This window comes from Zootoca vivipara, chromosome 5 (genome assembly GCF_965207765.1).
Source record: "Zootoca vivipara chromosome 5, rZooViv2.hap1.1, whole genome shotgun sequence".
Classification (NCBI taxonomy): domain Eukaryota; kingdom Metazoa; phylum Chordata; class Lepidosauria; order Squamata; family Lacertidae; genus Zootoca; species Zootoca vivipara.
The window spans coordinates 28,818,807-28,962,985 of NC_142588.1; the positions used below are offsets into that span (position 1 = coordinate 28,818,807).

At 43.4% G+C, this 144,179-nt stretch overlaps 3 protein-coding genes across 4 annotated transcripts; 2 read left to right on the plus strand and 1 right to left on the minus strand.

Annotated features, from left to right (window-relative positions):
* Positions 1-270: 270 nt before the first annotated feature.
* ASCC1 (activating signal cointegrator 1 complex subunit 1) lies at positions 271-47,495 on the minus strand. The gene is made up of 10 exons (XM_035137633.3): positions 47,382-47,495; positions 44,674-44,805; positions 41,537-41,636; positions 41,096-41,193; positions 39,774-39,952; positions 28,631-28,767; positions 26,511-26,630; positions 22,927-23,051; positions 21,206-21,282; positions 271-693 (listed from the first exon to the last, which is right to left on the minus strand). Exons 2-10 carry the CDS (start codon positions 44,780-44,782, stop codon positions 577-579), a joined length of 1,062 nt encoding a protein of 353 aa, XP_034993524.1. The 5' UTR covers positions 44,783-44,805; positions 47,382-47,495; the 3' UTR covers positions 271-576.
* ANAPC16 (anaphase promoting complex subunit 16) lies at positions 47,252-70,379 on the plus strand. Of its 2 annotated transcripts, XM_035137638.3 has the most exons (5): positions 47,252-47,333; positions 51,134-51,206; positions 56,391-56,548; positions 68,107-68,181; positions 69,568-70,379. In XM_035137638.3, the coding sequence occupies exons 3-5, from the start codon at positions 56,407-56,409 to the stop codon at positions 69,681-69,683; spliced, it is 333 nt and encodes a 110-aa protein (XP_034993529.1). In that variant the 5' UTR covers positions 47,252-47,333; positions 51,134-51,206; positions 56,391-56,406; the 3' UTR covers positions 69,684-70,379. The 2 variants fall into 2 exon arrangements, with proteins under 2 accessions (XP_034993529.1, XP_034993527.1); XM_035137636.3 differs by lacking the exon at positions 51,134-51,206.
* Positions 70,380-101,316: 30,937 nt separating this feature from the next.
* Positions 101,317-104,027, plus strand: DDIT4 (DNA damage inducible transcript 4). The gene is made up of 3 exons (XM_035138481.3): positions 101,317-101,459; positions 101,623-101,876; positions 102,567-104,027. Exons 2-3 carry the CDS (start codon positions 101,699-101,701, stop codon positions 103,058-103,060), a joined length of 672 nt encoding a protein of 223 aa, XP_034994372.1. The 5' UTR covers positions 101,317-101,459; positions 101,623-101,698; the 3' UTR covers positions 103,061-104,027.
* Positions 104,028-144,179: the final 40,152 nt, after the last annotated feature.

Sequence of the window (144,179 nt, forward strand, 5' to 3'; positions counted from 1 at the left end):
TCATCCAGGGTGTTGTCCACGTGGTAAAAGCTGGCCCCTCGTACGGAAAAAATGTCGCTTTGCATCGATTGTGCTCTCTGAATTACAGTGACCATTTCAGAGATGAAAAGAGTTACTTGCAGCCCACCCGGACATGCAGTAAGAACCCCTTCTAGGCAACTGAAGATGGGAGCTTTTGTAAACTGAAACCATCGATTCTTAGGGCAATCCATGAGTAATAACTACCATTAGCTATGTGTTCAAAGGTAAGCTAGTAAAAAAAAGGATTGGTAACCTTGATTAATTTATTTACAACTAACTGAAAGCCTGTTACACGCAGAAGGTATTATTTCATCTGTAACCAGCACCTATTCTTCAATAAAAGAACCAACCAACCAAAATATCTTATTTGAACAAGTAATTGTTTTCACTGAAAATTTAGGAGGACAGAATGATCCTGGCCCATCAACAGGATCCATTTAATTCTTCTTCTTCTTCTTCTTCTTCTTCTTCTTCTTCTTCTTCTTCTTCTTCTTCTTCTTCTTCTTCTTCTTCGTGCAGTTCTGATGTGATTCTGTTGGGGCATTGGTCTCTACTTCAGGAGAAATTTAACTGCCCAGATGTTGCATAGTAACCAGAGCTATCTGTGGAGAATCTCTGAGAGAGGTAAACTGAATTCAGCTGCACTTCTCCGAAGCAGAAGTTCTCAAAGAGCTGAAAGAAACGAGATGGAAACCATGAAAGATCCCTAGAAGCGAGTGGTCATATTTCTTATGAGTGAAACTACAAACAATATTTTTGAAAAACTTTGATTTTTTTGTAGGACAGTAAGAAGCCAGATATAATAGCATCACAGATTGTATCTGGCCTCTGGCCCAACAGTTGGCCATCTCTGTTCCTGACATTTCACAATCCTTGTTTACACTTGCCTCAGTAAAACACAAAGGGAAACATCAAAGTGGAATCAGCCCTTCAGACAAACTTTTGCTTGCTTCCCTGGGCTCCCCACAGATTGGAATGTGAGCGCTGCTCCTTCATCACCCAATATGAGCTCAATGACCAAGTTCCCAGTAAATTTCATAAAAGATGTTACTGCCTCTCTTTGTTGGTATATAGTGGTATCACAGAAGATATGGAAGGAAGAGGTGTAATTATAGTTTAACCCTTAGTCTTCATTCTTCAGTTAGGCCTGGATATAATACAGGCGGTGACCATTTTAGGTGCATCTAATTGACATGTGATTGCCGATGTGCAGGTCCTTTTGGAACTGGAAGAAGGCAGAACAGGGGTGGGCTGGGGCGTAATAGAGCGTGGAATGTGGGGTGGAGAAACAACAGCCCCACGCAAAATGGTCATTGCCAGTAGTTCATGAACTAGGTTAAACGAGGCTTTCTTTGGTGAGAGCTACTTTGTAACGTCCATAATAAATAAACTGAGTTCATTTAATTAATGCAGGTTATCAAACTGCATTCTGAAAGGAGACACCCTCGGTGCTTTTGTTCCAAGATAAGAAGAGTGAACCGGAACAAAAGGCTCTTTGACCCAATTCCTTCAATGAAGTCTTTCAAGGGCACTTAAAACACACACACACACACACACCACTCCTGCAACCTAGTTCAGGAGAAAGCTGCTCCCGTGATTAACACTATACAGGAGACAGATGAAATTACATCAGAATATATTACAAAGGGAAGCCAGTAATATTGCTTTGAAGAAACATCACATTCAAGTGCTTTTCTCCATTCCATTAAGAAGCAGGAAATTGCTCTGCCTTAAAATGCCTATGGAAAACCTTTTCAACATATACACTAATTTCAAATTCGGTTTAATGCTGCTGTGCCAAGGGTCAACAAGGGCTGAGTAGCTTAGCTCCCCCATCATGGAGGCCTTAAAAACCCACACTCTATCTGACTTCTTCTGCATTTTATATCTGTCCCTACAGACCTCAGCTCAACATGGGCACATACAACTCTTCTGGCCATTAAAGACTCCCAAGGGCTTTGAAAAAATCTACAGCTTCATTAAGCCCTGCTCACCCCGAGCTGACAATGCATTGATTCTTCTGTGTGAAAGCACTGAAATTCAAAAATTTACTTGGCAGGCATAATGTAATATATTTCACTTCTTTCCAGAAATGTACTGAACTCTCCCTGGTACGGTTTATCTTAAACCACTTCTTCACTGATGTTGGCCATTTATTTTATGTTCCATGACCCTCTTATGTAAATCAGGATTTGCTCAAGTGGGTGGGGCATCTGACACCATAAGACTTTGCTAGGGGAGCTTGAGGGAGAGACATATACAGTACAGTACTGTACTGCTCAAAGATGAAGACACTTCAAGGCAAGCTGCAACTGACTGGCCCCCCTGCTGTACTGTCAGTCTCGCTGCAAATATATGGATGGGGATGGGCAGAAGCAAAGACAGGGACTTAAATTGATCTGGTTGGATGGGCAGAATACATTACGTGATCTAATAGGGTGGTAGGCAGAAGGAATTTCAAAATCTTGAGTCTCTAAGTATGGAGTCTTGGAAACAAACCAAAGGTTCTTAAACTATAAATCTAGCTTTTATTTTCAGATACTTCTTCCACCCAAGAACTTTAGAGAACAAAGTAGCAAATAAGAATTGCAATAAACCCCACTGTCCCTACTTTGGCCCCTCCTTGACTCTTTTTCTGGTTGCCTGGATGGAGGACAGAGTTGAGTGTCAGTGTAGAAAGTCACCTAGTGCGTAAAGAGTAGAATTTAGATTTGTTGCTACACACTATTTTGGTTCTGGCCCCGCCCAACATTGGCATGTGGCCCCTTGAAGCATGCCAAGAAGGGATTGTGGTCCTCAGTGTCCTCCGCCTTTGCTCTGGGAGCTGGTCCTGAAAACCTGAATTGCTATAAGATTGCCACAACAACTGCTGGAAGTGGAGTTACGTTTTAAAAAGGACATGCAACCAACTACACAGGAGGAGGCCAAAAATTACTTTGAAATAATCAAGATTCTAGGAAAATCAATATTTGGATAATGAGACTTATCCTTTTATCACTTCTTGTTAAGCCTAGCAAGAATACGTTTTATCGAAAACTTTAAAAAATAAGTTTTGATTTCATGTTTAAAGCACAGGGTAAAAAAGGAGAATTGAAAAGCCCTATGCAATTATAAACATGAATCTATAATGAGGCTCCAAAATCTTATGTTTCTGCAATCAAGATATACATTTCTCATATATAAGAACTAATAATGGTGTGTGTTGGGGGTTTGTTTTTAAATTAAAATCCAGTTTGACAGAGCACAATATTAAGAGAATATTTTTTGAAGACTACAGCAATTTTGACAGGGCATAGGCTTTGAGTTCAGTGGCCAGAAGTGGGATTTTAAGACTACACCTGTTTTTTATTTTCCATATATTTTCAATAAGTAGCTCCCACATGTCCTCATAATCCTACCTTTTTGCTTACTCAGCAAACAGGATGCTCCCTGCACTGCCTACACAACAGGAAATTGTTACTGTCAGATTGTTTGTGAGCCTGAAGATGTTTTGAAAGTGAGGAATATTGAAGTATTTATTTGCAGTGGCAGGGGCGGAATGTTGAAGCTTTAACTTCTAAGGGGATTATGTGCCTCAAGACAAGCTAGCACAGGAAGCAAAATGCATATACAGGATATTGCAAGTATCTATTTGAGATAACAAAAGCAAGCTCTCTCTTACCATATAGGCAGTTTTTATTTGAAAATAAGCTCATGCACACACACTCTTTTCAAGGGGTACTCAAGAATACGCAGTACCGGCACCTCTTTTTGTTGTTAAAAAGTGTAGCACTTACTGTAACAACTTCATGTTGAGTACCAGCACCTATTTTTCTAGAAAAAAGCACTGTATATATGTATACACACATACACACACAAACAAACACACTTTGTGCACACACACACACACACACAGAGAGAGAGAGAGAGAGAGAAACTAAGTGCAAGAGCATCCCCCCCCTCGTGGTTTCCAGCAACTGGTATTCAGAAGCATATTGCCTTTGACAATGGAGACAGGAAATAGCCATTGTGGCTACCGTAGTAACTACTGAAAGTCCTATCGTCCATGAATCTGTCAAACCCTCTTTCAAAGCCATCCAAGTTGGTAGCCATCACTGCCTCATGTGGAACTGAATTCCCTAGTTTCACTAAGCTTCACTGGTGCCTGCAATTTCTAATATTATGATCCACTTCCTCCATGCCATGCTATGATTTTATAAACTTCTATCATGTCACCTTTTGTCTAAACTAAAAAGCCCCACAGCAGCCCTATCGCTCAAGAAAGGGTAAGGGGAAACATGTGGCTTGCGGCAATAATGCACCGGTAAGACAACAACAACAAAAAGGATACACTTATTTAAAATAGCCACCTGTTCCCAAAGTGGGGTGCTACTTCAACATGTTTTTTAAAAAAGGGACAGAAAATAGCACTTTCCCACAGTGAACTTTACTAGAACAATTGATTTTTCTGGAAAGGTACTAGCTGTACATTAATCATGAGCATAGTGCAATATTTAAGGAACAGTCATAGCCTTTTCTCTTCCCGCTTTCACATCAAGCCTCCTACTTTTATTACCTCACTTTATTCCCTCAGGCCTCAAGTGACTGCAGCCGCTGGAGACCAAGAGTAGGCAGATGAGGGCAATAGCGTAGTCCAAAGGGCATAAGGTCCCTCTCAAAGCACAGCTAGGAAAGAGGCTCTTGAGAGCACAGATGGTAGCAAAAGGTCTCTGATATTGCAATGTTAATTTCTTGCTTTGAAAAAGGGGTCCCGTCACCCTGCCCCCTGAGCTTAGGTTTAATAGAGCCGCCTTCTACTTCACATCCGATGAAGTTGACTCTGGGCCATGGAAACCTATGACATAATCAATTAGTTTTCGAAAGGTGCCACACCTGTCCTGGTTTTGCTTACATTATTTCAGATTAAGGGGAGTTAGTAAAGGTAAAGGGACCCAGCAAGTAAAAACGTTAGCAAACTGGATGATCTTTCGTTTGCCCTCCTTTGTATTCTCAAGCCACCCAAACTTTACTTATGATTGTAGGCCTTTTGAAGACAGAGATGAAACTGCTGTAGGCCACCCTGAACCCATGGTCTTGTGTGGGTTATAAACAGGATTAATAAAATTAAAATTTTCAAATATATTTTAACTATAGTTTTAAGAATACTTTAAAGTGAGGCTTCCATAAACGTGCTCGGTATATTTTGCTTTGGGCAGAATGAGTGAAACACCCCCTTTTTCGTCTGCTCGGTTCCTGCAGTTTCCTTTCGGCTACTTTCCCCCAAAATGCGATGCACCACTTCTGTTTCCAAACCTGGGAATAGCTACAATCAATCACAGGGCTAATATACACCAGGCTACCAGCAGAGCAGCACTGCAGCTCCATTTATGAAAACCTGGACATGCCAGCACAAACTACTGCTTTTAAATCACCTGTCATGAACACAGCAAGCATGAGAAACATTAATAGATTTGGCTGAAAAGGTGCTGGGCAGCAGGATGACAAATACAGCCAGAAGAGAGGAAGGGGAAGCAGAGGGACTGTATTTAAAACCTCCTTCACGTAATCTCTCTGCTCTGCGCTTTGGGCAGCCTGGCCTGGATTTCACTGTTACTGTCACAGGTATTGATCAGTTCCAAAAGCTTTGCTCTTGCCTCAAGTGGCAAGGCCAAAAGGACCATTTGGAATTAATTAAAAAAGGAAAGGAAAGGAAAACCTAGCAGTTCTGCAGAGAATTTCAATACTTCAATACCATGGGAACAACTCACTGCAATGCTCTGCCGTTAAAAATCTACCAACAAAGAGAAGCAGTATCAGAGGATGAGACGCACACATTCACCCGGAAATGAATACACACGTGCAGTCAGTCTGTAGGGAATCCATTCACTGAAAAATATCAACCATATAAAGCAGGCATGTCCAACAGGTAGATCGTGATCTACCGGTAGATCACTGGACGTCTGTGGTAGATTACCGGTAGATCAGTGGCTCCCCCCAAAGAAGCTAGAAAACTTTGGCTGCCCTAAAAAAAGCTCAACATCTTTGCCCTGCACCCCTAAAATGACCTGAACCACAAAAAACAGGGCTTTCCTTCCAAATAAAAAAGCTCACAATCGCTTTCTTCCCTACAGAAGCTCAACAACAAAACAGGGCTTTCCTTCTTAAAAAAAAAAGCTCAACAACTTTGACCTGAACCCCAAAAAGGAGGGTAGATCACTTCCAGTTTTTAACTCTGTGAGTAGATCGCTGTCTCTTGGAAGTTGGCCACCCCTGATATAACGCACCGCCTAAGGATAAGGAGATTAATGGTACAAAACTGTCCTTTGTGAATCCGCACAAGTAGGCTGGCAAGAGAAATAACAGGTCCTTAGCCGCCCGTACAGTTTATTGACATAACCAGATACTCCCAGCCACCTTGTGGGAGGCTAAGGACTCAGCCTGAAGGGAAGAATGTTTTAAGCATCAGAAGATGGGGGGGGGAAAGAGCTGTTAAAGGAATCAGATGCCTTGTAGGTCAGGGGTTCCCAAACTAAGGCCCGGGGGCCGGATGCGGCCCAATTGCCTTCTAAATCTGGCCCACGGACTGTCCGGGAATCAACATGTTTTTACATGAGTAGAATGTGTCCTTTTATTTAAAATGCATCTCTGGGTTATTTGTAGGGTATAGGAATTCATTCATATATTTTTTTCAAAATATAGTCCAGCCCCCCACAAGGTCTGAGCGACAGTGGACCGGCCCGCTGCTGAAAAAGTTTGCTGACTCCTGTTGCAGGTGATACAAAGCAGCTACGTTGTGTGGTATCAGCCCCAAATCTAAATATACCCCTGAGGTTGATAGTTCTTAGCCTTGGATACAAGGTCAGATAGGATATACAGTAAGAGCAACCAGGGACATAGTCAGACTTCTGGTGCTGGTGGAGCAGAGACGACACACCCATACCCACCCCCTCAGTTTCCTTCTCAGGCAAGCCAAGCTGCCTAAACTGGTCCCATCCTGACCCGCCCACAGAAAAGGACCTAAACATATGATTATCTCAGCTTAACTCCAAGGATGGAGTTCTAAGGGCACTCCAAGGATGGAGTTCTAAGGGCACTCCATCAACAGGAAATGTTTGTGGTGACTGCCTTTTCCTTTATCACATCTGCAGCACCCAGTTTTCCCCAGAGGAGATAAAAAATCCCTACCAAAGGATTCCATTGGGATTGTTTCCACGTCCACTCCTCTCTGAAGACAAAATTCACACTTATTTCGGAGCAGCGAAGTTCACGACTCCATTTTTAGCAGGGAAAGAGGTCGCCTACCATCTCTCTCCCCCACAAATGTGTCCAGAGGAGAGCAACCAAATTGGTCAAAGCCAGGCCTGGAAACGATGCCTTATGAGGAACGGCTTAGGAAGCTGGGTATGTTTAGCCTGGAGAAGAGAAGGTTAAGGGGTGATATGATAGCCATGTTCAAATATATAAAAGGATGTCATATAGAGGAGGGAGAAAGGTTGTTTTCTGCTGCTCCAGAGAAGTGGACTCGGAGCAATGGATTCAAACTACAAGAAAGAAGATTCCACCTAAACATTAGGAAGAACTTCCTGACAGTAAGAGCTGTTCGGCAGTGGAATTTGCTGCCAAGGAGTGTGGTGGAGTCTCCTTCTTTGAGGTCTTTAAGCAGAGGCTTGACAGCCATATGTCAAGAATGCTTTGATGGTGTTTCCTGCTTGGCAGGGGGTTGGACTGGATGGCCCTTGTGGTCTCTTCCAACTCTATGATTCCAAGTGTATGCTTAAAATGGGGCAAATTCACCATACTGTACACATATTAATTCGCTCTCAGCTGCAATGATGAAGAAGTGGGAAGGCTTGACTTCAGCTACATTCAAACAGGTACAGACTGGTAGAGAGTTTGGGATTACACTCAGGATTACATTATTTGACTACAGTCTTAAAGAGCAATACATGCTCTGCATCTATCATGCAGATAATATTAGAAAGTAACTTTGCTCAGTTCTTGTCTGACGTATCATAACTCTCCCTAGTTTTCTACCTGGAGACTTTGAAATTTTCAGTGACAACCACTAAATACAGTATACACTTTATAACAGGCATTCTGGAGCCCTTGGCTTCACAAACTTTTATCTACTCAAGTGCCTAGCCTGAATCACAAAATACAGGAGAGTACCAAGCCCTCAGACAGCTTCTCTTGAAATTATCCACAAAAAAATTAATAATCCTACCCTAAACAAGTATAAAATGACCTAAATTGGAAATAAATTGGTCCCATGGCTTAGAAGAACTATCTAGTTAAACCCATGCTCTTTATAGCCTGTCTTTGTGGAAAATATTACTTAAAGTGCAAATTATTATAATCTTTCAGACTTTGACTAAATCAGAACCTTAATACCAGCACAAGCTAGAGGGAAATAAGCTGTAAGTAGCTCACCCATCAAGCATACGATAATTTATCAAAGAAGACAATGTTTGTTGTATTGGCCTGCAGCTCTTGTTCAGTCTTTTTTTGGCAGAAATGAGTATCTACTACAAGGTCTCTGACAAGGAGAAGATTGGTTTAAAACCAAAGAGGAGACTGCAAGTATAAATAAAGAACCTCTACTGCAGTCCTCTGGGAACCACATGGATTTAGAAACACATGCTATCCTGAGATGGCAGGTATTGATACTGTGGGAGAAAGAAAGGGGGGGGGGAATGCTTGTAGAGGTAGGAAATAAATCAAAGTGATTGATAGAACAAAGGAGACTGATTGATATAAATGGAGTGAATTTCACAGTTCATGAATATGTGGAATGGATCTCAGTTGGCTAGCACGCAGATGGGAACTATGGACGCAGTATGCTTTGGCCATCTGTCCCACACAACTCTTGTTAATGAACCTCCGTTGCGACATGGAATGAATCTGATATTTTAGTTCCTAGAAGGCATGAAGGTGGAAGGAATCTAAAAATCACCTAAATCCAGCCTTAAGGTAAGATCCTCTACACATCATCATGCTTGCTTTCTCTCTCGCGCACACACTGATTTGCACAGGTGATCCAGATTGCAATGCTTCACCAAACAGGAAACAGGAAGGAATAAGACATCCACATACAGTCAATGAACATTTAGTAAAACAATGAGTTAATGAACCTGTTGCCACCTCCCCCCCCAACAGCACATTAGTACTGTATTATAAAAATACTAATGATAAAAAAGGGTTAAAAATGGCCAGAAAATGTCTAAAAGTGCATGTTGTTATAGTTTTGAAATGATCAGATATGAATCTAATCAATAGCATTCCAAACACACTTCAGAAAAGAGCCTGACCATTCCCACATTACACAGATGAAAAATAATATGAAAAATGTATTTCCGTCTCTATAAGGTAACAAGAACCACAAACTTGCAGCACTTCAGTGATTTATGTTCCAAGATCATTCAACTATTTCTAACAAAAGGGCCTCTTTGCTATATTTCCAAAGCAAAGCCTGCTTCAGGTCATGGGCGTCAATAAAAATCAATAAAAATACTTAACTAATTGAGGTTCTGCCCCCCCCCAACATAAAGCCTGACCCCACCTAACATGAATCCTGGCTACGCCCATGCTTCAGGCGGCAAGTTGTGGCGACTACCCAACTAAGATAAAAGACAACCATATTAACTGGGATGCAAACATTCAGTGGAATTCTTAAGATACGCTTCTTGAGTCAGATCTTTTACTGGCTCAGGAGACAGAAGTTTGCATACAGTACAACTAACCATCACGACGAAGGAACAAATATAGAGGGTTAATTAGTTGATTCAGATTTTTTCATTCCACATTTGAAATATGTTTTCAATAACACTTAGGTATTGCACAAAAAGCATGTATCCGACTGTGTGCGGCTCCAGACTTTGCAACCCTAGTAATTACCTTACACCATTTAATGGCACCTAGAAGCTTTCCAGCACTACAACCATTGAAAGAGCAGGTAGGCTGGTGCTTCTCCAGAGCAAAAGACCCTACCTTCTGCTCCAGAGCGAAATGAACGCTACCTTCTGTCAAAATGAGCCTGCTGCTCCTTTCTAATGGCTTTTTAAAGGCATGCTAGCCAGATGAAGAACACAAACTTCTGCTATGGCACAGGTGCTTTGTGATTAGGATGTGCTGCAGAGTTTCACAAAAAGCATTGGGGGGGGGGGGCAAAATGAAAAGAAGAAAATGAAGGCCTGGCATTCTTTCCTTACTTCCCATAGCAGGGCTTCCAAAACAACCTACCGGTTTATCAAGGCCTTCCACCTTGAAAATACAGCTTGACAGATTTCAGGAATAGTCTCCCTAGAATAGCAAAGGGAGCCAATAATGTCATCATCCCAAAGGAATAATTTGTAAGAGTATTTTATTCTTTTTCTTTAAAATCTGGTGTACTACTAAGAATCTGTTGCATTCAGCTTTTCTCTCCCCCCCCCCACCCTCAATCTTGTATGTTTTTTCTGGGTCCAATTGCATCTCCAGTCACTACAAAACTTGCCGAAATTCTCCCTTATATGAAACAAAAGGTACAGAAGCCTTCCCAGGGCCAGGCTGGGAAATCCTAGCTTTCTCCTGCACTTCTGGAGCAAGACAGGTTGTCACATTGAGAATGCTGACTGGGATGATGCTGTGATAAGAATGCCTTTTATTTGAATAGGTTGTGCTTCATCCTCAAGAGGCTACCAGTTTTTTTTTTCTCCTGATCCAACAGGCTAGCTATCCAGCGACATTTTTTCCTCCTACTGCAGCATTTGGCTTGGCTCAAACAGATTGTTCCACTAAATAACAAGACAGTGGTTCTTCCATATGCGAGCATGCATGAAAAGTCTTCCATGAACATTGGAGGAGACTATTGATCTGGATAAGGTCTTATGAAGGACTCTGCCTTCAAGAATGAAGTGGTCTATCCAGTCAACTTCTCTTCCCATTCTTTTCTTAAAAATGTCTTCTGTATTGAATTAATCTTTTAAAGAGCTATGATCTGGAGATGTAGGATTATAAAGCATTAATGGGGTCTCCTTAGGATTCCATAAAAACACCTTTAAAGCTCCCCAAACATTGTGGCTTATTCTGCAAAACTAACATGTCAAGCAATTTATAGAAGCCTGTTTTATCAGCAAGCTCAATATTCTTTTTGTTCAGTTCTCATTTTGATTAACTGTTCCCACAAGAACTTTAATATAATGAAGCTTATTAAAAAGTCTCATGCTAGGGTTAAAAAAAACAACACAAGATTTGAGAACAAAATTAGATAGCGTTTGAATTATGAAGGCAATTCATAGAATCATAGAATTGTAGAGTTGGAAGGGACCCCACAGTTCATCTAGTCCAACCTCTGCAATGCCGGAATTTCAACTAAAGCTTCCATGACAGATGGCCATCGAACCTCTGCTTGAAAATCTCCAAGGAAGGAGAGTCCATCACCTCCCGAGGGAGACTGCTGTACTGTTCTTCCCTTCATCCGAGCATCACAGAGTGGTTTACAATATAAAAATACAAAAATACATACCACAGTAACAAACAAAAACAATACCTCCCTAAAACAGTTTAAAAGGCCATAGATTGTTTAATTAGCCAAAGGCCTGTTATACTTAAATGATCATGCAATAGAGTCACTCTTGGTACAAGACCTAATTACAATACCTGGAAATATCCACATTTGCTGCATTTTATGCTCCATTATTTTCAATACCCACTGCTAACAAACTACTCGCCCACCCGCAGAACCGCACTCAAATTAGTAACAGATCATACTCTTGGGTAACTAGCTGCACAGAGAGACAAGCACATACAGAGTTCCCTCTCCTTTAATCAGTGTTACAAGAGAGTTAAGCAAGCAGTAATGGCACCTGCTGAAAAATAATGAATTAAAGATACATCTGCACAGAGCTCTCCGGCACATTTTAGTGATGCCCCATTAACTTTAATGCACTTTGAATGAAGCCATGTAGGCCTCTGAGAGTCTAATGTGTTAATGAGGTATTGATGGCTTTAGAAGTAGTTAGGCTGCAAAATGGGCCTTACTGGTTGCTTCCCAAGTAGCCTTGCAGCTAAAGAAAGACTACTCAAAACAGAAGCAAGCATTCCGCTATGTCTCTCCATATTGCAAAACTTGGGCATGTCACAATATTCCATTCACACCTTCAGCAGACCCTGTTGTCTTGGTAGCAGTGCTACTTCCTGTGAAGCAGTATCTTACTGTTATATGACCCCTTTCTACTACCTTAAGCAGAACTATCACATTCTTTGGCAACCAATTTGTGTGTCCCATCCCTCCGTTTGTGTTTTGCTGAGGGAAGGATTGAACACTGAGATGTTCACACTGAGTGTAAGGAATCTAGACATTCGTCTCTAGATCAAGATCTATTTCCTCCTTAGGGCTATACCAAAGATTCATACATACTAATATGCCACAAGTAGGTCCCCCAAAAGTCTGTTCTCAGGCAAAAACATCTGAATTACTCTTAAAATAAACCTAGAGGTTGAGACTGGAACATCTCTTTCTATACATATGCTTGCCTCTTGGCATCTTTCCCATGCTTTTTGGAAAGGTTACTCAAGGTCAGTAGCAGAGAATAATCAAGTAAGTTAGTACTTACAGATGACAACAATACCCAACTCCCAGTATATTGTGGAATGCAAACTGGAGTGCTTTGTTTTAAGGGAGAGCATAGAGTTAGCGGGCAGTCATGGGATAAGACAGGCATAGGCAATCTTGGCTTTCCAGATGTTTTGGAACTACAACTCCCATGATCCCTGACCACTGGCCCTGTTAGCTAGGATCATGGGAGTTGTAGTTCCAAAACATCTGGAGAGCCAAGGTTGCCTATGCCTGGGATAAGAGGACAGGTCCTCTTATGGATCAGGCACTGGTTAAAGAACAGGAAGCAGGAGCTGTAATAAATGGATAGCTCTCCCAATAGAGAAATTTGATTGTATAGGTGTGAGACTGTGCTCAATGATACTTATCGCCTTGTAACTGTGTTTGGAATTGCACACATACTCTGGAAAGTCTAACATAAAGTGGATAAAGAATGTCCAAGATCAATCACATACTTTCTCCCATAAAGCTTCTGTCTTGTAAGATACATTGATGCATTGATCTACTGGCCACTGTAAATCAATCAACTCACCTACTAGAAAAGAGGCAGAGCTAATTGCTGCTATGCTGATTGAAGAGAACCTAAGATTGAAAGGAATGCCCATGGAAAGGAGTATGAGGGAAAGGGAAAGATACAAAAATATCACACATTCCCTATATTACATTTCCACTGAGTGTCTTAATCACTTCTTCCTAGAATTTTTCCTCCAGTGGGCTGCCTTTTCTTTTCTTTTCTTTTCTGTATTTGAGTTACTCCAACAAAATAAATTTTCTTCCCAGTCACTCTTCTGATTGTTCTCATATTCTCTCTTAGATCACTAGCTTAAGGATTGCCCATATTCAGAGGATGTAAAAAAGCCTTTCTCCCTCAAATATTAGATTTCTATTAATGTATTTATACAGTCATCCAGCCCCTTTAATCTTCCTTTCTCCAGACAATGCAAAAGTTGATTTTGAATCTCTCTTTAGCCCTGCGGTCTCCTACCACAGCATCATTCTAATTGTGTGTTCTTGAATTTTCTCTAGTATATCAGAATCCTTTAATAATGCAGGGATCAGAAATAGATGCAATGTTCTGCAATGTGCAAAGTGGCATTATGTGTTTCCAGTTCTCCTTTCAATTTTTCTACCTAGCCACTGCAATATTAAAAAACCACTCTTAACCGAATATTCTATCCAAAAATAGAATATTTGTTTTCTGTCATCAGCTTCTTAGTTTTATCTTCTGGTGTTTACGAAGCATGCCAGTGGTGTGTTCTAGTCATCTTGCTTTTATTAATTTACTTGTGAAATGCCTGTCATTATGAAGGGTAGAAGGAGAGCATATATATTACGGGGACTCACAGGTGTGAGTATAATATTATTTATTTAGAAACTTTATAAACAGCTTGACTAAAAAAGTCTCTCCAACTGGTGTACATTTAGCATGCAACGTTGTCAGTTGAGACTGGATCTCCTAATTTCGGAAGAAAGAAGCAGGCTTTGTTCCTACCAGAACAGTGTACCCAAGTACAGTACTTTTACCTATAAGACCAGACAGCAGCTACTCATTTTAAAATAAAAAGATGCAAGTGGAGACACTGCTGGGATGAGAGCTGAACCCACTCCTGCACCAAGTGACCCAAGTAGCTGAAATACCAAGACATGTTCCACTCCCATCCCTACTGACACACCATCTTTCAATTCATTTCTTTGTCACGGGAAGCTACTGACTCATAGCCAATGAGCTGCACCAGGATACACTCATGAGCCCAGGTAGATTTTCCTAGTCCCCTGCAATCCAGCCCCAGTTTGCATCTTAGCTTACTTTACCCAATAAGACTCTATGGAAGCCTTTAAGAACTAAGTCCATTCCCCACCCTTGGCTTTACAGACTAGTCCAGGGGTTAGCAAACTTTTTCAGCAAGGGGCCGGTCCACTGTCCCTTAGACCTTGTGGGGGGCCGGACTATATTTTGAAAAAAATATGAACGAATTCCTATGCCCCACAAATAACCCAGAGATGCATTTTAAATAAAAGGACACATTCTACTCATGTAAAAACATGCTGATTCCAAGACTGTCCGCGGGATTTAGAAAGCAATTGGGCTGCATCCGGCCCCCGGGCCTTAGTTTGGGAACTCCTGGACTAGTCTCTCATTTTGTGTGGCAAAACAAGAGAATCCAGGAGCTAGCTTTTATAAGAATATGATTGTGGGTTTATCCAAGTCACACAGCGTGCAACCAGAGCCCCCTCAATATGGCCTGTACAAACTCAACAATGCCTTCGCACTTCTTTCTCATATTGTAATTAAAGAAAATAACCAAACTGATTTTCAGTGTTCAGCACTAGTGGAGATGGGGCTGTAGCCTGGGAGGGTCATTATTAAGAAAGTTAAGCTCTGTCAGTTTCTCAATAATGGCTGTTGTGGAATGCCATAAAACCCTTCTCTGTCAGGATGTAATTAACTCTGCTCAGCATCATGTAGGCAGCTGTTACTCTAGGCTATTTTTTTTAAAAAAAAAATCCGGGCAGTTTCCCCTCTATTTCACTTTAAATATATGACATTACAAAGATAAGTGTCATACTAAAAATCTGTGTCCTGCAACTAGGTTATATCCATTTACTGACATGAGGATTACAAACCATAGACAAGTACTCACAGATCACACCCCATTATCACTTTATTATCTTTTGCTAAATCTCCCTTACTTTTCCCAAACACACAGAGATGCAAAGACACCAAATGATTTTTGTTTCATTACAGGAGCAGAGTACCTCAAGGCCTGAACATTCTAGTGGATTGGAAGTGAAGTAAGTGTGAGGTTTAGGCCATAGGATGAAAGGGAAACCTGAGTGGGCCAGTGCAGTGCAAAGAATTGTTAAGGAAATGCATGATGAGGCCTTGCTCGCTGTTTCATGCATTCAACTGGCAACAGAGCCTTCAGCATGATTGTACCAGTTTTCTGTCTCCTTGATGATTGGACAAGCCTACTACTCTGTCCTTTTTACTCAGGCCTTCTCCGGCATTGCTTTTCAGGTGATATGATCTATGATGAAGGCTTTTTTTTATTATGGAAAAGGGGCTTACAGCTCAGTGGGAGAGCATCTGCTTTGCATGCAGAAGGTCCCACCTCATTCTCTGGCAGGTAGGGCTGGGAATGTCTGAAACCCTGTCAGTATAGACAATACAGTGGTACTTCGTTTTTCAAACGTCTCGGAAGTCGAATGTTTTTGTTTTCGAATGACAAAAAACCCAAGTAACTGCTTCGGTTTTCAAACGCTTTTCGGAAGTCAAACATGCCACATGGCTTCCGTATTGAGTTTTCCGTATGTAAATGCTTCTGGAAGTAAATGCTTCAGTTTTCGAACGTTTTTAAACGTTCCCAAGATTGAGAAACCCTGCCCTACCTAGTACATTAACAAGAGCAAAATGACTGATCAAAGTGTGGCAGTAATCCTAAACATACTTGGCACAGCACACTTAAAGCTGCAATCCAACTCCCCAATCTGTTACAGCCTCTCCTCAGAGCTCTGCGAGCCTCATTCCTGTAGCATAGAGCTCCTTGTTCTGCCCACTGAAAGTGTAGGTTGGGGTGGAATAATAATAATAATAATAATAATAATAATAATAATAATAATAATAATTTATTATTTATACCCCGCCCATCTGGCCGGGTTCCCCCAGCCACTCTGGGCGGCTTCCAAAAAAACAGAAATTCTAAAATACAGAAATCCATCAAACATTAAAAGCTTCCCTAAACAGGGCTGCCTTGAGATGCCTTCTAAAGGTCTGGTAATTGTTCTCTTTGACCTCTAGTGGGAGGGCATTCCACAGGGTGGGTGCCACTACCGAGAAGGCCCTCTGCCTGGTTCCCTGTAACTTGGCTTCTCGTAATGAGGGAACCGCCAGAAGGCCCTCGGAGCTGGACCTCAGTGTCCGGGCAGAACGATGGGGGTGGAGACGCTCCTTCAGGTATACCAGACCGAGGCCGTTTAGGGCTTTAAAGGTCAACACCAACACTTTGAATTGTGCTCGGAAACGTACTGGGAGCCAATGTAGGTCTTTTAGGACCGGTGTTATGTGATCTCGGCGGCCGCTCCCAGTCACCAGTCTAGCTGCCGCATTCTGGATTAGTTGTAGTTTCCGGGTCACCTTCAAAGGTAGCCCCACGTAGAGCGCATTGCAGTAGTCCAAGCGAGAGATAACTAGAGCATGCACCACTCTGGAGAGACAGTCAGTGGGCAGGTAGGGACTCAGCCTGCGTACCAGATGGAGCTGATAAACAGCTGCCCTGGACACGGAGTTGACCTGTGCCTCCATGGACACTAGCAGGAAGTATCACTAGCAGGAACTCACAGAAAGCCCCCAAATGGGGCATGCTGGGGGAGGTTGCATTGGATTAACTGAATCCCAAACTAACCCCACTGCAGTCACTTGATGGTATCAGGCCTGATCCAGGCTGGAATAGGGCAGGCACGTCCAACTCCCAAGTGACTGCAATCTACTCCCAGTATAAAAAAAACTGGCAGTGATCTACCCATTGTCATTGCCAAGAGTTGTCGAGCTTTTTTTTAGGGGGGAGTGACCTTTAGTCCCGCAATCGACCAGCGGCACCCCCGTGAAAGACCAGTACTGTAGATCATACGATCGACCTGTTGGACATGCCTAGAATAGGGTTTTATCTGCCCCCGGCAATGTTAAGTAGCAAGACTGTGGATGCAGCGGTGGCCACCCCATTCATTCATGCCCCTCGGCTGTCCAGTCATTGTCAAGATTTCTCTGTGATTCACGTGGATTAATTTTGAGTAAATATGCATAGGATTGCGCAGTAATGGATCTTCTGTCTGTCCAACAGGGTTGTTGCTGGAAAACGTCTGGATGCACAGAAGCCTAAGGTTTGTTTTTAATGTGCATATTGCTTATTATGAAGCATTAAATAATTGTTGGAAGACACTGGCAGATGTGCTGATGTGGATGAAATTAATTCAAGGTGAGTTAATAGTTCTCAAATATCTACACTGGTATGTAATGACTACAAAATAAAAAAAATCTACATTTATAACAGAAAAGGTTATTGGAAAGGCTATCTGCAGTGGCATATTTTGGGAGAAAATGCCACTGGAGGTGCACTGATTCTCCATATTATCATTGGTGGTTGATACGTTGCCCGTCCAGTATCACAGCAGAACAAAAACAAAAAAGAGTTTTAAAATAGGCCTGTGTCTAACTTTCTGCAGAAAGTTCATCAGCTTGTGCCTGAGGTGTGCACTTTCTTTTTTTTTTAAAGTAAATTTTATTGGTTTTTCATAATATAAAGAACATACACATAGAGAACATAATTTCCACCCTCTCCCACCCCCCTCCAGGGGCCCCCTCCTCCCACAAGAGGATCCCATGAAGAGTGGGCAATCGAGGGTGGCCCATTTTATAGTTGGGTTTCCCTTCCCCCTCCTTCCCTCCCCCAGAGCCTCCCCCTGCCACCAAGAAGCTCCAGGATGACAAGGAGAGAGGCAGGCGGGTATCCCCCCCTATCTGTCTAAGCTTACATATCAAAAGAAAAAAAGAAAAAAAGGACAATAAAAATAAAAACAAAACACACCACATCAAAAAACAACAACATTTTTAACCTTATCTTTTTTTCTGAACATTATCCCTTGGGCTTCCCCAGACCCCCCCCCCTTTATTGATTTTCATTTGCCAAATCAACTTTTACAGTTCTCATTTTTGCAAACCATATAATCTCATTTTAAACTTATTCTATTTAGCTATTTACTTAAATCATCTATTACTTTTTATAGTTACATATCTCCTTCCATTCCCTCCTTACCCCCGCACCCCAGAACTCTCCCTGCCACTGAGAGCCTCCAGGATGCAAAAGACAAGCAGGGGACGGTCCTTTTCCAGCTGAGTCCCCCCCTCCCCCCGTTCCCTCCACTCCAGCAGCCCCCCCCCTGCCACCAAGGAGCCCCAGAACGAAGATGACCCGCAGGGGAGGGTACAGCACCCAGCTATCCCTTCCAGATCACTCTTTTAGTTATACGAATAATCTCAGTTCTAATCTAAAAAAGGGAAAAAATGCTAATCTACTTTTCTCCCCTTGCCTAAATTTTCTGCAAGAACTTTCATAATTTTATGAATTCTATATCTTATCTTCTCATTCCATATTATATCTTTTCTTTCTAACTTGAGCTCTCCCCCCCTGTTCCCAGCACATCCCTTCCAGCAAAATCCAAAATCCATGCACCAGTTTCAACACCATTTTAGACAGCCTTTAAACATACAGTGGTACCTCTACTTACAAATAACTCTACTTACAAATTTTTCTACTTACAAATGGAGCTCCGTCCGCCATCTTGGATGTGGTTTAGATAGGATTTTTTCTACTTACGAATTTTTAGATAGGGTTGCTTCGACTTACAAATTTTTCTCCCAATGCATTCCTATGGGATTCGACTTACAATTTTTTTCTACTTACAAATGTGTGTTCGGAACACATTAAATTCGTAATTAGAGGTACCACTGTAGATCCCTTTTCCATTCACCCCACTCCCTTAGGTGTGCACTTTCTTTTGGCTGTTCCCACTTGATACTTTAATTACTAATTCCAAATGAAATTTCTTTATACTACTGCTCGACCTCTTTTGGTTATGCTCTATAAAAAGGGGCTTGCTCTTACTTGGCATGCTCTCATTTTTGGTTATCAAACTGATCTGAAAGTTACCCGACTGGGAGAATTAACCCCAATCACTGAGCTGGTTGCATAAGCATCCACAAAGCTAAGAACGAGTCAACAAGACATGATCTGGACTGGAAGTAAAAAAACAACGAAAGACTACAATTTAAGGAGTAAGGGAGAATGGGTGAGTTCGTAAAACACATTACATTTGGATGGCAGGATGCAGCTGGTATGCTGCGACAGTCGCTGCAGCTGCATTCGTAACCAACCTGACATTTGGGCTTCTGTCTCTAAACCTAAGGAAAGAACTTTGCAAGGAGGATTAGCAGAAGAATGTAACTAATATAAAATGGCAGGGGCAAGCGTGCCTATCAGAGCAAAATTCAAAAGAATGCATCACTGATCAATGGTCAGGCTGTCAGGGCTCTACTGCCAGTTATGAGTCATACTTAATTAGTGCCAGTGGGTGTTCCTCTGGGCAGTTGGCAACGAGGAGGGAAATGCCAAATGAGTGGCGAAAGAATGCGGGGGTGCTGGAGAAAGATGGTGTTTCTTAAAAGAAGGCGTGCTTGGGGGAAATTAGCAGCATTCTTTCATGCATCAAACAGCCAATGGTTCTATTGGCTGGAACAGTAAAAATGTATATATTTTAAAACCCCAGAATTAATGCTTCTTCTTTTTTTAAAAGGTCTGTCTCACATTTCACAGAGCTGTGGTATGAATAATAGACATGGATGATTAAATTTAATGTATTTTTTCCACTTAGAAACTCCATACATCAGCATGCCAAGTCAAGATACAGAAGTGCAAATGACACAATCTTTAACTTGTTGCCAAGCAGGAAGATGGGACAGGTGGGAGATGAATACACTACCTGATTGTATGCTTCTTTTAAAAATCTAAGTATTTGGGAAACGTTCAAGGAATGAAGGACTCAAAAGTAGCTTAAGGTAGACCTAATGACTGCTTATGTTCTTTTCTGCTGTGTTGCAATTAAGTATTTATTATTGTATGTCTTTGTCTGTCTTACACACACACACACACACACACACACAAAATTACTACTATACAGTACTTGGATAATACGGTACTATCTGGGTTTGACATGCCAAGATATGAACAACTCTTTTGGCTGCATAGACAGCAATTTATTGCCACTTTTCTCATTGCATGCTTGAATGAAATGCAGGCATTTCTAACTAAACAGAGTTTCCCAATTTGCTCCCACTGGTAAACTATGGCTACCTGCTTTGGACTACAGTTTCAATATCTTTATATGTGTGCCCCACCCCGTTACGCCCCCATTCCACCTTCTTCTGGGTCCAAAAGGACCCATGCAATGGCAATCATATGTCAACTGGCTGTGCCTAAAATGGTTGCCACCTCTACAGGCAAGTTCTAATAGCTATATTAGAATCTCACTGAGTCCAGTCAATGTGCCTCCATATGTCAGTGTCATTTATACATTTTGCAAATGTTAGACATGCCAATTTGAATTCCTTTCTTTTTAGTACATACATTCTTTTTAAGTACATACATACATAGTACATACAATAGTCCATCATCTCTCCCGCCAATTAGGATATCATAGATACAATATGGTGGCCACCTTCCAATACTTTGGCCACCTCATGAGAAGAGAAGACTCCCTGGAAAAGTCCCTGATGTTGGGAAAGATGGAGGGCACAGGGAGGAGGGGATGACAGAGGATGAGATGGTTGGACAGTGTTCTCGAAGCTACCAACATGAGTCTGACCAAACTGCGGGAGGCAGTGGAAGACAGGAGTGCCTGGCGTGCTCTGGTCTATGGGGTCATGAAGAGTCGGACACGACTAAATGACTAAACAACAACAACAACAGATACAATATACAGATGCAAGTTTGCAATTTATTTTTAATTTCACTTGGAATGTCATTTAACATAAGCTAAACAAGCGTACTTCACACTGACCTTCAATATATTTCGTCCATCAAATGACTCCCTTTCCTTGAAAAATTTGCCTGCAGATCTATTACTTTGCTCTTCAGCTGCAAAATAAATATATTAAATTACAGCTCATCCTAAAAGGGTTTTTTCACACATGGAATAAAACTCTGCACTCACCTTTTATACAAGAAAGAAAAGCTGCAAATTATTTCCCAAAGTATCATGTCAAAATTCCTACAGTCATCAATATTGTTGCAAGGATTATGCAGGGCTGACAGCTCAGTGTAATAGAACCATCCAAGGGGAAACTAGAGTGTAATATTCAGTACTCTGTCAAAGCACGTTTCAGCAATAAAGCATTCTCTCATCTCTTGAATTACCAAGTCCAGCATCAAATATCTGATCACTCTGCATAGTATATATTTAAAACCAATGAGGAAAAGTAGGCACTTGGGCAATGCATCCTTGTTCACAAGGTGTCTCTAATGTCTCAATGCCAGTATCTGAGAACAAACTCAAGAAGATGAATTACTCCTTAGCTAGGATTCTGTTACTCTGCAATCTGCATATTCTCCTCACAAGCATATAACCACCAATATGATTTCTGAGATGTTTATGTTTCATTAAAAAAACAACCTCAAAATTCTAGCCCTTATGATAGCAAGGAACAAACTGTTGCATTGAACTGAGCTAAGTCAAGGTTTAGCTTAGCATATCATCAGAACCAGAAACAGTGGTTTCTCCTCACTAACCACAAGCTACAATCAATAAAAAACTTCAGTCGATCTCACTAAGCCATACTTTGGCTTACTATGTGGTGCGAACCAGCTATCTGAAAATATGACTTTTGGAAGTTGTCTATTTGTTAAAAATAAACATGAGAGCAGTAATTCATAATTCAGGCTTGTAAGCAGCAAGCTACCTGTTCACCTGTCAGAACTGCTTCCAGGAAGGATAGTAAAAACCGTGGTGAACTAATATTTTTATAATTTTAATTTACAGCCCAGGCCCAGGATTTGAGATTTTGTGGATTCTCTGATAGAAAGTCTGAATTTTCTGGTGCAGACATCACACAAACACATCTATTAAGTGTCCTATTTGTTCCATCAGCCAAAATCAAATACAAAATCTTGATATACAGTTAGTTGGCTGAACTTAGCATGGTAGTTCTTATGGCCTTAAAATATGCAATGCACAGAGTGACTTAAGGAAATGTCCTTGTCATAGCCACACACAACAGTTTGCTGTAAGTAGTATGTTAGAATTAGTGCAAGGCATTTTCAGGGTTCAGTTAAATAGTTACCGGTACTCAGTTACTATTCTATTTACTGATATAGTCATTCTCACAAAAAAAGAACAACACACACACACACACACACACACACACACTACAGGAGCCTGGAAGTACATTTTTTAGATATTAGAAATAAGAATGAAGACAGTAACAGTCTTGTCTAAAAAGCAATACAATATCCTAACTTTCATCAGACATAAGGGGAAGAAGGAACCATTTTCTGTCAGATATAAACGTTTAATGTTTTAGCAAAAGCTTTATTCTCTGCTCTGTACTGTGTAACCTTAATGAAGGAACCCAACTCCTTTTGAGGGTCATGGGCCAATTATCTTTTGCCTAAAGGTCACAAAAAAATAACAAATGAGCAACACCAAACACAGGAACCATATAGCAATCTCAGAGATCAAAGTGGTAGCTATATTTCCTCAAGGAGACCTTAACAAATGCTCACCACTAGGATCTTTCCGGAAGATTGTGTTCATGACTGTGGCATGGAGTTTCACCCGATCCCACTCTTTCATCATTAGTCCAGAGTTCACAAACCGATCTGTCAGTCTATCCGCTATGAGCTGGAGCCTATGGAAAGGGAAAGGAAGTAAGGAAAACAACATTTTCTTCATTACTGTAATGGGATACATAATTGTATGTTCATAACCCTGCAAAGAAAAACACATAAAATAGTTGTTACTTTAACAACAGATGTTGCATTTGCAGCCTGCCATTTCTTCAAGGTAGGGAGACGAAGGAACATACCCAGTTTACATTTTTATATACATATATATATATATATATATGGCAGGGGGACTGGAACAGATATATACCCAATCCCTGAGCCAAAAATCCACCTATATCTGTAAGCAATAAAGTTGTGGCCATTTCTAATCCAAATCATTGTCTGCTTGAGTTTATTAATTACATATTACATTTAGCCACTGCCCGTGGGAGCGGTAGCACTGTGACTGGGCCCGCAATAAACAAACAAACAAACAAACTTAGTGGCGAGTTCCCCCATTCCCCCCCAAAAGTAAAGCACTGGTTCTACATCATCTTAAAGGCAACAGTTTAATTCCAGTTCTGATTACAACTGAACATTTCTGAAAGGTCAAATATGGGAATGAGGAAGTTTGTTAAGCGTACAGAAACTTGTCACTGCTAGAACATAGAAGTAATCTCCCCACACAAAAGTGTGATGATTCATATTTGTGCTAACTGCAAGCTAAATGTGTGCACTAGGGGATGAACACATTTCTAAAGCCCCGTAGCTCTTCTGTATGTTTTCTTCCTTCAAAGGACTGAGCAAGATTCATAGCACCATGGACAGAGAACATTCATTAAAACCAAACATTCCTGCTCATTAAAATGGGAGATCATCACACAAATGGGAAGTCTTATACAATCTTGTCACTAAGTCCATTAGCAACATAATTTGCCAGATAGCTCATCCCTTTCCAGCTATAAGTTGCCACCTTGGCCCTTTAGGTCTTACTGAGAGATGGAACAGTAATAAGGTTATTCCCTCTCCCTCTCTGGTCACCATTTGCTTGACAATCCTTGATGAGCTAACGCTACAGCCTGCTAGCTTTGAGCTGTCCCTTTGAAGCAGTTACTGGCCAATTTCTAGTCTTACTGATTTAATCTTATGTTTTGCCCCTCATCATTTTATTTCTGGTGATACATCAGTGACTTTTAAAATTAGCGATGACAAATGAAAGAAGTACCATCACAGATGATACTAAAACAAATTAACAAAATAGCTCAAGTGAAAATGGTGCTTTATTATGTTATAAAATTAATCAAAGAAATGAGACAAATTAAAATGAATTACAAAGTCTTTGCTACATGGGAACCATCAGAGCATAACCTTATTTCATTGTCTCTCCCCCATCCCACCTCACCCACAGTCTAAACACAGTCTCCAGCATCACCAAGACAAAGGAGGGAAATGGGAACTCTTATGCTTTGGGAAATCAACTATTCAGAAGCAAACAAAAATCAGAAAGGTTATTTGCTACCCCGGTATGACTCCCCTTTATCACATACACAGCCCAACAAGACAATGACAAAAATCCACCAACAGCATATGAATCAATATGGTTAACCTGACTCAAAACGCTCACCCACCCCACTCACACACAAAACAAAGACCATCACAGCCAACCACAAATGAACAACCATATCCTAGGCCAACCCCAACATCTCTCACCACCAAAGGAACACAAATGAACAGCAGAGAACCTACACAAGCAACGCTGACAAAAACCCCCACACATATATAGCAAATAGAAACATCGTCACCCGACCCCACCCCCACGCCCCACCCCATCTACCTCTTTTCCCCTTTTCTTCCCAATGTCTCAACAAATGAAACTGATTTGTAAAACTGTTATGAGAGACACTGCACATATCTTTGTAAACTAAGAAAACCTTTAATAATAAAAAAGGTTATTTGCTTCTCACATTGCCATATAAAGGACGGTTCAAGAACTTATTTTTTAATCCTTAGTGTTGAAAGAGTCAGTTCCTTTTCTTAAGGTATCATAGTAACTAATATGTTACTATTAGTTACTAAACTCATGGAATCTACTGAGTATATCTATTAAATCCAAGTGCCTTAGCTTTCATATCAACCCAAGTATGTATGTCCTGGTAGCACAGAATCCAGTTAATCGGTAGTGAGAGAGCTATGAAGCAATGGAAACTGTAAAATCCCAATGTAATTAGGATCTGTCTCTACCACTGATCCTACTGATCAGATTCCTTGTAAGGCAGAAACATAGCTGTCAAGTTTTCCCTTTTCTCGCAAGGAAGCCTATTAAGCATAAGGGAATTTCCCTTTTAAAAAGGGAGAACTTGACAGCTATGGGCAGAAAGCTGAAGCAAATAAAAACATGGTAGCCCTTATTTAACAAAAGCTGGAGATTAATTTGAAATGATACATTAAAATCTTGTTTATTTAATTTTGCTGTAACTATTTACTCTGATGCTTCTTTTCAGAAAACCACAGATACATTTCAAAGGGAAGAAATAAATAAATTGAAACATTCAATATACATTTGAAAACAAAACAAAAGGAATGGCCTGGTCTATATTTAAACTCTGGTTTCTTAGGGAAGGTAGTGACAACACGGAATACAAAATAAATGAACATTCATACTTTGCAAGTAGGCAAAGTGAAGAGCATTACAAAATTGTGATAACAATGTGACTTAGCAGTCAGTTGCAAAGACAGGGGCCACATTCTCGCAGTTTAGCCATATAGACAAGTCTGAATGGGTCCAAGCAAAGTCTTCAGCTTGCATGCTCCCCTTTCCCTCTCTGCCTTCCATGGGGCCAGGACTTCAGCAGCATTTAGTTTCACTTTTAAAGAATCCTGGCTCAGCACCAACATGTGCATCAGAGATCGTGTTTTTTTTTTAATGGCTAGCCACATAGCAAACAAACTCCAAACCATGGGTTATGAAAGTGGGTTTTAAAACAAACCAAGGTGTGTTTTAAATCAGAATCTGTGGTTCAAACCTAATGCTTTAAAAGTGAAACAAAAGTCTGCTGAAGTCGTCTTGCTCCTGACTGCATGAAAAGAGAAGATGGGAGGGGGGGCGCACAAGCTTGATGCTCTGTTTGGGCACTCTCAGGGTCACCCACATATGTGTGAACGCAGCCACCAGCTAGCAGTGGTCAGAATTTCAACCACATCTTTAAATTAGAACTAACGAGAGTGGAAACAGTTTCTAGTTTTCAGAAGTACCAACATTAAGCAGAAACTGCACAGGTGGATACTCCATAATTATCTCTCTCAGTAACACAACTTGTTATCAGCCCAAGGGCAAACTCATTACAGGCCCTTCTTTACCTACAAAGAGGTTGCAATAACCTTATCTCCTGGATAACTTGTGGTATATTTTCTGGCAGAAACAATCAAATTCAGAGGTTGAGAGCCTTCTCAAGAGTCATTATATTACTTTTGAAAATTCATATATAATCTATTTGTGGAATTAAAATGATTTTTTAAAATTAAAAAAGCAGGGGGAAACTTACTTGTTAGAGCCATCCTTCATATGAACTTTTGCATAGAGAACATCCATCATGGCAGGATCATCATTCATGTACTCTACACCTGCTACTTCTACAGTTAGTGGTTTGCCTCCAGCAATTGAGCTGTTTGAAAGAGGGGGGAATCACCAAACACAGTTCATATTTAAGATTTGGCAACTACATAATTCACTTGTTCAGCTGCACTAGGCTACACCAATTCACCAACACAGCTTCTCCCCCACTTTTTAATATAGGTTTATAGAATACTACAATTAAATTTTTATATTTTAGTGTGGCTGTTATTTCAGTAATTTGATGCATATTTATCATATAAACCTAACTTAGTTCCATTAATTTCAATGTGTCTGCTCTGAGCACGTTAGTCGACTACAACCCAATGGATGCAACTCACAACAATTTTACGCTATAGAACATTGAATCATACAGAGCAATGTCTCCAGGCCTCCTAAGCCCCGACAGATTTATGTCTCATTGTGAAACTTATAATGATGTTCAGATTATTTTGCCACATAGAGTGTCACAGGCTGTATTAATGGTCCCATCAAATGGAATGTTGTATGATCATATGAGGGTCAGTTCATATGAGGTCATCACAGGGGTTCACTGAGATAGAGGAAAATTAAATCCTGTCATTATTAATGTAGATTGCAAGCTTTACAGGCAGCAACTTCTAGATACTATACAGCACAGTGCTAGTAATATTTAACTGTTAAAGAGTACGAACAACTGTAGCATTTTTTCCATACATAATAAACTGCCAATACCTTCAAATATTAAAGCAAAGGATGAGAATTTTATCTATTTCTGTGCATAGTATCAGAATCCATGCAGCTAGCTGCTCCCTGAATAATGCAGACAAAGGCCTTTTCTCTGACAATTTAAACAAACAAACAATCTAGAAAAGCACGTTGTTCATTGTGCTGCCAAGTCCTCATTACCCACTAATGTCAACTTGGTGACACACACAAGCGTTCTGCAATGCAAAACTGGGTCCAGAAGTCCTCAACTTTAAGCTGGCCTCAATAAGCCAGTTCACTTTTGTGACTGCCACCAATCCTCCTGCTATGGATAAAATCTATGCCATTGCACTCTGGAGGCACTGAGCAGTGAGAAATTTTGCTGCATTAGAGTGACTCCGAAGCTCAGCAAAGCAGGGCCAAGCCCTCTCCATCCACCCCCTTTTCCTTAGGAAAGAGTGGTGGGAGGCTCAAGCCTGCAGTCACCAAAGTAATGAAAAATAAGAGATGGGCAGGGGCTCATCTTTGACCTTGCTTTGGGCTTCAGGGGCACAGTAAGGCTTCTTGCCACTTCTGAGCACCTCGCTAATTTCAAGTGCCTCTGAAGCCCAAAGCAAGGTCAAAGACAAGCCCCTGGCCATAACTCACTTTGCATTTGCCACCAATGTGCTTACCTGGTAAAAAAAATATGCTCATCATTCGCAAGCTCATCTGTGGGTCTCAACCTGCAAGCTAGGGATCATTCTGCTAGAAAGTCCTTACAAAAATATTAGAAGTGAAAAAAATATTTTTTTTGGGGGGGGGGTTCATAGTTTCACAGCTCAAAGAGTATGGTTTTTGTAGTAGATTATGACAACTCCTGCACTGTAGAATCATTGATCTACTGTATTAGAGTTTATTTTTAAAATACAGTTCATGTGGCTTCAATACTCTCCACCTTCGACTTGTTTAGGTAATTAATCTCAGGGATATACAACCATTGGGCGGGGGGAGCTATTTGCCAAAGACTCTGCTAGTGAAAAAGTGCCAAGGCAATCACATTTTTCATGCACTTCCAGGAGGGGAGAATCAATCTTTGTTCATGTACAAATAAAACCAGCTACTGTAAGAGAGATAGAAATGCTAGGTTATAATAAGATTGCAAGCAAAGAGATGCTCCTAAAAGGTTTATATCAAGAAAAAAGTGCAATTCGGTCCTTGAATTGTTTTGTGTAGGCTTCTCATTTACTCCTAATAATGGCTTGCTGGATTGCTCCAATCTGGGACACCCCACACCCCTCTAAGTTACCCTGGTCCTAGAACCAATGCTTCTTTTTGAGTGCTGTAGCTGGTTTACGGCATCCCAAGTGTTTTGAATTTACTCACTCAATAAAGTCTTCTTTACACCTCTGCAGGAGTTCCTGGGCCTTCTGGATTTCCTGTTCATTCAGGAGTACCAGCGTCCCAATAGTCAGATGCAGCTTGGCAGGGTTCTGGAACAGGCTACTACTGACACCATAGTCCTGTAGAAACATTGAGAAATTCATTGAGGAGGAGGAGGAGGAGGAGGAGGAGGAGGAGGAGGAGGAGGAGGAGGAGGAGGAGGAGTTTGGACTTGATATCCTGCCTTTCACTCCCCTTAAGGAGTCTCAAAGCGGCTAACAATCTCCTTTCCCTTCCTCTCCCACAACAAACACTCTGTGAGGTGAGTGAGGCTGAGAGACTTCAGAGAAGTGTGACTAGCCCAAGGTCACCCAGCAGGTGCATGTGGAGGAGCAGGGAAGCGAACCCAGTTCACCAGATTACAAGTCCACAGTTCTTAACCACTACACCATGCTTGAGTGACATCAGAAATTCATGTTTCTCTTTACTTTTGCATATCCAGGAATCTGTGTCTCTTTTAAGCTATAGAGCAGATCTCTATTACAAGCCAGGCTTTATGTTCTAAAAAATGTGGAGCAGCTATTGGTTCTTTATTCCAATCTCAAAGATTTGTAACCAGCTACATGTAGCATCTGGGGAGACTTATTCAACTGCTATCTCCATCTTGCAACTGAGTCTTCAAGGTAACCTCATAGCTAAACATCCAGCCCAATTATTTTACTTTACTTCTTTTTCCTTCTCTCCCAATCCCCTATTTTGTGTAACATCTTGCCTAACTGAAGAATTCTCAAGAACTCAGTAACTTTCCACTATTTTGTGACATTTTGCTTACTCCTAAGAAAGGTATTAGCCAACTCTGGATTTTTGAAGTAGAACATCTGATGATCAGAATTCCAAATGGGTGACATGCAAAATGAAAGTCATATAATAACATGGCAATAGCAACAAATAGGAAATATTATTTTTAAAAAACAGCAAACTAAAATGCCCAGATAAACGTATTCAAATTACATAACTTAATTTCCTACAGTTTGCTGGCTGCTGCATTTTAAAATCAGTTGGCTCTTATCTTCATAGCTGCTTTAGAAAATTAAAAAAAAATTCCCTACAGGTAATTGTCTTGTCTCCATTCAACCACATTGTTAATTTTTACATTTCAGAAACCCAAGTGATGCTGCACAGCAGGGGGCCAGCTAACGACTTCGTTTCTTATGCAAGTCTTATTTGAAGGAGCAAAGTGGCAGATCATTTGCTACTCCCTGGCCACATATATACAGTGATGCAGACTGTAGAGTCAACACCCTCACTCTCATCTTGCTTGATGCCTGCCTAATCCTATGCATTGCACACATGGGAGCTGCTGGCAATATGTGTCACACTGAAATAGCTACATGCTGTGGCTAGGAGTGGCACCAGCAAGGCTGGGATGCATGTGTGTCAGATGACAGTGCATGGCAGGAGACATTGGGTGACGCAGGAAGTGTTGGAGTAGCAGGGGGCTCTGCCACACAAGGACCCTGGAATTATTATGACTAAATGTATTACCAACCCTTCATCAGCAGGTCCCATGACAGTAACAATTTAAAATTCGGTATTAAAAATGTTAAAAACAAATAATAGTAACAGAATAGGGTGGAAACACACATTTCAGGTGCCAAAGGCTGGGGTAAATTGGTGTGTCATCAACATTCACTGAAAGCTGCATAGTGGAGTCACCAGATGTATCTCTGTGGAGAGGGAATTCCACATCTTAGGGGTTGCCACAGAGAATGCAGATTCCCAGGCCACTGCCCCCTGAATCTCTGAGGGTGGCAGAATTACCAGCCCCACCCTCCTGATCTTAACACCTGAGAGGGTCTATAGAGAAGGAAGCAGTCTTTCAGCTATTTTGGGCCTAAGTTGTTTAGGGCTTTAAACACTACCTACACTGGGAAATGAATTTTCAACAGTGAATGAACTGTGCCATGGATAAAAAATATACCAACTGGAAGAAAGACCAAGAAAATTGATTTAGGGCCCTACACCCTCCAAGAGTCAGGGATCACTATAGGATATCTATTCAATGTAAAAATAGATCCAAGTATGAGGAACACAGGGGTCTTGATCTCTGAATAATAGTTGACAAAGGCTTTTTCTTGTTTCTAAGCTTTTAGAAAGACTGCTCCGATTTGAGGTTTTCGCCAGCCACCTTTATACACAGAAACTTTTAAATCATTCGCTGAAATCTCCCAGAAACAGAAAGTTCCACAGTAGTCTATGCCAACCTGGTGCCCCCAAGATGTTTTGAACTATAATTCCCATCAACCTCAGACAGCAAGGCGATGATGGACAGGCCTGGTGGGAGTTACAGTCCAAAACATCTGAAGAGAACCAGGTTGGCAAAGACTGCTTTAAACAAGCCATTGTATTGTTCCATATCTTATGACTCCAGTTATGATCCTGCAGACACCAAGACTCACTGAACATGGGCAATAATCTGCAGACAGAGCTAGGAATCCTTTATCCATGCTGCCCATGTTATTGGGAAAGCGTTACTACCGTCACCGCTACCTTCCAGGCCCTCACAGACAAAGGAGGCCAAAATGATAATATTCAATTCAATTAAGTTAATGTCAATTCCACCTTTCAACGGGAATGCTCAAAGCAGCTGAGAACAAAAGCTCTCTCTCCCGTTCTTTCCATTCTGCCAACTGGTTCAAAAACAAAGCTGAAAAAGGTCCTCATTCTCTTCTGCATGAAAGCTTATTTAGGATATACTGCAAAGACAAAGTGGTTGTACTTATGAGCTTTCTATTCAAATATGGGACAAGCCCCAGAAGCCATTTAGTCCATAATGAACACAGGGAGCCTCAGAAGCTGGGGAGGCAGCAGGGGGAAGGTTTGTTATGTTCCAACTGTTGACAGCAGTTCATTTTAATTTCTGTAATGCTCACAGATATGATGTGCACAAAATATATTGACACAATAAATAAGCAGCATTTAGGAAAAGAGGCATATTCAATCTAATTGCATGGAGGAGGGGAAAGGAGATTTCATGTTATAATTACCAGCAACCTAATCAGCTGAAAGTCTCCTCTACAGCTTTCCAGGAATCAGTGGCATCTTACATGCTCTGACTGCTTCCTATTCTGATGCTGCGCATCACTAGGAAACACCTGGATTAGCTTTGCAGGAGGAAGCCCCATTAATAGCAGAGAAGATCCATAACTCCTTCCTATAAATTATCTGCAAATATCAAACCTATTGCTTCTCATCTTTTACTACATTTTCAAAGCTCTAGTGATAGTGGTCTAAACCAGGCATAGGCAAACTCAGCCCTCCAGGTGTTTGGGGACTACAACTCCCACCATCCCTGACCACTGGGCCTGATAGCTAGGGATGATGGGAGTTGTAGTCCCAAAACATCTGGAGAGCCGAGTTTGCCTATGCCTGGTCTAAACAGAACAATCCTAAGTAGGTTTACTCAGAAGTAAGACCTATTGAGTTCAATGGACCTTACTCCTTACCTAAAGGAGCAATCTTAATTCCTGGCAAAAGAACAGCAGGCTGAACAGAGAAGGAGGGCTGCCACCACATCTGAAGCTCTGCTGCTCACACTGGCCAGGGAGGAAAGGGAAGGAGTACTTCACCTAATTTATGCTGTGCCAGCTTCATGTGACAACAGCAGAGAGACCTGGATCAAGTCCCTCTCTAGCTGCTGGACCAATTCAGGATCCAGCAAATTCATGGCCTGGTCCAACTTCACTCCACTGCCATTCCACCCTATATTGCGCCCTTCAACTGACTACCACCAATGGGAACACCACTAGCCATAGCATGTCAACAACTCACATTGTTCATGGTCAGAGACAGACAGAAGGAAAATCCTCCCCATACCCTAAACGCATCCCAGCAGTGGAGGTTGGGGGTTATGATTGTTCTGCAAATGTGTTTTAATCTTAACAATTTAACCCCATGACGCTTCTGAGTGGACTTTTCCCAATGAAAAGCCTGCAGCAAAGTTGCAATAGGCTGCTCTAGCTTGCCTTTTTGCTTAGATGCTTGCCTGCTCTAAGACAAAGAGCCTTTAAATTACTTGTCCAAACCCCCAGTTCATAATTTACTATTTAGTAATCAATGCAGTACCACTGAATTGCATTGATTTTTCCTTTACATCTGCACCCAGCAATATCTTCAAACAACCCCTGTTGTACTTGAGCATCCTAATAGCAGCAGAAACAATAATTAAAAAAACAACAGTGAGTCAGAAGCATATCTAGAACAACTCTTAAGTAAAGCAAAGCTAGGGAACAAAGTTCGCTCACATAAATCTGGACTAAACCAGACTTACAAGCTGTATATCTAAATTCTATTTTCTTTCAGCATTTAACTTGAGACAAACTAATTTGGAGCCTCCACATTATAATAATGGAAAGCTACCATTAACACTAGATTACTTCTCAGATACTTGTCACAATTTTCTTCTAAGCTTTCTTAGATATAAGTTTCTAGCAGTAAATGCATCAGTTATATTGTGATAAAGCAGCAAAGGGATATAAAGTGATTGGAATGGTTCAGACAATGACTTTCTATTACTATCTATGGGATTGTGCCTTGTGTGTGCATAAACCCAATGAAATCTTTGATGGCCACCAAACAGTTAAAGTGGTCCTCTTGTATTCCATAAAATGCAATGTGTAATGTGTATGTTGGTACCATACTATTACTCTTATTATTAATGCCTCAGAGAAGACGAAAATTCATTTCAACTGGACACATTGGTGCAAACTCAGCTTGCTTTATGTAACAGAAGGACAATGTAATTAGATATTATTATCTATGCAAATAGTGGTTAGATTTCATTTAAAAAGCAATTGTCTTTAATAGGTCTGCACATATGGTAGAAACAGAACACAATGTATCCCTAAGTACAATCAAATTACTAAAGTATGAAATACCCAGTAGTCCAGAGCATTCTTCTCAATGTGTGTACTTAGGGTCACAGTTTTTATATTGTTGTAGGATGAGTTGTACTCTGGGGCTCACACTTAAAATACTAAATTGAATTTAGAACTCCACTAGAAGCTAGAAAGATGCTCTAGCTTTCACAGCCCTTACAATTCGGCTTAGATACTTGGCTGCTCTGAAAAAGAAACCTCTTAACTATAATAATAATCTATTTATATCCTGCTCATCTGGCTGGGTTTCCCCAGCCACTCTAGGCAGCTCCCAACAGAATAATAATAAAAATAAAAATAAATAAAGTGATAAAACATCAAACATTAAAAACTTCCCTAAACAGGGCTGCCTTCAGATCTCTTCTTTAAAGTCAAATAGTTGTTTATTTCCTTCCTACCCACAAGCCATTTCCTACTCAGTTTTAAGTTCAATTATTTATTTTTGATGTGGGATAACTACTCATGTTAGCTAAGGAATAATTTCCCCAGAATCACGAGAAATGTCCCAGAATCAAAGTCAGCCTAAAACTTCATCAGAACTATGGAGCTAAGTAAATGCACTGAGAAGTGACACCGTGTGCTGATGGGTTGCATCCAACAACAGCAGAAAGCATTTTTGCTCATGCAAGTCTGGGTAGCCAATTATTGTCGAGCCACTTAAGTCTCACATTTTCCCTCCCTAAAGCTGTTGAGGAACTCCCTGGATAGGCTGGTAAGGGCAGTATATTCAAATTCAAATATAACATCCATGAAACTTTTTTAATGGAAGCACATTCCATTTAAACCAATATCATTTGTTTCACATTCATGTTTAGGTGTCATGCATCAGACTCTTAAAATACTGTGTTTCAGATATTCACTACCAGGTACTGCTGCCTTCCTAGCACTGCCCTCTGCTGGACACAAAGTAATGGCAAGCCTTTGTAACCCAACAACCACCATTGTTCCAAAAAAGTAGTGGGAAATAATAAAGATTGAAGGCTTACAAACAGATGAAGGAAATTAAAATCTGAAGGAAAGAGGAAATTGAGTAAAAGGCTGCTGACAATGTTTTCTTCATACTTACATTACAGGAAAAAACAACTACAAATAAAAATGTTAGTTTCATGGACATTCTTATTTCAACATGGAAGTTACATTTAAAACTGCCAAAATATCACCAGGGATGGTGATAGTTGTACAGTAGTCCAACCAAATCTGGAGAACCACCAATTCCTCACTCATGATTTAAAAGAACTCGGGAGACCATAGTAACTTTATCATCATAGTAGCTTATGTAATCTATGGCATGGAAGGTACCTCTGCTGATTTTGGGGTCCCCCTTCCATCCTCAGCCCTCCGTTCCACAGCCTCCTCCATTGAGCAAGGCCCATAAGCCCTTGAAAGAGGGAGAGATGCCAAGAAGACCACCCTTTCCATCCAACAAGCCACCAAGAACTTCCACCCAGCCAGCCAGTTGGAAGTGCCATTTTTACAATCTGTTAACAATCTATAACAGGACCTACTTTCACTTATGGCAGTCTCATGCAACTTAGTAACTGTCAGATGCCATCTACCACAAACAGTACTTAGTATTTCAAACCTAACCCCATGTGCACAGTAAGCTCATCTATTGTATACAGTATAAAGGAAACCCTGTCTCAATAAACTCATTTTAAAAGGTGATTTCTCCAGAGGCAGCGAGAAGATTGGAAACATCTAATTTAAACTAACCACAGTTTGTTGTTATGTATGGCCCCAAATTACTAACTGCTGTGAGTTTAAACTATGGTTTATTAATTGCAGCAAGACACTTTCAAACCAGTTTGGGATGATGGCTTGTTTCATTGAACCAGAGTTTAAACTAACTAGAGTTCTGATTTCAGATAAAATGAAAGACTCCTATTAGTTTAAACCAGTAAGTGGATACCAAGGTCTTCCTCACAACTGCACTGACGAAAGAGGGGTGGAGTAGGTCACAAGCCCAACACTCACTTCTGACCATTCACATAGTGCTAAATAAACCATGGGGCAGTGTTACATAGAATCTACGGCTTTTTTAAATCAATGATCCTTCTGCCTATTTTATTTTATTTTATTTGGCTTGGTCTGGGCTCCATTTGCATAGATTCTGGGAACCAATATTAAATATCTGCATTTTAGGTTTGTACTTGGATCTACAGCTATTTCCAGATTTATTCTCCCCTCCCCCCCAGGAAATATTTTCTTGGTAATGTGCTTTTATCCATTTCAAAATCTACAGCGATGCATTAAAAAATGGCATTACAAAAACTTCAGGCATAAATCCTGTCTCTATCCAATGTATCAGGAGAGTACTAAGTACAGAACGTTTGAAAATTGTGGCCAAGATTACTTCCAGTTCTTCTATCACCATCAAACCCCAGATCTTAGCTTCCTCATAAATACTTCAACGGATGAGATTTTCCTTTACTTTTTACAAAAGCAAGGATAACGTGTGAAGGTTTCAAGGCATTTTTAACAGTCTCAAAGGGGAATACAGTACTTGATAGAACACTTAAACAGGCAAGCAATGCCACCACTCCCCTTCAGTGGCAGACTTTGGGTTCTCAGATTTCAGCGGTGCCCCATGTGACACTAAAATTCGGTGCCCCCTGCCTCTGGCTTCTACAGCATTGTTGTGGCGCTCCCTGCATTGTGGTGCCCAGTGCAACTACATAAGTCACACTACCATAAACTGCCTCTGCTCCTCTTTACCCGTTACCCTTTCCTAAAAGCAGAAAGGGGAGGATGGAGATCTTGGTGCAAATAATGGCGGCAGAATGTGAGTTCTAATATGTGACAAGGGAGACTTCACTGAGGAACTGAGAGTGCCTTATTTAGAAGGCACTCCCTACTGAATACCCACCCCTTACTTAATTGTAGGTACCTCTTTCTGAAAATTCAACCTCCAAATAATTAAAGCTGTGACCTAATTTGATGACACCCATCAAATAACCATTTGTGATACGTATCCCCAAATCTGATTATATGGCATTTGCAGTATCTGTATGATTTTTGTAATGGAGGCCAACAACAACCTCTGTGTTTCTGTTCCATAATTTCAACAACAGTTTATTTCAGTTGATCCTGACAAGCGGCGGAGGCACATCATGAAAAGCTACAAATGATTGTGTGTTTTTGTATATTTAGTATATCTGCTACTTGGGTGATTTAGTACTAAACACTGATCATTCTCTTTCCTGAACACCACCGGCTCTTTTGAAATTATGTTGTTTAAATTGGCCCAATCTTGCAACTTACTGGTAAAGAAACTGGTGGAGTCTTGAGAGCTGTTTTCTGTCTAACAGGCTAATTGGACAGCAATTGTTCCAATCAGATTTATTGCCTTCTTTGAGCACCAGAACTTCAATATTCATTCCCCAACCATTAACCAGTCTTTTCACAGAAGTTTACATATGACAATTTGTTATTGTCATATGTCAGAAACATTTCAGAAGGCAATAATCAAATGTTGCAATACGATCAATGGAATTGATCGTCTTTTTCAAGGGACTAAAGCTGGTCATGGCTTTGTTTGTTCTAATTTGGAAATTTTATTTGAGGATATAATACAAGTACTTGATTTACTCACTAATTAAAGCCTTGATCAAATTGCGCTTTCCATCTTTCTGACTTTATTTGGGCATATATCATTACACTCACTGCTTTTGATTTATATGCTACTAGAATTATATGCTCCTTTGTTCACAGCAACTTCCATTAGTTCTCAGTTGCCTAAAACATGTTTTGTTCTCCCTGCTTTAACAGTTTGAGGACCCTAACGGAAATCAGCCTGCAACTTAACTTACCAGTAAACGTGTGAAACCAACACAATCACACATTGCCTCCTTGTCCACCCCTATTTCTCCTGCCCTGTCTTCCACTGAACTTTATATTGTAAGCTCATCTGTTCTCTAAAGTGTTAGGCACTCTGATTGTACTATATAAAAATACTGGCACTAACAAAGGGACAAACCCACAAGCTGCAAGTAGCAGAAGCTACTTGAGAAATAAAATCAGTAAGGGCAGGGCCCTTTTTTGCTGTGATGCTTTGATGAGAAAACTTAGTCCCCTGAGACATCTGCCAGGGCAAATTAAACTTGTACACTTGTATTCAAACTTTTATTCTTTCAGAAGGCAAGCTATTTATTTTCTGTTCAAGCAGGCAACTTGATTTCAACTTATTTGTGTTAGATTTATTTTCCATGTTATCTGGCATGATATTTTTTTATGAATTTTGATTATAATTGCCGTTATTCTGATGTTGTTAAGGCAACCATAGCTTTCCTCTGAGAAAGAAACCTGTGGTTTGTATAAAAATAACTTATAATAAATATAAATGTTCCTTGACCTTCAGTGCAAGTTGTCTGCTCAGTGTAAAAGCTTAGAGGGACAATGCTTATTAATTTTCACATTTTAATACACCCTTAATTTTCTGATGAAGCAAAAAAGAGGAAGAGTTATCTGCAGCATATACAGGCGCATGAGACTACAGCAATATAAATGATGGATGTTCGGTTGCCATGGTAACTATTATAGTGAGAGGGAAAGATTCCGTACCATTGCTCAACAACCAGCAGAAATGCTAATCTCAACACCTGATATTATTCCATTTTTAAAATAACATGGCTGTTAATCAGCCTCATTTGAATAGAGACATCATTAACTGACTGCTCTATTTTGAAGCTGAAAAAAGCAGTAACAACAAACACATACAGCTTCCATAACTAGCACCATATTCAGGTTCTAAGCATCCTAAAAGCTCACCCCCTGCTTTGCACAGCTGTATATACTTTCATATCGTGCTACAAAGCATAGGTTTGCAAATATTGCTTTCTGGCACATACCACTGTGAGATAAAGTGACAGAAGAGTAGGATAACTGACCATGAAATGACTGAGAGACATATGCGAAAGCAGTATGTTTTCCCCCCGACTAACTAGCAGCTGTGTATTTTATACAACAGAGTTTAGAGAAAAGTGTGGAAAAAATAATGTGCCTCATAGACTCCAGTCTCTCTTGCAGTGACTTAATTCTATGTTTAAAAATTGTGAGGACTGTGAATTTTGACAAATGTTGTCAGTTTTAAAGGAATCCAATTAAACCCTCATAAAATACTGGAGTCACACATTCAGATGCACTATCAAATTATTTTCTCAGACTAGAGTATCAGTAGTTTGAAGTTGTTTTTTATTTGGCTGCACACAGAATTTCACCAGAAAGGTATCAATACCATTCAACATGAAATGAAAATAGTGTACCATAAATATATTGTGAGACTTATTGATCTCCAGATAGATAGATAATGATAATAATGATAATGATGATAATAATAATAATAATAATAATTTATTATTTATACCCCACCCATCTGGCTGGGTTTCCCCAGCCACTCTGGGGGGCTTCCAACAGAATATTAAAATACAATAATCTATTAAACATTAAAAGCTTCCCTAAACAAGGCTGCCTTCAGATGTCTTCTAAAAGTCTGGTAGTTGTTTTTCTCTTTGACATCTGCTGGGAGGGCGTTCCACAGGGCGGGTGCCACTACTGAGAAGGCCCTCTGCCTGGTTCCCTGTAACGTGGCTTCTCACAATGAGGGAACTGCCAGAAGGCCCTCGACATCAGTGTCCGGGCAGAATGATGGGGGTGGAGACTGGTTTGTCTGTAACTTTTAGGGATTTTCTTAAAATTTAGTCATATGTAGAGTATAATTCTGTTTTTCCAGGAATAACAACATTTGAGGAACATCTACATAGCTTCTGAAAGTGATTCCATGTAAACTGGACACACTTCTGACCCCTTCTGCACACACAGGCCACAGAACTTAGCTTGGAGGTCCTGGGAGTAGCAAGGTGCTGGTGCTGGGGAAATACTTGCTTTCGTAAGGGAAACATCTTTCACTTCCTCTTTATCACTAAAAGATGTGGGCTGCTTCAATGGGAAAATCCTGGATTTTAGCTTTATAATGTGCTAATTTCAGGGACAAAATACAAATTGTATTTCTATGATCTCTCATGGCTTATCATCATACTTCTTATCCCACCATATTGCTAACATTGAGTATATCATCTCAGGTAATAGTGTTGTTACTAATGACATATTTTTAATGTGTCTCCTGATCTAGACAAGCTCATGTAGCATTTTGCAACATTTTCTACTTATTTTTCAAACTCCAATTATTTATGAGTATTATCATGGCAACTTACATTTGAGCACTTCTCCAACACTTCCTCTTTGAACTGTAGAAACTTTTCCTGGATTGCAAGTTGGTTGAGTGCAAATGACAGAAAGTGTGTGAAGGGTTGTTTCTTGCGGAAGCTCTCCACAAGAACATCAATTCGTGTTCGAGCTGAAATAATACCATTCCGGTGTTGTCCTGTGATCACTGGAAACAAGCAAAACATAAGACAGGATTTATGACAGCTTGCTACATGTGCTCACAAAAGTTTAGAAATAATAACAAGATTTTCCACTGTACCAGAAAGCCAGTTCCTAACAAGGTGAGAGCTATCTTAACTGAATACACAGGTCAGTGTTACTATCAAACTAGTGATTTCAAAGTGTGAGATGAAGCTCCCTAGTTTTAATACATTAATACTGTATCATTAAAATTTTCTGTCCTTTAGTTCATACAATTTTTATTTCTCCTGATACAGGTTTGTATTTATTTATGTATACCTATTGATATTGCCGGGACTTTCTCTCTTATCAAAGTACTGTAGACTATTTTTGAGTCTATTTGTTATAATAACTGATTCTACTTCCTCTGGAAACATTTGAGGTTTTCACTTCACAGTATGGGTGCACTGCAGAGTTTTGTCACTCGTTTTAGACACAGAGATTTTTGTGTGTTTTTTTGTTATTACTGTGCAATGATTTGTGTAAAAGGAGTCCATACACTTTATGAATGAAGTGTACTGTGTGGAAAATAAATATTTAATGTTACATGCAGAAAGTATAATTAAGGGGAGGGGAATAAATAAGTGGATAGCAAGCATTCAATCATGTCTGGTTCTTTAAAAAAAATGCCATGCTAACCATGGTACCTGACTTTACACAATTATGCAAAGCATAAATATGAAGAGAAAAATGCAGTTCCCTCTTTTTGAATAACAGGATGCACCCAACAATGATAGCCTTAACATTAGATCCACAAGGTTACTTTTTGGCCATACCATAAGTGGAATTAAAGAATTTGACCCTCTTCAGTCTGTTTAAAATGTGTTCACACTGTGCTTCTACATTCCTTATTTTCAGCCAAAATGACAGTAGGTGGGCCAACTGCAGTGAAGATTCACTTACTGAAAGTCTTCAAGTCAACACCAAAACAGTAATACTGAAGACATCATATTACCTTTCCTATACTGAATTCAGTATTATAGAGGCAGCTAGTTTCATTCGATGGCAGTTTTTACATTTATTTTCCAAGTAGTACCAGGATGCCTTTATCGCCTCTAAGTTTCACACCATGTCAGACCTGTACATAAAAATTAAAGGCCTTTTAATTTTTACAAAACCCAGAACTCACCAATTTCTCCTTCAACTCCAGGCTTAGGAATAATGATAGAGGTTCGGGTTTCTGTTTCTATTTTCTTCTTTGTTTCTCCTTTTTTGCCTATTATATATCTATATAAGCATACAGTGGGAAAACAGAAAAGGGAATCAGTGATAATGTTTGGAACTACTTAATCATTTCTTTTTTAAAAAAAAATTTAACAGCTTAAACATCCTACCCATTTTGGAATCCTAAATGCTAATACAAGCAACCAGTTTCCTGGTGATCAAGGCATAGGACAGTCCCCACGATGTGAGGCTACGGCAACGAATTTATCCCTAATTTCCCATTAGTAGTTGTCAAAAGCTAATTATAAAATCAATAATAAAGACTGAGAACACCTGGCATTCCCCTCTGTTGTTCTAGCCAGTGACTGCATGATTAGCAATTCTGAATATGCACACACAGACTTACTTGTATAGTGGGCTGGGAATGTCCACAGCACATTGGTAGCCTCTTTCTGTCTCTTCCACCACAAAGGCATCACAGGGTTCATCTGCACAATCCTCAGGACCTGCAAGGTGTGGCGTGATTAGAAACTATTCATCTAAAGCAGGCATCCCCAAACTCGGCCCTCCAGATGTTTTGGGACTACAACTCCCATCATCCCTGACCACTGGTCCTGTTAGCTAGGGATGATGGGAGTTGTAGTCCCAAAAACATATGGAGGGCCAAATTTGGGGATGCCTGATCTAAAGGGTAAATAACAAACATACTTCTGTTTGCAAAATGTGACTTCACCACCACCCTATAGTGCCTCACAAACCCAAGGTTTTGGGATCCTCTAGATCTGGGGGCCTATGAGGGGGCTGGCAGGAGGAGGAAAGGAAGTTAAATCCAATTACACAAGCAGAGGTCCACTCACACTACAATGGCTTCCACCCATTATGCTAACTTTTAAGTCTTCCTGACATCGTCAGAAAGCAGCTGTTGAAGTCAACGGGAGGGCTTTCTTTCTTTCTTCTTTTATATTCTCATTGAAAATAATCTACAGAATAGTCCTGTGGAAATCTATTTTTCTCCGAGATGTAGGAGAAATTTTTTTCCTAGGTGTTGAATTTTTGGCCTCATACAAATGCTTATTTCAGAAAACACTGAACAGCAGTGGATACAGATGCAGGACCCAAAAGCTGAAAATTGAGGCAAAGTGATATTGACTTCTACTCTCAACAGCAGTGACTGTAATATGTTGGAAAATGGGATATTTTTAGCTCAGTAAGAAAACACTGCAACTATTTTCCAGCTAACCAGAAATATAATTTCAAAAGATGTCACAAACCTCTGTGTTATCCCACTCTCACCATCATCGGATTTGTTAAGGTGGAATAAAATTTCATTGCACGAAGCAGCATTTTAAAGCGCCTTAAATTTAATTTCTAGTATGTTACTGATTTGATAAACAATGTGGTTTGTCAAAGAAAGAACTATAGCTAAGGCTTTAGTTCTTGATTTGCTGAAAGGGTGTTCAAGATGCAGGCCACTGGGAAGAATGAGGCAAATGTATTATAAACTGATTGTTTATAACAAACCAAAATATACAGCCTGAAATGTGTGTCTGTGCACGTGCAGTGTTGCATACATGTGCACAGTGACATTTGCATACTCATAGTGCAATACACACATAGACATTTCAGATAGCTCTGCATGCACATGTATACTCTGCTTCCTGCTACTTAACCAATTCCTATAAGTGGACCTTTCCTCTTACTCCATAACTCATAAACTTACTCAGGAGTCTTCTGTGAAGTACCTTGTTGGAAGCTTTTTGAAAGTCCAACGACAGACACTATGTCAAATGGATCACACCAATCTATATGCATGTTGACACTCTCAAAGAACTCTAAAAGGTGAGAATTCTGACTCTGTTCAGCAAGGCTTATTATTCTATATGCCAAGCTATTTTTTCTTTGACAATACTTGCCACCAATGGCTTGTACTTTTTAGGATCCTCCTCCCCTGCCAGATTCCTTTAAAAAAATTGGTGTTACATTGGCTGCTTTCCAGACCTCAGGTGTGGAGGCTGGTCTAAGGGATAGAAGATCTACAACTTCACATTTGAGTTCTTTGAGAACTCTCAGGTGAATGCCACCCAGACCCAGCAATTTGTCACTTTTTATTTTTTCTATTAGGCCTGGAATTTAATCTCGTTACCACTACCTGCCTCAGACAGTCCTTGTGCTAAGGCAGGCACCCCCAAACTGCGGCCCTCCAGATGTTTTGGCCTACAACTCCCATGATCCCTAGCTAACAGGACCAGTGGTCGGGGAAGATGGGAATTGTAGTCCAAAACATCTGGAGGGCCGAAGTTTGGGGATGCCTGTGCTAAGGGGTTATCCTCTAAAGAACACAACATGAAACACAAGGAAAAGGGATTGGGAAGCAAGATGCAAAAAGTATGATAGCAGCTGGTTCAGTTGCCTAGGTGCATGGGAATATCCATTCGTGATCCAAGTGTACACATTATAAGGATCAGGTGTGCACCGCATCCATTCTTCTTCTGACCTAGCCTATTTACCACCCTCTTCCCCCTTTTTTTTCCTTTTCTGCTGTTTCTCTTCTCCTTATGCTTTCTGCTCATGAATTCATGCCTAAGCTTCTTATTCTGCCCACCCACCCTTCAGGGCAGGACGGCTCCTCAGAAGCCCATCTGGTGCTTCCCTTAAGGTGACTACAACAGTAGTTTCAAATACAAGCAAACTTCGGCACAAAAACAAGTGTTGCCTCTTGACAATAGAGCTTTAACTCCCACTCCATAACAGAATGTGAAATATTTAGCAATTCAACACAACTTACTAATGTTGGCATTTTTCAGCAGTGTGCTGAATTCCACTCCAAACTGTGAGTTAAGACTGTGATATCAATGGTGACAATTGCCTTTTGGTAAAAGTCTGACTAATTGCATACACTTCCAGAAAAGCAGAGGCAAGCTCTTGCTTTCAAAGTTAAAGGAACAAATAATCACAGAGAGCTCTGTGTTTCCTATGAATAAAATGGACTAGCTAGAGATGAAGTCCCCTTGTACCAAGACATATCAATAGTCTCCCCAGGCCTAGTATGGTCAGCTCCACACATGGGGAATCTGTGGCTCTCAAAACTGTTGGATTAAATCTCCAATCATTCCATGGTGACTGGGGCTGATGGGAGTCCAAAAACATCTGGAGCCCCATAGATTCCCCATCCCTAGTCTGCATTGACTTGTGCAGCAAGTCACGGGCAGCCCTGCTATCCAGCTCTGTTAACTGGAGATACCTGATTCCTGATACTTACCCTCACATCTCTACATTACTCTAAGTATAATATTGTCCTCTAATCCATATATTTCATACATTCTCTCACCGGTATTAAAGAAACAGGTTAAGAATTTTGAGACCCGCTCTCTGTCATCTTGAGTGTCTGTTTCTTTATTGTACTGAGTCCATACAGACAGCATCGGTGTTGGTATTTTTATGAGAATCATGTTCCATATTCAGTACTTCTGTCCAAGTTCTAATGCCAAGATCAGTTTCATATCATAGTCTCGTGAAATGGAACTCTGTGGATTCTTATCATACCTGCATAGGAATCCTCTTCCTCTTCATGCTGGTGTGGCTGTTCTCGATTATGTTTTTTCCTGTAAACACGTCCTCCAATTCTTATCAGTGGTGGCCGCAGAACTTCCATTTTGCTTTCCCTTTGCTGAAAGACTAAATGGAATTCAACAGGACTAATTTCTGAGTAGATGTTGTTAGAACTGTACACTAGTTGTTGTTTTGTTGTTGTTTAGTCATTTAGTCGTGTCCGACTCTTCGTGACCCCATGGACCAGAGCACACCAGGCACTCCTGTCTTCCACTGCCTCCTGCATGTACACTAGTACAACAGCGCAATTCTATACATGCTTACTTGGGAGTAAATCCAACTGTGCCCAATGGGACTTACTCCCGTGTTAACATGATTAGGACTGCAGCCTTCACTATGATATCTAAACCAAACCTCCCATTAAACAAGGCAAGGTAAAGGTAAAGGGACCCCTGACCGTTAGGTCCAGTCGCAGACGACTCTGGGGTTACAGCGCTCATCTTGCTTTGCTGGCCAAGGGAGCCGGCGTACAGCTTCTGGGTCATGTGGCCAGCATGACAAAGCCGCTTCTGGCAAACCAGAGCAGCGCACGGAAACGCCGTTTACCTTCCCTCCGCAGTGGTACCTATTTGTCTACTTGCACTATGGTGTGCTTTCAAACTGCTAGGTTAGCAGGAGCAGGGACCAAGCAACGGGAGCTCACCCCGTTGCAGGGATTCGAACCACCGACCTTCTGATCGGCAAGCCCTAGGCTCTGTGGTTTAGACCACAGCGCCAGCTGCGTCAACAAGGCAAGGCAAACTTGAAAATACTATGCGCTGGGGGAAAAAAAACCAGGGGCATACTCTACTTTTAAGATTCCACAAACATTTCACTGGCCACTGTGCTGTAAACAGAATGTTGTACCACAGGGATAGTAAATTTATGGAGAGAAAGAAGTCTTACACTATATATATGAGCTGGTTCTCCACACAGGGGAAAGGGCAAGTTACACAAAGGCTTATGCTAAGATGTTCTCTGTCCCATCCATTTTGACAGGGAAAGAACCTCCAGATGTTGTTAGACTACAACTCCCATTATGCCTGACCACTGGCCATGCTGGCTGGGGTTGATGGGATTTAGAACTCCAACAACATTTGGAGGACCACAGGTTTCACATTCATGCTTTTTTGTTAGGGTACATCCATTATGGGTGCTCCATTTACTTGTGTATGTTGATTTCAGGTATGTTCATTCAATCACATACAAAGTTTGTGCTCTTATACATAACCCGGCACAGATCTTTTGTGGTCCTTCTCATGGCTGAGATGCAAAAACTTGCACTGCGCTCAGGATGCCCTGTCCACACAGAGGGAAAGGAGCAGAGCTGCCACGCAAAAAGCAACAGCATACTGTAACTTACTGTCACTCCTAATAGTTCCTGTACTTCCCAGGGCTTGTTTAAACTTAAGGGTTTGCAGAGGTTCAGGGGGCTAAGGCATGTTTGTGTGCATATTATTAGCATCTATTCCAAGCAGCCTTGATTAAAATGTGGGACAAAGATCTTCTAAACCCGTGGTTCCCAACGTGGGCATACGCCCCACAGGGGGGCAATTCAAGAATGAGTTATTAACAGTGAATGGCTTTTTAGACTTCCTCCATGTGAACAGGTCACGTTTTCAATAATAATAATAATAATAATAATAATAATAATAATAATAATATGTCACAGGGGGGCATCAGGATTTTAGAGATGCTTAGGTGGGGCATGGTCAAAAAAAGGTTGGGAACCACTGTTCTAAACAAATCAACTGGACAGTGTTTCCTGATCTTGCGTTCCTCACTTCTCTGCTGAGTCAATGACGGTGCAATTTGCCACCATTCTGTCATACCATGTGCAAATGTCTTGGAGAGACTTGTTTAAAATATTTTAACGGCACCCACCACCATGTGATATAGGTGCAAGGAACATTGATATAAATCAAATACAATTATAAACCCATATATACATAAATTCACAATGGTAGCAGTACCAAGAATCAAAATCTGGCCACATGATCCATCCCCCGTATTTAGCGGGGCGTTGTAGGTCGGAAAACGTTATCATTTTTGCTAGGCAGTGTTGCCTTTTTTTTCTTGCAGAGCTCTTGCTGTGACATGACAGCCCCACATGCAACTGGTTGAGCGTTCCCCCAACAAGGAATCCTAACAAAGCGGGAGGCTTTACTGGTTGAGTTTCAGCCTCTTGGGCAAAAGTGTCCAAAAGGTGGAAGTCAAGTGGCAGATGCTGAAATGGGTTAATGCCTCTAATACTAGTTTGTTTGTTTTTTTAACCTGCATCTCAATGCGAAACAACGAACTTTTTTCTTTCTTTTTTTAAAGATTGGATTCAAATAATATTTCCGTAATTCCCCCCCCCCCTTTTAATTTCATTTCATAAACTTCTGGGAGGCTGCGGCCTGCCTTCGAGGCTTCAGCGCTCTCCCTGGTCCTCTTCCCGTTGCCATGGCACCCAATGGCCAGAGGGAGGAGGAAGAGGCCCCCGCCTTCGCAAGCGACGTGTTCAGGGCGTGCTCGTGCCCGCAAGTCTCCCAGGCGCGCGCACGTCTTGCTCGCTGACGTTATCCCGGTAGGACTCTCGTAAGTGAGGTTGAAAGCGGCTGAGAGGAAGCGAGGTAAGGTCGAGATAAGTAAAGGAGGGGAGATTCTGCCGTGTTACTTACCGGGGGGGGCGTGCCGTGAGGCCCACTAAAGCGGCCGCGGCTGGTCACCGGAAGACCAACGGGCGAGTAACTAAAAGCCGCCGTTGTTCGGCCTAGTATCTACCTCCCATTGGCGGCGTGGCTGCGCGCATGCGTCTTTCGATTCAGTTGCCCGCCACGGCGCAAGCGCACTGGGCATTTGAAAGTCAAGTCGGAGAGATGTAATGCCGCGGTGAGTTCCGCGGTTCCCACATTGCTTTCTGGACATGTTGCCACCCCTGTTTTCCGTGCATGGGGAAAATTTACTTGGGGAAACGGTCCTCCGAGCTTAGTGGGCCTTAGTCGCGTCGCACTTAAATTGAACATAGCGAGGGTTCCCTTCTGAGTAGGCAGGCATAGGATCCTGCTGCTCGAATTAAGAGGGGAAATGTTTGGTTGCCAGATCTGCGGGGCAGCAGACGTTTTACAGGAGTGTATAAAAAGCTGGGCTAATTTTACTTCTTGAAGTCAATGCACTGGACCAAGTTTGTAGATTTTTGGAAAATAAAGGGGAAAAGGCTGCTTAAAGCAGGGGTCCCCAAACTAAGGCCCGGGGGCCGGATACGGCCAAATCACCTTCTAAATCCGGCCTGCAGACGGTCCGGGAATCAGCATGTTTTTACATGAGTAGAATGTGTTCATTTATTTAAAATGCATCTCTGGGTTATTTGTGGGGCATAGGAATTCACTCATATATATTTTTCAAAATATAGTCTGCCCCCCCCCCCCACAAGGTCTGAGGGAAAGTGGACCGGCCCCCTGTTGAAAATCTTTGCTGACCCCTGGCTTAAAGCTTAGCAGAAACACTTGTTACATAGCTGGCCGTGGTTCCATCACCTCCCTCTCCTCACCTTCCAGCATTTTGTATTCAAATAGAAAATATATTAGTGGCTTACAGTTGACACTTGCAGTGACCCAGAATATAGTAAATAAAATGTCTATCCTGCTTTATTGCCCTCATGATAAGAGGTGATTATAATCGCAAACAACAGCGACAAGGCAACTGGGAAGCTAGCCCAACTGAGAGTAAAAAGAATTCACTGGGGCTGTGATCAGTCAGCCAGGCAAACCAAAGGATGTACATAGATATTGATTTATTCTTGCAGTAGTTCTGAGAAGGTCACATTCTATACATAACATAGTTCAATTAGCAAACTAGCTAAAACAATGTCTGTGCTTGTATCTGTCATGTCAAGAAGTGAACCACTGTTTGTCCATATGTAATAAGTGCTTGTGCAAGTGGGTGGCTTTTTTCTTGCAAACCAGCAGAGATACCACTGCAGCCTAAAGGTAGCCACATGACTGTCTTTTGGTAGCTTATCATGTCTACGTGGGCACCTGGAAACTGTTTCAGTACAAGTGTGTCAGTGCATGGTTGAGAAGAAAACCCTCAAGATAGTACTAAAAAATGTAGAGCGCTTTTAAAAAGATGAATTCCCCAATGAGTTTCAATGGAAGTCATTCCTGAAGGCACAAGAATTCAGTTGGTTGGGTTATTCCAATAGTACAGCACCTCTTCCACTTGCTGACCTTGTGGTCTCAATATGGCACATGTCATGGACATAGCCAGCCCAGGATTTATGTTGGGGGGCAGGCTTTATATTAGAGGGCAGAACCTCAGTTAGTTAAGTATTTTTATTGATTTACTTGATTTCAGGGGGGCAGCTGCTCCCCCCCCCCTTAGCAACACCCATGCGTGTAATCAGGTGACAAGGAAATTGTGTTCAGAAAAGTTCTATTCAGCTGAATGCCTGGGGGTGCAAACTCAACCCATCCACCCGTCTGCATTAGCACCCACCCCTGCCACTGTATGCATGTTGAGTTGAATGCATCCTCCTTGTGGTCATAACCTGTGTTTGAAACAAAAACCTGTGTTATCAGAATTCCTGATTGTGGAGAGGTTTTTACGTATGTTAAGTTGAATATGCTTAGGAACTCCCTTCAGACTTTTGTGCTGAATGTAGCATGGTTGGGAGTGGAGAGTGGGGGGCTGGTGCATGCAGGTGTGTTGGGGATGGCCTAGTGATGTCTACCTATTTTGTACAGCTGGACACCTAAACAGAGCTAAAGTGATTTTTGTTTCACTTTCTGAAAACTTCTTTCCCCCACGGTAGCCACTAACGTTGAGTTAAAAGTTCTCTGCAAAATGTCCTGCAGTTCCATGTCAGGACACAATTTAAAGATACAGATTTCATTCTGTATCTTGCACCCTCCTTGCCTCTTTTAGATGGTACCCTCCCTCATTATTTCATTAAACTGACCTGATTTGCACATCATTTTGTGCCAAACTATGGCTTAGAGGAAACAGGTTTATGGGCTCTTGGAAAGCCATTTTGCTCACATCCAGACTGTGGCTCATGTTTAAGCTCTCTTTTCATGAACCACAAGCTGTAACCAAAGACCAAAGATGAGCAGAGTGGCTGTGGGGTCCTCTCCCTGAGCCCACATACCTGTGGGGTCCCACTAGGCCATAGTTTGATAACATGCAAGCCAAGCCATTGTTGATCTCTTCCAGTGGTTTTGAGCCCTTGGCCGCAAAGTAAGGGGAAAGTGTGTTTTGTGGGGCTGGGGCAGGAGAAGCAATCTCTTTTTTAACAATTGTTGTTGTTTAGTCGTTTAGTCATGTCCGACTCTTCGTGACCCCATGGACCATAGCACGCCAGGCACTCCTGTCTTCCACTGCCTCCCACAGTTTGGTCAAACTCATGTTCGTAGCTTCGAGAACACTGTCCAACCATCTCGTCCTCTGTCGTCCCCTTCTCCTAGTGCCCTCAATCTTTCCCAACATCAGGGTCTTTTCCAGGGAGTCTTCTCTTCTCATGAGATGGCCAAAGTATTGGAGCCTCAGCTTCACGATCTGTCCTATTTTTAACAATAGGATGCAAAAATTGGTTAGGTTTGTGTCTTTAAATCTGTTCTTTAAACCTGCTGACACCTAGCTCAAAATTTGTGAGACTATTTGCTATCTACATCCACTAACAGAAAGTAGTTACTACACAGTGGAATGAATCAACCTAGTAATAGGCCTTGCTCACTGGCCTACAACTACGTAGCATGATGAGTGGTCCTCTCCCAATTGTGACCCCACAAAGGTGCCTGTATATCTATGCCTGGCTCAGTGATATGGGGAAACACTGATGGCCGGCCCTACTAGCTTCAGACATGTTATGCTATCTCTGGTGGACACTGAAGCCCCGGTTGAGACTATGAGGAGGTTTGCTCAAAGACTGAAGAGGTACAGTATGAAGGTAGCTGGTAGTCTGAGAACTTTAGCAAGATATTTGTAGGGACACACCCCTCCAACTATTCCGATGTTGGTTCTGTTTCTGGGAAATGCCTCATATTACAGCCATTTATTTCATATCTCATATAAGCAATGAGATATCACTCAAAGGGCCAAACTAGATGTGACATTTTTCATGTTTTTAGCCCTTACATGTCTGGTTGGTTTTTTAAAAAATAGTCAATGTGAGGAAGAGCTAGATGGGGGTGTGGCCGCTGTCGCATGCTGACAGCTTCTAGGAGCCACAGATGAGAGCTGAGTGCAAGGTGGGGACCAAAGAAGGACATACTGCCCCAGCAGGAGCACAGTGTGTCCCCCACCAGAGGTGCTGCTCCTCCCCTAATACCCCATACACCCCCACACAAGGCTAAAGGCATGCATAATGTCACATCTATTTTTAACCTATTGATTCTTTTCCATTTCTTCCCGTTCTAATGTCTCTCTCCTGTAGATTATTTGATTTCCTTCTGACCATGTTTACTTGAAGGGCAGAGAGCAGCAGCAAGAGCCTTCCAGTGGCTTAGGTGAGACAGCAAGTCTGACTGGGGCATTTTTATAGGTTGCGAAGTGCCGCATGATTCACTTGGATGCACTTGTAGCTTCCTGGTTGGTTTCCCTGCAGTTCCTTCGTTTGCTCAGAGTGTGGCAGTGGCGCCCATGAACTGAGTTTCCACCCCAAGTTCAGGACTTGCTGTGCATGGCTTCATTACATTACAGTGGAACCTCGGTTTATGAACACCTCGGTTTATGAATTTTCGGTTTATGAACACTGCGGACCCATCTGGAACGGATTAATTCATTTTCCATTACTTTCAATGGGAAAGTTTGCTTCAGTTTATGAACAGACTTCCGGAACCAATTACACCCATGCTTCAGTTTATGAACGCTTCAGTTTAAGTACTCCGCGGACCCGTCTGGAACGGATTAATCCACTTTCCATTACTTTCAATGGGAAAGTTTGCTTCAGTTTATGAACGCTTACTCTGCGGACCGTCTGGAACGGATTAATTCACTTTCCATTACTTTCAATGGGAAAGTTCGCTTCAGTTTATGAACGCTTCAGTTTATGAACAGACTTCCGGAACCAATTGTGTTCATAAACCGAGGTACCACTGTATTATATTACATAGCCTCTTGTATTTTGTGGGATTTCTCTGACTACAAATTGCATGAAACCACTTGTTGCCTTACAGAGGTAAGGAGATTAACAGTACAATTCTGTGCATCATTAATTGGAAGTAAGTCCTGCTGATTTTAATGGGAATTTCCTTCTAGCAGATGTGCATAGGTTTGCATGGTTTGTGTCACAATACATTCATTAGTCTTTAGGGTGTTGCAAAACACCTTGAGGTGTGTGGTTTTTCTTTTTCTTTTTCACAACAGACTAACACTACAGTGCATCACTATTCTTTTTGAACTTGCTTTCATAAAGACCCCCAAAAGTGTATTTTATGAATCTTCACTAGCTGTGATTCTAACCGGAACATCATTGATGCATGCACATTTTAAGTTATTAACCTGTGTCTGTCAGCATATGGGATAGAAAGAGGTTTGGGGTATGTTGATGGGTTTGCATAGCAGCAGAGGAATACTTGAAATGCCCAGGACCTTTCAGAGAGAGAGAGCATACATTTACAGTCCAAAGGACAGCTACTTGAATCTTCATGCTTACTACTTAGAGAGATTCTAGTTTTACTAGATTCCTTTCCTTTGTTTATTTCAAAATCAGTGAACCAGTTTTCCCAATATTTTCTATCCTGTTCCAGAGGAGAAACTGAAGTCTTTTAAAAAGAAGGCTATAATAGCCCTGTCTGGCTTTAAAGGCCATCCAGTGACTCCTGTGTACCTCAGAATTGATAGCTTTGTTGGCTTATACTAGCTAGGACAACACAAGGAAAATACAAGCTCACAAAAAGCCATCCTTGATTGGATTAATTTACTGCTCCCACTGTGGCCAGCTTTTGGAAGATGTATTTCCTCCAGCAAATGCTTCGGTACTATGCTGAGCCATTGATCAGGTAGTCATTGGAGTATGGCGATTTACAAATGTGAAATGGGCTGCATGGCTCATAAAAGAGGAAGGAAGATGCTGTACATAATTGTGGTAGATCTGGAATGGATAATAAAAACAGTAGGTATTCAGTGACTAAACAGACAGCAATTGCTTTAACTGTCTTGTGTGTGTTGTAGGGCTATGTTTTTTTAAATTATCTACATTAACAGCTTAAAAGAGCATTTTCTTTAGGTTGTGGGAGTAGTTAATACTGTAAGATAGCCAGCTCCACAAAACAACCTAAAGGTTTTGTATCTTACTTTTAAAAGATTTTATATACTGTAACATAAAAAGGTAAAGGGACCCCTGACCATTAGGTCCAGTCGTGACCGACTCTGGGGTTGCGTGCTCATCTCGCATTATTGGCCGAGGGAGCCGGCGTATAGCTTCCAGGTCATGTGGCCAGCATGACAAAGCCGCTTCTGGCAAACCAGAGCAGCACATGGAAACGCCGTTTACCTTCCCGCTATAGTGGTTCCTATTTATCTACTTGCATTTTGATGTGCTTTCGAACTGCTAGGTTGGCAGGAGCTGGGACCAAGCAACGGGAGCTCACCCCGTCACAGGGATTCGAACTGCCGACCTTCTGATCAGCAAGCCCTAGGCTCAGTGGTTTAGCCCACAGCGCCTGGGTCCCATATACTGTAACATAAAGAACTTCAACTGGGGAGGGTAATTGAAATAGCTTTAAGACCTCTCCAGCCCATGTTAATACAGGAAATGTGAGGAGGTGGCATTGTAGATCGAATAGTGTTTTTGTTAGGGAGAGGGGGTCTGAAAAAAATGTTTCATTTATTCATGAGCAATGCTTAGATTGGGTTTTACACTTACTGTATTTCTAGGCTGTATGAAGAGTTTGTGTTGACTAGGCTTTCTCCATTATAAGTAAAAATGGCTCTTTTCTGGTTTTTCTTTTGCATATTCTAATAACATTCATTCTGGAAGTGAGATGGTGTCCTTATCATTGCTTCTGTCCTTGAATAGGTGGGTGACCCAAAAGGAAAGAAGCAGTGGGAGAAGTCCACTGCATGACATTTAACTTGTCATATCCAGTTCCTCTTCCTGCTATCTGATTCCACAAGGCGTTTGGTAACCAATTCAGAACATTACCCATCTTTGTTAGCCTCTGATAGTGAAAAGAATCCTGTGGCATCTTAGGGCCAGTTCTTTTGTTACTTTCTGCACCTGAGAACTGGTATCTGGAATGCAAAATAAATGTGCATGGCATCTCTAAAAAAAGGCACCCACCTATATAATGCACAGCTTTTTCCCTCAAAACACACCCAAGCGGCAGCTGGAAAAGCTGTGAGCACTTGACCCAGGTGTGTTTTGCACGTTAAAGCTCATTATTTGTGACCTTTTATAATGATTTCAATCTGTTCTTGATCACAATACCAAGTTCCTGTCTAGGAGCACCTAATCTGCTAACAGTGAAGTTAAGAGCATGTAAATCAATGCGTCCTGGACCCCTGGGAGATTCATGGAAGTTTCTCTGGGCTTTGTAAACTGCTTTGAGGTTTTTTCCTGCATTCAAGCAGTTTATGCATTTTATTAAATAAATAAATGCAAATAATATAATGAAATGTATAAAATTGACCTTGGCCTTTGAGGTGCTGCAGAACTCCAAAGTTTGGGTTTCTGCATTCTGGCTGCCACCCAGTGGTGAAGGTTTGTACTGTATTGCATTTTGTTTCTAAGAGCAAGCAGGTTGCGAGCAAATGGAGCAGTAGGTATTGTGGCAAAAGGTGAAGAAGAGTCAAAACTTGAAAGTTGTGGATGGTGCTGTGGCTGCTTGTGGTCCAAATACGGTTCTTATGCATTCCTGAGAACAAGAGCATCTGTAGCTTTTTTTGTTTGTCCTGGAGACACAGACTCAAGTTTTATATACAGTATTCATCTTCTACCTCTTAATTCCTAATGGGTGTAAAGGAACCTGGGTCCCAAGGTTAAGCTGTTTGATTTCTGTAGACTCTCTCTTTTTTAGAAAAAGAAAAGCAGAATGCCCAGCTGGATATATTTCTAATTGACAGTGTTTGTAAGACAAATCTATTTGATTTTCAAAATTCTGCAGCAATCCCATTTACACACACACACACACACACACACACACACACACACCACATATAATTGAGCCCTTTTCTCCTTGCCAGCCTTTAGTTAAGTGTACATAGTGTCACACTGCAGCATGTCCACCATTTTCTTTGATGACAGGCTTGCCCACATCTTCTATCGAGAGGTCCAGCAGTTGCACTTCTCCCTGGAGCCACAGTATGTTGCTGGGTGGAGGTGGGTGGTGTGGAACATGCAATCATGTTTTGCTCTGAATACCTGACTTGATGAGAACTATCTGGGTTTTAAAGCCCTGCAGCACTTCAATAAAACTACTATTTCTTTGAATGAATGGTGCTTTAACCTGTTCTCAGAGTCTCATCCTTGGAATGTTAGGCCACAGCCTGCATTGCGGAGAATAATCCTTTCTTTCGGCATGGTGTCCCATCAGATTGGAAGGAATTTGCATCACTACCTAAGCTACATGGAATCTGGCTATCAGGGACATAACTTTGGTTAAAACCTTTCCTGGTACAAAGGTCTCTGTGGTGTCTGAAATTGTGTGGATTGATGCAGCTGATATGTAAGCTGCCATGCCTCTCTGTTATCCTTTATAGTTAACAATCGGCATTAGCTATGTTGAGTGTAATTAGTATAAATTAAGCTTTCAGCAGGTGAATTCAAATCATACTGCAGTCTTAGCTCAGACTTCGTGCTGGGTCACAGAAGATGTGTAGCACAGCCTCCAGCTTTGATCTATTGAGTTATGTAAACTACCTAAATTGTGGGGGGCGGATTTACACTGCGCTCCCTTTGAATCTTGATATGTTTTGATAGTATGGTCTGGTGGGGGAATTAAAAAGTTGCCAATTCTAGCTCAAAGGCACACAGCTATATTGTGATTGTGTGATCTGTTTTCTACGCTTGCAATCCTAAATACACAGACTTAGAAGCAGGCCCCATCAATAATGATAGAGATTACTGTGTTTAAGAAGAAATAAAAAATTAAAAAATAGTCCAGTAGCACCCTAGAGACCAACTAAGTTTGTTCTGGGTATAAGCTTTCGTGTGCATGTACACACGATATGTTTGTTCTGGGTATAAGCTTTCGTGTGCATGTACACACGATATGTTTAAGAAGATTTGTTTTAGGTTGGAATGGCAGTCTCTGAAATTTGTTTTTCTGGCACTGCTCTCATAATCACAGGCACCTAGATTTTGTGGGTTTGCTTGGAAGCAGGTTTGCAATTTAATTTGAGACATGGGTCTGGAATAAATACGTTGACCTTCCTTTCCAGCCTGGGAAGCAGGGCTTAACCTTTTGACCAGAACCTGGTACTAGACTGGCCATTTGAGTTACACACTTCCCTTGCTAAAACAAACAACATTACCTCAAGCCATGTCCCCCATTAATTTGAATATATTCCCCAATTATCTATGTATGAACAAAATGCTGTTTTTCCCCAGTTAACTCAACAGTGTGCTGCTACACTCCCTCCACTGATAGCCTCACATAATGCAAACAGCAGCACAAGAAGAAAGCAATCAAGATGGTACATAAACTTGAAGAACTTGGTTTTCATGTCGTCTTTTCTCTTGCCTTTAGGTTCAGACTGAGCAAAATGGCTGCCTCTTCTTCTTCCTCTTCAGCCGGTGGAGTTAGTGGAAGTTCCGTAACTGGGTCTGGGTTCAGCGTCTCGGACCTTGCCACACCAAGAAAAGCTCTCTTTACGTACCCCAAAGGAGCTGGCGAAATGTTAGAAGGTAACTGCTCTGCATATCTTCTCCTTTTGCGTCAAGGCAGTAAAACGGGCACTGCTAAACATCACTGCTAAACATTTCACCCTTGTTCCTGTGCAGCAGGGGTTTCCATCGGTCTTTGCCGTAAAGTGGTTTTCTGTTGGTGCGGGCGAGAGTGGTTAAGGCCAGGAGGTAGTAGTGGTAAAACAGTTTTGTGTGTGGCATATGGGCTCTCAACTTACACTGCTTTCCAGGGAGTGAGCCCCAATGAACCTGGGGGGACTTTACTTCTGAGTAAACCTGCTCAGGATTGCCCTGTGCAGTGTGCATTCTAGTGGAGCTTTTGCTACTTTTGTTATCCCTTTGCATTTGTTTAACTTGCATAGTTGGATGGAGTCGCCCAATAAGGTATAATGCTATATTGATTCCAGGCAACCACTCTGCTGATGTTGCATTGCTGATCTGATCTATTGGGTTTTGGAATGTCCGCAATGTAGGTTTTGCACCCTTGTTTCAGGATTCACTGCAGTTAATTATAGAGCCCGTTTGGATACTTAGGAGCTGCCGGGTATTAGCCAGGAGACTGACTGTCTCAGAGCCTCTGGGCTCATAAAGGAGAGCATGCAACCACAACACCTCCTACTCAGTTAATGCTTGGCCCTTCTTTCTGTCCTGCCTTCTGCATCAAACAGGACTAGTTGTGCTCTGCAGCAGGCAAGATAAGCCAAAGGGGTAAAGTCGGAGGCTGCAGCATCCCCAAGCACTTAAACAGACAAGCAAAGTTTTTAGGTTAGCATCTGGCAATCCTATCAGTAATAGCTCTCCAGACATGCTTAAGGGCATCATAAGAGCACGGCTGAATCAGGTCAAAGGCCCATTTAGTCCAGCTTCCTATTCTTACAGTGGCCAATCACTTACAGGAAGCCCACAAGCAGGACTGGAGTGCATCAGCACTCTCCCCATATGTTCCTATTTTGCCTTGACAGTTCTTGGATTTTTCTCCTCCTCTTGCTTACACTTACCCATCTTCTCCCTGCTTAAACCTTGAGTTAAGCAGGAAGAAGCAAAAGCATTTCATTCCCCCGCCTTTACAGAGTCCCAAGTAGTATTTAGACTCTTGTAAGGGCACTATGCCTTTTGACTGAAACTCAGGCTTTATTTCAGTGGCTTAGATCTCTTGGCCAGCATGCTATGCTTGTCACTACAATTGCTCAAGCTTGATGGATGATGGCCTGTTTATTAAAATCTGAGGCAGTAGTAGCTACTACTTAGCAATGCAAATACATACTGGGCAGAATAAAGCTGCCGTGGGTTCTGCTGCCAGAGCAAGATATTGAATTCTAGGTAGATTTATACTAACCTGTATGACTCTTAATCCGTGAAAGCAATAGATTGCTAGTATATGTAAAGTTTCAGTATAGATTATATTTATTAGAATAGAGTTTGCCATTTCTCCCAAAAGCTCAGGACAGTTAACAGTATGACAGCAAGAAAGGATGGATCCTCCTTACATTTACGTTTTAGGAGTAGGAATGGAACTGAATTGTACAATTACTCCCATGCATAGCAAGAACAAATTATATCCTTATTTATCCATTTGCCATATCTGGATATGGCATGGTCTGCTTTTACAAGCTGTCTTCCCTATAACAGGTGGCTCACAAGTCTTACCGACAGCAGGAATAGGATGCACTGTTCAGCTGTGGGACTTGAATTTGATGTGTCCTTAAGGTTTGCATTTGGCGGCAATTTCCAGACTCACTCATCCTAGGTCTTTTTGCTGAAAGAATAAATCTTTCCCCCATGGGCATTTCAAGACTAAAAACTAACATATTGAAACAACACAAGGCATAAGCATGGGGACTTGCTCATCGCCAAAAAAAATAGCTTTGGAAGCACTTGCCATCACGTAGTGTAGCTTCTCCATCCAAGAATGGTAGGCATTTATTTTTTTAAAAAACAGACAGTTGGGATGGAACTCTTCCTTTATAAGACATGGTAGGATGGGTGGGTATAGTTGCTGTTTCCTTTCTTGAGAGGTAGTTGCGTTTCATTAGCGTTTTATATGCAGAGTTCAGTGTGGGGAGGGAAGAGCATTGTACTCCGTAGATCACGCCATCTCTTTGCATGAATACTTGCCGTGTTGCACTAATTATATATTGTGTCACAACCCTAATTAATATGTATACATATTAGCATCTGTATGCCAAACTGTTGGATTAATTAAGATTAAATGCTTGTCCTCAAGCTTAATGAGCCCCTAGAACCAATTAAAATATTGAAGTATTTTTGTGTTACTGGGCATGTGCCTGGGAGAGAATGTCTGGTGAGGCTTTTTGTTCACGGAAGAAGAAATAAGACTCCTTGGCCACCACATATATTTAAGAGAAGTTAAAAAAAAAATCACTTCCTACACTGAAAGTCACCCATTATCCTTCCCCTACTTTGTTGCAAATAGTACTGGGAAAGTGTGTGGGGAGGTGATAGTTGGTGAGACTTATACTAAATTGCTCATATGAGGAGGGGGAATGTATGGCTCCACCACAATTAGGAACGCTTAATATCTCCACAGCAATTGCCTCCCCCACCCCCTTTCTTGTCTCATGACTACAACAGTAAAGATTATCGTGGCTGGAGGAGAGATTTCTGATAATTTAATAATCTTTTTCTGATAGCATAACGATAAATCAGCCTTGCCTAGAATTGCTTACAGGGCTTTCTTATTCGGGTGGGCCAGTTCTTTCCATTTGCCAAGTCTGGCAGCCTGTTGGGCAAAGACGTGGAGCTTCTGGCCCTCCAGATATTGATGGGCTCCAATTCTCCTCATCCCTGACCATTGACCATGCCTGCTGAGGCTGATGGGAGTTGGAGTCCAACAGCATTCGGAGGGCCACACAGGTTTCTTACCACAGCCTCATCATGCCCTAAAGCAAGGGTCTCAGGTTGTAATATACCTTTCTGAGGGGATACTAGACCAGAAACTGAATTTTAATTCTTCAAAGAGCATACAGTAAGATTGGCTGCATTGGTGAAATGCCAAAAGAACCATAGCATTCTGCATCATCTTTCATGAATTTTAATATGCATTTCTAGCCTTGTGATCATCCACATGGATTAGAGTATCTTAGCAGCACTCCCCTCCCCTCAAAGATTCAATTTTTGTCTCTCGGTAGTGTTTTCTACCTCTCCTTCAGGCATTTGGTTGAAATAATCAGCTACCGTATTTGCAGACCTAAACACAGAGTTTAAAAGCCCATTTATTGTTTAATTAGCCAAAGGGCTGGGACAAAAGGATGCTTTCACCTGGTGCCTAAGGATGGGTGCCAGGCAAGCCTCCCTGGAGAAGAACATTCACAAACAGGGAGGCACCACAGAAAAGGCCTGTTCTTGTGTTGCCACCTTCCGGACCTCTCATGGAGGAGGCAAACGAAGGAGGACCTTAGATGATGATCAGATGGGTGGTATGAAATAAAACAAAACAATCACAGGGTTTGGGTCAGTTTATATGGGGGAGGCAGTCCTTGAGGTATTGCAGTCCTGAGCCATTTAAGGCTTTATAGGTCAAACCCAGCACTTTGAATTGGGCCTGGAAACTTAATTGGCAGCCAGCGCAGTTGGGCCAGGATCGGAGTAATATGCTCAAAGCATGTTGCCCTAGCGAGCAACCTGGGCACGGAATTCTGCACCAACTGAAGTTTCTGAACCATCTTCAGAGGCAGCCCCACATATAACACATTGCAGTCATCTAACCTGGCAGTGTTAGCACACTTATACCATGGAACATAGTAGATGCCCACACCCACTGTGCATAAACATGCTGCTTGAAAGAGCCTGCAGTGCCTTCCTTGTACATGAAGGGCTCCATGGTTCACAGGTTAGGGAGACAGCAACTGACACCTTCAGTCGCAAGTTCCAGGGCTCCCCCAAGCACCCAAACAGAAGTTATAATCCCCTGGGATCCAGATATAGCCACCTGCAGCCCACAAAAGATCCAATTTTGTTAGGGAAATGGACACAGAAGGAAGACGCCCCGCGAGAGTCTTTAAACCTCTTTTGTGGGCCATCAGCATTACACTTTCCATTTTTAAATTTGGAATAGAGTAGTTGCTTTGGAAGTCAATAATCAGTCATCCGCACAACATAACCAGTCCAACAAAGTTGGTGTTGAAGAATCATTGCTTCAACACTGGTGATCTTTGCTTCTTCCAGTACACTGGCATTAGTTCGCCTGTCTTCCCAGGTGATTTGTAAAAAATTTATGGAATGTTTCGAGAAGTTGGGAGATGGCGTTTATAAATGGTCCATGTTTCACAAGCATGCAGTAAGGTTGGTAGTACAATAGCTTTGTAAACAAGCATTTTGGTTTCCCTGTGAATGTCCCAGTCCTCAAACACTCTGCACTTCAATTGGGAGAAAGTTGCACTTGCAGAGCTCAGGCGATGCTGGATTTTGGTGTCAATGTTGGCCCTTGTGGAAATATAACTGCTCAGGTAGGAGAAGTGAACAACGTTTTCCAACGTTACACCACTGAGTTGGATTTGTGATGCTGCAGAGGGGTTGTTTTGTGCTCGTTGGTGCAGCACTTGGGTTTTTTGGAAGTTGAGCAATAGGCCAAGCTTTTCATAAGCTTCTGTGAAGATATTTAGGATGATTTGGAGGTCACCCTCTCAGTGTGCACACACCACATTGTCACCAGCATTTTGAAGCTCTATGACGGAAGTTATAGTAACTGTACTCTTTGCTTTCAGCCAACTCAGGTTAAAGAGCTTTCCATCTGTTCAGTATATGATTTTTACCCCGGTGAGGAGTTTCCCTTTGACAATGTGTAGGATCATGGCAATGAAAATAATAAATAGAGTTGGGGCGATAACATAACCCTGTTTAATACCTGATGCCACTGTGAATGGTTCACTTTGAGAACCATTGTAACCTGTGATTATTGCTGTCATATTATCATGGAGGAGCTGAAGGATGTTCACAAATTTATCTGGGCAGCCAATTTTCAGAAGTACAGTCCACAGGACATTACGATTTAGTGTTGAAGGCCTTAGTCAGGTCAATAAATGCCATATACAGGGGCTGGTTTTGCGCTCTGCATTTTTCTTGAAGCTGTTGAGGAGTGAAAATTATGTCCACTGTCCCCCTTAGAAGGTCGAAAACCATTTTGAGATTGAGGAAGGGTAGCCTCAGGTATAGTTAGGAGATGGTTTACTAAGATCCTTGCTAATAAAGAGATGCCTCAATAGTTTCCGCAGTCTGTTCTATCACCTTTTTTAAAAAAAGGTTGATCATTTTGGCCCCGCCACATAGCAACAACACTGCTTGGTTTATTATCACACCGTTGTTATCTAGGGGTGGGAGAGACAGGAGAGCACTGAGTTTTGGGGGCTCCACCTCCTTGATCAGTGGTCCAGTGGAATAGTTAAGGAAGCTTGCCTGGCCTCTAGTACAGTATCATTTTGGTACCAGGAAAACACCTTTCAGATCTTCCAAATAAGCCATCTGCTCATTTCAATTTTATTGTTGTTGCTTTTATTGCATACATTTTCATTGCTTTTGTTGTATATAATTTTTGCCTCTCTCTTTTGTTTTGCTCTTTTATAGCTGCCCTGGGAAAGTTTCTTTGAAGGGTGGGGCATAAATAGCTTTAAATAATGGGTAGAAGCTGCAGCTAGGTGCTCATTAGGAGTTGTTGAGTGAGTAGTTTAAAGAGGGTGTTGGCCACAGAGGTACTGTTCGATTTTTTGCAGGCACCATCTTTCCCATTCCTAGGCTTGCTGCTGATAGCACTGTTTTGAGGTTCACCAGTTTCGGGAGAACATGCACTTATGGAGATAATATTCACCCCATGCAGGAAGTTGCATTGGAATTATCTCTTTGGTTACTGTGCGTTCTGCTTGATGGGCCCTGGATCTGATTCTGTGATGAAGAATGCATTGTATTGGCTAGCAGTGCCAATGAGCGAAGTACTTGCTGTTTATCAGTGACTATGTCTGTGCTTCCCATACCCTTCCTCATACCTGCAGCAGGGAAGACAGGGGAAAAAGAGAGCAGGGCTCCTGCACCTTTAGTAATTGCACAAAGGAGGACATTTTCAGCTTGGCTACACCAGCTGCAATTCTCTCTTCTATGCAGTATTAAATATTAAAGATGCCGGGCCCTGGTTATCTTTTTTCACCTGGCCACCCTACTCCCCTTTGTTTCTGGAAACCACTGGGAGAACTGCTGTTTGGGATGCACAAGCTGAAAGCACTCCTTTAGAAAAGCATAACTGGCTACCCAGTTCTTTGGACCCTGACTCTAAACTGCTTCAGAAGTTTATAGGCTGCAACACATAAACATAATTTGCCCACCTTGGTCAGTAATGTACCTCTGAGCCGTGGTGGGTGCATATTGGATCAAACGTCTCACATCTCCTTCAAGTTAGTATATATCTCCAGTTTTAAAATAATAAATTTTACCTCTTTGAAAAGTATAATTTTCTATTCAGGGCTGACTGAAGGATTATTGGTTGCGGCTGCTAGACATTATGTGGAAAATTCCACGTTGTTTCCTATCTGGAGAAATCTAGCTTTTAAGAGAGTTTCATTACAGATCATTCTGCACGAACATAAATGCCATAGATTGCAAAATGGCTTGTAGTGTCCAGGAAGTAATATGTTCAAAGAAGAAAAGGAATCTTAGAAGATTGACTAAAACTGATATTTTTTTTCCAGCCAAGTGGTTCTCTTGGCTTAACGAGTTAAAATGCTTTTTTTGGCCTAGTAAGTTGTACTGCCTTTGTCAGTTGCACTTAACTGACACCTTTAAACTTCTCCTATACAGTGGTACCTCGGTCTACGAACAGCCTAGTTCACAAACTATTTGGAACACGAAACCGGAAGAAGGCATTCTGGTTAGCGAACTTTTTTTGAAATCTGAATGTACTCCGTTCGGGGGTGCACTTCCATTTTGAGTGCCACACTTGCATAGGAAAGCGTGCCTTGGTTTAAGAACACTTTGGTTTAAGAACGGACTTCTGGAACGGATTAAGTTCATAAACCAAGGTACCACTGTATTAGAAATGACAGAACAAATAAAAGATAGTGGGTTTGGTCCAGCAGGAACTTAAGCACATTCTGGTCCCACAAAAACAATTAGACTTAAAGCTGCTTAACTGTGCTTGGACTGTGCTCAGCAATGACCTAGGTGACTAATAATACATCATTAAACTTTAGTGCCTGTGCAGCTTTCCTCAGATGAGTTATAGAAGTACAGCCTGGCAGAAGCAAGATGTTTGTCCTTCAAAGGGCTTTTTGTCCTTTTGGCCGGACTGTGCATTTTGCAGCTTTAAGTGCATCATCTATCTTGGCTCAGACACCGACCATAACATGGTGTTGCTGAGTTCCTTTGGGCTGGCTGCTGGAGGTCAGCTGTATGTGAGAGCATGTCATCTCTTAGACTTAGAACAATCATTTGGATATTTCACTTTCACTTACAATTATCACTCAATGGGGAAGGATGTACCACCCTGCAAAAATACATCTACAAAATGAGATGTGGGAGGTGCAGCTTTGCTCTGCCTCTCCAAGGTACAGAGCATCATGGAGGGCTGCCCCACAGAAGCAGTACAACCTCCCTCTCCTCCACCAGACAACTGTTGTGCATGCGATGTTGTGACCAGGCTCTTTATTCCAAGGCCCTCCTGGACCTCTCCAGGTACCTCCTGCAGTTGATTGCTTCCCCAGGCCCTCTGCTTGTACCTGTAGTCTTCTTTGAGAAAAGCAGATCCCTTGACACATCCTATTCAGACACATCAGATGGGGCTATGCTGGTAGCATGTTAAATATTAAGCCTTAGAAACTCCTTTGCATGCTTTGCAAGTATTCATGAAACTACAAGGCAAACTCTTTGGGTAATCGTCAGCAGAATAGAGATGTATAGGATTCAAAACAGACCTGAAGTTCCTCCAGTTAAAACAACCAGCCCTGGCATGAGTTAGACTAAGGTAATTAATCCCTGTCCTAAATTATTTCTCAGATCCCGCAATTGCAAGGCAGGGGTGAGCTGGGTGTGCAAGGGCAATGAACCAAGAACCAAGAATTCAGAGGTGGCTCCTTTGGAAGCAGTCTACACACACAGTCACTGACCAGTGTTGTCTAAGTGTAAATTTCCTCCAAGCCTTGACTGCCCTATTTGAGCAGGTCACCAGTATGAAGCAAAAACCCTTCCAGTAACTGTACCCCCATCAGTAAATTATTTGGGGCAAAGTACCACACATCCCTGCTTTGTTCTAGTTGTGGGTGCCTCCAAGGAAGAGGGGAGAAAACACAAATGTCTATGGTGGGGCAAAGTATTCCGAACTGTAGTTGGGCACAACCGAAGCACAATACTATATTGTTTTATTTACGTCCGAAGTCCCTGTAAGTGCAGATTGCAAATGCATGTTAATTTCAAAATGTACACTAAAAGTGTACAGTGTGCAGTAAATGATTTCCAAAATCGTCCAACATCATCTGGAACCCTTACCAATAGCATGAGACTCTTAATCTCAGGGTTGTGAATTCGAGCCTCATGTGGGGCAAAAGATTCCTGCATTGCAGGGATTGGACTAGACAACCCTTGCAGTGCCTTCCAACTCTAATCTATGATTCTTTGTGGCTACCACTGTTTAAGATGGGCATGGGGAACCTCCCCTTTCTGGCAAACCTAATCTCACTTGCCCTACCCCTTCCCAAACACCTGTCCCTTTCCACAAGGAAGAAGTCTCTTCCTGAGGAAACTATGAGCAAACTTCACACTTCTGGTAGCTGGAATCTTTCTTCTTCTCTCCAACCATAATTTTTAGTGGTCTGCTTTATAGCCATTTACTCTGCTAGCTCCATTCTGTCATAAATCTATACTGTATATAGAGTGCACTCATTTCCCCTCCTGCCCCCACCTAAACAAACCATCAAAGGCATGTTTAATACATTTTCCTCCCTTGAAACACAATAGTAGAATCTCTGAGGTCTACATGATGGTCATGGGGAGTCAAAATGGTGGTTCCTCTTTTCTCTTCTGTATGACTGACAACCCATTCCTAACCCTGTTGGCTGGGGTGAGTGAATTTTCTTTCTGAGCAGGGAAGCTGGCGGTCTTGTGCAATTCCAAGTTAGAGGAATCCAGTGCTAACTACTCTCCAAATATTGTTCCCATAAGGTGGGAGGTGCTAATGCACTCTTTTCAATGAGTGATGTGCCATGGTACAAGTACCTGTGCTCATATTGATTAACATTCTACAATGTGAGCATGAGTTGCCAGCTAAAAAATGACTGCTTTTGCCACTGTTTCCATTCACTGCTAAGATTGCACCTTGAGATGCTCAAACATGTATTGTCCTAACATTTTACATTGGTCTCAGGTAGGCAAGGTGTGCTTGGCCATTGTGGATGAGTCACCTATAGTCTCCTGAGATTAGCAAATCCTGGGAAGAATAGGCTCCCCCCCATCTCCTTAAAGCCTAGGGTTGAGAATCGCCTACAGTTGCTTTTTGGCACTGACATGGTGCTCCGTCTTGTAGCTGCTTTGAAGAGCTATTGAATCATAACTGAAATCCCACTGTCTTTGTGACACTTCCAGAAAACCAAAGAATTGTTTTCTTTGAAGGGTGAAAGTCGTTGTCTCTTTGTATTTTAAGGTGATTGAATTGGAGTTCATTTGCCTTTTTTTAAAAGAAAGAAAAAAGAAAGGATGAAAGAAAGAACAATAGTAATACAGGCTAGTCAAGAACAGGTTTTCTGCACTTCAGTTCCATAGATGTTAGGAGGAGGTGTGTGCTTCGGTTGATCTGTTTTTCAGTCCAGATATCACTTAAGGCGCTAAGTCTTCTTTTCTTCACATGGGTAGCCTTGCAACTGGGAGCATCACCACAGGGTGCCGTGATGGTGAAAGGGGCAAATTATGTGCTAGGGATAATTGGGAAGGGGATTGAAAATAGACTGGCCAAGGTCATAATTCCTTCATATTAAGTTTGGTGTGACTGCATTAGGAATCCTGATTGTGCCGCATCTCAGAAAGGATATGGGCTGAGAAATGGGCAGAAAAAAAACAACCAAATTTATCAAGGTATTGGGAGCATCGTCCTGATATATATATATAAAAAGCTGAAGCATCTGCAAAACACTCTTTAGTCATTTTTCAGAAATGTGATAAGAGTTTTACAAAACCTATAAGCAGAGAGCAGCCCCTGCCTCCCCCCTCATAGCTCTAGGTCACCCAAGGAGATGGTTGGCATTATTATACTTGGGGCAGACAAAAGCATACTCCTTCACACAATGCAAAAACTTAACTTGCAGGATTTGTTTCCCTGAGATGTAGTGATGGCTTGGAAAGGGAAATCTGTGGAGGGTAGATCCATCAGCAGCTATTTAGCCATGATGTATCATAGAATCCTAGAGTTGGAAGGGACCATAAGGGCTATCTAGTCCAACCCCCTGCAATGCAGGAATATTGCCCAATGTGGGGCTCGAACTCATGACCCTGAGATTAAGAGTTTCATGCTGTACTGACTGAGCCAACTCTATGTGATGGTTAATGGAATGTCCAAGTTTCTAGGCAATATTTATTTACTATATTTGTAGAATGCCTTTTGTCCCTAACAGCTAGCAGGGCCATTTATGAGAAAAACAAGGGCGAGGGGCTTGCTCGATTTGTACGACACACCCTGATTCAAATTTTGCATTCCAGTGTCTCTGTTTAACGTGGCTACAGTAGCATAGGAAAGTGGCCTATAAAGAATTAGACCTGTGGTCAATCTCACTCAGTATTGTCCGGGGAAAGTAGTCATCCAGTTGCTGCTGGACTCCAACTCCCATCATCCCTGACCCAGCTGTGCTGCCTGGCACTAATGGGATCTAGAGCCCAACAACATCTGAAGGGCCATAGATTCCTTATCTCTGGTGTAATTGCCTGGCAGTGGCTTTCCACCGTTTCAGGCAGGAGATTTCCCCAGTGTTCACTGGAGATGCTATCAGGCAGTTTTTGTGAAATCTTGCAGGCGGTTGTTTAATTGTCACTCCCCCCCCCTTTCTTCTATTAATGATAACAAAACCAAAAACCATTTTCTATCTCAGTACTCCATGTGTCCAAAGCCAGGTTGGCTTGAATCCTTGGTCCAAAAAGAAATGGTTGTTGTTTCCAGTGGCACCGTTAGATGTACATAGGGAGGCATAAAAAAGGTAAAGGGACCCCGACCGTTAAGTCCAGTCACGGACGACTCTGGAGTTGTGGCGCTCATCTCGCTCTATAGGCTGAGGGAGCCGGCATTTGTCCGCAGACAGCTTCCGAGTCACGTGGCCAGCATGACTAATCCGCTTCTGGCGAGCCAGAGCAGTGCACAGAAACACCGTTTACCTTCCTGCTGGAGCGATACCTATTTATCTACTTGCACTTGGACATGCTTTCAAACTGCTAGATTGCCAGGAGCAGGTACCGAGCAACAGGAGCTCACCCTGTCGCGGGGATTCGAACTGCTGACCTTCTGATCGGCAAGCCCTAGGCTCAGTGGTTTAGACCACAGCACCACCTGCATAGACTAAATTACCTTCCCCTTCTATTTACAGATGGCTCAGAGCGATTCCTATGTGAATCTGTTTTCAGCTACCAGGTTGCATCCACATTAAAGCAAGTGAAACATGGTAAGTACTCTCAACTTATATAAGAATCGTCAATGGATATATCTATAGTAAAAGGTAAAGGGACCCCTGACCATTAGGTCCAGTCGTGACCAACTCTGGGGTTGCGCGCTCATCTCGCATTATTGGCCGAGGGAGCCAGCGTATAGCTTCCAGGTCATGTGGCCAGCATGACAAAGCCGCTTCTGGCGAACCAGAGCAGCACACGGAAACGCCGTTTACCTTCCCGCTGTAGCGGTTCCTATTTATCTACTTGCATTTTGACGTGCTTTCGAACTGCTATATCTATAGTAAAAGTTCCATAATCATAGAATCATAGAATTGTAGACTTAGAAGGGCCCCTGTTTGCAAGTGGGTTGTTGTTGTTGTTTTAAATAAATCTTAATCTAGTTGATCCCTTGTGAACCTTTTGACACAATGTTATCTCAGATAATAGAATTGCAAAAGCAATATTTATTTATGCAGTCTAGTTCTTGGAGATAAGTTTTGAAACCTCTATTACTTAGTGCTGTGTTGTATGCATAAGAGGAGTAGTATGAATGCTGCATTCATACTAGGTAGTCTTGTGAGATGCAATTCTGCTGTTAAAAAAACACTCTCTGCCCCACGGGTCAGTTGGTTTGAAAATGATCTCTCCTCCTTCCTGGCTCACATGGTGTATTGGAGATCAGTTGGTATTTCTGAAGGGCCATCATGATGCAAGAGATCTCTATCAGATACATATATATTTTTTGTACTGCAGTTCTGTGGAAAATGTTCAAAGTGTTATCTGGTTAGATTAACTTTTCATGTATGAAACTAGATAATGTACTGTTCCAGCCATATTCTGTGGCCCAGCAGATTGGACAAGAATCCTTCAGTTGCAATAATCCAAGTAGACTAAAAATTAGATGACTGTTCTGAAGTCAGGTTCCCTTTCAGATCTTCATGTTTACTGTGCAAAAGCAGTTCTATCAGTGTCTTTTTCCTGGGAGTAGAACCTTTCTTTACGTTTATTGAAAGCTATTGTAATTGTAATCCGTAGCTCAGTAGTGTAAAAGGGTTTTCCCCTTTGAAGACATTAAGAGTTTTCCTGTACCCCCTGGGGAATTGCGTCTCCCACAACTAAAGACAGGGGGGCTTATTCACACTTACCTTTCATCCTGCTTTTTCCAGGCACAGGTGAATGTACATCTAGAATACAAATATAAATAAAAACAAAACTTAAATTTTGTTGCAGATTGAAACCAACTTGCTGAAGTGGGGGGGGGGAGAGAGAGAGAGAGAACTTTTTTGTAACCAATGAAAGAATTGTCTGCCGCAAAAGACTATTCATGGCTGTTAATGTGTTTCATTTGAAAAGCTTAATTGAAAGTTTATTGCTAACCATAGTCAAATTTTCTGTTGCAGATCAGCAAGTTGCTCGGATGGAAAAACTTGCTGGTTTAGTTGAAGAGCTGGAGGCAGACGAATGGCGGTACAAACCCATAGAACAGTTGCTGGGGTTCACTCCTTCATCGGGTTGAAAGTTTGTTGATGTGGAAAGATAAATCACTTGCACGGTTCCCTTTTAAAACACTTGGCTGTTTTCCATTGCTTGGACTGCACTGTAGTAAAAAACGGTCCATAACTGGACTGCCTCTTACCAGAGCCAGTAAACTGCAGACACACAAGGTTTTATTAAAGAAAAAACTTATTCGGTTTTCCAGCGGCCTCACTCAACAGCTTGTTTCATGAGGGTGTGACTGCTGTAACTAAGGAGATACAATCGGTTTTTGAAGAAGAACCTGTTTGCTCAAAAGGGAAGGGGTGGCTATTTAAACTTACAACCCTTTATGCTGACCTTGGAGCATGTGTGCTGAAAGTTGGCTGGGTAATTGGACCCTTGTTACTGTTCAAGTTAAACTCCTGGAGGGCAGAGTCAAAAGGCAACAGGCTTTGGCCTTAAGCTGTCCCTTTGAAGATGGATGTGATAAAACAATAGGATCGGATCACTTGAAGGGCAGAAGAACATTAACTGTTTCCTGCATTTAGATTCCTTGGTTTTTGCTGAGTCTGCGTTTTGTCAGCTGTTTCTCTCTCTTAACTGACTGTGGAAATATTGGCAGAAGATGACTGCTGTTAAATGCAGTGCAAGCCTCTGAAAGCAGCGTTGGCTGTCTTCTCCTTTGTTCCAATTCACTTGAACCGTCTGCTTGGCAATTAAATTATTTCTACTGCTATGGTGGCTGCTCCTGTATTCTTTTCAAGGGTTCTGGAGTCGGGAAAACGGGAATCAACTGGTGCCAACACAAGCTTCTATAAAGCAGCTGTCCATATTTAAACCTTTTTTAAAATCTACTTCATAAGGATGATTATGAGACTAGTGGCTGCGTTCTCCTGCTGTATCTGCCAAAGCACAATAGCACAAAGCACTTATTTGCTTGTTGAAGACATTTTATGGTTGGGTTTTGTGTATCCTGATTTCTATCAAATTTTAAGGACAGAGTCATATATTACATTCAGGAATGTTTTTGTGTATTTTAGCAGTTCTCCACCTACACGGGCAGTGTATATGTGGGAGGCAGGAACTGCTGTACTACTGCAGCCTCAACTTCGCAAGCAGTGGGTGCTCAAAACCAAAAATCGCTGGTCCCAGAAGTTGCTGCTGCAATTTTGCACCAGGTTTTATCACAAGTCTGCTGTGGCTTTAATATAATCAGTATAAGATTGGTAAGAAAAACACAGCTCCTGTGCAGCTTCTATGCAGCCTTAAAGGGTACCAAAACATTTCAGTTTATCTTCTTTGTTTTTAGCTCTCATGAAGAGTTGGAATGTTTTGAAACGTATATAGAAGTTCAAGTCCATCAAATTTGTCAGCTCTCAGCCTAAACTAAGTTACCTAGATTTCTGTGGCGCTTCCTTTTAAGTAAATTATGCTGAGGCTCAGCAAACGGCGCTTTCTCACCTTTTGTGCTCTGTATGGACAGTTGCTGTGTACCAGGGCTTACGTGGAATTGCAAGGAATCCAGGTCCTCGCAGCACCTTCTGATACTGGGATAGCTGCAGGAGCGAAGAAGTCCCTAAGGTCTTTGGAAGACAGTCCTGTACTCCTTTTTTATAGTAACATCCCAGCATTATGAAAGGTTATGCATGCCCTGTTGCTTTCAGGTTGAGGAGAAGTTTCAGATCTTCAGTGACAAAGAATAACAGCCTTGCTGCTGGGGCAGGCCAAAGGCCCATCTAGTCCAACATCTTGTTCTCACGATAGCCGACCAGATGTCCATAGAAGCCTGCAAGCAGGACCTCAACACAACAGACAGACAATAGGACACACACAGGCATGACCTTTACCAAACTTAAAATGCTGAAGAGCATCCCTTTAGCTACCTACAACTGCAGGCTGGCCATTAGGATTGGACTTCCAGTCTGCATGTTTAGTTTTTGTACAAATTATTCAAATTTGTCATAGTGTGAGGGTCATAATTTTGCATTACAAATACTATGGAGTTGATGTAGCATGCTAGCATACTGCTGCTCCACATTTGCATTCATAAAAAAATGATAAACAAAGGATATTAAATTGCAAACAGCCAACAAGTTGACAACTAGTGAATCATTTCCATCATCTCATGACTGATCAAGCTGCCCATTTCTCTCTCCATTGTTAACTGTCCAGAAATGTGTCACATGCAATGGCTATACGGAAAAGTCTCATATCCTTTACACAAAGCCACATCTCATTTCATAGAAAGTGGGTGATCATTTGAGGCAAAGCATTCTTATCCAAGGTATAGTCCGACTAGAACTTCTCAAACTGCACAATACATCACTCTTTTTTTTAAAAAAATTAAAATAACCTTTATTGAATTTAAAATAATTATAAAACAAAACAGTCAACCAAAATTCCAACAAAAAATACACAACAACCAAAAAATATACAAATAAACAATCATAAACATTCAAATAAAACTTATCCTATCTTCTGCCATATTTATCGGTCTAGCGTCTACATCTTCATTTCAATATCCATATTCATAAAATCTTATCCCGATTGACACCACTCTTTTATTAAGCATGCACATACTGAAATTTGTGAGCAATCTGCATTCCACAATTTTTATCACAGACTATATAGCAAACTTCTTATTAAGCAGGGGGAAAGTTTTGCGAAATTATCTATCCCATTAAAACTCTTTGATCTCGGGGTCCAGGCCAGTTCATAAGGAGGGAGGTAGTCCTTGAGGTATTATGGTCCTGAGGTGTTTAAGGCTTTATAGGTCAAAAACAGCACTTTGAATTGGGCCTGGAAACTAATTGTCTGCCAGTGCAGTCAGGCCAGAATGCAATATGCTCAAACCATCTTCCTCCAGTGAGCAACCTGGCTGCCAAATTCTGCCCCGGCTGAAGTTTCTGAACTGTCTTCAGGTGCAGCCCTACGTATAATGTGTTTTAGCAGCAATCTAACCTGGACGTTACCAGAGCATAGACAACAGTAGTTAGGCTGTCCTTATCCAGATAGGGGCACAGTTGGGGCATGAAATAATTTTGTTTACCCATGTTGGTTTTCTAAAAGGAAACCTGCAACATCTTCATTAACATTTTTACCCTTTTAAAAAAAGAAAAAAAGAGGTGGTGGTGGTTCTTGACATGTTTTCATTCTGAGAAATGGAGGGAAGGGGAAGATTATTGCGAAGTAATTTTAATCAATGCTTTCCATTTAACGTTTGGATCCTTGACCCATCCCGATCCTCGTGGTGGAGGTCACCATCTCAAGTGCATCGTCCTTTCTTAGAAGTGGGAGGGTTGTGGAACGCCAAACATGCCATAAAAATAGTTTACAAGCAGAGAGAATACAACAAAAGGCCTTGTGCAGTGATGTTCTCAGGGTTTCCAGGAGATGCCAGAGGAACATTTTGTACTGACTCAAGCCTTTTTTTCTGCAGCTCTTCCCTCCCAAAGTGCTACAATCTGTACATGAACTCTAATTATGTACAAACAAATCTCCAGCCAACACCTCCAGATTCAGACAGCAGAAGGGAGGCTTCTTAAATAACTTGGAGCAAACGGCACAGCAAATATTACCGATCTGAGCCAAAAGGAAGCCGTACAGCAAGCCAGTACTTTTGACCTGGCTTGCTGCGCTGTTGTGTGTGCTTGCAAAGCTGAAATTAGCACATTTTCTGACATGTTCCCCATCATGTGGCTTCAGTCACGCATCTATCTCTTGTTGTGCTGGACTCCTGCATCCTGGAATGGGGCCACTTGCTCCATTGTCTGTGCTAAAGGAGCAGCACACCCTTCCGAACAGCTTTGTTTTGTTTCTCCTTGAAGGGCACCGGTAACCCATGAGCAGATCAACTGATGAAGTGATGGGGATAGCTTCACCTGCTGAATTCGTGCTTGCCGTGTGGTAGGTAACAGCAACATTGATGGAAGGGGGATAATAGACAAGATGATCATACTTCTGAATAGCAGTTGGTGGAAGCCACTGGAGCAGAGAGTGCTCTTGTTTGCTGGTTTCGCCATAGGCTGGCCACTCTTGAGAACAGGATGCGGCCCTAGATGAGCCTGATCTTGCAGGCTTTTCTTATGTAGGGAGCTTTGGCTCCTACAATAGGTCCTTGCATTAAAGTGGCAGGGTGGGGACACCCTCCACATCACGGAATGGTTCGACCATGAAGCTGCAATGTTGTTGTTGTTTAGTCGTGTCCGACTCTTCATGACCGCATGGACCAGAGCGCGCCAGGCCCTCCTGTCTTCCACTGCCTCCCGCAGTTTGGTCAAACTCATGTTGGTAGCTTCGAGAACACTGTCCAACCATCCTGTCCTCTGACGTCCCCTTCTCCTTATGCCCTCTATCTTTCCCAACATCAGGGTCTTTTCCAGGGAGTCTTCTCTTCTCATGAGGTGGCCAAAGTATTGGAGCCTCAGCTTCAGGATCTGTCCTTCCAGTGAGCACTCGGGGCTGATTTCCTTCAGAATGGATAGGTTTGATCTTCTTGCAGTCCATGGGACTCTCAAGAGTCTCCTCCAGCACCATAATTCAAAAGCATCAATTCTTCAGCGATCAGCCTTCTTTATGGTCCAGCTCTCACTTCCATACATCACTACTGGGAAAATCATAGCTTTAACTATATGGACCTTTGTCTGCAAGGTGATGTCTCTGCTTTTTAAGATGCTGTCTAGGTTTGTCATTGCTTTTCTCCCGTGAAGCTGCAATAGAAGGCCCCTATTTAATGTGCTATGTCTTTACCAACTGTCTATTGTACAGGAATTAGAGAGATGAAACATGAAGGGTGTGATGATAGGAAAGCCTTCAGCTGCTTAATTTCTGCATGTCACACATGTTCACAAATCCATACCAATGGGACCGGGGGGGGGGGGAGTTAGTGTTGCCTATATAGGTAAAGGTAAAGGGGCCCCTGACCATCAGGTCCAGTCGTGTCCGACTTTGGGGTTGCGGTGCTCATCTCGCTCTATAGGCCGAGGGAGCCTGCGTTTGTCCGCAGACAGCTTCCAGGTCATGTGGCCAGCATGACAAAGCTGCTTCTGGCGAACCAGAGCAGCACACGGAATCGCCGTTTACCTTCCCGCCGGAGCGGTCCCTATTTATCTACTTGCACTTTGATGTGCTTTCGAACTGCTAGGTGGACAGGAGCTGGGACCAAGCAATGGGAGCTCACCCCGTCGCAGGGATTCGAACCACCGACCTTCTGATCAGCAAGCCCTAGACTCTGTGGTTTAACCCACAGCGCCACCTGGGTCCCTAGGCTATATAGGTTATCAATTAGTAAACAGACCTAAGGAAGATTACACCAGATGATCACATATTCCCTTTCAGCCTTAGGTGTCTTTGGTTTTTTTAATTTCTCAGTACTCTGTGTCCTGGAACGATTCCTGGAGTTTGTTTAAGAGGAGTACTCAGACAATTCTCTTATTTTGAAAACACATTTATAGGCGGCAGCATGGAACAAAGCGCTTGTTAGAACATTTGTAATGACAGCAAACATCAGTCAGAGAGCGAAACAATTTCCTACGCCAATGTCAACAGAGAGTTGCGCTCTGCATATGGTTTATTTGATCATATTCTCATCTGGCATTAAGTATCATCAGATTCTGCAACTGCCTGAGGATACAGGTAGCATCTCGCTGGGAATGGCCGTCCCCAATGAATATAGGACAACAATGCAACTTGCAATCTGACATCCTCCAAGAAGATATGGAGAAATGACTTGGCTTTGATCCATCTGTGAAGACATAGCTATCATTTCAAAGTCCATTCCCAAGCTATTCCCAAGCTTTAATGCATTGTTGTTGACATCCATCTGTCTCTTAGTCCTTACCATTGGTCCACCTAGTCTGCTGTTGTATATTCTGATTGCCAAAGGCTCTTCAAGATCTGGAGGTGCCTGAGGTTGAACCTTGAGTGTTATGTAAGGACAGAACATGCCACTCACTGGGGCTGTGGAGATTTCCATTGCACTGCCCTGGAATAAGGAAATCGGATGTTTGCTTAGCTTCATAACTGAATCCCATAATGCTTTCTGAATCTTCAGCACAGTTGTTAATTTCCAGGAAGTGACATGCCCTGGACATTAAATATAACCTATCATTAACGCTCTGGTCCAAGCAGAAAATTTCCACCGGGGGGGGCGGCAGGGAGAGAGAATTCCACGCTCACTCTGTTTCTTTTTACTGTTTCTGCATCAACACAGTAAGAGAACTGAAGACAGAAATGATACTCATAGGAAAATAACTGATCCTGTTGCTTCATGAGTTTCTCCGGCAGCTGGCATTGCTCATACTCTAAACACAAGGCCCTTATTTAGCTAAATCTATTGTGAAGTAACCTGAAGTCTTAACATCCATTAGGAAATGCAGGGGAATGTCTGTGCTGTGACACATTGTGATGTATGCATTGCCTTGTTTGTGGAATTTTTATGCCTTTAGCTATTTGTCCTTCCCTATTTTCTCCTTACCTGCCTTATTAGTAAATGATACTTGATATGCCAGAGTTTTTGTCCTCTTTTCGCCCCCTGATTTCTCTGAGGGAAGATGGGCAGGTGTAAGTCTTACTGGCTGCATTTAAACATCAAACTGAACCAGCATTTAGCTTTCCCTGAATGTTGCGCTTCTGGACCAAGGATGATGCTGAGCCTCCTTGGGAGGAAGAGTGGGTTATAAAATTAATAATAAGTAAATACCAAACACTGCTTGGTTTAACAAATCAGCTTCAGCAACCATGGTTTGACTGGAGCTTGTTATAAATGCCGGTCCTTGGTGTGGATGACACGAGCCAAGGTTCAGGGAAAGCAAAACTAAATGCTTCCCTTTGCATACCCTCCAACATTTCTCCAATGAAAATAGGGACGTCCCATTCTATAATGATAATTGTACTATTTATACCCCACACGTCTTACCGGGTTGCCCTAACACTCTGGGCAGCTTCCAACACATATATAAAACACAAAAAAACATTAAAAATAAAAAAACTTCCTTATACAGGATTGCCTTCAGACTGCTGGGGGGTTGGATAACTCCATACCCTCCAGCATTTCTCAGATGAATCTAGGGACATCCTATGGAAAAGCAGGACATTCTGGGATCAAATCAGAAACCAGGATGGCTTCCCTAAATCAGGAACATCCCTAGAAAATAGGGTCTGCATTTGGGATGTGCAGGAGAGGGGAGCTGGACCACATGTCCATAGCGTGCTTGGGCTTATTCTAGTGCATGCATGCCACACTGATTAAACAAAAAATAGGGAATCCCTGCTGAGTGTGACCCTCCTTTTCAGCTTCAATTTCTCCTCTTCAATTGCTGTGATGGCTACAGAGAAATGTCTCTTCTTCCCAACCTGTGTGTGTGTGTGTGTGTGTGTGTGTTTACAGGTAGGTAGCCGTGTTGGTCTGCCATAGTCGAAACAAAATGAAAAAATCCCTTTCAGTAGCACCTTAGAGACAAACTAAGTTTGTTATTGGTATGGTGTGTGTGTGCGTGTGCGCGCGCGCATATATATATATATACAAACAAATACTAGGGACTACCTACTCTTGCCAATTGCCCTTCCCCTACACATGACCCCCTTTTACACCTCACTGATCCCTTCATTTACTTCCCCCCCAGCTTGCCCCAAGCCCCACTCCCTTCCCCTCGCACCCTCTCCTTTAAAGGAGAGAGAGGCATTTGAAGGAGCAGTTTGTTAAACCGCTGTGTGAAGCAGCACCGCCATTAAACCTCAGTGCAGCTATGTTTAATGGAGGGGGGAGGTGCTTGACACAATAGCTTGCTAAATTGTCCCCCTCCATTAAACAGCTGCTCTGGGATGCCTGCCACCTGCACTGCTTCCCCACTCACCTGGCTGCCATTTGTGAACAACAGCATGATGGCAGCCTTACATTTTTATGTCTATAGAAAGATAAGATAGATAAGGTGCTTATCTGTCTTAGCAGGCACTTTATATTGTTGATTATGTAATACATGTACATGTATTATGTAATACATATAACCTCGGGTTACAAACGCTTCGGGTTACGCGTTTTCAGGTTACAGACCGCAGGAAACCCGGAAGTACCGGAAAGGGTTACTTCCGGGTTTCAGCGTTCGCGCATGCACAGAAGCGCTAAGTAGCACTAAGTGCGCATGCGCAGAAGCACCAAATCACGTCACGCGCAGACGCAGCGCTGCAGGTTACGAACGCTGCGGGTTGCGGACATGCCTCCGTCACCGATTACATCCGCAACCTGAGGTTCCACTGTAATCTTGAAATGAACCACACAGAAAAAAGAACACTTTTTAAAAAGTGCTTGTCTCGCCCACTCTATATTTTTTAATGTGCACCTTTTTTAAAAAAAACTTAGGTATAAAAACAGACCAAAAAAAAAAACCACCCCTGCTTATCTGGTGCTGAACAGCAGCTCTAAAATCTGCTAAAAGCAGGTCTGAAAGGGAAACAGCCTCAGCAGCTTTGTGGGTTTCCTTTCAGCTGCTCTCTTAAGTTGTGAAAAAGGTTCTTAAGGAGTTCTCAGTCTCCCACATAAGCCACCAGTGGGAGGGTTTTGATTGCCTTGGAACAAGAGCAAAACCAGAGGCCCCTTGTTTGTTGCGGCTGCTTTGGAACTGGTTGTACTAGAAGCAAAGGAAGTGAAAGAGCAGCTCCCTGGAATGGGCTCTTAACTACAGGGTCTTAATGTTGTCGCTTGCCACTGGTCACCACAGCACAGGAAACTTCCACGGTTTTAGAGCATCTGGGCAAACTGGCTGAGATTCTCCTGCATGTGGAGCGAGAGCCAACCAGCCTGATGGACTTCATACCAGGGGGCAGAATAAATGAAAGACATGCATTGGGATGTATTGGGGTGCGGGCAGAGTTGGCCCCAAACGCATCACTTTGTACTTGCTTACATTGAACTGCATTTCTCATTTTATTGTCCATTCATCCCATTCGGAAATCCTTTTGGGGCTTGGTTTTTTTTACTGCCTTGGTGTTGTCAGCAAACCTGGCCATTTCAGTGCTCCCCGCTAACTCCAGATCACTTGTGAGCAAGTAATGAGCAGGAGTTTGAGCCTACCTGCTCACTACCCCGCCGATCATCTGGCAAATAGCCCCATGACAGAAAGCCTAATAACAAAACCCTGGAAAGAGAAGTTGCTGAATTGCAACTCATTACCAAGCTTAAAACCATGGAGAGACCTGGTATGAATAAGGACATTGGATTCTTATCTCATTATACATGATAAAGCTTCCTTTAGCCATCTCACCCCTTGCTTTTTCCTGCAAGACCAATTGCAGTCGTTAACAGTCGTCAACAGGTTTACCACTCCTATCAGCCAATCACCCATTCCCACCACCCTTCTGAGTAATACCCCTCCACACCCTCTCACTATATGGTGACTTCTGTTTCAGTGTATCTGAAGAAGTGTGCACGCACACAAAAGCTCATACCTATGACAAACTTAGTTGGTCTCTAAGGTGCTACTGGAATGAATTTTTATTTTATTTTTTGTTTCGACTACGTCAGACCAACACGGCTACCTACCTGTAACAAAATCCTTCAACAGCCTATTTTAGTACCTGGTAAAATAGTAAGGCTCTGTACACAATTAGCAACTTAAAATGCTGCAAGATCGTCCCCCCCCTCCCAATTATGTTTCAAGTCACATTTTAACGTTGCTGCACAAACCAATTTCTATTCAAAGATGATGTCATCTATGCACATGCTGTCATCTGGGCATGTGCAAAAAAAGGCTGTCAGAACTGTCCACACTTCAGTTTAACTGGCTTGAGTTTTCATATTGGATGGAAGCTGGTTTGAGGGTGTATTAGGAGTATCTCTTGAGAGCCTACTTTGCACTTCAGTTACAACAGGATGCAGATGGATTGTGGCTAACATCACGTGTGCCCGGCTTCAAAAACCAGCGGTGGGAGTCTGATGGAGTCAGAGTAGATGCTTCTGTGTACGTACTGTAGCATTCGGCTCTTAAACTCTTTGTTATGCAGAGGTGAGGATCACTAATCTGGTTTTCTTGTTCTTCATAGGTGATCACAGCACTGAAATAAAAGTAAAATATTACATCCACGCTGTGGGAGGTTATCATTGAAACATTTCCAAATTGCAATGCATCCTCTGTGTCCATCCACTGCTCTGCTGAAAAGGCAAGATGCTTTTCAGTTTTAAAAGCAAGTTGCCTCTGCAGCAACCATTCCTCCCTCTTATTTTTAACTCCTCTGGCTTTTCAGGGTCCTCTTTATTATTTTCATTTGGGGTCCCCAGCCAGGAGAAGAATCACGGATCCACTCTGAAGCAAGAGGAGACAGCCAATCCCTGTGCAACCTAATTGGAGCACGATCCTGCACAAAATGTGCCCCACAGAGCCAGAGGCAGCCCATCCGTCATGCGGTCTGCCAGAGGCTTGACGACCCCTTTGTGCAGTTCCAGGCAGATTTATCAAGCCCCCCCCCCCTCCTGGTGTGCCTGCCTTGCAGAGTTGTGGGCTGTGTTGGGTGTGATGGATTGCAGGTTGTACAGGCCTGATCTAATCTGATGGCATCTCTCCTCCTGGCTTTGCAAGTGCACAGAGGGAGCTGACAGTGCAGAGCAGCTCTTTCCCAATCCGGTGGCCTCGAGATGTGCCGGCCCACAATTCCCAGCCCAGCCCTGCTGGTTGGGAAAGGCGGCTGCTGCAGAGGATGTTTAGAACTCCTTCCCCGTCTCTAATCTCCATTTCCCAGTTCGTCCTCCGTTCTCTGGGAGGCGATACATGATCCAGCACCCTCACGCTCCAGCAATGTGACCGCCCAGACGATGAGATGGCACGCATAAGTGCAGCTTACACACCAACAACAAAAAAGGCCCCCAATTTAGACAACACCGGGAATAGCTTAGAAACGAATCCAGCAGAGAACTGCCCTTTGCCCTTCGCGCTTGGCTGTCTGGAAGCTGTTTTATGTAGCTAGTCGACCGGGTGCATGAAGAATTAGCATTCATGGAGACCGGTTTGGCACCTAGGAGGGGAAGCGAAGGGGGGGGGAGCGGAGACCATCTCTGTCTAGACCAGCTACTTCTGGCAAGAAGCCCAGCTTTAGATATCCTCTCAATCCCTTGAGCTATTGAGGATTGCTCTGGAGTCAGGAAGCAAAATCCAAACACGAGAAGAATCTCCCTCGGACCTCCTTATTTTGGCATGCACAGAAGGTACAACCATCTCTATGTCCCCTAAAAACTGGTTGTGGCCCAAAGAAGTGGTGAAACAATTTCTCCCATGTGGCCCTGCTATGCATGGACTCCGACCCGAGATACAGGCTCAATTTGGGGCTTACTGGTCTTATGCACAGCATCCTCATTACAGATGGCAATGTGCATTACTTTGCATCCCTTCAAAGTGTGGCAGACCAGCCCTGCTGCATTGGAGAGCTCTCCCACTCGTTCTGCTGAGTGGGGCCTCAGACGTCAGCTCCATTGTCCTCTACTGATGGTGCCAGTCAGACAAGACATATTCTCCCAGGCATGTGGGCATACAGTGGAACCTCGGTTTATGAACACCTCGGTTTATGAATTTTCGGTTTATGAACACCGCGGACCCATCTGGAACGGATTAATTCACTTTCCATTACTTTTAATGTGAAAGTTCGCTTCAGTTTATGAACGCTTCAGTTTATGAACAGACTTCCGGAACCAATTACACCCATGTTTCAGTTTATGAACGCTTCAGTTTAAGTACTTCACGGACCCGTCTGGAACGGATTAATCCACTTTCCATTACTTTCAATGGGAAAGTTCGCTTCAGTTTATGAACGCTTCAGTTTAAGTACTCCGCGGACCGTCTGGAACGGATTAATCCACTTTCCATTACTTTCAATGGGAAAGTTTGCTTCAGTTTATGAACGCTTCAGTTTATGAACAGACTTCTGGAACCAATTGCGTTCATAAACCGAGGTACCACTGTATTTAATTCTATTAATGCTGCAGGAACGCAACCTGGGCTTTAGGGTGTGTTTGTATAATGGTTGTTGTATTGATTTTGTTCATTATCATGTTTTTATTGTGCTGCATTAGAATTGTTACACTGTATATGGTTGTGGGGGGTTGATCTGGGCGATTTATTCGGGTCACCTCCAGGGAGGTTTTGTATCAGGTAAGAGTCTGTAACAGAAGGAACTGCTCTTGTTAATCATCCTCTTTACATGTCTTAAGAGTTGGTCAACTACAAGTGTGTTGCCATAGAAGCAAGGAGCTTGTGAAGCCTTTGGAATGTACCATTTGTACAGGAGGCTAGTTTCTACACACACTCGCACATCCCTCTCTAGCATCCAACCAGACAAGCAAAAGACACAATCAGAGTTCAAGAACATATTCCAGCCAGGCAAGAATATTTGAGGGTGCAAAGCAGGGGTGGACAGAGGGACGTGAAAGGCTGCGATCAGCCCCTGGGTCTGAGGTCCAACTCCCCACCCCCACCCCTGGCCATAGGCTACCAAGCTCAGGTGCTGAGAGGATAGCTGAAGATGCAGCCCAAGCCTGGCATCCTCGCGGCCTAATGTTTCAGGCAGTTACCTGGGTTGCCTGCCCCTAAACCTAGCGCTGGGAGCCATCTGCAACCTATATGTATTTTCTCATCAGTGAACCCTACACAAATCTGGAGTCCCTGAGATGGTTGGGTGATGCCTTGCAGGCCTCCTTCCGGCGACTCCTGCAGCCAAGCTAGTGACAAAACGTATTGCTCTGCTTTCCTTTGGACCACCCCAGCGAGGCCAAGAGGGGATATTGTCGCCTGGGCAGCCCTGGACCTCCATACACACTATCCAGGCTTGTCCCCCACTTTGGTGCTGCTAACATAGCAAAAGCAATGCAGGAGAGGTACCGGTAGCAGTTATGAGCTACCAGTCTCTGCAGCCACAGCAGGAGCTGTTTCAACTTCACCCTGGGTGGTTCACTCCATTGTCTCTCAAGACAAGACAACAACAAACTCCCTTCCCTCTTGTCCCTCCTACTGTTGATCTGTAGTTCCTTGGGGCGGAGACTTGCCTTTTTGTTCACATTGCTCCGCAGTGCAACATGAATACGGAGGAGGAGGAGGACGCTGTTGTCTCATTGCCATCTGTAAACCCACCCACCCCCAAAAAAATCCCACCTCAGTGGCTCTTTCTGGAAAATGTGAGAATGCTCCATGGAGGCATAAAGCAAACTTGGCCCGCCTCCTGTTGCTGTTGGACTTCAGCTCCCAGCCTCCCTGTCCATTAGCCATGGTGCCTGGGATTTATGGGTACCAGAGTTTAACAGTTTCCCTTCCTGGCACACAGGAAGAACTCGATAAACGCAGGCAGGAAGGCTTTTGCAGTCATCCTTTAAGTGCATCCTTTCAGCCCTCCGGGAGTTCCCAGGACTGTCCCACCTCCTGCACTTTTGAATAGCTGCTCCTGGTTCCTTCTTTTGCTGTGCAATTTGAGCAGGACCCCCCCCCCCATCCCCTCCCTCAGATTAGCAAAAATCACTGAGCTCAGCACATGCCTGGCTTGGAGCTGGGGGGAGGGCTAGGTCTTTTGGGGGGGGAGTGCCTCTTCTGCCTCGCAAGGCACGTCCTGTTTTTGTTTTTACCGTAACCATTTCCAGGGATGGTACAGTACCACAGTGTGTGCTACTTTGCTCTGAAGTTCGATCTCCCTCCAAGTGATTCCCAGCTACTGCAGACACATCAGACAAAAGCAGACAGGGAGGCGGGAGAAATGAGGCAATTGCACAAGGGCAAAAATAGAGTCACTAGGCTCATTCTGACTGCCAGGATCGCTGCCATAATTCGCCTAGGCTTTTCTTCCACCATGTGACCTGCCTGGTTTTAATTCCGGTGGCTTTTGCTGCTTTCTGCTGGGTTAAGCATTTGCATTTGAGAGCTCTGCTGAATTCATTTGTGCCGTTCTTATTTACATTCTTATATTGGCAGCGGGTCAGTGGTTTTGGGATCGTGAAAGTTAAGACTGAAAAGAGCGGCATATAAATCTTTTAATCAATCTTTATTTACTCATTTGAAAGATTGATAACCCAGCCTCCACTAATACTGATATCAGGGCAAAGTACAACAAAAGGTCAAATAGCCAACCAATTTAGCGGATAAACAACCAAAGCTGCAATTCTAAGAGGGAGACCAAATCCAAAGATGGCTTATCCGCAGGAAAATTAACTACGAACCCCAACATTTGGGATCCTCTCCAAACCTGTGTCAAAAGTTTTGCAGGTTGTTTTACAGCGGAAACCCCACATTTTGCAGCACCCCACAAAGTGAGCAATTGATACATCAAAAACGGGGTTTGTACTTAGCATTAACTACAAACCCCAAAATTTTGGACCCCCTCAAAACTGTTGCAGTTGTTTTGTAGTATTTTTTAGCGAAACCCCCAGGTTTTGCTGTGCCCCACAAGCTGAGCAATTGCTACTCAAACCTAGGGTCATAGCTACCCCTCCCAAAAACCCAACGTTATCCAATTCGCGTCAAAACAGTGCCAACACCAACAAGAAAGGACTTCTCCCCTTGCCATCTTCCACGGGCCAGAGCCCGCTCCGTCAGATAGCATCAACTGCCGCTGTGTGTGAAGAACGACCTCCCTGAAGGTTACCATCTGCTGGTTTTCCTTTGTAGAAAAGGAGGGGAAATAATGATGATAACACCGAGGACACAATTTGTGGGAGAGCTTCACGTCCTCCAGTCTGGGCAACTGGCCAGAAGGATAAAACTGGGCTATACTAAAACTCTGGCCTGTTCATGGGTACTTTGCTAAAGTACCATGTTGGGGGACATGAAACAGAACTTGTGCATGCACTTACCAAGGTCAGATCCAGGTGGTTGGGGTCCCTGGGGCAATGCAACACATGAAAGAAGCTACCGCAAAGAAAAGTCTTGTGGTATCTTCAAGACTGGGAAGGAATATACCAGTTCTCTAGTTTGCTTTCACCTACCTCAAAAGCACTCTCGTCCACAGGAAGTATGCAAGGTAAAGGTAAAGAGACCCCTGACCATTAGGTCCAGTCGTGACCGACTCTGGGGTTGCGCGCTCATCTCGCATTATTGGCCGAGGGAGCCGGCGTATAGCTTCCAGGTCATGTGGCCAGCATGACAAAGTCGCTTCTGGCAAACCAGAGCAGCACACGGAAACACCGTTTACCTTCCCGCTGTAGCGGTACCTATTTATCTACTTGCACTTTAATGTGCTTTCAAACTGCTAGGTTGGCAGGAGCTGGGACCGAGCAATGGGAGCTCACCCTGTCGCGGGGATTCAAGCCACCGACCTTCTGTTTTTTTTAAAAAAACATATTTTTTATTGATTTTACAAATTACAAAAAACGGTACATACATAAACACCTTTTCCACCTTCTTCCCACCCCCCTCCATGGGTCCTCCCCTGCCACAGAAGTATCCCACGCAGTTGAACAGTCAGAGATGGATCATTTTATGGTTGGATTTCTGTCCTCCTCCCCCTCCCCTGCCAACCCAAAGCCCCCCCCCCTGCCACCAGAGAGCTCCAGGAAACCAGGGCAGTACGCAGGAAGGCATCCATCCAACCATCTATTCTCATACCAAAAAGAGTAAAAAAAAGAAGAAGAAAAAAAGACAAAAAAAGAAAAACAAAACAAAACAAAAATAATCTTTTTTCCATTCATAATTAATAAACCATATTTTGTGGGCTTCGCCGACCTCCCCCCTTCCCCGGTTTTCGTCCCTTTTTTATCCTCTTCAACAGTTTCTTAATCTATAAAAATAATTACCTTTATACCTTATACTACTTTAAAACTTAACTATTATCATTTTCACCAAATATCTAACTCACTAAAAAATCAAACTCCCATTTTTTCCTTCCCGTGCCTAATTTTTCCCCCTCTATAAGCCTCCATATTTTCACCTTTTTCCAAAATCAATTCACTTTTAAACTATAACTATTCCCAATCTAACCTTTCATCCCCAATTTCCGGCTCCAACCCCCCAATCCAGCAAGTTCCGTAGTCAGCAGTCCAGTTTTAATCCTAATAATCCATCCTATTAATCACAACCTCACTCTCCCTTCACCCCACCCCCTTTTTACAGTATTTTGCCATCCAGGCCTCCATACTGCACCCCTGAGTTTCTTCTCTTCTCTGATTATTTTTTTCCTCTTCCCTGTGGGCATTCTGGAGTTCCAGTAAATCCAATCGTACCCCCCTCAAAGGAAGGGCACTCCACCTGACTTTTTGTAGAGTAAAATCATCTTTTCTTTCGTGGTGAGGTTCATTTTGTGTTATATTATCACAGTCATCGTCTTCATCTTTTCGTTCCAAATCACAGTCCCCGTCATTGTCAAAATCCTCCAAAACACTGTCACTGTCATTCTCACACTCGTCCTCCTCAGTTTCAGTGGCTTCATCCTCTAAGAATTCATATACCGCCATCACCATCTGGAATTGTTGCTTTAACTCTTGCTGTTGTGTCTCATCTTGACATAGTCCTATTCTTACTTCCCACATGATGGTCAAAACAGTCCGCTGGAACTCAGGCGAATACCTTTTTGTTAACATAGTTCAATCCTGTCAAGGTCAAAGCTTGTCACATGGGGTTGTGGCGCTCATCTCGCATTATTGGCCGAGGGAGCCGGCGTATAGCTTCCAGGTCATGTGGCCAGCATGACAAAGTCGCTTCTGGCAAACCAGAGCAGCACACGGAAACACCGTTTACCTTCCCGCTGTAGCGGTACCTATTTATCTACTTGCACTTTAATGTGCTTTCAAACTGCTAGGTTGGCAGGAGCTGGGACCGAGCAATGGGAGCTCACCCTGTCGCGGGGATTCAAGCCACCGACCTTCTGATTGGCAAGCCCTAGGCTCTGTGGTTTAATCCACAGCGCCACATAAAACCAACACATAAAAGCGAGTGGGTGACGAAAAGTGCTATTTTTCTAGAAAAGGAGGTTCTGGAACACACTGTGAATGCCTCCCTTGTTCTCTTATAACATACCATCCAACATTTCTCCGATGAAAACAAGGACGTCTCATTCCATAATGATAATTTTACTATTTATGCCCCCCACATTTTGCTGGGTTGTGCAAGCCACTCTGGGAAGCTTCCAACATATATAAAAACAGAATAAAATATTAAACTTAAATATATATACCGGTATATACCTTCCCTCATTGCCTTCAGATGGCTCGGGGTCAGATAACTCCATACCCTCCAGCATTTCTCCAAAGAAAATAGGGACATCCTAAGGAAAAGTGGGACATTCCGGGATCAAATCAGAAACCGGGACGGCTTCTCTAAATCAGGGATGTCCCTGGAAAATAGGGACACTTGGAGGGCAATGGCGCCCACCTGAGAAGTGCCAGAACTGAGTTCCAGTGATTTCCAGCTGGGGGGGGGGAAAGCCCTGGTGAGGGAGGAAGTGACCTCTGTCATCATTTTCCTCCTGAATTCGAAAGCCCTCCTAGGCAACAGAATATTTGCCACCTTTTGCCTCCAAAAGGCAATGAGAGTGGGAGACGATGACTTCAGGGCCAATCAGGGTCGAAGGTCCTTCAGACTTCTAGAAGTGTTTTGCCAACTTCTGGAAAACCTGCTCCCCTGTCAGGTTACACATTTTAATTCATACCTTGCCTCCAGGAAGGGACATATATATATATATATAATGAAAGTTCAGACGCAAGGACCCCTTGCAGGCATGGGCCCTGCTGCAATTACTCCAATTACACCATGGATAATCTGGCCTTCATGCTCGCAGGGGATCTCTGCCAAATGAAGCCACAGGTAAGAGCAGGTTGAAACCATAGCAGACACATGCCCCAACTTGCCCCAAGGGGAAACAGGCGTCAATCAGCTTGGATGAGTCATCTTTAGTGCTTCAGACTGCTTTCTTGTCTATTTGCCAGTTTCTTGAAGTTAAAGTTGCCGGGTACCTCTTCTTTCTACCGTATATAGCCTCCACCACCACCCCTTTTTTTGAAGTGCCCCTGCCTCCCTTCTTCCAGAAAGTTGTTTCAGTAATCAAGAACTTACTGGCAGTTCAAAAAAAGAAAGAAAGTCAAATTGCTGTTGTTTTTCTTAAGGAGCACTGCAGTAGATGTTGGTATGCTAGATCTGACTGGGCATGCAAACATTGTTTTCTTTCTCTTCCTTTGAAGCTGCATGGAGATTGGCTTGCCAGTTTTTCAGCCAGTCACAGTAGCTGTGCCTTTAAAAACAGCTTGATCTGTAGGCATTGACAAGTGATTGGGTTGATCTCTATGCTGAGAAAAGCTTCACTTGCTGGTTTGCGCAGTGTTCTTAACTCTGCACCAGAACTACATTCCCAATCGTACTTTCCTCAAAGTAAAGTGAGGGTACCATCCGATCCTAAGCATGTCTCCTCAGACTGGAGACAAACAATAATTCCTGAGAGGTCAAAGTAAGTAACACAAGACGGGCGTTCTTCCCCATGCGATACTCAGGATAGAATTCAACAAAGTTTTATTCAGTGTAGACCTCGGGAAATGAACATACAGTACATAACTAAGTTAAGTCCATCAATTTCAATGGATCTACTATGAGTAAAAGTTAGTTAAATGTCACCCTCATCTCTGGTCAAACCAGCTTTGCAGGATTTTAAAGAATCACTAAAATCTGAGGGATAACAGTGTGATGCATCTATGTTGTACACATTATTAAAATATAATAATGTGTCTGTCTTCCTGTTTGAGCATCACAATAACCATGGTTTATCATTCTAGAAACAAAACCTGGGGTCAAATGCTCTCCTCCTCTCTAGGAGGAGATTGGAAGCTTTCACTTCCATTGTCTTGTTAACTACAGTGTTCTTCAAATCTAACAAACTGCGATTAATCTAAATACTGATAGTTTGAAACAAGCCAACTTCAAACCATGGGTTATGAAGCTGGCCTGTTTCAACAAAACACAATTAAGACAAACCACAATTTAGGGTTCAGATGGAATGTTAAACTGTTTTTTGTTTTGTTTTGGGTTTTTTTTAAAAAAATGTTATTGATTTATAGTAAAAGTAAATACAATCAGAACAAAACCAAAAGGGAGAAGCAGGTGGGCGGGGGGTGGGGGGGGAGAGAAAAGGAAAAATAGGTTCTAGCAAAGCAAGTCTGGATCCCCAATATCTGAGTGTTTCTTCCCTTTTTGGCACCTGCTTCAGGTGGCTTTTTCATAAATCGCAAAAGTAGCTATGTCTTCTGACCACTGAGCAATTGGCCGGGGTGTGTGGAGATACATGCTCCTTCCAGTGTTGTAACACTAGTCTTTGGGCCATCAACGGTGCACACAAAGCCCAATTTTGTTGCCCCTCTGAGATTACACACTAAACTGTGGCTAGTTGAATCTGGAAGTAAAATTTTCCAGTCTCTTCCTTGTGGCCGCACTATAGAATGGTGGACAGTGCATGCGAGCCCATCAAAATAAACCGTAGTTTACAACATCCAAATGCAGCCTCTAAAGAAAGCCAGCATTTGTTTACATACTCCAATGGGCAGTCCAGTGTGATCCACAGAACGTCTAAAAAGAGCACATCAGGGATTAAATCCTTAGCAATGGGTGGTGACTGTATTTACATCTGTGCAATTCAAATGTGCCTTTGAGTACCTGCCACACTATGAATGTATGGGGGTAGAATGTAGAAAAGAAATGGAAACTGTTTTGCAAAAATGTAGCTTTTGCATTTGGCTTTAAAGTTGAGGTCAAAACTGTTTGAATCCTCTGTTACAAAAATACCCGACATTTTACTTACTCTGCAAAAGATGACAGAACATACTGTAGTGCAGTTGTGTTTTTTTTCAAATTTGATTTTAAGTGAAGAAGGTTTGGGGAAGCTATAGCTACAGAATAATACCATAATAAATTGCTTGCACCCTGGCTAGGGGGTAAATCCTGCTTGCCACCAAGAGGGTTGCAATGGCAGTGTTTAAATTTATGATCCATACTTAAGTATTTTTCAGCCCTTGCAAGACCCCATCCTATGCAAGTCTACTCAGGTGTAACAAAATAAAAAAATTCCTTCAGTAGACTCTGTGGTTTAACCCACAACGCCACCTGCATCCCCAACAAATACATAGAATCATAGAATTGTAGAGGGACGCCGAGGGTCATCTAGTCCAACCCCTGCCATGCAGCAATCTCAACCAGATCATACATGGCCGATGGCCATCCAACCTCTGCTTAAAAACCTCCAAGGAAGGAGAATCCACATCAAGTTATATTTCCCCACCACTCCCTCTCATTGCATACATAAGCAGCCTTATACCATGTTTAATTTCCAAGCAAAGGGTCTGCTAGTTTCTCTTTAAGGTTTCCAGACTCAAAAGAGAGCAGGGCAATTAAAGGCACAGAAGTCCTGTCCTCTACTGAGTCTGGCAACCCTAGAGCCAACTCCATCCAACCTCTTGCTAGGTAGCTCCATGGTCTGTTGCGAACATTCGGCCAACATTCTACTTGTGGGGAAGTTCTACGTGTGACACTGCCCCCTACAGAATATTATCCAGCTACGACCTGAAAAACGGTCATATTCTGCCATTACCCCTGTATTATGGAATGCCCTTCCCTCCTCCATATGTGAAGTAGGATCAGGTGCTGAAGACATCCTGCAAAGACTTATCCATTCGCCCAGACTTTAAGCCAGGTTTCCTCAACCTCGGCCCTCCAGATGTACAATTCCCATCATCCCTGACCACTGGTCCTGCTACCGTAGCTAGGGGTCATGGGAGTTGTAGGCCAAAAACATCTGAAGGGCCAAGGTTGAGGAAGCCTGTTTTAACCCCTAAGATCAGTCCCTGTTCTATGTGGCTTTTATGCTAATGTTTCATTAGTTTTAGGCTGTTGTTTTTCCCCCAGCTGTTGCTTTTATTCATTTATTTAGCTGCTTGACAATTACCAATAATCAACAAAACTCCGTTCCCCCACAAAATGTTGCTTTGTCTCCTAATATGATGCAAGTAAATGTGCATCAACATAAAGACACCATCTCTCCTTCCTCTTCCCCAGGATTAAGCAGGGCTAGGGTGGGGTCTTCTTAGACCTCTTTCTTTTTATGTGCTATTGGTCCTAATGAATACTGCTTTCCCTCCCACCCACAGCTGCTATTTGAACAAGGAGAAATAAGCTGTTGGGTGTGTGCCGGGGGTTAAGGGTTAGCCTCTTCCCTGCAGGCTGGAGTCCCAATACTGAACAGCACCCTCCCTCCCCAGGCAGCAAAGAGAGCCATCCTGTGTATTATCAACACATTCGGTAATCACAGGTAGTCCTGTGCAGACTGCAACCATCCTTCCTGTTCTCAGCACCTTTCCCTTCACAACGTGCCTCTCGCCATTTGCTTCGCAGGTCATCTATGCTGTCAGAGATGATGAACTCGAATCAAGCCCGCCCTGAATTGTCGCCAGCTTGTCTGTAGTCAACACAAATGACTTCAGTGGATGGAATTGAGGTCAGCATGCTGTGGACCGATTGTCCTGAGGAAATTGAGGTCAAATGATGTATGAGTCCCCCCCCCAAATAATCACAAGAATCATGGGCAAAATAACAGGTTGAGCTTAAATCTGTGTCCCTCAGCCACTTGAAGCTTTTGCCTAGCAGTATGTATCTTCCGCTCCATCATTCCTAAACTCATCCCTTAGGAAGGGACAGTGCTCAAAAACAAATATTGACTTCCACAATGATTAAATTTATCCTTAGTAATGCAGTAAAATAAACATTGAGGGTGTGCCACCAATGAATTAATGCAGATGCTTACATTTCCATGGGAGATGCTCCCAGGCTCTAACAAATTCTGATCTTTGGCTGTTTGATAATAAATTGCAGATCTGGACATACAGGAGCACCATTCAGGTATAAACCTGTCTGAGAGCACAGCACAGGCATCAGACACAGTTTTAAAATCTTTTATAGATTGATTCACTGGAGCAAAAACCTGGTTCCTCCTTGTTGCCACCAAGGTGACATGCTGAGTCGTTAGTGGGATCTACAAATAGAACTAGCTGGCCTAATTCCTTCCCTCCTTCTCTAACCAGTGCTTACATTCAAACAGGAGAGGTGTGCCTGGGGTCAAGGAAGCCCCCCCCCCCCGGTCCATAGCCCTAGTCATGTGGAGAAAGGCTGTGGTTATTTGTTGGCAGTGGGGAGCAGGGGACACTCTGCACATGCTCAAAGGCATGTTTCATTAGGATTACTTCACATTTTCCAGGACTCAGAGCCCTGGCATTAAGAACAGATCCCGAGGCTAAGCCCAAAGCACAGATGGTGCACCATCTGCAGCATATAAAACTCATTTGCATCCTAGGGCCCAGTGGCGCCAAATGCTTAACTTGTCCAGTTCATTTTCTTTGACTTTGCAAAACATAAAATCTACTAATAAATCATGCTTTCTAGATAAGTGCAATGTTAGAGCGTTTGCCAGATTTTTCAGGGGACACTTGAAGAAACCGTTTCCAGAATATGCCACATTTTTTCATTTTTTATTAAAGTTAGATGTAGAGAAATGGTCAGGTTGTAGCTACAGGTATTGGGTTCAGGAGCAGAACAGTGCAGGTACAGCTTGGGAGGAAACAGTTCCGGTGCTAGTTCTTAGTTTTAAGGGCCTAAGTGGCTCGGGGACCTGGGCAACTTAAAGACCACCACCTCTCCTATGTCTTTCCATCTTCCCCTCACCCCACTCCTGCATTTCACTCAACATCTGAGTTGCTGCTGCATATTCTCTTGCCAACCAGGGATGATGCCTAGGACCAACATGATTGAGACATCTGTCAAGGTGTGCTCTGATTCAGGGGCCCTGCCGTTCACCCCCTTCACTGCTGTTTCCTCCTCATTCACCTGCTGGGGCTGCCAGCTGAAGAGTTCCAGAAAAAAAGGAGCACCGTGTGAGACCAAAAGAAAATGTTGTATTCCCTGCATCTAAACATTAATGACACTTTATTTGAATATACCACCTTTGTAATGCACCAGAGCCTTTGCAGTGATGGTGTTTCACAGGCATCCCCAAACTTTGGCCCTCCAGATGTTTTGGACTACAATTCCCATCTTCCCCGACCACTGGTTCTGCTAGCTAGGGATCATGGGAGTTGTAGGCCAAAACATTTGGAGGGCCGCAGTTTGGGGATGCCTGGTGTATCACATGAGCACACATGGTTTACAAAACCGTCCCTGGCAGTCAACCCATAAAAAGCAGGGGCTTTTCAGTTGTGGCACCAACACTGAGGATCATACTCAGTGCAAATCATAAACCAGTGGATTTAAGCAACATAACTCCATTGATTTAAATGGATCTAATCTGAGTATAACTAATGTTGGATACTACCCTGAATATTTCCAGCTGCCTGAATAAAACCTGCCTTTTCAGAGAGGCCCTTTACTATCAATCTTGGTCCCTTCTGTTTGCTGCCTTGCTGGTGCTAGTCTCTTCTTTTCAATGCTCTGCTTCTGATTTTACTACTTTTTATGACATTTATGAGCTTGCTTGGCTTTAGCTATCTGTTTGGCTGCGGTTTGCTGCTGTTTGGGGCTACTTTCTTGACATGATTCGCAATGTTCTGTTATTGGTCTTCATGTGGCTAGCTGCTTTGATTTCTTAGGAAGATAAAGCAGGGTGCACATTTTAAAAATAATATCTTCATAGGCTCTACTGGGTACTCATATGATCCAAGGCAACCTGTGGACCCTCAGAAGAGAAAGAGAGTGGGCAAGCCCCACCCCCCCGTCCCGAGCCAGAAAAAAGGGTGGCATTCAACTGAAAACATATCAGAATTGCACTGCTTTTCAGGGACTGGGACATTTATGGTCTTCCATACTCACAGCCGTGCAATGGCCTGTGCTTTTTTTAAGAGGGGGGGGGTTTGAAATGCTACTTTCCTTTCTAAGACTGTATTTTACCATCATTTATTTCTAAAAGCAATGGGTGGGGTTAACCTAATGAACCCCTCTCCTCCTTCTGTGTGCCCCCTGAACCCCACAATATTAACCATGGGAGAAACCCCCCCACAGCACACAGCGTGCAGGGGGGATTGTCCTGTCTGGCAAGCTGATAGGGTTTGTAGAGGTGGGACATTCAACACAGCATGACTTTGAATTACACCCAAGGGGTGAGTGCTTATTTTTACTCATTTGCTGAAGTTAATGAATAGGACGTTAAGTTAGCTTTATTCATTTCAACAGGTAAAACTTATTTGAGTACCACACGCTATTTTGCAAGCTTCCACATATCAGACAAAAATAAGGATTTTTAAACAAGGGCTACATACATTTTAACAGATGCAATGTAAATATCTAGAATGTATAGCCTACATCACTCTCTCTCTCTCTCTCTCTCTCTCTCTCTCTCTCTCTCTCTCTCTCTCTCTCTCACACACACACACACACACACACACACACACACACACACACACACACCTTTCTATGCAGTGTATATGTTTTTTGGAGTGTCTTTACAATCTATGAGCCACTATATATGGGGTTTGTAATGCATATCCTGCAGGTCTCATGAGACAGTCTGCAAAACAGTTTTGTGCTTCCTACAGAGAATGTATAAAACCTTTAATTTAATTTCTTAGAAAAACAGATTTCGAGTTCTCATTATTGCAGGGATAATTTTGATGTCATAGTAGTAAAAAAGCACTACAGGAGTGGTGAGAAGAAGGGCTTATAAAAGTTTGTCGGATTCATTATTTTTCAAGTATCATCATCATTGAAGGCTGGGCCAGGATGCTGCAGGGGGTCTTTTTCCTCAGTAGAAGCCAACATTTTAACATCCATCAGTCTAGTGTATGACAGTGAACGGCTAAGAAAGTGAATTCCTGCTATTGAAAATACATGCTACTGAACAAATGAATTTGCGGGTTGAACTATTTTGTGTTATCAGCAATGATGCTACACATTGTCCATGCAGCCTTGGTTATACACTCTTGCCGGTCAGTTTCACAACCCAGGGTGCGACGATATTCCCACACAAGGTCACATGATCACATAGAGAGAGCCACATGGTTCTAAGTGTGGTCCAAGGGCTGCTACCTTTTGTTTTATGGCAGCTAATAAAAATACCTGTAAATTTCCATTGGAAGAGGCTTTCAATCATTTCTTTCAGAGTTGTCCAGGAAAGAAAGCCTGATTCATGAATCCACCTCCTCTCTCATTTGCTGTCCTAGGAACCCACCCCTCTCCATTGACACGGAGCCTCTGTAGCAACGCCAGTGTCCGCTTGCATAGAAAAAATATCTTAATAGAAGGCAATTGCTTGCAATCACAACCACAACAAGAGAGGAAACAGTGCTGGCCAGATGAAGGGGATAATCATCTATATTCAATGGTGCACTTTGTTGGTTTACAATGCCTGATAAACATTGGCTTTATGAAGATAAAAGGAATCTGATCATTAAGTCATTGCCTACTTAATCCCTCCATCTTTCTGCTTTTAAATAATAATTTATTTCATCAGTGTTTTTTTGCTGTAGAAGAGCTCCTTAGTGTCCAGCACTGAACCCTATCATGCTGCAAAGGATTCTGGGACATTTTATGGAGGAACATATTCAAGGCTAAACAGACACAACACAGGAGGTCTGTAATCAAATTTCCTGACTTTCAACAACCACTGTTTTAAAGCAGACACGGGGCTCCAGTTTTGTTCCGGGCAGTGGCTCAGGGAGAAGCAGATGTTTAGCTCTTCCTTCCTGCCATTCTTCAGCTCAAAATTGCCCTGCAGAACTGTGGGAAAATACAGCCATGAAACAGCTACCTAGATGATGCGCCTCTGGCCAAAATGCTTCGGACTGCAACTCCCACCACCCCAAGTCAGCCTGGCCAGTGGTCAGGGATGGTGGGAAGGGTAGGCCAACAACATCTAGAAGGCACCAACGTGGGGAAGGATGAGCGAAGGCGAATGTCCTGACCCCAAGGCCATGCAAGCTGGGATCTGAAGTCGCACACCCTCTGGAAAGCCACAGGTTCTCCACTTCTGACATATACAGCCACTGACATGGCAGTGGTGGGGAGATCCTCCACCTCTGTCCAGTTCTAGCCTGCTGAATTTTGCTGGAGGGTTTTAGGCACATACCAGAGCTTTGGGTGGCCACATGACCCGGAAGCTGTATGCCGGCTCCCTCGGCCAGTAAAGCAAGATGAGCGCTGCAACCCCAGAGGCGTACGCGACTGGACCTAACGGTCAGGGGTTCCTTTACCTTTACTTATAAAGCTGAATGCCGATTAAAGTGCTCTGTCACCCTACAAGTCCACTTTTGAAACTCAACTTTTTGAGGTCTAGAAAGTGGCTGGGAAATGCACCGAAAAGTGCATCCGAGTGAATGCTGGACGAACGCTCCCATCGCTCATTGTCATACAAACGACATTCTCATTGTCCTATTGTGGCGCCTATGTCACTTGCACCTCTATTCTATGGCTTGATTTGGGTTAGACCACCAGACTTTTGACTTTGATTTAGCTGCACTCACTTAACCTTTTCATGGCCAAAATGGCATAACACTCCGGAAACCGGAATGGATGGGGGGTGGGGGTGGGTGGAGGAGAATTCTGGCCCCGCTAGCATAAAACCATGCAAGGAGTACTGCTAGCACAGTGGGGCTTCCTCCCTCCCCACCATATGCACCACTAAATTGGCTGGGGAAGCAGGTTCAGGAGAAGCTGCAGGACGGGTGGGTGGGTGGGTGTATTATTTATTCCATTGGGCATGCAGAAATGCTGGTACTGATGCAGCACAACTTGAATCCACAAACCACACAGTCTGGATTATCCTGGAATAGATGTGTATGTGAAAGGGGTGGGGGGCTTGTCCACAAGAAGGAAACCCCCGCTCTTTAGCTCTGAATTGGAACAAACAAATCTGCCCAAAACAAAATTTGACTTTTGCTCTGATTGAGCGCTAAAGAGTGGGTTTTCATGGGGGGGGGGACTCTGGGGCAAAACAAACAAACAAACAAACAAACAAAAACCACTGGACACAGACCTTCTAAGTGCAGAGTTGTGCCTGGAAAGAGCAAGGCAAAAAGTAAGCGTGAATAAGGCCAGAGAGTTTTATAGGTTTGGGCTGTGTTTTATGGCTGTTTTCATTACGTACACTGTTCCTGAGCATTATGTGATCGAACAATCTAGAAACCTTCCTAAATAAATACATAAGGGCAAAATGAGATGCTGCCAGTAAAATAATTGAACGGTGAGCAATTTGGGGCACCTTGTGAGGCAACAATGGGACCAGGTTAGTTTAAATCACAGGGGCCATTCTGGAGGAGGAGGAAAACAGTAAATTGTTGAAATAAGGAACACACACTGCTTCTTTTTGTATTTTTTTAAAAATAAAAATCTTAAATTACAGGTGGAAATCAGTTTGAATGTTGGAAAAGCAATGTGTGAACATTTAAATAAATGTGCCTGCCTTTGATGGGAAATCTGGTAACTTTGGGATAGGGTAGACATGTCAAGAGCAGCAGAATGACTCAGGATGTGAGCTGGGAATTCCCCAGGTTCAAATCTCACCTCATCCCTGAACTCAGTAAGTGCCCTTAGGTCAGCTGGGATCTTGAAGCCAGACCCTCCTCCATTCTTCCCACTGGCATTATGAACGTATTAACACTGGCATGCCTACAGGGTTCTTTTAAGAACGTTTGAGATAATAATACTGTATAGATTGAGTGCTCTGAGCAGTCTTCAAGCACTCTACAAAATGCTGAGTAGCATTATTACTATCAGGTTGAGAGACATTTTAATTAGGATTCTCTAGATTTCTTCTTCATCTGTGTCTCACTGTTTATGTGCATGTGGGGAACATAAGCAGAAATGCACAGGCTGTGGCAGCAGCCTGGCGCCTTGCAAATGCTTTGGACTACAACTACCGATACCATCGCCTCAAAGCAACGGTCAGGAATGATGGGAGTTGCAGTAAAAATAATAATACCGTAATCTAGAGAGCACCAAGATGGGGGAGACAAAACTAAGGCAAACGACACATGGCTTTGGACTGGCCCACTTTCCTAAAACTTGCCAGGGCATGGTGGATTTTTGTCTGGGCATGTACCACAACACGGCCACTGACGTGCGTGAGTAGGATGGAAATAAACTTCAGTCAGCTTCAAACACGTTTTAAATGGATTGCGGGAACCAGTTCTCAGTTTGCATGCCATTTCCTTTTGTATTCCTCCCTGCTCTGTTGCTTTACAATCAATTTAAGCAGAGCTGTGAACTGAAACCCAGGATAGGGCACACAGGTAGATAAAGGGGGGAAGGTAAAGTAAGGTAAAGGACCCCTGGATGGTTAAGTCCAGTCAAATGTAACCATGGGGTAGGGCACTCATCTTCCTTTTCAGGCTGAGGGAGTTGGCGTTTGTCCACAGACAGCTTTCCGGATCATGTAGCCAGCATGACTAAACCGCTTCTGGTGCACGGAGGACCGTGACGAGTGCCAGAGCGCATGGAAACACCATTTACCTTCTTGCCACAGCGGTACCGATTTATCTACTTGCACTGGTATGCTTTCGAACTGCTAAGCTGGGACAGAGCAACAGGAGCTCACTCCGTCGCATGGATTCAAACCACCAACCTTCCAATCAGCAAGCCCAAGAGGCTCAGTGGTTTAGACCACAGCACCACCCGCGTCCCATGGGGCACAGAACTCCCCTACCTGCTCAAATTTCCTCTCTGTTTTGGCAAGTTTAATTTCACCCCCGTTATTTTCATTTAAAAATGTCTCTCACTGAATATTTTTATTTTGCCTATTTGAAAGCATTTATGATATAAAAGCAAATAAAAAGAGGAGCGAAACTTATAGGCCAGAGAAAGTGTAGCGAGGGCGGGGGGGGGAGGGGAGAAAACGAAAATATATGCAGCTTGGCTAGCCATCTGCTAAGGCCTGCTGCCACCATCAGCAGATGGGAGAAAAAGTTTGATGTGCCGGACAGAGAAGTTACCGTTTCCCAAGTTACCATTTCCCAGGACTGCCAGCTGTTTTAGTTTTAGTTTTGCTTGACTTAAGAATTTAAGAAGAAAAGTTTTGGGGAAATTCGAACGCTGGCTCATTTGCTCTTTCAGCCTAACCAATAACTTATTGTGACACCAGGTCGATGCGCTTAGTATGTTCAGAATTCATTTATTCCCCCCCCCCCCGCCACTCTAATTAATGTGTGAAGCCTGCATTGGACTGGACCCATCTCTTTATCTAAACTCAGTGCCCTCTCTTCCAGAAACCTCGGGTGAGTCAGTCCGGCCTTAAGCCCTCGAAAAGGCCCTGCAGTTTATTATATGGACTTTCCTCCTTTCTGATGAAACGAAATGCTTTTTTGCAGCAGCTCCGGGTGCTTCCTCTCCCCTCCCCTCCCCAATCGCTCATGATGCAATTCCCGCAGCAATTTACACGGCTGGGAACACGGGAGGCGCTAGGACCCAAGCGGAGGTAGCCGTGTGAGTTCCGGCTGTGGCTGGATTGCTCGGCTCGAGTTACGGAGCTCTCCGACGTGCCGAGCTCGCCGTCGCACCGACCGGCCTCCTCCTCCTCTGCCCGAGGAATTGCAACAAAACCCGCCCTTATCAGCTCCGCGGCGGTCAATCGATAGCACGGCCCTGCGCACACCAGCGCCCAGACATGAGCTGACGTCATGCAGGCACAATAATAATAACGGGGGGGGGGACCCCTGATATTTTTGGCGATCCAAAGTGTTGGCAGGGTGACCAACACTTAACGTGTGAACCCGAGTCCGACACGGGTCCCGACCCGCTTTTACATCACTCCTCTTTTTGTGCATTGCAAGGAAAAGCCCGAAGAAAATGCGCAGAATTCCAAGTGCTTTTTGGGGGTGTTCCTGATCTATGCAGCAACAAAACACGCACACATCCCTCTACAGGCCGCTTTGTGGAAGATTCACTTCTTCGGCTGCTTATCAAAATAATGTAACCTGACTGCTAATGCAACTGTTACTTTCGTAGCCATATACAGTACATACGTACACGGTTAAGGTCTTTGGGAGAGCACATTGTAAATAGGAGGAAACGGATCCTTTAAGGTTCGGAAGTGTCCGGAGGTATATTATAATTAAAGTTGGCAGCCAGATGCCAAACAGTTTCTACGTGCGCATCATGTAGATATTCCCTTGAAATCCAGGAGACTTTTCTGGCCAAGGATCGTAGTTAGGATTGGGGTGTGTGAGAGAGACCGGTGTCCTTTTAACCACAGATCCATTGTGTGACTGGGGGAAACAAAATGAAAAAGGAGCCACAGCTTCATGAGAAAGAGCAGGCCGTGCATAACACTGGGATTGAGAACAAAGCAGGTAGCTCAATCCGTAGAACTCAGAGGCTCTTAATCTCAGGGTCTCCGATTACAGGTAGCTAATGGTCTGGTATAGTCGAAACAAAATATTTTTAAAAAATCCTTCCAGTAGCACCTTAGAGACCAACTAAGTTTGTCATTGGTATGAGCTTTCGTGTCTCGGAGTTCGAGTCCCACGTTGCGGTGGGGGGGGGGGATTCCAACATTGTAGGGGGTTGAACTGGATGATCCTTGGGTCCCTTGCAATTCTTTGATTCTATGAAAACTACCTCGCCACTGACTCTGTAAGGCTGCGGTCCTAACCCCCCATTTACCTGGGTGTAAACCGCACTGGAATACAATAGGACGGGCGTTTCGGTAGACTTGCGCCGATCCTTTCCTCGTCCATCCTAGTGCGCGTTATAAGGACAGGCCGGCCCTACTGGTTTGCAGCGGAGCCTGCTCTCTACGTGATATGGGCGCCCAGAGTGGGACCCATCTCTTGCCTTCCCCACTCTTAGAATCCCATGCACGTTGAAGGGCGTTTACTCAGAAGCAACCCCCCTCCCAAGTTTGGAAGCTGCCTTATACTGAGACACACTGAAGAAGTGTGCATGCACACGAAAGCTCATACCAAAATAAAAACTTAGTTGGTCTTTAAGGTGCTACTGAAGGAATTTTTTTTATTTTACTTCGATCCAGACCAACACGGCTACCTACCTGTAACCAGAACTATTGCTCCATCAAGCTTAGTGCTGCCTACACTGACTGGCAGAAGCTCTTCTGCAGCCGTAAGCCTTTCCCATCCCCAGCGGGAGTTATTTGCATGGCTTTCTCTTTCTGTCACACACAACTGGGGGCTTGATTTCCAGGTAAACGCTTCGTGGGACCTTCTGCTTGCACACAGCGCTGCTGGGCCTGGCGCTACCATAAGATGCATGCTAAGATGTCCCGTTGAACTCGGCAGGCTTTGCACCCGGGTGCAATTGCAAACGCGCAATTTTGCAATCGGGCATCGAGGAGCGCGAAGTTTAGGGGTGTGGAAGCCACACACATTGCTGGACTCGTCGTTAAGCGCCCCTTTCCCCCCAACTTCCAACACCAGCCTATTGTTCTGCAGGCTGCGCCACCCCCTCCCTCCCTCCTCGCCGCAGCCACAAGCCTCCTCCCGCCCCCCATCCCCGTGCAGCCGCAGAACAAGAACAGCGCGGAGGAGGAGGAGGTGGAGGGGGGCGTGTCTCAGGCTGCTGTAACCGGGCAGGAGAGAACGTTGCGAACGTGCGCTCCCTTGCCATTGGATCGGCCCAGCTCCCGCTCCCGGCCAATGAGCTGCGGCGGAGCGGGAGAGCCGAAGCGGCGAATGCGGCGGAGGGAATGGGGCGGAGCTACCGAGCGCGCACTCCCCCCTGACCTGACTATTTAAAGGCGGAGCGGCGGGGGGTGGAACCGCAGTGCCAACGAAAGGGCAGAGGAGGGAGGTTGGGTGGCAGTGGGGTCGCTTGGGCAGCTGTGCGCCTCTTACGGGTCCTACGGCTCAGCGCTGCTGCTGCTGCTTCCACTAGCTTCTTCGACGGGCGCCCTGAAGCCGGTAAGTAGGTGGGTTTTCCATTGGGTGCCGGTTTTGCAAGGCTGCAGCGGTCGATTCTGCTGCCCTTTATCTTTTGGAGCTGGTCTTAAGACGTAGGGGTCCGATCCACTCCGATCCTCACCTGCGCCTTCCTCTTTCCTCCCCCCCCCCCGCTTTGCTGCAGAGCTGTCGATCCCAGCGGCGGACACCCGTCCTCCGACCCCCGGTGTGGAAAAGCGGCCGTGGGAAGAAGGGCAGCGATGCCAGTCTCGTGGGACAGCTTCTCCTCCCCGCTGCCTCCCATCCCGGAGCAGAGGGAGAACCCGCCTGCCTTCGCCTGGGAGAAGGAGAGCGCCTACCAAGGGGCCGCCGGCCGCAGCGCCCGGCTGCAGAGCTCCGACTGCGAGTCCCTCGATAGCAGCTTGAGCTCCGAAGCGGGTAAGCGGGGTTTCTTCATCTCACCGGGGGTGTCTGTCTTAATGTCTGCAAAACGGGCTCCTAGGCCTTCATATGCGGGTCTGGGCTGGGAGAATTGGGGCCGGGGACCTGCTTGTAATGGGAACCACGTCTAAGCAGATTGGGGGAAGGTGACTAGGGATGGTAATGTAGGGGGAGCTTTGGAGGCCTGCATACATAGACTGGGTGGGGGTGGAGTTCTATCATGTTTACTTAATTCCGTTTAAAAATTCCCCTCCCCCCAAAAAAACCTCCTCACCCCTTTAAAGCAGAAAAGGAGCTCTTCAGTGGTTCCCATTTTACTTAAGTGCATGCAGAATTGGCCTACTGATTGCTTTAATGAAGCCTTGGAGGAGGATGTGGAGGGAGATTGTGAGCATTATGGGCAACTACAGGTCATACTATGGCAGGAATTTAAAGTGCAATGCATGTTTAATGGGCAAACCAGAAAGCAGCCACTGCCTTTGCCGCCTGCCTTCTCTAGCAGAGGGGTTGCTGAGAAGCGGCTGCCTTAAGCTTTACAATGTGATCTTTTTGTTGCCCAGAATGGCTTCTACCAATTAAAAACAAGGAAACGGCACAAAGCTGTTTTGATTTCTTGGCAGGGGGTGGCAATAAAGGTAAGGCGGCGGCAGCGTAGTCACGGGGCTGTTGTCTCTCTTTCATTTGCAGATGCCCAGGAATATCTGGATGAAGTGTCCTTGCCAGACTTTGACTTGTTAAATGATCCGGAGGATGAGCTCCTGTGTGCCAATCTCATGAAGCTAATCCAAGTCAGTCTGAATAAAGCGAAGATCAACTCCAACCGCTCCTCCAGGCTCCTCATGCCAAGCCAGCTGATCGCCCAAGTTAGCAAGGAGCTCCTCCACTTGGCCTACAGGGAGCCCTGTGGCTTGAGGGGGGCCCTCATCGACTTGTGCGTGGAACAAGGGAAGGGTTGCCACAGTGTGGGGCAGATTGCTGTGGACCCCGGCCTGGTGCCTACCTTCCAGCTGACTCTTGTTCTAAGACTGGATTCCCGCCTCTGGCCTAAAATTCAGGGACTCTTTAGTTCCGGCTCTGCTTTTTCTCCAGGCTTCAGCCAATCGCTGAAGCTCAGCACTGGCTTCAGGGTCATTAAAAAGAAACTCTATAGCTCGGAGCAGTTGCTCATAGAAGAGTGCTGAGAAGTGTCTCCTGGTTGGAATTAAAACTGAGCATTTACTCTCTTAAAGATAATGGCCAGCACCGGTCCAAAGTAGGGAGGCGTGTTTAAAGGGCTGTGGAACACAAGCCGTTTCCAAGATGCGGCTGTCCTTTTGAGCCACTGTAGGTTAGATTTAGATGGGAGTTTGACTTATCAAGTGATACTAGGCAGGTAGGCCAAAGAGGAGGAGGAGGAAGGCAAGGTTTGAAAATTAAAAACAACAACAACAGCACTCTGCTTTTTAGTAACTATGACAAAAAAAAAGCCCCCTGGAAACAATGTGCTAGCTTTAAAAAAAAAAATCCTTGTCTGATACATGGGACAACTTTAGCAGTATTTTTTTTCCTGGCAGCTGATGACATAACAGCAGCAGGGCTGCCACTAAAGGATAGATGAAGGTGGCCTGCTTTTTTTTGTGATGAGCTTTTCTTTTTTTAGAAAAAAAACTTAGATAGTAATCAATGGATATCTGGTGAGTGGTGAGGTGCATGGACAATTGTTTATATGTGTTTTAAGGTCTAAAGGGACCCAAGAATGTGTTGCATTGCTTTGAACAGAAGGGCATGAAGAAGCTCCACTACTGACACACTAGGGCAGCTAAATATAAGGACTTCTGAATGAATGGGAGCGTTAAATCCACCATGCATCATTTGTGCAGCTCTGTTCATGTTTATTTTTTTTCCTGAATGAGACCAGCGTGGGAGGCACAGGGCACACGAGGTGGAGTGTGCTCTGTCATGGTTAGGTATCCTGGTTATGTATGTTTGAGGGAGGTGTGAGGTGATGCTGGGATGGGGTTGGGTGGGGGGGCAGGAACCCTCGCAGTCGGTCTGTAGTGCTTCCATTGGTTACAGTTCACATGGAATACACTTGATGTTCAAGTTTTTGAAGACTCCTATGCAACTGTTGGTTATTTTTTACTTTTCTAATAAAAACATTTCTAATAATCTGCTTCTCTCCTTCCTTTTCCTTGCCAGTGTTTTAACTGGGGCTGCAAAAAGGTGGTGGGAGTTGGGTGATTGACTTCTGAAATTGATTTCTGAAATGGGCTTTGGGACACTGGAGGTTTCCTGGAATCAGATTTGGCCTGTGGCCTCTATTTTCAAATACGGTTGAGCGAGGGGAAAACAATGCACTCGGTCGTTTCCACTGTGCCTCTCTCCACCCGAATCCCAATTTTCAAAAGATCTGCTGGACATACCTCCTTCCTTCAGATTGTATTGTCTTCAGAACCTGGATGTTGGGAGCGAGCTGGAGAGAAAAGGCCCTTGCTTTGATGTAAGATTGGAACGGACACCTTGGTCAGCAGTTCTGTGGTTGCCTCTTCAAATTTGCTAAGCCTAGGGTGCCAGTTGACCTGTAGCCAAAAATGCCTGTTCAGGACCAGGTTTAAGCCAACTAGCATACAGGCCTCAAAAGGATATGGGCATGTCTACCAGTACAATGGAGATCATTCCGTTCAAGGGCAGAAAGCCTTGTACCTATCTGAATTACTTCCCTCCCCACAGCACTGGCACTCAAAGCCACCACAGGAGGGGCCTTGCATCAGATGCTCTACTGGGGCCTGCTCCATTGTTAGTCATTCTTCTTGCAGGGGCTGGTGGATATAACTCTTAAATATCTTTACCAGTCCTTGGTTGTAAAACACAGTTCTGATGTGCTTGGGGACACTCACTTTGCTGAAAGCAAAGGGATTGGCTTTTTAGTTGCCAATGTCTCGAGTATTCGCTGCAGGAAGGCCTTTTGCTCCCTGAACATTCTGCAGCTATGGGAATTCCTCCAGTGGTGAATGTGCACGATAATTCTTCCCTAATGGCTGAGACAGAGGTTGTGTTTGCTCTAAGAAGGTTACTTGGGAAAACAAATCAAAAACCTCAACAAAAGTAAGCAGTCCTCTGTAAGGTCAGCTGTAGGTTTTCCGTTTAAGTGGCAAGTTAAAGGCTAATACTGAGAAAAAGGTAAAAAAAATATATACTGAGCCACTGAGTGTGGCATAAGCTGCTGTAAGCAGAGCCCATCTTGTCAGGTTCATGAGTTGTATGCTTGGCACATAAGATCTAGTATTTGGGGAAGTGTACTAAAGTCAGGCATGGAGCCCCTGCAACGTAAGAGTAAAAAGGGAAAAAGCTGAGACCATAATCCAGCTGAAGGGCCATCAATTTTGGTGGAAATGTTAGGCATAGACAAACATAAGTTCCCTGCCAGATGCGGCTAAAAGCCCACAATGTCCAGTATCCTGTTCTCAAGAGTGGCCAGTCGGACAAAAAAGTCCACAGCAGAACATGAGCGCAATAGCCCTCTTCCCACTTGTGATTCCCACCAACTGGTATTTTAAGACTTAGCTGAGTAATCCTTAGTAGAATCTGGAATGGAGTCTGGGACTGGAGGATGGGGAAACCACAAAGGGCAATTATACCAAAATGGTGTGGGAAAGAGACATCTGCAGCATACATGGATACAGCCCACCAGTTAGGGACTGTGCTGCCAATAATGGCCCCATGCTAACCATACGTGGAAGGAGGCCATGAGCTCCTCAGCTGCTCAGCCTCCAGCGCCACAGGCAGCGATGGCCATAACTGTCTGCAGACAAGTGTCTTCCCGATCATATGTGACTTGTGAAGATGACAGTGGCACACACTACCTCTGTGTTTTTGCTAAGGAATGCAATAGAGTTATATTTGATAGGTATAATACACAGAATATGTGATGTGCAGAGCTGAATTCTACAAGTGGCCTCCCAACAAAAGTTCATAGAATCGCCTAATAAGCCTAGTGGTGCATTCCGTTTCACAGTGCTGACCACGAATGTTTGACTTCAGCTTGATGTCAGCACATTGTGGAATGGGCAAATAGGCTTCTGTTTCTCCATTATGCATTGCAGAAGCAGCATATGGTGCTGCTAGACAAGCATATTTCCCCCAGGATGAGTCTATCTGCTCATGGATGATGTGAGGCCCTGACAGCTATCATTTTACATATTTATGAGAGTGTAAGACCCCATCATGACATAACCAGAAAAGGCACCTTGCCATTCGTAAAAACACATGCACAAACTCATTCATTCCACCAACTGGGGGAAGAATAGCTTAAGACTTACTTCAGTGTTACTTATTCCAGGTAAGTGCATGGGATTGCATGGGGCTCAGTTACATTTTAAAGGAAGGATGAAAGCAATCTACAACACAGGTTTAATCCATATTCTTTCCTAGGGATGTCCCTGAAATACGACAAACTTCCAACTGTGGTGAACCTGTGCCACCACCCTAAGCCAAATCTCTCTCTCTCTCTCAACTTAGAACATTGCCACTTTATTCAAGGAAAACTGCTGGAGATTGATAGAACAGAAACAAATGTTTAAAGAATCCTTCAAAAGCATTCTAGTACAGTCAAATGTTTAAAAACAACCATTGTTTGGGACAATGCATTTGGGAATGTTTGGACAAATCAGGATTTAGGTGTTCCATTAAAACTTACTTAGTTTTAGATTCTTAAGCAGAACCTCGAGTGAAATTGTTTTAGAGTTTTCTGCAATCCAGCAGAGGATCCTTTCTGTTCATCCTCTGCATTGGGAGTATTGCATTTTCCATAGGAACCTAGGAAGCTGCCTTATACCGAGACAGGCCATTGGCCCACCTAGCTAAGTGTTGCCTGCACTGACTGGCAGCAGTTCTCCAGGCTTTTGGACTGGGAACCTTCTTGGCCTGACCTGGAGATGCTGGTGATTCAACCAGGGAGCTGCATGCAGGTGCTATGCCGGAGAGCTATGGCCCTTCATTGGTGCTGGAAAGTAGGGAAATATTGAACCATATTGAACCGTAGCATTATAGAGTACTGGTCTATGCACCTTTAAGCAGGACATGCCTGCCCCTGTCCAGACTTCCCTCTACCTTCATGACACATTCAGCACATGTGTTTGCCAGCCATTAAAAAGCTTGATTTCAATCACCTGTCTTGCTTACATCTCTGCCAGTGTTTAGATGCATTAAGTGGCATTTATTCATTAAAAATTTAATGTGTAGCTTTATTTTTGAGGACAACAGATAAAAAACACCCACTTAGAAACAGCTCTAGAGATTTGTGAGCAGTGGGGGGAAGAGATATGTTTGTCACAACACAAATCCCACCAGTTGATGCAGAAAACTGGCCAAAACGGTACCCCTAAGTTCAATCCTTGACAGTGAATTGTACATTGGTATTCAAGGTGATGTGTGTCCTACCACAGCAGCTGGGCCATTCGAACAAAGTCTGCCTGCATACTTCCTTGAAGCAAGTCTCCGGGATGAGATTTTGGGTGCATCCACTGGAAAATGCCTATGATGACATAATTGTAGGCAGAATAATCCCTCTTCCCACATTATGATGCTAAACCTCAATGTTGATCCTGCAAAGGGGGAGGGGAGGAGTCTTCTATGGTCAAACTGAATTTGCTGACCAGTACTTCTGCACCCAACTCTGGGATGCGGCACAAATCGTTCAAGAAGAAGTTCAACCAAAAGACTTGAAGCACCTAAAAACAACACCTGGGTACAATGTTCAAGCTTCATTCAGAGGCTCACAAAAAGGAGCTGAATGTAAAGCAAAGAATCCAAGGAGAGGCCAGTCAGGTCTCCTGAGCATAGCTGCCAAGTTATCCCTTTTTTAAAGGGATTTTCCCTTATGCTGAATAGGCTTCCTCGCGAGAAAAGGGAAAACTTGGCAGCTATGCTCCTGAGCCTTGTGCTTCGATCGTGAAGAATACGGCCCAGGAATGGGTAATTATCTAAAAGTGCAATTATATCATAGAATCATAGATTTGTTGGAAGGGACCCCGAGGATCATCTAGTCCAACCCCTGAAATGCAGGCCTATGAAGCTCTCCCACACAGGGATCGAACCTGCAACCCTGACACTATCAGCACCACGCTCTAACCAACGGAGCTGTTTCACCAAAAACATCGTTAAGCTGTTTGCAAATTAAAACCCAGTAAAGTCAGCCAAGTAAGGGGCTGAAAATACAGCTCTCCTGTCTTCACATTTTAGCATGCAAGGACATGGAAGCATGTTGCATGATCAGCTGTTGTGCACATACAACCATGGGATTCCTCCGTCTATGGAAAAGGAAGTCCATATTCACTGCCATTCCTTTTGCACACAGAAACCCGCACAGATTCGAAGCAATTCCGTGCAAATGAGCCTGCAAAAAACTGTTTCTGTGCCTGGATCAAATCCCCCCCCTGGCAAAGCGTGTGAATGTGGCCCATATTAGGCGGTAACAGTATCCCTGTGTAGGGGCAACTTCACACCGGCATCAAGGAAACATGCCTGAACTTAGTCCTATTCAGCACCCTGTTGTGAGCTGGTACCCCTGAATCAAGCTTGCAGATTGCACTCAGGGAGTTTAGCTTTCCATGCAGTTGACTGGGGCTCATATTACCACCAGTCATTTCTAAACGAATTAATTCCTCGCTGGGCTGCAGTTCAGTGTGAGGTGTGACAAATAAAGGAACTCAAATTACTTCAGTGGACAATCACAGCTGTTCAGGAGGACACCAAAAACAAAGCTCTTTCTCCCTTGCTATCCTGCTCTTCTTCTGGAGTCTCTGAAATGTCAAGACACACATTCCGGTGTGTTTCTGAGAAAGAAGGAATCTGCTCTGCAGAATTCCGAGAACACTGGCTTTGGAATGGGAGCAGATGAGATGGCAATTGGCTGCAGAAGGCGAGTCAGGCTAACTGAGCACAAGGAAGGCAAGCACCACACGATCCTCACAGGCTGATGGGAGTCTGCTGCACAATGTAATTCAAAACCCACAGTTATTGCTCTGGAGAAGAAAGTAGGTACAGGTAGTACCAGCTAAACATCCTTCGTCCCTCTGCCAGATACCAGCTGTTCCATTTGGGCCAGCCAGATCAGAATAACTCAGCTCTGTAGGGTCACTCTTGAAATAAATCCACGGTGGTGTTTTTCCAAGTTTTGTAACATCAAGGTAAACCCTTTCCAAAACGAAATTGTCCATTGAGGAACTCTCATGTCAGGGGTAGCCACTGCGCACCTTCCGGTTGTTGTACTACAACTCCCATCAGCTCCAAGCTGGTATGGCTAATGCTCAGAGATGATGGGGAGTTGTAGCTGGCAAAATCGGGAGGGTGCCACAGCGGCTCCACCTGTCTTGTCTAGTTGTCATGGAATCCATGCATGTTGCAAAGGATTCTGGGGATCGTTCTAAAGACACACTAAGTTCACACGGCCAAGCCTCTTAGGCTTCACCATTGACCGTCATGAACGGAGAGCATTCTCAGCCTAGAAGACGCCCAGTATGTCCTTGTAGCTGTAGGTTGCTGGGTTTAGTAATGATACACATCCTCTGTCAATTTCAATGTAACAACATTCCTAATTCTCCAGAACATGGTTCTGAAACCATGGCACAGAAATGCCTAAATAAATAAATAAATACAAAATAGACAAGGATTGAGAGCATGTTGTCCTGATCTTCCTCATTTCCTTTGGTTTCCCCTTAGATTTGGAATGAGTGTCATGGGCATGCCTGAATGCTGAAATTGTCTTCTATGGGTGTTCCTGCTTTTCAAGGAAAGACTGGTGCTGCAAAGGCAAAGGACCTTCTTAGTGGTGGCTCCTTGTTTTTGGAATTCTCTCACCAGACAGATTCACCTATCATGTATTTCTTGTGCCAGGTAAACAAATATCCTATGCCAACTTACCTGGAATTATCATTCCTTCAATGGGGCTTACCTGTAAATAGATATGCATAGGATTACACAGTTGATCAATTTTTTTTTATCTGTTTCATGCTATTGATCCTTTCAGTTTGTACTGCTGCCTTGGCCATTGTTTTATAACTTTATTTTGATTGTTTTAACTATCTGTTTAATTCCATTGTAGGCCATCCTGGAAGTTTGTGTTGGACAGAAAGGTGCTACCTATATTAAAGTAGGGGAAGATGAACCAAACAATGGATTGGCATGAGGAAGTTTCCCTACTTTGGAGGGGACCGTCATGCTAGCAATATAGTGGCCGATAATACGAAATATGAACAAATGTTTTGACTAATGAGTCAAGGTCCCATAATAACCAGATCATGCGGTGGATTACTAATAGTGACATGTTGAAATCAGCTTGTTCAACTGAAAATACAGGTTTAGGTACAAGGGGAGATGAGATGTAAAAAATAAAAAAATAAAAACTCTTTAAAATTCAAAAGGTAGAGGGCTTAGCTGGTAAGGGGTGCAGCCTGGGGTGAAGGGGTGTATAATCTGGGGAAGATTCTCAAGATTAAAAGACACAGAGGCCAGATCTAGGATTCCTTATCCCTACTATATAATTTTACCTGGGAGTAAGTCTCACTGAATTCAGAGGGACTTACTTCTGAGCAGACATGCACTAGATTCCAGTGTAGGACACTGTCACAGAGTATTAAGACTACCAAATGACAAGGGTTGGGGGGGAAAGGGCTGCCTCTATGTCAAAAGACAGCAGTTTGATGGTTAGAAACCATAGCATGGGGATAAACAAATTCTTTACCTGCTCTGGCTCCTGACCTTTTTTATAAAACAAAAACAACAAACACCCAATGCCCTATAGCACTGTTAGGTGAGGTCAGGTGCTGTGGGGCATTGTGGGAAATTTTAAATGGTGGCAGGGTGACTAGCATAGGAAGAGACTCATGTTGCTGAGACTCCTTCACACCGAGAGCTGGCTTGCCACTACAGATTCCCTGGTTGGATACACACCAAACATTTAAAGCACACCCCTCCTAGATCCTGGGAACCGTAGTTTACCCTCCACAGAGCTGTAATTCCCAGCTCTCTTTAACAAATTTCAGTTCCCAGGGTCCTTGGGTGTGCGGTTTCTGCAGCTGCCGCTTTCTTTCGCATGTTGTTTTACGGTTCTGCCATTAATTTTACCTCAAATACCTACAGAAAAGAGGGCATATAAACCTTTGTGAGAATCTTGCTTCTCTTCCCACACCCCAGCATGTCTCCCCTTCCTCTGTGAAATGCTAAATGACACCCTTTGCTGAGGCTCTTGGTTTAAAGAGCCTGAATATTGCTGCTTTTCTCCCAGCCTCTCATTATGAAGAGCATTTGAGAAAGCCACCTCCAAGGAACAGCCAAGGCATTCTCACTCCTCTTGAGTCACGGCTTTAATTATACGGATGGGGCGAGTGCTCACTAGGCTCCTATTGATCACAGAAATAACTTGCCTTTTCCTTCTCCACCCGCCTCCTGCAACAAGGCTGGAGCAGTGGAGCAATCCTAATTGCTCACCGGAGGGGCGTTGCTAGAATGACACCAGCCATCACCTGAGGTGCTGTAATTACAGCTTGCAAACAGGAGTTGGAGACCGGTGAGCTGTCATCCTGGTCTTTGGTGACTGCCTTTTTCGGTTTCTCTGGCTGTAAAGGTGAGCCAATAACAGCTCTCTATTGCCTGGCCTGCTGCAGAGGAAAAGATGCACAAAAAAAGATAGACAAAACACAATGTTCTGTGTTTTAGTGAGGCGGCGCTCAGACTTTGGAACTCCCTGCCTCATGACCTTAGGCAGGTGCCTTGGCTGTATTCTTTCCAGCACCTGATAAACATTTTTGTCTAGGCAAGCCTATCCAGACCCACAGATGTTGACACATGTTTTAATCTGGTTTTAATTATGATGATTTGAATGTTTTAAATAATTGTTTCAACTGTTGTTGTTTTTTGCTGGTAATTTTATTGTTTCGTTCTTTTTGTAGCCCGCTTTTCGTCGTTGTTGTTTTTAAACACACTCAAGCATTTTGAGAAATAATAATAATAATAACCCTGATGCCACAAATCTTTCCCTATTCCGTGACCCTTTCATGATCTGGGCACTTCCTAATCCTTTCTTTATAATATGGAACACATACACTTTTACGCATAAAGTCGCCTGAGTCTTGTATCCGGTGAGCCTTCTCTGAATAGAGAGTGTGAGTTAAGTATCAATTTGTTCATGCTCATTGGAATCATAGCTCTAGGGCAATGTGGTGCCCTCCATCTGCGGACTACGACTCTCATAATCCCTGAGCGTTGGCCATATTGGCTGAGGCTGATGGCAGCTGAGGGCACCACGTTGGCTACTCCTGCTCTAGGGACAGATAGAGCTTGCAGGCTCAAAGACCTGTAATCTTACATGGAGGTGGTGCTGTGGTACTTGGCATTGAGGGCTTTTAGAATTACGCTGACTTCTTCTATTGCAGGTCTACACCCCGGTATCGAAACAGAAGCAGGAGGCTGGTTTGTTTGTTTTTTAATAGCCAGGTCCAATCCTTGGAATCTCCATCGAAAGCCATGTTCAGAGCCAGTGTGGCATAATGGTTAGAGTATCGGACTGGGACCTGGGAGAGCAGGGTTCGAATCCCCACTCAGCCATGAAGCTCCTTGGGTGATCTTGGGCCAGTCACCATCTCTTAGCCCAGGAGTGGCCAACTCCCAAGACACTGCGATCTACTCACAGAGTTAAAAACTGGCAGTGATCTACCCCTTTTGGGGGGTTCAGGTCAAAGTTGTTGAGCTTTTTTTTACTTTAGGAAAGAAAGCCCTGGTTTTCGGGGTTCTGGTCAAAGTTATTGGGCTTTTTTTAGGACTGAGGAAGGCCCTGTTTTGGGGGGTGCAGGGCACACATGTTGAGCTTTTTCTAGGGGAGCAAAAATTGTTGAGCTTCTTTGGGGGGAGCCAGTGATCTACCACAGATGTCCAGTGATCTACCGGTAGATCACGATCCACCTGTTGGACATGCCTGTCTTAGCCTAACCCTACCTCACAGGGTTGGTGTGAGGATGAAGTGGGGAGGAGGAGAACCATGCACATCACCTTGGGCTCCTTGGAAGATAAAGGTGATATAGAAATGTAATAAAGGAAGAAATGAAGCGTTTGGGAACCTAGCTGCCCTCTGGATGTTGTTGGATTCCAACTCCCCTCAGCCTCAGCGAACATGGCTAATGGGCAGGGATGATGGGAAATGCAGTTCGGCAACATCTGGAGGAACACATGTTCCCGACCCCTGATTTAAAGGCTCAGGTAGCAAGTGATGGGGAAGATATATTTTTGAGACCCTGAGTGCCACTCCCCAGTCAGAGTAGACAATACTAAACTAGATCTACTCAATCTGTCTTGGTTGGCCTCCAAATACCCCACAATGCTATAGTTTATCCTTTGCAGAGCTGCAATCGCCAGCACCCTTAACAAACTACAGTTCCCAGGATTCTTTGGGAGGGGGGTGAAGCCGTGTTCTCCAAATGCATGGTGCATGAGCAGCCATGGGGTGCGAGAGCCTCTGTCATATTATGTGCAGCCACCTGTGAACACGTCTCTGCCTACTTTGCATGCTCATCGACATCCTGTGCTGTGCTAAATCTGGTGCAGAATGTGGCTTCCTGAGACACTCAGTGTTCTCTCCTTTAACAAAAATAACAATCTCAAAATAGTACATTACTAGCCCTCACGGTTGTGGGGGGGAAAGTCTGAAAATGTGTGACTGGCACATCGCTAGACCTTGAAAAAAGAAAAGCCGGGGCAATGAAAAATAATAATAGAGATGTTCATTCTATTGCATGCAGAAATGAAGAAACATTATTAAATAAAAAAAAAAAACCTGCTGAAGGATTCTTACCAGGGAGGTGTTTTAGAGTGGACGGGACTTCTGAGCTCAGGTCTCAGGCAATATTGGACAAACAGGCCAAACCCTACACCAAAGGATAGGTAAAGGTAAAGGGACCCCTGACCATTAGATCCAGTCGTGACCGACTCTGGGGTTGCGCGCTCATCTCGCATTATTAGCCGAGGGAGCCGGCGTATAGCTTCCAGGTCATGTGGCCAGCATGACAAAGCCGCTTCTGGCAAACCAGAGCAGCACATGGAAACGCCGTTTCCCTTCCCGCTGTAGCGGTTCCTATTTATCTACTTGCATTTTGAGGTGCTTTCGAACTGCTAGGTTGGCAGGAGCTGGGACCAAGCAACGGGAGCTCACCCCGTCACAGGGATTCGAACCACGACCTTCTGATCAGCAAGCCCTAGGGCTCAGTGGTTTAACCACAGCGCCACCTGGGTCCCACACCAAAGGATAAATGGACATAAATCTGACATCAGGAATCACAAGACAGAGAAACCAGTAGGAGAACACTTCAGTTTCCCAGGACATTCTATACAAGATCTCAAAGTAGCTGTCTTATTACAAAAGAATTTCAGAAATAGACTGGAAAGAGAAGTTGCTGAACTGCAACTTATTACCAAACTTAAAACCATGGAGAGACCTGGTCTGAATAAAGACATTGGATTCTTATCTCATTATACACGATAAAGCTATCTTTAGCCATCTCACCCCTTGCTTTTTCCTGTAAGACCAATTGTAGTTGTTAACAGTCAACAGGTTTACCACAGCTATCAGTCTATCACCCACTCCCACCACCCTTCTGAGCAATACCCCTCCCCACCCTCTCACTATATGGTGACTTCTGTTTCAGTGTATCTGAAGAAGTGTGCATGCACATGAAAGCTCATACCAGTGACAAACTTAGTTGGTCTCTAAGGTGCTACTGGAAGGATTTTTTTTTATTTTTTTTTTTGTTTCGACTTCGTCAGACCAACACGGCTACCTATCTGTAACTATCTCAGTTTAAGGCAGCCTTACCAACTCAGTGTTTTGGGAACACAAAATCCACCCAGATTACCTATGCGTGGGTTGAGCTCAGAATTTCATCTGAAAACCATAAATACACTCCATTTCTACATGGCACATTTCAAATGTTTGTTATATTTATATAGCCCAGTTCAGGTGTTCAAAAACACTTCACCAGTTGCAATTCCAGGGCAGGTTTTTGGAGGGAGGGGGAGGAACCTCTTGGCTAAGATGTCTTTGCAGGCTCTTCCTTCCCTCAATAGTCCCACATCACCATTTCCTCGTGATGGCTGCTGATGTTTTGTTTGTCCTGTCCCTGTAGGCCAAAGCGACACCAGTGCCCAGAAGGAAAGGGGAAGATCTGGGCAGAGGCTGCAACTCTTCCTCCTTGCCCCTGTTAGCACTCACCTACCTGGAGAGGACAGGTGAACAGGCAAGGAAGTAACCCAGTCACAAGCCTCTGGGGTTTTGCCCTGTGTCACCTGCTGGGCTGTGGGCCTCAGCAGACACCTGATCCTGCCGATATGGCCCTGTAGGTACGGTATGTATTTCTGTATGTATATATACCGCTTGATGAGCAAAAAACCCTCTAAGCCGCTTGCATAAAACAATACAATGGGTAAGAAAATACTAATAAAGGCAAACTTTGCAAAACAAATAAAAATTATCAAAATAGAGATACTGAGCAGTTTTGAAATAAATATACATTATAAAAATTAGATATCTAGACAGGCTTGATCAAACTAGAACATTTTTAGCAGCCACCAAAAAGCACACAGCAAAGGTTCCTGTATCTATCTATCTATCTATCTATCTATCTATCTATCTATCTATCTATCTATCTAGTAATCTGATCACCTGACATGTCCTCCCAGGTAGGGAAGAAAGTCTGAGCAATCAGGTTGGATTCTTCTCACTGCTTGCCAGGGCAGCACAGACTATTGGCTCACTGAGTGGTGACATGCAGCATGTGATACTTTACCTCTTAAGAAATGTCTCTGTGTGTTCACCCTGCATATTCATATTCATGTCACTGAGACTGTGTGGGTGCATGAGGAGCTGAGGAAATGGTGACTTAGCTTAAGGCCACCCACTGCGTTTGCAGCTGAGGCAAGATTCGAAGCACAGAGCTTGCCAGCTTACAGTTCACACTCGGGTTACTTATGTTGCTACAGCTCTTGTTTCTTGATAAACACAGGAGGCCCCTGGTTAAAATCTTGCTATTTTTGCTATTGGGTGCTGCTTGTTGTTTAAGTAATCTTGTTGCAGTAATTATTATAATTGTTATTGTTTTGCTATGTTTTTAGGAAAGTGTTTGTGTAGTGTTTGTTTGAGCATGATATTTTTGTGTGGGAAAGTGGCACACAAATAAAATGAATGAAAGTCTCTCCCATTCTTATATTTACTCAGCTCCCCAGCTGCAATATAGGAACATAATTTTGGCCTCTTTGAGGTAGTTCTCAAAGAGACATATATTATGAGAAGCGCTGCTTTAAAATGTTGTATAAATACAATGATTCAATGTTGAATTACTCTGCACCAGTCATTCTCCATTAATCAAGTTACCTGGATGTAAAAAAATCAATTGTATGGTATACAGAAATAAACAAATATCCCCAGGCACTGTCTCCTCTGAATCTTTTCTGCAAATTCCATTAAAGCAGGAGGCAGAGGTTACTCTCTGCTGAGAAAAGCCATTAGTAGTTCACCGGCATCAGATTGTTGCTTGGAAATCCAGAAGTTTATTGCTGCAAGATAAACCCCAGGCAGTTTTTAAACAAACCAATATTGCTTGTTTAAAAGGTCAGAGGGCGATGTGTACGCTTGCTCAGGAAAATTATTTTTTGTTATCAATGGATAGCCTGTTAGTTCTCAAGATGAACCACACCATCTGTTGCCCTGACAATCTTGGAAGATTGACAGGCCTGTTCATATAATAATAATATATATATAATATATAATAATAATAATGCCTGAACCAAGGAAACCTAAATTCTACCCCCCCAAAGTCAAGTTTTGCAGCCTGAATACAAGTTTGCATTGAGAGCTTCCCTGCTTCCTCCCACCTGATTCTCACCTTTCCCTCTCAACCATCTAACTTGCTTAACTGGCAGAAATGGTGCTGGGATGAAGGAGGCAAAGAAGGTCTCCCTCCCTCTCTCTCTCTCTCTCTCTCTCTCTCTCTCTCTCTCTCTCTCTCTCTCTCTCTCTCTCTCTCTCTCTCTGTGTGTGTGTGTGTGTGTGTGCTTTCCCCTTCCTTCTTTGGTGCCTAACATCAGGGGTGTTGGGAAATGTAGTTTACCCTGTGTTCCTAAAAGACACTTCTCCCTTACTCTATCGGGTCGCCATTGGGGAAGCAAGGGGAAGCTGGCTCAGGATGAGTGAGGTAGACAAATGGGGGGGGAGGAAGGAATAACTAATTCTTTTTTTTTTTTGGACTAAAATCCAAACTGGGGAATGACTTTTGAGGTGATCGTTAAGAGCTGGCGAGATTTGGATTTCTGAGCTGGAAAAGACTAAGCATGGCACCATCTCTAATGTTCATGTCTTCTTTTTGGCACATTATCCTTGTCAGTTTTGCCATGCCAGCACATATTCCCTTAAATAACGACTTCCTCTGATCTCCAGTGAAACTGACCAAATCAGGGGCAGACAGTATCAGTTTTGCTGGTGCCCATTTCCTCCATTGTCTCAGCTTCTTTGCTCTCTCATGAAAGCATCGTGAGGGCAGGCAACGAAGAAAATAGTTGTGGTGTGGAATATATCTTCCACAGTTTATTTCACAATATACCTGTGAAATTTCCTCTGCATTAGTGCATCAGATCAACAACACCCAGGATAGGTGAGGAGGGAGTGTCTTCTCCTACATTAGCTGTGGTGACATGCAGCTTAACACGAGAACAGTGGTACTGTGCAATCACTCAAGTGGAGGAAGAGTCCCAAGCGACAAATTGCTTCCAAAAGCTCATGGGATTTCAGCCTAATTTTGAATGGATCGAGGCCTTAAACTGGTTTAACAGGCTATCCCTATCCCCAGGGAATCCCAGGAGGAGTTGTCCTAGACCTAGATGTCTCTAAGAATATCTAACAGAGGATTCTCAACAAGCACTGTTAAACTGCGGAAGTCACTGTCACAAGAGGCAGTGACAGCCACCAATCTGGATGGGCTTCAAAAGAGGATTAGACAAATTCATGTAGGATAAGGCGATCAGTGGCTACTAGCCATGATGGCTGTGTTTTGCAGTAATTATTCAGTTGCTAGGATACCACAGGAAGGAGAGTCTCTTGTGCCCTGCTTGTGGGTTTCCCACAGGCCTCTGAGAACAGGACTCTGGACTAGATGGGCCATTGGCCTGATCCAGCAGACTATTCTTACGTTCTTTAAGTGCAGTTCTGCAGGATTTAATCCCCCACCCCATCCCCCCAAAGTGATGGCAGTTAAACTGGAATAAAGCTGATATACTGTAGGTACACCTCTAGTGACCCGGGCATAGCCTATCAGCATGCCCTTCCTCATCAGGGCATCATCTAAAAATGCTTCACCTCCAATTTTCTGAATTGCTGTGCTGATAGCAGGCGGCTAGCTCCTAGCTCCTTTGTTTTACCATCCATTTCAAACCCACTGAAACATTAAAGCATGTCACTTTAGGGTCCCGAAAGCTATACAGCTTTATCGCCTTTAATTGTTTGAAGGAAGATCACCCGGGGGGCCTTGATACCTTGTCAACAGTGTTGCTTACCCAGCTTGTCTTCTGTCAACTATCCTTTTCACAGGCAGATAAAAGACCTTGTATCTGGCTCTTGATAAGAGTTCGTTCAGCCTTTCCCCCCCTCCCCCTCTTCTTAAGCGCCCCTCTCCTCATGCTGAAGTTTCCCTCCTTAGTCAAACAGTCTCAGAAGCCGAGGTCTAGGCACTGCTGAGGTTTTAAAATTGTGCTGACATCTTTTCTAATGTACTGTGTTGAAATGAGACCCCCCAGATAAGACTGAGGCACAGAGATAAAATCTTGGTCCAAAAGCAAAAAGTAAAATAAAAAAATAAAAATCCCTAGGTCAGAAGGCCATTTCAGACACAACTTTTTGTTTCATACTCAGAGATAACTTCTACGTAGAGGAAAAACAGATATGCCGCCACGAAATGCTGAAACAAGCAAGCATCTCGCTTTACTTTCAAAACCCTTACTTTTTTAGTATTCAGTGATTATAAACTTGTGTAAGAGATTTTTGCTAGGATAAAAACCCAGGAAGTTATAGCATATACCAACTTCCCAATGCAGGAGTTTGTAATTTTTAAAAAAATGTATATGTGTCACAATGCAGCAATGACAGCTTGCACTTCACCTTCTGCATGGAGTGCTTATTTATGTATGCATAGACATTATTTGATTTTGCTATCGTTGTTTAATGTACATTTGATGGGCAGTTGCACATGCAAACAGATTCCACTGAGAAGTACTTGCAGTTGAGGTATATTGGTTCTATCAGAACCTTGCCAGCATATTCACAGATGTGAGTCAAGTCAATGTCTCTGGGCATTGCAGTCATCAAATAATTGTTTAGGCTTATGTGAACTAGGCCACAGACTGAATATTCAGGTCAGTCACTTGAACCTGAAGTCGGTTCACACACTCACAGGGAACCGTATGAGAAATCAAATTACAGTGGTACCTCGCAAGACGAATGCCTCGTGCAACAAAAAACTCACAAGACGAAAGCGTTTTGCGATGTTTTTGGTGACTTGCAAGATGAATTTTTTGCAGGTTTTTTTTGCCGCGGCAAACCGCGCTTCGCAAGACGAAATTATCGCAAGACGAAGCGACTCGCGGAACGAATTAATTTCATATGTGCACCCAACCAGAGCTAACATTGTCTCCAGCATAGAAGAATAAACTGTTTTAAAAATTTGGAGAATAAGGTGAATGGCTTGCTTATTGCAGCATTTAGAAACATGGAATTTTATTTAGTTAAATGATGCTTAGATCAGACATGTGATGTAGGTGTTGTTATGAAAAATGTACCCCAAAATGCGTTGCCTTTTAAGAAGGACAGACGCGGGTCGGAAGCTCCAAAATTTGCACTAAGTTCAGCTCCGCCGGGAAAATGACAGAGACCACACGATGCTGTCAGGAAAAACAAACTGATCCCTTTATTGCAGAATGCAAAGCTACAGCTGTAGGGTCCCTGCCTCTGGAAAGAAGGAAGGAACCCCGGGAAATGGTGAAGTCCCCCTATATACCCTCCTGTTCATGCATGGAAATCTCTGGACTGGGAGGGAGGGGGAGACAAGGGCGACAGGTGGGGGATCGGATTAGCTGGGTGCGGAGATGGCTTTTCCTTTCAGATGGGGAGATGTCAATTGCTCTTCTCCTGTCGCTGATGGTGCTCCCTGTTGTTTGGCAGGAAGGGCAATCAGTCGAGATGGGTGCAGAGGTGGGGTGGAAGTCTGCCCGGCAGGTGTTTTCCTCCAGGCCATGGAAGGGTGGGCTACGTTGAGGATGGCAATTTATTTGAATAAAGTTGTTCCAGCTAATCCCTCCATTGTCCGTGTGTCCCTGAATGGGCACAGGGTGGTAGCAGGGCAAGGCTCAGGTGGGTTGGGATCATACAGGGTTCATACAGAAAATATACCTGGAAAACATACCTAATACAGGGATTTCTAATTAAAAGGTAGCAGTCCTGACATATACAGTTCTAAGATATAAAACAGCAATTCTAATACAGAGGCAGCGGATAGAGATTTCATGGTAAGAGAACATATAATAGGCTGTATTATTAACTTGAGTAGAAAAGTTTAACTTTGGATTTGGGCGGTTTCCCCCCCCCCTTCTTCTGGAAACATTGTTTTGTTCTGGGCGGAGGGGAGGTGGAGAGGGGAAATGTGTGAGTTTATGCTAACTGTTGTGCATATGCAGATCCTTAAGCCTTCCTTCAGGCAGGGTCGAGTCCTAGCTAGAGGGGTGGGGAGACAGGGAAGATGGCATTGAACAGGATTCTGGGTATTGCAGCTGTCAAATTCTGTCACCCCTCTCTGTTCATTAATAATGGTGTCCTGCAAACCCCCCCCCCCCAATATGATTTTATAACAGCCCCCTCTCTGAGGCAATATTGTTGTGTAACAACCAATCATTGCCTCACATAATCGACAGTGACGTATTCTCCATTTCCTAGGTGGTACATTGGCACAACCTAGGGGTATGTGGTGGCGGCTCAAAGGGGGGCTTGGGAGAAGCATTTTATAAGAAATGGTATATGCCTTACATTTACCGGGAAGGTCCACCAATGACTGAAAAATGCAGTTTCCTTGGAGTTTGCCTTTTGTGTGTTCTCAGGTGTAAAAGTTAGCTTTCTGGTCCCACACCTCCATCATGGCACAGCAGCAACAATCCCTGGTGAATCCCCTTAGGGCTTTCATATTGACCATGTCACCTGGCACTCACCATAGCTGCCACAGGTTTGGACATGTCATGAGAGAGATGCCTTTGCCTTGGGCTTTCTATGGGATTTTTTATTATAGGCTCTGGTCTTGCACTGTAGTAGGGAGTTGCTCAGTTACTCTTAAAGGGAGAAAGCTACTTGCACCTTGGATACACTTGCCCAATTAGAACTGACCCAATTATAATTTATACAGCCCCATAAAAACCATTCTGAAAAGGGCACATGTCCAAATTGGTCAATTTAATTCTATAAGGAATCATTCCAGGTAAATCAAGGCATATACACCTTCTTGTATCTGCTGGTTTCATGAATCCTGAAACTGCTTCTTGGTAAAAAGAAGGCTGGCACACTACAAAGTGCCAGGTGAGATAAGGAAATGTGGTCATAAATTGATCTAAATCTCAATAATGGACTATGCAATAGCCTGATCTTTTAGAAAACATGAGTCCTCCATTGGGCGTATAAGGAATAATACCACCATACAATAACTTACTATACATTAAACATAAAAACAATTACACACAAAAATGCCCCCCCCCTTTGTGGAAATAACATATACTTGTCAGGCATAGGTCAACGTTTCTGCATAATATCACGTAACATAAAACATAATTATATATCAGTTGCATATCTTGAGGCCAACTCTTAACAGGGCACAGAGTCCTGAAGTCAAAAGAGAGCATATGTCCTTGCAATTCACTTTCCCCCCTTTGTCAGCCCATATCCTTTTGGAATGAGATAGTTGTGGCCAGTTTGAAAACTCTGGTGTCTGTTGTTGCAGGTAAAAGTCTTGTGGTCCGGAGGATTTGGGTTCAAGGTTTTTTCCATCATTGCGTCTGTAGTAACATCTGTAGAAGGAGTATGCTGTAAGGGGCAGGGTTTGGGGTACTTAAGGGCACAGTTAGAAGAAGGAAAGGGCAAAAGCCAAAGGGAAGAAGAGGGAAAAAGGGGGTGGCAATATCTCCTGGAGTTTTTTTGGGAAGCTGCAAACAATAAAATCTTGATGCATTAAGTATTTTATTCATCACATTTCTATATAATTACTACTGTTATTAGCTGCTAAGTCTGTTTTCCTTTACCTAGGGGTTTATTATTATTATTATTATTATTATTATTATTATTATTATTATTATTATTGTTAGAATGACTTAGATGTTACATTCACATGTACAGAAATAAAAAGTAGAAATGCAAAATAATGCAAAAATAAGAACAAAATAATATTTAGATTACCACTCAAACAACATTTTTTTCAGATGGACTTGACACAAAAATCTCAGATTAAAAAAAAGAATTATTATCAAATAATATGAAGACATTATAAAGACCATACAGGTTAATATTGGACTGTAACCTAAAGATTTGAAGGTGAATGGTAAAATAATGGGAAAAAAACCTTAAAAGTCATCATGTGCTATCTGAGAAAAGAGAACTCTATGGGGAAAAACACAGATGGTACCTGAATAAACATCAGTCTAATAATGAGCATCTCAAATGAAAATAAAGAGTAGCAATCTAAAGTTGTACAAGTATGGTTAGATTAATTTCATAGACATAATGGAAAAACTGATTTAATAAATGAAAGCAGATTATTTGCAACCTAAAGAGAAGCATCAAAGTAAAGGAAATATATAAAACTATAGCGGGAAGTAAACTAATACAGCAGGGATTTAAGCTCGTTTTGCAGACTGTAAGGAAAGAAATTACTGTTTGTATCTCTTCACTACCCCCCCCCTTTTTTTTTTTGTGGGAGAAAGGAAAAAATAAACACTTGTTACTGGGGTTTAGTCTTCTTAAAGGTTCACATATCCTTTAGAAATGTTCTTCCTGGGAAAGCTGTGAGAATAATTTTTGCATGTTAGGTTGGAACTTTGCAAGGGGGGAGGTTATGCAGGAGTTAATGCTTGGGGTGAAATGCAAATGCGAGATAAGTATCTGAAGGTGCTTCCTGAATACCCATTGGAAAGGGGGAGCAGACCCTTGGTTTGCATAGTCTGGAGTTTTTTCTAAGCCCTTGACTAAAATCACAATCAGTATCCTGTTGAAAGGGGAAACAAACAACAACAAAAAGTACTCAAGCGATGAAAGTACTCAAGCGATGAACTCAAAGTGGGAGTGCTGAGATATTTACCTCTGGAAAGAATTTTGCATATTAGATTTGGAATGATGGTCCAACACTTGACCCTTTTGTTTTCTCAAGTGACCCCCTGGAGTCAAAGACACATAAGGAAATTTAAACAAATTTTCCCCTGCATGGCACAGGCCCTTCAGCATTTGGTTGCTGTTTTTGTTTTGTTTTGTTTTTAACCTCCTTTTTCTCTCTATTTTTTCTCTTCAAGCTGGCATAGCCTCTGTGCATGTACAAAGTTCATGATTCAGAAATCCATTGTACCATTTGAAAGTGTTGCTGGTGTTGGCTAAATTACCATTTGAATAGAGGAAGGGAAGGGTGAATAGGTTAGATTTTACACAGAAACCCAACAATTTACACTTCCACCAAACCAGCAACAAAAAGTGGTCAAATTAAATTATTTTTGGTCAGTTTAAATCCATTTCTATAGCTTTTGTGTCCTGAGATATTTCTGACACCTCTTACTTCCTGTTCCTTGCTGCTTAGGAAGCAGGCTTATAAATCTTAAACTTTAAATATATAAAACTTCAACATCCAGACAACCCAATATTTTCACAGACAACCCAACCCAATATTTTCACAAGAAAGCTGCAAGAAAAGTTTGGTCAAATTAAACTCCTTAATGAAGTCATGGCACTAATTAGCCATGTTTACTGTACTATATAAACATCTCATACCCCAGGCAAAAGAAATCTAGATTTGCCCCCTTTATCTACAGGGTTTTTGGGGTGCAGACTTTTATTCAAAATATTTCACAAATGTGGATTATTATTATTAGTGTGCTTTCCCTCTAGTCATTAGCGGAACAATGACCCGCCCCCTTATGTACGGGTAAATGACCAGTCAGAATTCATAAATTGCAAATGTTTGGGTTTTTTTTAAATAACTTCAGCCATGGGCAGACTAAAATTCCCTGCCCCCTCATATATGGGAAAATGGCTACAGGGTCACAATTCATAAGATATTTTCTGCCATTTATTTACAAGGGAAAATGGTCAAGACTTTCATATGTGCTTAAACTTTAAACCTTAATAGACAAAATGGTAAAAACTTATATAATCACTCCTTAAAAACCAACGACACTCTTGTTCTAACTCTGAAAACCAATAATCTTTCCTTGCCAGAAAGCAGAGCTGGGCTGAATTTCAACCCATCACCACATCAGACACATTGCCTTTCACATAGCTCTAAAATGGAAGTTAGAAGGGACCCTGAGGTCATTTAGTCTAACCCTCTAAGATGCAGGATTCAGAAGATTTGACTGAGAATACCAACCCTATACAGAACCCTTTAGCAGATGAGTTTTTTCCTTAAGAGACTGATATCAGGAGCCCAACAAGAACCCTTCTGTCCAACACAATCAAAGTTAAAACTAGACTCAGATAGACAATTCCTGGCTATGGAAGCTCTACTTTTGACAAACAAATCGCCTTTATAGGAATAGCTGTTCAATTTTCCTTTAGTCAATATTCCTCTAGTCACTTGGAGAAAGACTCCCCTTTGTAGCCTCTCTCAATAACAACATTTGCACACCTCATTCTCATATTTATCATGTTTAAGATTGATTGGTTCAACATTGTTTCTTTATACTAGAAATTTAAAACAAGTTGGCAGTTTTAACTATGCACACTTAAGAAGGCAGTCTATGGATGTTGTGGCCAATTTATACACAACCCCATAACATTTCTAAACATTGAGTACATCTCTTATCCACTTATAGCTGGAGTTTATGAAGTGAACATTTTCAAGTTTCGAAATATTTTCAAAGCATTGAGCAAGCATTTTCAAAGTTACAACTCTTTATTTTCCTTCATCCTGCCCCTCTTTTCTGTTGAAAAATGGGTAGGTACACACACACACACACCTCTTTATACTTTTGGAGAGAGAAAAAATGGCCTTCTACAGCCTCTTTAAAACAAACCTTTACACACTACTTCCACTCTTTTTAATATTTGCCATGTTTTTGGGTTGATCAAGCCCTTACATAAAAATTATTTAAGCAAGCTTGCATTTTGTTTTGGTTTTTTCTTTTGTTTTTTTTTTTTAGACCCTGAAACATTTCTTAAATACAATTGGAGGCGTCTATCAGAGTTCAGACGGGAAGTAAGCTCTCCTTGGGCTTATTTCTCCCCTGAAGCCTGCAGAGTTGTCTCTTTGGACAGGGGTGCACCCATTTTTGCCCTGGTCAGTCTCCGAAGGGGCACTTGCGCAAGTTCTAGCCCTGGGCAGTCTCCGACGGGGCTGTGGGGTCTCTCGGGGTTCTGGGGACTCCTTGGGAACCTGGGGCACGTCTAAGGAAAGTGGACAGACTCCGATAGGAAAGTGGACCGACTCCGATAGGAAAGTGGGCTTGGGAAGGTTTGCTAAAGGGCTCTCTAAGGGAAAAATGGGGTTTGGAAAGTCTCCTTAGGAAAACGTTCTAGGAAAGTGGGCACACTCCGAGGAGGACTCTTATTCCCACCCACAATTTAATAGTGCCACAGCAATCTCCCTGCCTCTTGCTCTCTAGACTCAGGTCCTACTGAACGCTTGCCTACGCAATGCCAGATCGGACCTGAGGAATGAAAAGTAGGAAAAGGGAACGGGCGCACTTGCAATCTCTGGTCATGGGTCATACCTAACAAAAGGTCGCCATGGCAGAGGGGCGTCTTCACCCGGGATAGCTAAGCGAGAGAAGGGAGAGTTGCCAAGGCTCGCTATCTGGGCAAAACTCCGACGGACAACAAGCCTTGGGGAGGAAAAGGGCAGCCGCAAAACCTTCCAGCCTGGGCAGACTCCGACGGGCTTTGGGTTTTTTTGGCTATGAAAAATAGGAAAGAGTTTGATTGCTGTGACAATTCCCACCCCGAAAGGCCAATTTCCCTATTGATACTCACGTCGCAGCGCGCTGCCTTCTTTTCCTGAAGCTTGGTCACCTCGCAACAATCAGGAGAAGAAAAATCTTGTAAAATCAACCCCCACGGCCGTCTGGATCCTGTTTGTTTTCCCTGTGTGGTCCCGCTAAGGATCCCAGTTAGGCCAGAACTCCAGGGACAGTCGGGGAAGGGGATCCCCCCTGCAAATGGCTGGGTGCGCTTGGGCTCCCCAACCACGGCGCCCCAAGAGTACGGCTAAACGGAGTCTCCTGCCCTGGCTCGCCATATTGTTATGAAAAATGTACCCCAAAATGCGTTGCCTTTTAAGAAGGACAGACGCGGGTCGGAAGCTCCAAAATTTGCACTAAGTTCAGCTCCGCCGGGAAAATGACAGAGACCACACGATGCTGTCAGGAAAAACAAACTGATCCCTTTATTGCAGAATGCAAAGCTACAGCTGTAGGGTCCCTGCCTCTGGAAAGAAGGAAGGAACCCCGGGAAATGGTGAAGTCCCCCTATATACCCTCCTGTTCATGCATGGAAATCTCTGGACTGGGAGGGAGGGGGAGACAAGGGCGACAGGTGGGGGATCGGATTAGCTGGGTGCGGAGATGGCTTTTCCTTTCAGATGGGGAGATGTCAATTGCTCTTCTCCTGTCGCTGATGGTGCTCCCTGTTGTTTGGCAGGAAGGGCAATCAGTCGAGATGGGTGCAGAGGTGGGGTGGAAGTCTGCCCGGCAGGTGTTTTCCTCCAGGCCATGGAAGGGTGGGCTACGTTGAGGATGGCAATTTATTTGAATAAAGTTGTTCCAGCTAATCCCTCCATTGTCCGTGTGTCCCTGAATGGGCACAGGGTGGTAGCAGGGCAAGGCTCAGGTGGGTTGGGATCATACAGGGTTCATACAGAAAATATACCTGGAAAACATACCTAATACAGGGATTTCTAATTAAAAGGTAGCAGTCCTGACATATACAGTTCTAAGATATAAAACAGCAATTCTAATACAGAGGCAGCGGATAGAGATTTCATGGTAAGAGAACATATAATAGGCTGTATTATTAACTTGAGTAGAAAAGTTTAACTTTGGATTTGGGCGGTTTCCCCCCCCCCTTCTTCTGGAAACATTGTTTTGTTCTGGGCGGAGGGGAGGTGGAGAGGGGAAATGTGTGAGTTTATGCTAACTGTTGTGCATATGCAGATCCTTAAGCCTTCCTTCAGGCAGGGTCGAGTCCTAGCTAGAGGGGTGGGGAGACAGGGAAGATGGCATTGAACAGGATTCTGGGTATTGCAGCTGTCAAATTCTGTCACCCCTCTCTGTTCATTAATAATGGTGTCCTGCAAACCCCCCCCCCCCCAATATGATTTTATAACAGTGTTATTGACTAAAAACCTGGCATGTGGCCCCTTTAACAGAAGCAGCTAGCTCAGAGGGCTGCCTACTCTGTGTAGGCTTCCAGGTCTCATCACGAATAAAGTTTCTTTAGCCACTAGCTCAGCTGATAGGAGTTTCTACCCCAAAAGCTGAAGACAGCACATCAGCCCAAAGGATTTAAGTCAAAAAGCACTGTTGTCAATAGGTACTCATAGGATTACCTCGATAAATCAGTTAACATGCTGTTTAAAACCATGTAGTCACACTTTTCCAATGTGTGTCTACAAATGGGCGTATCTACAACAGTTCTAAGCAGTGATAGCAATTGCAGCAAAACTTTAAATGAATTAATTGGGATTTTTTAAAAAAATCCACAGATTCCAGCAGGAGACTTGAGCACATACTTTGAATCAGTGGGCCTTAAGCATGACTAACTTTTTTTGTTGGCTTGTAGACTTTTTTCCCATTTGTCTACTAACAAATTCTCTGAAAAGAAAATGGAGGGGAAATGGTTAGGAACCTAGGAAGCATTCCCAGTCAGATCACGGGTCTATCTAGCTCACTGTGATCTACATGGACTGGCAGCAATTCCTCGCAGGATTTCAGGCCGTTTTCTTTGAGCCCTATTAGGAAATGCTGGGGATTGAACATGTGACCTTCTGCATACAAAGCAGATGCTAAGCTATGGACCTTCTTCGCCAATTGAATGAATTGGTGCGAGTCTCCAGGGTCCAGCACACACAGCACAATAAGCTGCTATGACAATCCTTGGCCTTCGTGCTCCAGGACAGCCAGCTGAAATAATAGAACCATAGAACTATAGAGCTGGAATTATAGAGCATGGGGGTTCATCTAGTCCAATCCATTTCCCCTGCACTGCAGGAAATCTTTTGCCCAACATGGGGCTCAAACCCACAACCCTGAGAGTAAGAGTCTCACGCTCTACCGACTGAATCTGCAGACCTCTGCAAAGCCACACTTCCACCTCTTCATTTCCAAGAATATCCTATAGATGAGGTATATCTGACCAGCCAAACCGGTTTTCAGACATTCCTTGTTTCAGTGAAACGAACAATCACTTTGAATTTCTCTCATTTATCTCCTTGGACAACTGCTAGCCCGGACCTAATTTTTGTTTGGAATGGGTTCTGTGGACTTAAATGGAATTCACTTTCTCAGTGTATTTATGCAAGCGTTGTGGTCCAGAGACTGCCCTGGATGTGATTCCACAAGCTTTCAGAACACTGGACATTTACAAGTGAGACAGGGAAAGCCAGAATTAACCTAGCTGCCACCTCGTCCTCACTCTTCACATGGGAAGGTGAGAGTAAGGGCCTCTCATAGGGATGGGCAACCTCTGTTCTAGGACCATGTGTAGCTCTCAGTCTCATTTCATGCTGGTAACAAGGTAGAAAGTGGTAGGCAGAGAGGGGGGAAAGGGAACCCGCTCTGGTTTTGGCTCCATCCATTGCTGGCTTCTGCCCTGCTCACCGCTATTATGTGCCCGCCTAGCAGATTTCCCTCCAGGGATTGTGACCCTTGATAACAATAACAAAATGTTCTTCATGTTTTGCTTTTGCTTCCGAGTTACCTTGCCAGTTTGCCACGGTATAAAGCATGCCCCCCCCCAATCTTTGTGGACGGCAAGTATTTTGAATAAAAAAGAGCCAAAGTTCTTTCTTATTACACCAAAACAAGGTTTATGCAAGAAAACACGACACACACTTGGGCATGCAACCTATGTGTGTGCACGTATAATCTCTGAATAAAAACATTCTCAATAACTAATGCCCTTCTAAGACAATAAACAGGAATTAGGGTCAATATCTTTAAGGTCTCAGGATCACGATGTCAAAAAAGGCGTCGCGTCAGCTTGGCAGATACTGCTGAGCAGTGCGTGTCTATTCCAACGAAAGTGATGAGTCAAGATCCTGACAACCTTGAGTCACATAGGATGTTCTCCTTGCGAAGGGAAGGCCACTACAATGCCTCGTCGGAAACAAGGAGCCCGATATTTGTTTGAAGTCCTTCTGAACAATAGGTATTTACATATGGCTGAAACAACTGCATATGGCTGCCCCAGGAAAGGGAAATCACATTGGGAAGAATCAGTTAACGTAATTAGGCAGTGTTGCCCTAATTATAGATGCAGAGGGTTCTCACAGGAAGCCTCAGACTACGGGGAAGCCAGAATTGCCACTACAGATATTCCAGACCAGGGTTTGTAAGCCTGAGTGTGTGCTATCCTCCCTAAAAGAGGGCATGTGTTGCGGTGAGACCTGGAGACTGACCTCCTGGTTGTGGGTGGGTATATTGGATAGCCACAACACCTGATTGGTAGGTCCCTCGTTGCTGGGTATAATCTGACCAATGGGGTGCAGTCTAAATGGATCTAGGGACCTATATATACCTATGAACGTGACCCAGAGTTTCCTCTTTCGGCTCATGCATCAGAACACCCGCCCACCTCTCCCTACTTTTAGGGCATTTTGCACTTGACCTTGCTATGCCATCGTGTGTCGTCTGTCGTTGGGACAGGGGCACGGAAGGAATTTCCCCCCCCCCCCCCGCCCTCTGGCTGATTGGCTGTTGCCATTTGGGTTTCACATGCCACATAGCAAATCGTCACAACTTGTAAGGTTGTGGATAGGCACTGGTTCAGGTGATAGGGATGGGAGAACAGTCTCGCCATCCCTATGTGAAGGGTATTCCGTTAAAGGAATCCAGGGGTTCAACTTGGTTTGGTCAACCCCTGAGAGGGGGTTGTGCCCGTGCCTGAGTCCAGGGGAGCATCTGGGGGAGTGGACATAGCCTGTACCTGGGCTTTCTACCACCTCAGGTGTTCACCCTTGGCTGACCTACGATAGAGCTCTGGGTCAGCGCTACCTGCAAGGGTGCAGGGAGCTAGTCGAACCAGAGCCTAAGCAACCACTCACTTTCTGTAATCAATAAAGTTGTGGCCTAAATTCTGCCAAAAACCAAAAATAAAATTTGAGTCAAGTGTGTTTTTATTTAAGGGGGGAGGTCTCTGGGTCTGAACGCGCAAAGCCTATGTAAATTTTACAATCCAGAATCTGTTTTGAACAGCATATGGTATATGTTGTGGGATGCATTAAGACTAGCAATCCCTCTTTTAAAAAAATTAATTCCTTGCTTGATCCTGGGAATATTGCTTACTTTTTGAGGAGGGGAGACAAATATGTTGCTAGTTTTCTGGAGGCTTGACACAAGCTAAGCAGTTGGGAGATTACAGAAATATTGCAGCAGAGTGCTTGGGGCAGCAATATATTAGGGTCAGCAAAATATATACTGACAATTTTAAAAGTGTGACATGCAGAGGCCGAGAGGAGCAACTATTTTCAGCCAGGATTGCTTAACGGGGAAAAGCTCTTGGAGGCAATACTAGTTATGGGACTAAATACCTTCCATGATTCCTGGTTCCCATGATTTCATGTAAGATGTCTCGAGACCCTTGTGGTTTCAGGCCAATCTCCAGGCAATCTCAGCTAGAGAAGACAATCACCAATATCCCGTCCAGGACATCTGAAAAGAAATAAATATAAATTTGTTAAATTGAATTTCATGCATTGCCTATAAGGCCATTTTATTTATCTGATGCAGCTCCATCTTATGCCACTTACCTCCCAGACGGTCACTGCCCACCCCACACATCCCAGAGATCCCTCGCCTCTTTTTCCTCAATGCTTTGTTAATCCTTTTGACTTTCCCCTTTTGGTTTTTGACATTTAAGTATTATGTCTGCGTCCTGTTTTGTTCTTAATTTATTGTATTTGGAATGCCTTTCTGCATAGTAGGAAAGAAATTATAATGAAAGCTTGTTGAAAACTGAGAGAGAGAGAGAGAGGAACAAAATGGCGACCCCACTTTCCCCATACAGAATCAAACTGGAAAGAGGACAGATGGTGCCCTTTATCATACCTGCAGGCAGCAGACCAACTTAGGGAATGCAGGGCAGGCTAGTTTAGGAGATGTGGCAGGAAGCCACCTCCAAGCACCCGCTGCCTGAAGCAGCCACTTCACTCTGCTTAATGGTAGGGCCGGCCCTGCATTTCAGCCTGCTTTTTGCCTCTTCCATGGGAGGCATATCACCCCATGGAGGGTGGAAATGTTCCCTGAAAACTTCATGTTTAGTTGGAGAGATGTGAATTTGCTGCTGGCAGCTGATTGCCTGGAACATGCATCATATGCGATCTCTTACAACAATAGCTTCTGAAAAAGCCATGCCGAGCCTTTGTGGGAAGCTTTGGGAAACAAACATTCCCACCAGAAGCAAGCCCAGTTTTAACCCAGCCTTCTCACCACCTTCCCCCATCCCATTTATTTTCCATATTGCCAAAGCCACATGGTGGTCAGGTTCGGCCCATGAGCAGAAAAATTGCCAGTGTGTGGGTAGAGGCCGGGGAGAGGCAAAAGAATAAACAACTCACAAATGCCGGCCCATCAGCAACCCTCACCACCACCACCCAACAAAAAAGAAGAAGAATTCATGGAGAAGAGAAACTAAGTGCCACAGAGATGATTCAGCCACAAATATTACATGAGATTTGACAAGTGTCTTCATTTTAATGCTTCACCTGTCGAATTCATTGTTGTGTGGGGCAGAACTCAACATGAGACTTGCAGCAACTAAAATGGCATGGTGGCAGGATTTAATTTGATAGCGGGATCATGGGACTTAGCTGTGGAATCTGCTTTCAGAGCCAAGGCTTTGGAGTATGTAATAATCAAGTATGTATATGTGTAGTTCAAGCAGGGCTGGGGGACTTGCAGCTCTCCAGATGTTGTTAGATCCCAACTCCCATCATTCTTGGCCATTGACTCTGCTGGCTGGGAATGATGGAGTCCCCACAGCATCTGCATACCCCCTCTAAAACCCCTCTAGCCAAAATTGGGACACTTGAGGTTTTTTGTCCCGAGTTCTTGCAGGAGCCAGCTGATTCATGCAAAAGTGCAAGACCATCAAACGCGTGTCTTTTGGTCCGGTGCTGATTCACACCAGCTGATTCACACCAGAGTGCTGGTCCAAAAAAATGGGACATTCCTGGGTCCAGTCAGAAGCCGTGATAGCTTCTGTAATTCCAGGATGTCCTACTTAAATCGAGATAGGTGAGCAGTATGCATCTGTAAAGCTACAAGATCCTCATACCATTCCCAGGCCCCTCCTGTGCTATATATTTAAATCATATAACTTTAAACAGTCAAGGCTTCCCCCAAAGTATCCTGGGAATTGTAGTTCGTTAAGGGTGCTGAGGACTGTTGGGAGACCTCTCTTCACAGAGCTACAATTCCCAAAGCAGTTAGCAATGAAACCTTCTTCCCAGGGAAATCTGGGAAATGTAGCATTCTGAAGAAAATAGGAGATCTCCTAACCAACTCTCAGCACTCTTAACAAACAGCAGTTCCCAGGATTCTTTGGGGGAAGCCATGACTGTTTATAAAGTTGTTCTTTACCACTTTAAATGCACAGTGCTGATGTGGCTCCAGAACAACTTGCAAAAATCAGGAGTTAAGACAGTCCCTGCCTGCAGGCTTACAGTCAAAAAGGCGTGACACACATACGCCTCTCAGGAGCTGAAAAACAATACCAGGCACTAGTTCTTAAATTACAGTTCTTAGAAAAACCGGCCGGGAATGAAGCAGTTCAGATAGCCTGGAAGAGTGTAGGCACTGGCAGCCACTGTGAATGTGCAGAGTGCCTTTCCTTCACTACGAACTAATCCCAACTTTCTCCTGTGATATAGTAGAAAGACTTTTGGACAACAGAGTAGGGAACAGATCTAGGGAAACTTCCAGCCTGGCAAGTTTGTTTATAGTAATTAAACTCTGGGTTGGGGAAAAAAGAACAGAGAAGCTTAATCTGAAAATTTAAATTGCCTGAGTGCATCTTCCTAAGAGTAATAACATAAAAAGGCTGGATGATGATGATGGTGATTAATTGAATTTATATATTGTCCTATACCCGGAGCTCACTAGCCAACCAAATGCCTATTCAATGCCCACAAGCAGGACACAAGGGCAAGAATGAGCCCTATTCCATGGTACAGTATTCAGGCATGCTGTTTCTGATCCTGTATAGGCATCATAACTACCGGTAGTAGCCATTGGAAGAAAAATGTTTGGGAGCCCCTGATTTGGAGGAATGCACCTCTGATGCATGAAAGTCATTTTACAATGAAAGATTTGCAAGCAGGACCACATTCTCAGTGTGCTCTCAGCTGCGGATTCCCAGAGCAGACTGGCCTGGCTGCTGGTTCAGTTGTTCATTTCAGCTACAGGCTCCTGATGTTTTCACACATGTGCCTTTTATTCTCAGGCCTGGTACACCATTGTTTTTCGTTGTCTTAAGGCATGTGGTATCCCTCAGCCCCACACTCTGAGGCCAGTAATGCTGACCTACCTTACAGGGCAGTTGTAAGGATACTTGTGATAATGGATGTAAAGTACTTTGAACCCTTAAAAAGAAAAAGAAAAAAGCTATACATGTGCTACAAGTTATCATTCCGCTTGACATGAGCTAAAAGCTCTAGGTCCTTTGTTAGTTTTTCTACAGGCAGGGAATTTTTAACTGGGGGGGGGGGTGTCCTGAAAAAAATCGACCCCCCCTAAATGCAGCCTGAAGTGGTATTGCCCATTTGACCACTACCAGGACTCTACCACCACATTCTCTTGATGGGTAGACTAGATTGCTGGGAATATACATGGGAGCACTCTGGGTAGAATTTTGGAAAGAAAGGAAGACAGACAGACAGACTCCTATTTGTCCCAACCTGTTTGTACCTAAGCCCTAAATTTGGGGGAGCAGGGAGCTGCTTCCAAAAAAAGAAGCCTTTCTGTGGCTTTTCTAGGAGCCACCAGCAGTTCTTTGTATCGAATAAGTTTTATTTAGCCAGCTCAGCAGCTGGAGAGGAGCCAGAAGCCACACAAGGTTGTTTTCACGCTGCTGTGGAGCTGGGAGAGTTCAGCAGAGGCATCTGATTGGCCTGGTGGCAAGAACAGGCACTTGGCAAGGCTGACATCAGATTCTGGCCGAACACACAACGCAAGCGACGGGTGCCAAGATCTCCTTGGCTCGGCTTCTCCGAGGAAGGATTGCACACAGAGCCAAATGTGTTTACTACTTCAGGCCCGTAACATGAGACACGACCCTGGCGAGGGTTGCGATTGCAGAGGAGGGAGCGGCCTGGTGAGGGACATTTTCTGGAGCAATCCGAGGAATTTAAGAGAGACGGGGGGGGGGGATCTCGATCTCTCCAAAGTATCTGAGAAAGGGCCCTGCTTGTATGAAGTCCAGCTCCTCATGTGGTTTTGAGCAGATGCCAAATTTTTGTTCCTGAGCAAAGGACTGGAGTGAGTACCAAGCTCTCTGCAAGGAAATGCTGGAACCCTTCCCCAAAGTCTGCTTTTGAGGAACTGACATTTACCCTGGCTTGGGTTTGCCGCAATGAGGACTGCACCCTTTAATGCAGTACATCACAGACTCTCTGCTTAAGGGATGATAGAAAACCCATCTCACGGGAGGCTTTTCTTTGTATTACTGGCCCCTTCTGCACTAAACATGTGTTATAAGAAAAAAATTGCTCCCTTCCCCTTATGGGGTATACATGCAAAACAGTATTGTATCACTGTTTAGTCATGGGTTCTCCCAAAGGATCCAGTATACCTGAAGGAGCGTCTCCACCCCCAACGTTCTGCCCAGACACTGAGGTCCAGTGCCGAGGGCCTTCTGGCAGTTCCCTCGTTGCGAGAAGCCGAGTTGCAGGGAATCAGGCAGAGGGCCTTCTCGGTAGTGGCGCCCGCCCTGTGAAGCGCCCTCCCATCAGATGTCAAAGAGAAAAACAGCTACCAGTTTTTTTTAGAAGACATCTGAAGGCAGCCCTGTTTAGGGAGGCTTTTAATGCTTAATAAATTATTTTATTTGATTTTTCTGTTGGAAGCCACCCAGAGTGGCTGGGGAAACCCAGCCAGATGGGCGGGGCAGAAATAATAAATTATTATTATTATTATTATTATTATTATTATTATTATTATTATTATTGGAACTGTGGCTTGCTAAGGGTGCTGTGAGGAGACCCCTATTTCCAGAGTGGTTTGATTCCCAGAGTGGTTTGACAATCAATCCCTTTTCCCAGGGAACTGTGGGAACTGTAGCTCCGTGAGGGAGATAAGGGTCCCCTCGCAACTCTCAGTCCCCTTAACAAAGCCATTACTCTTTAAAATGGTGCAATGCGGATGCCGTGTGATTGACTGTTTGGGCCTTCCCTCGGGGTTTTCTTTTTTAAAAGTAGATTTTCCAGGTGCGCAAACTCCCCATTGAAAGGGTGAAGCCCGGCACCTCTCATTTCGAAGATAAGATGGCAGCATGCTGCATCTTCCTGAGGAGTGGCACGGGCTGCTTTAACTGGTAGGCCGGTGAATTGCTCCATAAAAGTGACATATTGAGAGCCATTAACGTTATTGTTGGAATGATTGCAAGGCCTGGTAGATGAAGGAGATCTGGAATTAATTTTAAGTATTACAGTAGGGGGCAGGAACAGAAGCAGCTGCGAGAAGACGGATGGCTCCAGACATTCCAATGAAGTGGAAAAGGCTGTGAGAACCCTGGGCCTCAGCGGAGCTGGTGACACTGACAAGTTCAATAAGCATTAGAAACCTAAGAGGTGCCACCAATAACGTTGAAGCAGAGTGGACTCCCGTTGGGAACTTCTGGAATGCATATGTTAGAAAGAGGAACCTTTGAATAACTGTCTTATAGTTGTGCAAGTTGCTGCGGATGGTTTGAAAAACATTTGACAAAAAGCGTACGAACCAGATAGCTATAAATGTGCGTGTGTACTGATTCTTACTTTTTTTTAAAGCAATGAAAGATTGGTTGACTAAATCTGTGCAGTGCAATGCTAAGAAAGTCATGGGCGTAGCCAAGGTGGGGGCAGGGGGGCAGCTGCCCTCCCCAGCAGATCAAGTAAAACAAAAGAAATACTTAACTAACAGACCAATCACGTTGGTTGTGCCCCCCCCCCAGTTCTGGCTACGCCCATGAAGATAATGTACTAGGGAGTAAGCCATATAAAACTTGGCGGGACTTCCCCCATGAGCAAATATGTGTCCCTAGTTGACTATTCAATAGCAGCAAATTTTAATTGCGGTGGTTGTGATGGAAAGTTGCAATTAGGGGAGGAGGGTTGGACCCCTTTTGGTTCTAGTAACTGTAATCGCGTTCAGAGACCTGTGGCTCTCCAGATGTTAGAATCATAGAATTGTAGACTGAGGATCATCTAGTCCAAGCCCCTGCAATGCAGGAATATGCAGCTGTCCCACATGGGGATCGAACCTGCAACCTCTAACCAACTGAGCTACTCACTTGAGTTATTGTTCTCCAACTCCCATCACTCCCAGACAGCATGGCCAGTGGTCAGGGATGATGGTAGTCGTAGTTCTGCAAGGGTAGCCCCAACTTAACTGCATTTATACTTGATTATTACATGCTCCAATAGCCTGGCACAGAAAGCGGATTCCAGGATTAAACCTTGGCAATCGTTTGGAGGGCTGCAGGTTCCCCACCCCAGCTATAAATAAAACATTTATGAAAAATAAAACATTAAGGCAGACTTTCCTTCTAACAATGAGTGTGTGTGTGTGTTTTTTCTCCTCTAAGATATTAAGTTATCTGGCAATATTGTCAAAAGCGAGCTGACAATAAATCACACTGTGCAATTTGGAGTTAACTCTTTATCCACAAGAACACAATCTGCACAGACTTGGTTGAGCGTTAAGTCTATTGAGCACAGAAGCTCATCTGACCCCATGAATCAGTTGCGGAGACTGAAAGTCCCTTGCCTCCCCACAGCCATCTAAATTCCATCCTCTCCAGGGTTTTCCCCAAGCAATCGGAGACTGTGCCTACGTTAAGCCAACTCTCTCCTCTGCCCTTTTCATGCCTCTTCTGGTTCTTGGAGACCAGACTCTCCCAGCTCCACAAGCCTGTTGCGTCTCCAGCTTCCAACATCTCTTCCTCCCAGTCTTCTCCCTCCTCTCTGACCACTCATTGTCATCCTACCACCACTCCCCAGCTGGTTCTTCCCACCATTCCTCTGCATCCAATCAGTCCCTGACAAATAACTCCTTAAGGGCACTTGCCTAGATGGAGGTATTAGTGCTGTGCAAATTATATTCCATATGCTCAATTAATTGGCAAATGAATCAATTTAACATGGATTTGATTAAGCAACTAAGTAATATTTCTGGGGCACATAGCACATCATCCACACTGACTGACGGCATTTCTCTGGGATTCCAGACTAGGGTATCTCTCTCCCAGCCCGAGCTGGAGGTGCCAGGAATTGAACTTGAGACCTTTCCCATGCAAGGCTGCTTGCTCTGCCACAGAGCCACAGCCCTCCCCTCTGATATGAAGGGCCATGGCTGTTACCACTCAATTTAGTCAGCTAAATGAAACCCAAAACCCCAAACTGCTGGCTTTGCACAGTCTCTCTTCCCCAAACCAGAGACACCCAGGCCTCTCTCCTGCCAACATTCATTGCTCTCTGTGTTGCCCCACCTTTCATGTCATGCTCTTGCCTCATTTTCACACATGGTAGTGATTACCTTTCTTCTGCTGCTTCACACACACACACACAGAGAGAGAGAGAGACAGAGAGACACACACAGAGAGAGAGCGCTGCAGGATTGCTCACCCGCCATCCAGCAGTTCCTGTGCACGGTTATATTTTCTTATTAAGTCAGAAAAGGGATGTGTGTGTGCCATCTCAAAGTTCTCGGAGGAAATATGAAATCTCTGGAACCTGAGAATTTGTTATTAAAGTATTAACAGCATTCCTTCAGTAGCACATTAAAGACCAACTAAGTTTTTATTTTGGTATGAGCTTTCAGTGTATCTGAAGAAGTGTGCATGCACACGAAAGCTCATACCAAAATAAAAACTTAGTTGGTCTTTAAGGTGCTACTGAATGATTTTTTTTATTTTGCTTCGACTCAGACCAACACGGCTACCTACCTGTAACTATTAACAGCATGTTAGGGAATTTTATAGGGGGGGGGCACCCAAACGAGGCTTCATTTGGGAATCAAGATTGGCACAAATGCCCTCAAGGGGACACCGTCTGATCCTACAACACCACTCTAGTATCGCACCAACACGAACCCCTCAAGATCAAGCCCTGTGTAATAAAGGCTCCCTTTCCTACCCTTTCTCTGTTGCCTGAGAGACTATGTAACCATATTTCTTTATGAATGAATACCATGTATCTGTACTGTATTTCTAAATGAAACCCCCTTTTGCGACTCTGGCCAAGGGCTCTCAGGGATGCAGGGAACAGCCATAATCCTTTAAGCAAGAGGTCACGTAGCCAGGGTGGTGCTCCTCTGCATATCCATAATGCATTCAGGTACCATCTCCTGCCATTCCCGACCCTCTGAAGCCAGAGGCAATACACACACCTGGACCCATTGTTCCCCCCCCCCCAGGTACTCAAGGATCCCCTCCCAGATACTTACTGGTACTTGCTTATCAATGTCCTGGGGCATCGTGCATTGTTACCTTATGTTAATCCTGTTTACCTCCTGTTTACCTGTATGCTAATGCCCCTTGCACCTTCCCCTTTTCTGACGTTTTACCCTGTCACAAGTGATGTATGTATGATGCTTTTGATGTGCATTATGGGATGGTGGTGGGAACTTTTTAAAGTTCTTGCAGCCCTGTTCACGGTGTTCAGTCTGGCATTTAACCTGCTGCTCTGGATCGTGGCTGGACTCCTTCCTTTTATACTCCGCAACGACCACAGGCCCTTGCCTGATGAGCTGGGTGGCTGAGCATTCTCGCACCCAGAATTTTGCCCTAACACAGCACATTATATGGTACACTTTGTGAGAGAGTGGCTGTCCTGTCAACAGAGCAAATCTGATCAAAATGTGAGCCCACAAAAGTCCTCTATGCCCTTCTACCTGCCAAAGACGCCTTTGAACACCAGCTGAACTCCTTGGAGCTGTCAGACACACACAAACTGCTGCAATGTTTAAGGGAATCCATGTTTTATGTATTCCAGTTCACTGGCCTCTAGAGTGGATACTGCTGGGTTCTACACAAAGCTCAGCAGCTCTAGAGACTAAGCCCTGAGGCAGTTGGCCAGAGAGATAGATCTGGTGGCCTCTCCTCAGGCCTAATTTGTGCCGAGTTTGTTTCTAAATCAGGGGCACCCCAACCAGTGGTCCAGTGAGCCTCATACAGGTGGTCTGTACAAATGCAATTAAAAATCATACAGCATCTAGTACAGCACATGACAACTGCTGCAATAGACAGAAAAATCATTAAGTGATCCCCCTGAGACCCTCAGTAATTTTCACGTGATGTAGTGGTGGTTGGGGTTTGGGAACCCCTGTTCTAAATAAAGTGGTTTGGTCATCATCATTCCTGTAAATAATACATCTGTTTTAATTTTTTAAATATGTTTTTACTGTATGTCTTTACGTATTTTTTGATGTCAACCACTTTGATATTTGTATGAAATAGCAGTTATAGTTTTTAATAAATAGATAAATTTATGCATTTGTTTATTTATATACAACTTAATGGCTTCTTAGCTGTTTCCAAGTATTAAAACTATATCAAACAAATATAAATCCATTTAATTAAAATTCAGAATAAAACAGTTGATGGTGCCAAGTTTAATTGCTTCTTCCAATCACTACATTGTTGATATTCAACTTGGTTTTTTTAAAAAAAAATTTAGTTGTATACCGCCTTTCATCTGAAGATCTTGGGGCAGTTCACAGAATAAAGATACAAAATGAAAACACAAAATACATAATAAGAACAAGAACAAAAACCCAGATGTAATGAGCATGGCTAAGTTAAGTCCATTAATTTCAATGGATCTGCTCTGAGGAAACATTAGTAGAGCTGGACCCCATGATTCCAATTCCAGGAACCAATCAAAAGAGGACCTCAGTTAGCTCCTGTCAAGAAGAGTGACATAGCTTAAGACATAGACAGCACTTTATGAATGGCTTCTTCAGCACTCAGCATGTTGGGCAGCAGCCCAGGAGGGCAGGTCAACTTGACCCGGGTTGGCACAGCTTTTCTAAAATACATTTGAAAGTACCCATAGGGATTTTCACACAACAGACTGCAGGTCCCAAGATAGCTTGTTTCCATCACATGACAGCAGTGGAAGCATTTAGATTACCAGGTTTACCGGGCAACCAAACAATGGCAAATCACTCCATTGTGCTTCCTGTAACACCATCTGCTTTTTGGTGATGGGTGGCATATGTGCCTGAGGGCATCTATGCATATTTATGGGTTAAAAATAGGGCTGACAACCAACTAAAAAATATTTATTGGATAATGGATAATTTAATGCCTTTTAATGGATGGATGGATCAATTGTTTGTGGTTATTATTATTCCTTTATTAATTAATCACCTTATAAAAGGTAAAAGGTAAAGGACCCCTGGCTGGTTAAGTCCAGTCAAAGGCAACTTTGAGGTTGCAGCACTCATCTCGCTTTCAGGCTAAGGGAGCCGGCATTTGTCCACAGACAGCTTTCTGGGTCATGTGGCCAGCATGACTAAACCGCTTCTGGTGCAATGGAACACCGTGATGGGAGCCAGAGCGCACGGAAACGCCATTTACCTTCCCGCCGCAGTGGTACCTATTTATCTACTTGCACTGGCATGCTTTCAAACTGCTAGGTTAGAAGGAGCTGGGACAGAGCAATGAGACCTCACTCCATCGCAGGGATTTGAACCGCCAGTCTTCCGAACGGCAAGCCCACAAGACTCAGTGGTTTAGACCTAAGGTAACTTACATCAAAGTAAAGAAAGCCAAGTAGGAGTACCATATTTTTTTATCTGGACTCAACCAGCCTAGCAGGGCCAGAGCCACTGCAAACCAGCCCTGTTCATCCCCATCACAGACAGCCACACCAACAGGATACCATGGTTAATGGGAGCAAAAGCCGCGGAGAGATCAAGAAACAGCTGGCTCACATTCCCTCTGCCTTTCTCCTGACCAAGGGACAGGGTGGTCAAGGTGGTTTCAGTGCTAAACCCAGGACCTTGGGCCTAGGAAATCAGTCTCATCTGAGAGTCCCTTGGTGGAGGGAAACAAACAATAATGGAATGATAGAGTTCAATGACAAAATAGTAAACATGGTGTCAAATCTAGTTACAGGTAGGTAGCTGTGTTGGTCTGCCGTAGTTGAAACAAAATTTAAAAAATTCCTTCCAGTAGCACCTTAGAGACCAAGTATTGTACGGTAAGTTTGTTTTTTGTATGAGTTTTTGTGTGCATGCACACGAAAGCTCATACCAATAACAAACTTAATTGGTCTCTAAGGTGCTACCGGAATGAATTTTTTTTTTTATGGTGTCAAATCTGTTAATGTTCAAAGTTCAGCTTTCTTTTTACCCATGTGCCTTGATTATATGCCTTCATATGTGTACTTTTTTAAAAGGTTTGAAACATGGTGGAGAAAGATAATCTAATAAACTACTAGGCGTGATTCCTTTTGTGCTGGTCAGCGGTGAAACAGTTAAGAACGCTGACATTTAATAGTCATCACATCTGATCCCACAGTTGAGCTGTGCAGGGGGAAGTTCATACCTCTCTTGGCTTTTATTTTTATAGCCTCTCTGGAGACTCCCAAAGACAAGAAGTCCACAGTCACACTTTTGAAGGTTATCTGAGCCGAAAGAAGTGGCAGGTTTTTCCTTCCTTTCCCTCAAATGAAAAAGCCTTGGAAGCCAGCAAAAACAACAAAACCTTTGAGGAAAAATGTGTGCTGCGATCCCAAATCACACCCACTGATTAATGCAAAGTCCGCTCAAAGGGCCAATTTGCCAGCGTCAATAATTTGTTCAGCGGCGTAGGGAATTTGAGCATTGAAATGCAACGCAGGAGAAACCCAGCCTCGCCCTTTCCCCTCATTTTGGGAACTGATCAAAAAGAGGAAAAGGGACCAAAAATAATAATAATAAGTCACCTTCCTGGTCAGGGCCTGCCCAAGACATTATGCTGCCTGTAGGGGCAGGAAATGGTTCTCTCCACCTTGCAGGGTCAAGGTGGCTTTGTGGCTGTAAAATGTTGCATTTGTTGCTTCATTTTATTGTTGCAACCTGCCCTGTGACCTTGTGGCAAAGCTGGATCACATCCACACTGTACATTCTCCCAAAGAACCCTGGGAATTATTGTTTGCTAAGAGTGTTGGGGACTCTAGCTCTGTGAGGGGGGGAAATTATGGCTCCCAGGATTCTTTGCAGGAAGCCAGGGCTGTTAAAGTGGTATGTGTGTGCTTTAAATGCACAGTGTGGACTTAACTCAACAATTAAATAAAAGTGCATCGTACCCAAGTTGGTTAAGTCATTTTTGCACGTGTGGCAGAAAAGATCCTACAAACCTCCTCCCTTTCCCTTTGGAAGTAGAAATATAATAATGTGTCTCTTCCCTTCCTGTCCTCTGCATATTTATGAGCAAAAACTCATTTTCTCTTTCTTTGAGCAGGGCTGAAAAGAGGAATGGATCTGAGACAAAGGTTTGGCTTTTCCTTGCTGCAACGTTGGATGTTGGATCAGAGGGGGAAAGTGGATGTTGCAACGTTGGATGTTGGATCAGAGGGGGAAAGTGTGTGTGGGCTGTCTTTTTTGAGAGACATGCCATCTGTGATGGAGGCTCCCTTTCCTTCTCTGGGTGTGGTTCTCTCCATAGCTCAGTGGCAACCAGTTGGAACCTTTGTTTTCTTCCCTATGGAATAAGTCACAGTTGTTTTGCTGAGCTGTTTTCTCACAAATAAGTACAGCTATTGAAATTTCATTGACTCCTGGTATAAGGATAGACCCATTGCAAAGTTTGCCCACATATTGAGCACCCTTCACAAACGCACAGAATACTACAGAGGCAAGGTGCCACCTTGACTTTGAGGCAATGAGCAGCCATTAACCACAAATCATTAAACCAAAGATTTTGGATTTAAGCCAACTTGCTTTCCAATCCTTTGTTATTGTTAAGATAGGTCGTTAGAAATTGAATGCTCAGAGTTAAATATTCTCCCTGAGTTAAGGAACACTGGGTTGCATCCAGCTAAGTTATATGCAGAGCAGATCCACTGAAATGTATAGACCCGAGTTCATGCCCATTCATTTCAGTGGGTCTACTTTGAGTACCGTGTTTCCCCCTTTTTAAGACGTAGTCATAAAGTAAGCCATGGCAGGGTTTTAAAGCATTTGAGAAATATAAGACATACCCCGAAAATAAGACATACTTCCACACCGCGGAAACCAACCCCCACAGGCACCTCCACTCACAGAGTCACTCCTTGCAGGCGGCACTGCAGGAGCGCGCTCAGTTGTGAAGCCATGCTCCAGTCAGCTGTTCTGCAGCACTCCGACGCAGCGGAGGCGGCAAGCACGGGGAAGAAAATGGCGTTTAAAAACGCCATTTAAGAGGACCCTGTTTCTTGTCTCCCTGAGGGCAGCGGTCCCGGTGGCGGGCAGCCCCTCTGCCGCAGGAAGACACTGTAAAGTCTCCCTGGAAGAAGCAGTGAGCCCAGCTCCTCGTTTCGGCGCCGCTGCGTCTCCAGCATTTTCTGCTGGTTCTCTATGTTCTTGAGCTCTCCACGGCCCGGTTGGGGCTCTCCGAGCCGGGCA

What these genes read in the sequence shown, in the direction of transcription:
- ANAPC16 (XM_035137638.3), top strand. Translation starts at nt 56,407, where the DNA reads ATGGCTGCCTCTTCTTCTTCCTCTTCAGCCGGTGGAGTTAGTGGAAGT. An exon ending in AGCTGGCGAAATGTTAGAAG is followed by an intron (nt 56,549 to 68,106) that starts GTAACTGCTCTG and finishes TTCTATTTACAG; the next exon opens with ATGGCTCAGAGCGATTCCTA. An exon ending in ATTAAAGCAAGTGAAACATG is followed by an intron (nt 68,182 to 69,567) that starts GTAAGTACTCTC and finishes TTTCTGTTGCAG; the next exon opens with ATCAGCAAGTTGCTCGGATG.
- DDIT4 (XM_035138481.3), top strand. Translation starts at nt 101,699, where the DNA reads ATGCCAGTCTCGTGGGACAGCTTCTCCTCCCCGCTGCCTCCCATCCCG. An exon ending in CAGCTTGAGCTCCGAAGCGG is followed by an intron (nt 101,877 to 102,566) that starts GTAAGCGGGGTT and finishes TTTCATTTGCAG; the next exon opens with ATGCCCAGGAATATCTGGAT.
- ASCC1 (XM_035137633.3), bottom strand. Translation starts at nt 44,782, where the DNA reads ATGGAAGTTCTGCGGCCACCACTGATAAGAATTGGAGGACGTGTTTAC. An exon ending in GGAAGAGGATTCCTATGCAG is followed by an intron (nt 41,637 to 44,673) that starts GTATGATAAGAA and finishes CACACCTTGCAG; the next exon opens with GTCCTGAGGATTGTGCAGAT. An exon ending in TGGAGTTGAAGGAGAAATTG is followed by an intron (nt 39,953 to 41,095) that starts GTGAGTTCTGGG and finishes GCTTGTTTCCAG; the next exon opens with TGATCACAGGACAACACCGG.